The sequence below is a fragment of the Pleurodeles waltl genome, chromosome 2_2, assembly GCF_031143425.1.
Source record: "Pleurodeles waltl isolate 20211129_DDA chromosome 2_2, aPleWal1.hap1.20221129, whole genome shotgun sequence".
Classification (NCBI taxonomy): Eukaryota; Metazoa; Chordata; class Amphibia; order Caudata; family Salamandridae; genus Pleurodeles; species Pleurodeles waltl.
In genome coordinates, this window is record NC_090439.1 from 21,662,421 (window position 1) to 21,806,599 (window position 144,179).

The following is a 144,179-nucleotide window of genomic DNA, read 5'->3' on the forward strand; positions in this document are numbered from 1 at the left end:
GGTCCACGGACAATGATTAGTACACTATCCGAAACTTGTGTAGTTGGTGTGCATATTTGTATATACTGAATTTTGACTTTTGACTAATGGACTTTTAATGATTACAATTATTACAATCATTTCCTTTTGTCCTTGCGTTCTTCCAAGGGGTGGAGGGGTGTATAGGTAATGTTGCTGCATGTATTTGTGTCTATGTTGTTGTGTGTGAGGGTGGGGGTGTTGTGTGTGTGTGTCACTCTCTTTCCACCCCCCTCCCCTGTGTTGTAGGTGCAGTACTCACCGTGGTCGCCGCCGCTGCGATTCGTACACCTAGTAGAAGAGGAGGTAAACCAAGATAGATAACACATGAAGTTCGGGCTCCATGGCTTCCTGGTTCCTCGTTTGGTGTCGAGAGGTGAGTGTTTTCCCTTCTGTGTACAGTTTCCACCGTGCTTTTGATAGCGTTGGTTCCACCCCGGAAAAGGTGGCGGATAGGCCTCTTGTAATACAGTGGGCGGTACTTAGTCTCCCACCAGTCTGTTGGCGGTGTCCGCCGCGCTCTTTGTTTCTACCGCCGTAGCGGTCGGTGTGTTAAAGTGGCTGTCTATGTTGGCGGTTTCCGCCAAAGTCGTAATCCCATTTTTTTTTTTCGCCGGCCTGTTGGCGGTATTACCGCCGCTTTAACACCGACCGCCAGGGTTGTAATGAGGGCCTAAGTAATTAATTACATACATTCAAACATGGGGAGCATTAGCGAAATGGGAAGCCAGAGGGGCAAAGAAAAGCAATCAGAACAAAGCGAAGCAAAATTTGTCTCCGTGTGGAGTAAATCAGGATGAGGATCATGCAAAAATGATGCCTATAAGAGAAAAAACACAGGTGGAGGTTATGTGCATGTACCCTGGAGTAATAGTGATATACTGCTATTCACAAATGATTGCCTGAGATTGAGACAGAAGCCAGAGGTTTGGTACCAGCAGACAGAGAGATTTGTGAACCTTTCAAAATGTCTGTGGGAAGATTTGAATATGTTGTTTGACATTGTGGTTCCAGTTGACTAGTACACTGAGTGCAAAGGAAGTGTTGATTGGCATGTGTGTGAATCTTTGAGAGATCCAGTAACACGTGAGCCGTGTGAAGAGATGATGAAATGAAAACGTACTTTAAGGTAATTGAATTCCTGAAGAACAAAGTGTCCCTGAAACATACTGATTGGCAGAAAATCAACAGGACAGCTGAGGAAACCAAAGAGTCTATTCATGCATATTATGAGAGATTGCTACAAGCTTTTAAACAGCGTAGTGATTCAATAAACATTGAGTTGAAAGATATGGGTTATTTTGTTTTTAGGTTTGTGCAGGGATTGAAGCCAGACATTAGTGCAATGATTCAGGAGCATTTGATTTGTTGGCAGAACAAGCCCATTAATGAGATCCTGAAGTATTCAAGGTACTGTAGTGATGAAATTGAACTGAAGCAGAAAAAGTTGCAGGAGAAGTTGATTGTGATGCAACTGAAGACTGCAAATAGAGGAAGTCAGAGCTGATCGAGTGGAATGCAAATTGTGCAACAGCAACTTAGCAATGTTCTTCATCCTAGCCGTAGAGGACCTGTTGTCCATGTAGTGCAGAGTGGAAATTTGGTCGATGTTCAGTCATTAAAGAAAACAAGTCAATAACATGCTTGTTGAAATTTAGGTCATTGGCGGAGGGGATGTCCCAATAGTAATGTAAGTAATTTGGTACAGAATGCTGGAGTTGCTCAGACTCATGGTAAGAATCAGGTTCAAATCAGAGAGTCCAAAGACCCTGACTTCCAAATGTACAAATGTTCACAGCACAACCGATGCAGATACCACAAGCCCGGATGACACAACAGCAGGTGGTTCTTCCTCAGTAAAACATGACTCGGATGGCAAATACAAATCAGTGTTAATTGGCAAATGCAAACGTGAACCAGATAGCTTCACAGTTTCCCTTAATTGATTTGGGTGATAAGGAATTTTTAGGAGCATTTCACAGTGACAGTTCCAAAGATGAGGATTGCATGTTAGCTGCATCCATAGAAGTAGATCAATGTGGTCCTTATGTAAATGCCAATGTTATGGGAAATGATGTGTCATTCTTGGTCGACACTGGAGCAATATGTTCCACTGTTAGAATCGCAGAAGTGTCAGACTTGCCCTTATCTGTAAGAAGAATTTAGGTTATAGGAATAGCAAGTAAGCAATTGACAAATCCTGCAACAGAACATTTTCCAATAAATATAGGTTCATTTGAAGATAAACACCAATTTGTGGTGTGCGATTTAAGTCCAGTAAATCTGTTAGGGCTTGACTGTTCCATTAGCTAAACACTCAAAGGAATACAAATACAAATAAATGAGGAAGAAAATGTTCCTTGAAAAATTGTAGAACAGTACTCACTCATATCACTGTATCCAGTGATGATATGTAATGATTTGCCCAAATGATTGAGAGGAACAGTCATTCCTGAGGTTTGGTATTTTTTAGGAAATTATGTAGGTCTCATAAAAGGAGGTGAGCCAGTCAAAATCACAGTGAACCAAAGGCTGTTTATCTGAGAATACCATCATACAACATGACACCTGAGATAGTTGCAGGAATAACACCCTTGACTGAGTGTCTGATTGAGCAAGTTGTTCTGAAGGAAATTTTGGAAAGCCCTTGTAATTCCCATATTTACAAGATTGTTGTTTCATGTTGTCCTGTAGTACCAAATCCAACAGTGATTTTTTGCCAATCCCATATGAAGCAGAATAGTTCACCATCATTGATTTGTGCCAAGCGTTTTTTCCATTCCCTTGATGAGGAAAGCGAATTCATCTTTGCCTTTAGATTCAGTGGTTGTATTTTTAACATGGTGTCATTCTCCTCAGCAGTATACAGAATTGCCATCAATCTTTAATCAGATTTTGAAAAAGAACTTGGAGTCCCTAAAAATGCCCTACCATTCAGTCTAGTGCAGTATATTGACGACCTTTTGGTGGCGTCAAGTACTCGAGAAGCCTGCAGAAGGGATACCAGAGCTCTCTTGAATAATTTAGAAGAAAATGTACTTAAAGTTTCCTCAGCAAAGTTACAGTACTGTAAAAAGGAAGTCCGATACTTAGTTCACCACATAGAGAAAGGTACAAGGAAGGTGTCCTAAGAGAGAATTTCAGAAATCATGCAACTGAATCCCCCAGTTACTCAGAGGGAAGCCAGAATATTCCTGGGAATGGTGGCTCCTGCCACCAACGGATTCTGAATTTTACCCTTTTGTCAAAGCCCCTGCAGAGATTGACCCTCAAGGATGTGTCTGATATGGTACCATTTGAAGACGAATGCATAAAAGCCTTCACTGAGCTGAGAGGAAGCTTGTGCTGAGCCCCAACTCTGGGAATGCCTGAGCATAACAAATGTTTTTTGTTTTGCTGTGAGAGGGATGGATGTGCTGTCTCTGTCTTGGCACAGCTGCATTGAATTGCCAACAAGACCTTAGCATATTTTTAAGCCACACTTGATCCCGTAGCTGCTGTGTTGCCTGGCTGGTTAACAGCTTTAAGAAATGGGGGTTCGGTTGGCTAGGGTATGCACCTAAGCCAGGCAGAACCCACCCACTCTAGTCTGGGCAAGGGACTTACACATCCAAGATAATCCCTGCTCACCCCCTTGATAGCTTGACACGAGCAGTCAGGCCTAACCCGGAGGCAATGTGTAAAGTGTTTGCACAACACACACAACACACATGATGCAATATGTACACCAAAAAGTAAACACAACACTGAGCTATGTAAAAATAAATATATTGCACAAAACATAATTAGACCAAACATTAGACGTCAGTAATACCTTGCTACCTTACCAGTTGTCAGAACGTTACATGGGTTACTAATACTCAGCAATAATAAGCAGTAGTTACATAAGAGCACGTACGTACTCAGGATTCTGCAACATAAGCTGTAGTCACGAATCACAATAAAGAAATATATGTACTCATCAGGGTAATACCTTAAATGCTCATAAGAGGAACATTAGAAAGTATATGGCACATCATAAAATCCACAGGTTACATCCCGGGGCCTATAATGCCCCTAACAGGAACATTAGAAAAAGGTAGGTAGTCTTTGAATAGTACCTGTTGCAGTATGAAGGTACCTCCTGTGCATGGGGATCAAGGAGAGGGGTCCCTGGTGCTCCAGTATGCACAACGAGGGCCACAGGTTGATCCTGGGGGAAGGTGGGCAGAACGCATCCCCCTCTGATTGTGGGCGTCAGGCCTCTTTTAGGGCCCGCGCGTAAACAGCACAACATGGTCTGTGGCCCCCCATGGGTCGCGACTGATCCTTCTGGGGGGCTACTAAAAACAAATGCCCGAGGTGCCCGGGGCGTATGCGCCCCTAAGCCAATGCCCAGGGGGAAAGGAACTCCCTTTCCGCCTTGTGCCCTGCAAGGCCAAAGGCAGCTGCCCTCGTCCTTGGTGCGGCTGCCGAAAGAAAGGGGGGAGAGACCGACACCTCTCCCAACTAGCGCTGCTCCATGACAGAATGGGGCATGGGGAAGTGGGGGGAGCCTCCTTCCCACCCCTCTCGTACACAGCCGATGCGGCATGTGAGTCCTCTTTAGCCCTTTCCCGGGCCACGACGGTCCCCCTGCGGTGGAGCCTCCTTCAGCACGTTTCACCCTGTGGGGACTTAGAAAAGCCCAACAGCTCCTGATCGGCGCTCACCCGTGCCCCGGAGGCATCTGCTATAGCGCTTCTCCGACATGCTCGGCTTTTAAGCAGAAAGTGAGCATGGGTCGCAGCGATGATCCTCGGACTCAGCAAAGTGCTTTCAAGCGCGGGGGCAATTTAGAAGCACCCAGGTTGCAGCATTGATCCTTCACAGCAACGCACACCCCACAAGCGCTTTCAAGACGCCATAAGCCAATTCAGCAGAGCGCTCCTCAGGGACTATATATAGGCATATGCAAAAAGAACAAGTGATGGACCGAATGCTGAACAATGTCAAACATTCACCCCCAGTACAGAGATCTGGGCCTAAATCCCAATTTTTTTTGCTGCCCATGCCATTCCAGTTTGGACCCAGTCATATGCAAATCAGTCTTGACCCTGTTCCCCATGGGAACAGTCCAGCCCGAACTGCCAGGCCAAGTCTTCCCTGAACTGGAAACAAGCATCCTGGGACCGGTTTTGAGGTTCCTCCCCTCATCAGCCAGGCTAGCTTGAATCCAGTGGCATGGGAAGCTCGGGACCCACGTCTGGGCATACCCTTCCCACTTAGGGTGACAAATGCAAAAAGAACAAGTGATGGACAGAAGGCTGAACAATGTCAAACATTCACCCCCAGTACAGAGTTCTGGGCCTAAATCCATTGTTTTTTTTGCTGCCCATGCCATTCCAGTTTGGACCCAGCCATGTGTAAATCTGTCTAGACCTTGTTCCCCATGGGAACAGTCCAGCCAAACTGCCAGGCCAGGTCTTCCCTGGACTAGAAACAAGCATCCTGGGACCGGTTTCGGGGTTTCACCCCTCATCAGCCAGGCTAGCTTGAATCCAGTGGCATGGGAAGCACGGGACTCACGTCTGGGCATACCCTCCCAATTAGGGCGACAAATGCTAAAAGAACAATTGATGGACCGAATGCTGAACAATGTCAAACATTCACCCCCAGTACAGAGATCTGGGCCTAAATCCATCGTTTTTTTGCTGCCCATGCCATTCCAGTTTGGACCCAGCCATATGCAAATCAGTCTTGACCCTGTTCCCCATGGGAACAGTCCAGCCCAAACTGCCAGCCCAGGTCTTCCCTGGACTGGAAACAAGCATCCTGGGACCGGTTTTGGGGTTTCACCCCTCATCAGCCAGGCTAGCTTGAATCCAGTGGCATGGGAAGCACGGGACCCACATCTGAACATACCTGGCTGATGAAGGGTGAAACTCTGAAACCGGTCCCGGGATGCTTGTTTCTGGTCCAGTGAGGACTTGGCTTGGCAGTTTGGGTTGGACTGTTCCCATGAGGAACAGGGTCAAGACTGATTTGCATATGGCTGGGTCCAAACTGGGCTGCCATGGTGAGCAAAAGAATGATGTATTAAACCCAGATCTGTGACGGGGTGAGTGTTTGCATTGTTCAGCACTCCGTCCATCATCCTTCTGTGTTGCTATATATAGGCGTAGTCAAGCGTCCACCAGGTGCTATATGAGGAAAAGGAGCACTCCTCTTGCTGTTGTTAGTAACAGGGGTCAGGAGCCACAGTGCCCTGTCCCTGGAGACAGATGGGGGGGAAGCACTGGGCTAGCAGGCCCAACAACAGGCCAGCACAAGGGATGCAGATGATGGCAGTTCCTCCTAGTGACCAGGCAGGTCACAGGTCAGCACAGCAGTCGCAGTCCAAAGTAGTCCTGGTGAGTCTTATTTAGCAGCGTCCTGTGTCCATAGTCAAGTAAGTCTGTTCAGGCCTTCATGTCTCCATTGTGGGGGAAATTCCCCTGTACTTATACTCAGTTTACAGTGTGTTTTAAAAAAGAAGGGGAGATGAGGCTCCAGTAAGTTACAATTGGTCCTCGGAGGGCCCCCTCTCTCCTGCAGCAGTGTCTCTAAACATCAGTGGGGGGTAAACAACCCTATTGTGTGAGGCCAGGGCACAGCCTTTACAAATGCAGGTGTGCCCCGCCTCTCCCTTCTTTCAGCCCAGGAAGACTATTCAGTATGTAGATGCACCTCTGTGCACCTCCACCCTCCCTGTGTACAGGCTGTCTAAAAAGTATGCACAAAGCCCAACTGTCACTCTGCCCAGATGTGGATAGGAGTAAAGCTGCAAAACACCAGTCAGAAGCACAGAGAAATGCTCACTTTCTAGAAGTGGCATTTCGGTAATGATAATACAAAATGCACCTACACCAGTAAGCAGCATTTGTCACTAACATTACAACCATACCAAACATGCCTACGCTACCCCTTATTAATCAGGCAATACCCCTTACACTTAAGGTAGGTCATTTCCAAAGCAATCCTATGAGAAGGCATCACTCACAGCAGTAAGAAACCAAATAGGCTGGTTGTCTTACCAGGACAGGCCATATTACTAGGCGTAATGCGCTAGCAGGTCTGAGACAGGTTTGAAAGGCTACTTCAGTGGGTGGCTCAAGCAACGCTGCAGGTCCACCTGTACAATTTAATTTACAGGCCCTGGGTATAGGGATACCACTTTACAAGGGACTTATAGGCAAATTAAATATGCCAATTAGGTATAAGCCAATCATTCCAAGTTTACAAGGGAGAGCACATGCACTTTAGCACTGATTAGCAGTGAAAAAGTGCTCAGAATCATAATGCCAGCCCACAAAAGTTAGAAAAATAAGGAGGAAAAAGTCAAAAGGTTTGGGGAATGACCCTGTAAAGGGGCCAGGTCCAAGAACAGCCATAGCCGCATTGAGTGTCAGCAATGAGCAGTGCAAAAGCATTGTTATGGGCCACCCACTGAACGTTTTTATTCCTCATTCAGTGGAAATTTTACTCACCTGCACAAAGACCCAATACCTGACCAATGACTGTCTAACCATCTATAAGCAAATAATCCCTAGTTCTTCTAATATTAATATTAGGAGATGTAGGCCCTCATTATGACATTGGCGGTAAATCCCACTTATTGCCATTCTGACGGCCACCAACTTACTGTTGCCGTGGCTGATATCCGTTCACCATATTATGACACACACACACCAGTCCGTCAGTATTCAGCCACATACACAAATCTGCCACACCAAAGGTCAGTGATAAACTGGTGGTATCAAAACGCACACCGTTACACCAACAGAACTACGCCCACCACATTATGACCCACGAATCACTACGGCGGACATTCAATGGCGATAAACCATTGCAGGTACATACTGCCGTGCTCACAATGGACACCCACAGACAAAACAACACCACATTGTACAATTCAAACAACACACACCTGACACCCATACTCACTCCACACCCACACCACTATAAAATACACACCCACATTACCCGCAACCCTTTACGACTACAAAGCATTGCCACCAGAGAAACACCAAGACCACTGACACAACTCGAGCTACACACAATTCACATCTATACACCACTCACGCACTACACATCACACACCCTAACACATTACCCAACACACCCTCACCAACACACCTCACAGAACACCCATGGCACCACAAAGACACCCCCGTTTCACAGAGGAGGAACTAAGGGTCATGGTGGAGGAAATTGTCAGGGTAGAGCCACAGCTATTTGGAGCACAGGTACAGCAGATATCTATAGCTAGGAAGATGAAGCTATGGGAAAGAATCGTGGACAGGGTCACTGCTGTGGGACAGCACCCAAGAACTAGGGATGACATCAGGAAGAGGTGGAACGACCTACTGGGAAGGTACTTTCCATTGCAGTAAGATACCAGCTCTCGATCCAGAGGACTGGCGGTGGACCCCCACCTCCTCCCCCACAACTCACAGCATGGGAGGAGCAAGTCTTGGCAATACTCCATCCTGAGGGACTGGGCAGAGTAGGAGGACTGGACTCTGATAAGTCAACTCTCTACTAATATCACCCCCCTACCTGCATGCCATCACATACCCTCACCCTCACTCCCATCACTCCAGTACATCCCACACCCTCCACCGCCACATCTCACTAATCCCAATGTAAAGCCCTGCATGCTGTTCTAATGCATAGACACCCCTCACAGCCCTGCATGGACACTCATCACTAAAGCCTAAAGCATGCATACCATAGAGAACTAACAATCCCACAATACACTAACATACACAAGTGAAAGGTGCCAGGGCAAATCCAACCATAGCGGGGAAGCCACAGATGTACAATATGTCAGACACAGAAACCATAACACATAATTTATAACCCCACAGGTACCCCAGCCAATGTCAGCGAAGAGGAGGTGCCAGAAATATCCAGGCCCCTAACTGAAGAGGCCCACAGTGATGACAGCAACTCTGGTCTTCAGGATCTGGATGACCTACCTGGCCCATCAGGGACCACTGGACAGCTGGTTACCCAGGCCCAGTCACACACCACCACAGAGCCTCCCCCATCAGGAAACACCACCGCAGCACCCACCCAGTGTACCCATACCTCTGTCCGCAGGACACGTCAATCAGCAGTGTGTCCACTGCTACAGGGACCCCAGGACACACCTCGCCCCCAAGACAATCAGGGACCAGGGGTCAGTGGCAGTGGGCACCCGGCTCAGGGGACAGAGGCACAGGCCAACAGGGACACTGAGAGGACTGCTGTGTGACAGGGAGAGGACAGGCCCAGGGAACCGACTCTCCAGGAGGCGCTCTCTGAGATCCTGAAAGCCTACCAATATTCCCAGGACACAATGGGCAAGATTCTGGACAATGTGCAGGAGAACAGGCGGCTGCAGGAGGGACAGTACCAGGGGATTAGGGAGGGCTTGCAGGCCATTAACAACACTCTGATCTTCATTGAAGGGGTGCTGGCAGATATGGCGAACATAATGACGGAGGAAGTCTCACACCAACGGGCACCTGCCATTAGCCAGACATCTGAACAGCCTTCCACCTCCGCTACTGCTAGTGACCAGGACGCCTCGCCACAGGACTAACAGGCCACCAGCACCCTTCCCCCTCCAGAAGGTGAACCACCCCGCAAATGTTCACTGCGATCCTGACAGAAGCCAGAGACACTTGCCAAGACCCCCGCCAGGAAATAAGACCCTCCTGATTGTCACTCTTGTGTCCCATTCTGTCACCTTGTCCTCCTTGAACTGCCATTGCTCCCCTTCCTATGTCCCCATGGACAATTAACCTATGCTACAAACAGACTGGAATAATACCCTGGACTTTCCTCTATCATCACCCCATCCCATTGAACTTGCCCCTCCATATATTAGCGCTTCAATAAACACCCTTTAAAAAAAGAATTTTGGAGTATGTCATGTATATCAAATATGTATTCATTGTAAAAGGTACAAACATTGCAAATCAACTGTACAGAGAATGAGCATATATTAATGACCCGTAGCTGGCTGTAGTGATCACACCAGGAGTATATATCAGGTCACCAACATCTGCAAAATGAATTGCCAGAGGGACCGGTAAGTGGGCCTAGAAGTTGAAAATATCAGCATGCCATTGCCACACAATTTTAAACAAATGTCATTGAATTGTGAAGTAACACTGTCCTACCTGTGTGTCATTGGAAGTATTGTTGGATCACATTTGTTCTGTTGTCCTCATTCTCATCCTCTGCCTCCTCATCCTCACTGTCCACAGGGTCTACTGCTGCCACACGGGCATCTCCATCCTCCTCCTCCTGCAGGAATGGGACATGGCGTCTGAGCGCCAGGTTATGCAACATGCAGCATGCCACCACTATCTGATAGACCTTCTTTGGTGAGTAGTACAGGGATCCACCTGTTAGATGGAGGCACCAGAACCTAGCCTTCAGGAGGCCAAAGGTCCTTTTAATGATCCTTCTGGTTCGCCCATGTGCCTCATTATAACGTTCTTCTGCCCTTGTTCTGGCATTCCTCACAGGGGTCAGCAGCCATGATAGGTTTCGGTAACCAGAGTCAACTGCAAATATTGAGGAACAACATTTAGCCACACACTACCCTGTATGCCCATACCATACACCAACATCTACTGGATGGGAACCAGGGCTCACATATTAACCACACTCTGTGCCTCTGTAGTTGGCCCATCACATTTGGGATGCTGCTATTCCTCATGACAAAGGCATTGTGCAATGACCCAGGATACTTAGCATTGATGTGGGAGATATACTTGTACGCCAAACACACCATCTGAACATTCATAAAGTGGCAACTTTCTCGATTCCTGAACACCTATTCATTATGGCGGGGAGGGACAAATGCAATATGTGTTCCATCAATCGCCCCAATTATGTTGGGGATATGTCCCATTACATAAAACTCTGCCTTCACCATGGCCAAATCCTCAACCTGGGGGAAAACAATGTAGCTGCACATGTGTTTTATCAGGGCAGACAACACTCTTGTCAGCACTATTGAGAACATTGGCTGTGACATTCCTGCTGCCAATCCCACTGTCACTTGGAAAGAACCAGTTGCTAGGAAATGGAGTACAGATAGCACTTGCACAAGAGGGGGGAATCCCAGTGGGGTGACGGATATCAGATATCAGGTCAGGCTCCAATTGGGCACACAGATCTGTGATTGTGGCCCTGTCAAGTCTATAGGTGAGGATCATGTACCTGCCCTCCAATGTTGCCAAGTCCACCAGGGGTCTGTACACAGGGGTATGTCTCCATCTCCTATTCATCAACAGCAGTAGGAATCTAAGGGATACAAGAGTGAGGAGCTGGTCACAAACTGAATAATGGAACTAGAAACAGAACTTTGCATCCTGTAAACATGAAATGGTTCATTGTGATTTGTGCAGTATGTGCTAATATCGCCTGTGATGCAGCATTATTCCAGGGTCTGCCCCCCCCCACCCTGAAATGGCGTCAACCTGTCCTGTGTGGAGGGACAGGTGGAAGTGAGGTAATTCCGCTGACGTTGTGCTCCGTTGTGGGAGGCGGCCTGGAACCGCTGTGCAACTCCTCATTGGCTAACATTGGGTCCTATGGGTTACATTGGGCAATGGTGATCTACGCGGGCGGTGACGGTATGCACCGTTGTGAATGTTACTGCCATTTTCTATCATATTCCTCACTTGTTACCTGACCTTCCATAGGAGAGGACCTACAATGCAGCTGCTGCTGTGTGTGACCTGTGTCTGGAACCTACCATGGCCTGTGTGACCGGTAAAAGGACCCCAGCCTTCACTTCAGAGGAGTTGGAGAGACTGGTGGATGGGGTCCTACCCCAGTAAGGACTATTGTATGGGCCTCCAGACCAACAGGTGAGTACACTGTGAGCACGATGCATGGGGCATGAATGCATGGAGTTGTGTGTGTGAAGGCCTCATGTAAGGGTGGTGGGTGGATGTCCTCTTGGCGGTATACATGTTGTGTGCTGGTCCATGTGTGTGTAAATGGTGATGTGAAGGGGTATGGTGGGCCATATGAGTAACAGGCAGGACTTTTTGTCTAATTCTATTTTCCTGTGTGTATTGGCTCTGCAGGTCAGTGCCCATCAAAAGAAGGGTATATGGCATGCCATCACCAAGGAGGTGCAGACCCTGGGGGTCCATGGCAGGCTGAGCACCCACTGTCGCAAACAGTGGTAGGACCTGTGACGCTGGGCACGGAAGACAGGCGAGGCCCAGCTGGGATAGCCTCCCAACAAGGAAGTGTTGCCCGTCGAACCCTGACCCCCATGATGGCCAGCATACTGGCGGTGGCCTATCCAGAGCTGGATGGGTGCTTGAGGGCATCACAGCAGCCACAAGGGGGTGAGTACAGTGCCAACCATTACAACTTACGCATGGTAGGGTGATATCCGGGTGGGGGATGTGTGTCAGTGGGTGACCCTTGGCCAGGCCTGACATTGGAGCGTAGGTCCTCTGGTGGCTAGGGTTCAGAAGGGAAAGTTTTGCTGCCTAGCTCCTAGGCATCCACTACTAGTCAGGGCTGCTTGGATCCCAGGTGCGCTGCATTTGGCGATATGTGCCCCTCCCCATGCCATGGTGGCTAACTTTTTTCTAGTAGTGCAATGCATATTGCGTAGGCCTGTTCCCTGTGTGTGAGTGTGCTGTATATGCCAACGGTGGTGTTGGTGCAGCCATTCACCCAGTGTATCCTTTGTCATTTCCCCCCTTTTCTTGTTTTGTCATCCTGTCCTTATGTGCATTAGAATCATCTGGGAGAGGAGCAGAGGCACCAGCCACGGAGGAACTGCATCCCACAGGACCCAGGAGGCGGAGTTCATCAATGGTAAGGGCACCAATGGGGCGGTGGGCAAGGGGAGCACCACGGCGGAGACTGGAGGGGACAGTTCTGACACAGATACCTCCTCCAATGGAAGCTCGCTGGTGGTGGCGGACACTTCTGTGGCCACCCCAGCTACAGGTATATCCGCCCCCCGTACCAGCACCGCACTCCCAGCAGCCCCTAATCGAGTTGCCCATGCCCACTCACCCAGGAGGGTGGCATCTCCTTCGCACCAGATACCACAGGCCCTGCCCCAGTTAGCCCTGCTGCCCTGAGTGAGGAGGCTATTGACTTCCTGAGGTCCATCTCTGTAGGGCAGTCCACCATTGTGAATGCTATCCAGGGGCTGGCAGCCCAGATGCCACAATCTAATGCATTCCTGGAGAGAATTCATAGTGGATTGGCGGCCCAACAGAGATTGATTCAGGCTCTGGCTTCCTCTCTGATGGCAGCCATTGCACCTGTTTCTACTGTCCCCCCTCCAACTTCCACTGCCCAGTCCCACTCCCCTCAACCCAAACTTATCCCAAGCACACATACAGATGAGCATGCACACAAGGTAACACCCAAGAGTGTTACAGGCAAACACAAGCATCACACTTCATCCCATCGGCACTCACACAAACAACATCCAGTTGCAGACACACCAGCATCCACTACTTCCACTGTCTCCCCCCCCGCCTCCACCACCTCCCTCCAAGCCATGTCTACATTCACATCTGCATGCACTACATCATCATCCACTACCAGCATCCTCACCACACCAAGCACAACACACATCTCACTGGCAGACACATCCACAACAGCCATGCACACGTCCCATGTGTCCACTCCCACTGTGTCTGTCCCACTTCCCCTAAGGTACACAAACGCAAGCACTCAGAAACCCAACAGCCATCCACCTCACAACAGCATACAGCCCATGCACCTGCACCAAAAAGCAACAGACAGACACCTCCAACAACCATCCCTTCATCCTCCACTCCCATTCCTTCTCCCTCTTCCCGCCCCAATGTCCCTAAAAAACATTACCTCTCCACCATTGACCTCTTCCCTACCCCTTCCTCCCGGTTCTGCATGTATGGGCTAGATATCACGAACCCAGCCAAGCACCTCAGCCACACAGTCCACGGGTCCAGTCCTAACTGCACCCCCTTGTGGTGGAAAGGGATCCAGAGCACTTGTACTGAAGGGGAAGAAGCCTGCAACAGCCAGCCTAAAGGGGAGGAAAACTGCCCCAGCCGCCAAGAAGGGCAAGGAGCATGCACCTGCCACACGAAAGGCCAAGGAGTCTGCCCCTGCAGGCAGGAAGAGCAAGAAGCATGCACCAGCAGGCAGGAAGATCAAGCAGCATTCACCAGCAGGCAGGAAAATCAAGGAGTCTGCACCAGCAGGGAAGAAGATCTAGGAGCCTGCACCAGCAGGCAGTAAGAACAAGGAGCCTGCACCAGCAGGCAGGAAGGGCAAGGAGCCTGGACCAGGAACTGTGACGGAGCCCCCAACCACGGTTGTGCAGACATCCGAGGTTGCAGGGGATGGGCAGGAGCCTCCCCCCACAAGCGGCACACCCACTGTGCAGCCATCTGAGGTTGCAGGGGATGGGCAGGAGCCTCCCCCCACTAGCAGCACTACCACTGTGCATCCGTCCGAGGTTGCAGGGGCTGGGAGGAGCCTCCCCCCACCAGCGGCACCACCACTGTGCAGCCGCCTGAGGTTGCAGGGGATGGGCAGGAGCCTCCCCTCACCAGCAGCACCACCACTGTGTAGCAGTCACCGCCGGCAGACGGTATGTAATCCTGCCTCCATGGGCTGCTGTACGTCCTGTCCACTCCTGAACTACTGGGTATGACACCCAGCTGAGAAACCTGCGACCTTGCACTCCCCGGGATCAAGCACAGGGCACGTTCTCCCTCCAGAACCAGTGGGTATGACAGCCACATGAGAGTCTGGGACCTTGCACTCCCCAGGATCAAGCACAGGGCACGTTGCCCCCTCCAGAACCAGCAGTCTTGTTACATCTCCCGGCTAACGTGCCCCCCCAGTCCCCAGTCCCCCTGAGGTGCCTGCCTATTTACCAACTGATGCCCCTGCAGTGTTCTCTCCGTGTTGAAGCAGGTGAGATGTGTGGCCTTGGACTTTGGCCTGTGGCCATGTGGCCCATGAATATTAAGGACTGGGCTGTGTCCCTTTTTCTGTACATATGTATATATCTATTTTCGTGCCTAAATTATTATTTCTACTGTGTTGATCTTATTACAAACACTTTGGCGAAATCATTTTGGGGGTGATTCTAACTTCGGCGGGCGGCGGAGGCCGCCCGCCAAAGTTCCCCCACCAAAATACCGCTCCGCGGTCGAAAGACCGCTGAGGGCATTTTGGGATTTGCCCTGGGCTGGCGGGCGGCCGCCAAAAGGCCGCCCGCCAGCCCAGGGCAAATCAACCTTCCCACGAGGACGGCGGCTCAGAATTGAGCCGGCGTAGTGGGAAGGTGCGACGGGTGCAGTGGCACCCGTCGCGTATTTCAGTGTCTGCATAGCAGACACTGAAATACTTTGTGGGGCCCTCTTACGGGGGCCCCGCGGCACCCCCTACCGCCATCCTGTTCCTGGCGGGAGACCCGCCAGGAACAGGATGGCGGTAGGGGGTGTCAGAATCCCCATGGCGGCGGAGCGCGCTCCGCCGCCATGGAGGATTCTGCAGGGCAGCGGGAAACCGGCGGGAGACCGCCGGTTTCCCGCATCTGACCGCGGCCGAACCGCCGCGGTCAGAATGCCCTGCGGGGCACCGCCGGTCTGTCGGCGGTGCTCCCGCCGACCCTGGCCCCGGCGGTCTCTGACTGCCAGGGTCAGAATGACCCCCTTTGTCCTTGCAATATTCAGCCGAGTTACGCAGTCAAATTGTTTTTTAATGCATCTGGTTGTGTGTATGGTGTGTGTGTGTGGGGTGTGTTTTGTGCATGTGTGTGTCACTGTCATTTTCCTCCCTCCCTCCCTTGTGTGCTAGGTGGCTGTCCTCACCGTCGTCGTCTTTGCCAGCGTTGGTGTTCGTGGTGGAGCAGAACATAGAATACCATTGGAAAAACATGAATTTCAGGTTCCATGGTGGCATAGTTGTTCCCTGTGTCTCCAATGGTGAGTCCTTTCACTTCTGTGCTTTCCGCCAGGCTTTTGATGTCATTGGTACGCCCCGAAAAAGGTGGTGGATTGTGTTGTTGTAATATGGTGGGCAGAACATTGACTTCTGCCTGGCTGTAGGTGGCTACCTCTGTGGTGGTTGTTGTTCCCGCCATGGGGGTCGGTGTGGTACATTGACTGTCTTTCGTAGATCTTTCCACCATGGTCATAATTTGGCAGTAGTTACCACCAGCCTGTTGGCGGTATTATCACCTCTTTATCACCGACAGCCAGGGTTGTAATGAGGGTCGTAATGTTTTAAATGTGGTTACTCATTTGCCAGACCCTGTTGAAAATGCAGGTAACTGAGAATATGAGGTTGAGCATGACTGTCTTGATGTGACTGAATTGTACACCAAACCAAGACCAAATATTCATGATGTTCCCTTGGATAAAAATGATTATTTATTTTTTGTCAACAGCTCCTGTTTAAGAGATCCTGATAGTACCCTGAGAGCAGGTTATGCAGTTTACACAGTCTCAGGTGTGATAGAAATGACTGGCCTTTGAAGAGTCTTTTCTGCCCAAGTTGCTGAATTGATTGCTCTTACCAAGCTCAAAGTAACCATATACACTGATAGTCAATATAGGTTTGGCGTTTGTTGGAAATGGACTTTCTGCAGGGTCATCCCCAGAATTCTTGCAGTTTTCCTCTTTTTCTACCTCATTTTTGCTGGCTTTAGGACTCTGCACACTTTACCACTGCTAATCAGTGCTAAAGTGTAAATGTTCTCTCCTTAAAAATGGTGACATTGGCTAATACCCAATTGGACTATTTAATTTACTTATAAGTCCCTAGTAGAGTGCACTATATGTGCCCAGGGCCTGTAGATTAAAGGCTACTAGTGGACCTGCAGCACTGGTTGTGCCACCCACATAAGAAGCCCCTTAACCATGTCTCAGGCCTGCCTCTGCAGTGCCTGGGTGTGCAGTTTCACTGCCACTTAGACTTGGCATTTAGGAGTACTTGCCAAGCCTTAAACTCCCCTTTTTCTACATATACATCACCCATAAGGTAGGCCGTAGGTAGCCCATAGGGCAGGGTGCTGTGTATGCAAAAGGCAGGGCATGTACCTGTGTAGTTTACATGTCCTAGTAGTGTAAAACGCCTAAATTCATTTTTACACTGCTGTGTGGCCTGCTCCCTTCATAGGCTAACATTGGGGCTGCCCTCATACATTGTTTTAGTTGTAGCTGCTGATCTGAAAGGAGTAGGAATGTCATATTTAGTATGGCCAGAATGGTGATACAAAATCCCGCTGACTGGTGAAGTTGGATTTTATATTACTATTTTAGAAATGCTACTTTTAGAAGGTGAGCATTTCTCTACACTTAAATCCTTCTGTGCCTTCCAATTCAAATCTGGCTAGGCTTAATTGACAGCTTCCTTATGCATTCACTCAAACACATCCCAGACACAGGATACTCAGCCTCACCTGCATTCATCTGCATTTTGAATGGGTCTTCCTGGGCTGGGAGGGTGGAGGGCTTGACACATGCATGTCAAAGGACAGGGGTCTGCCCTCACACAAAGGACTGCCACGCCCCCTACTGGGGCCCTGGCAGACAGGATGGAACTGAAAGGGAACATTGTGCACTTCTGAGCCACTCTTTGAAGTCTCCCCCACTTCAAAGGCACATTTGGGTATTTAAGCAGGGTCTCTGACCCTACCAACTTAGATACTTCTTTGGGTAGACACTCTACCTCACAGACACTTCCTGGAGAAGAAAATTGTAACCAGAACCTGCATCCTGCCAAGAAGAACTGCCTGGCTGCCCAAAGGACTCATCTAACTGCTTTTTGTGAAGGACTGCTGCCTTGCTGTTGCCCTGCGGCCTTGCTGCTCTCTGGCTGTGGTGAAGAAGTGCTCTCCAAGGGCTTGGATCGAGCTTGCCTCCTGTTCCTTGAAGTCTCAGGACCAAAAAGACCGACTTCGCAATGAGAAGATTGATGCAGCTCCAGCGTAGCGACCGGAAATTTGACGCACGGCCCACTGGATTGATGCACAGCCAACCTGGAACGACGCAGCCCAACTTCCGGAGAGGAATCGACGCAGTGCCTGCTGCGCGGTAGAAAATTTGATGAAATGCCCACCGGATCATCGCAGCTCCTGTGACTTCGTCCAGCCAGTGCAGGAAATCCAAGCACCGTCCCAGGGGTGTCAAAAACTCTGCAACCCGAGGAGGCTCCACGACCGAGCACCGGAAATCAACGCACAGCCGCCCCTGAGTGAAAACTCAACAACGTATTGCTGTGTGTGGCCTGAGAAATCAACGCACACCCCCTTTGTTTCCACGCATCTCCTCCTCTGCGGTTCTTTGTGGAGATTTTTCACATGAACCAGGCACTTTGTGCTTGAAAGAGACTTTGTTTGCTTTTAAAAGACTTAAGACACTTTATATCACTTTTCAGTGATATCTCAACATATACTTATTGCATTTTAATCATTTTGACCTGGATTTATCGAGATAAATATTATATATTTTTCTAAACACTGTGTGATGTATTTCTGTGGTGCTATATTGTGTTATTCTATGACTTATTGCTCAAATACTTTACACATTGCTGTCTAAGTTAAGCCTGACTGCTCAGTGCCAAGCTATCAAAGGGTAGGCACAGGATAACTTGGATTGTGTGCGTCTTATCCTGACTAGAGTGAGGGTCCTTGCTTGGACAGGGGGTAACCTGACTGCCAAACAGACCCCATTTCTAACAATGGTGATCAGCGGTGAGGATAGGACTTGTATTTGTGCAGTGACATACAAGCCCTCATTATGAACATGGCGGTAAACACAGTCAACTGCTGTGGCGACGGTGAACAGAAGACCGCCATTGGCGTGAACAGAAACCCGTAAAAATCAGAAACCGGCAAAAATCTCCCTGCCACCAGTCACCGCCAGGACCTTGTCGGCGGAAATGCTGGACCTCCCACCCCACCGCCGCCGAGTCCAAACACCCCACCCTTCCAAATAATGAAGCACAAACCACTGCGGCGGTCAGTGGAAGCCGAACGACCATTGGCGGTACAGACCACCATGGGCGGCAAGTGGACACAACAGTAAGAAATGCACACATTGGCAAGTTTGAAACCCACATACCTGACAAACATCCATAACACTACAAAACACTCACAGACACACCCCACAATCCTTTGCAACAAAATTAGGATGACTGATACAGAGAACGCTGTAAGCAGACACCGAAAGCCACAATATACGATACATACACCCCAACCACACAACAGCACCCTCACCTAGATCCACACATGACACCATTCACAACATACACCATGGCACCCCCCCAAACACCCACGCTTCACAGAAATGGAGCTAAGGACCATGGTGGACGAGATATTGAAGGTGGAGCCACAATTATTTGGGGCACAGGTCCAGCACACACCAATCGCCAGGAAGGTGGAGCTATGGCAGACAATAGTGAACAAGGTCAATGCAGTGGGACACCATCCACACACCAGGGATGACATCCGCAAGAGATGGAATGACCTGCATGGGAAGGTCAGGTCCATGGCATCCCGGCACAACATTGCAGTCCAGAAGACTGGGGAGGACCTCCACCAACACCACCCGACTAAACTGACTGGAAGGAAAAGATACTGGCCATCCTGCACCTTGAGGGACTCACTGGACTCACTGGAGGAATTGACTCAGGTAAGTCATCTACAATTACCCCATATCCATCACACCAGTAATCCAGGACCACTACCCCACCCAGGCCACAATCACTACATCCAGTCACCCTGCATGCCCACAAACCCACTAACAGGCCCACATCCCTCCCCCTGTGCACAGCCACCTACCCCTGCAAGGAATCACAAAGGGGCTATCCCACCCACAATGCACCTCAAAATCCAAAGCAAAATGCACTGCAAACCTCACAAAGGCACCCTGCATGGGAACAAAGTGTGAAAAGCCTGCAAAAAACAGCTGAGTCCTGTGCACCCCATCCGATCATGCAATTGTAACTAACATGTCCATTCCACCGAACAGGCACCACCACCCATGCCACCCTGACGGACAGGACAAGGAGTGACAGTGCCCCACAGGAAGACAGAGACACCTCCCAGGACACTGTAGATGGAACCCTGGACATTGACGATCACCCTGGCCCCTCACACAGTCCTGGAATGTCATCATCCTGCAGCCCCATCCAGGACACCACTGACACCCCTACCACCCAGCCAACAACATCAGCCCAGGGCAACCGTCCCCACACCTGTGTATCCAGGTCACAGACTGGTGGAACACATGGACAGAGGCCACAGTCACCCCCTACCAACAGGCAGGAAGATGATGGCTCCGGTACAAGTGGTACCACCAGACCTGTGCAGGGGACACAGGCACAGGGAGCTAGGCCCAGAGGGAGGGCATCACTGGCCCAGGGGAGGAGGCTACAGGATTGATGCTGCAGCCCAGGACGTGATCTCTGAGGTCCTGGGAGCATATCACCATAAGCAGGACAGATTGGCTCAGATAGTGCCCACCCTGGAGCAGAGTCAAGGGATGCAGGTAGCGCCACAATGGCCAGCAAAGCAAGTGCACTGCTGCACCTTGTCCCAACACAGCCTGAGGCCCACGCAGACCAGGAAGCCCCTACTACAGGCCAAGATACAGACCGGACAACAACATCAGCAGCAGCAACTGGACATGTTCCACCATCTCAGGACACACAGGAGACATGCATCTCAACCGGCACAGGCCAACACCAGGCACCCCTGGTCCCTCAGGCCCAGATATGGCACAGGAACACCTGCCAAGACCAAGGCCCCCTCAAAGAAGTGACTCTGGCAAGAACTGTTGTCTAAGTGTCCCACTTAACCAACGACCAAACCTTGTAAAAACAACACCAAACACTGGAAAACATAGATGAACATACCACTACTGCCAACAAATGCTGTGACCATGTTGCCATATTGTACAACCACCAGTAGCCCACTCCCATCACTGTAAACTGCACAATGTAATCCCTGCACCAAATAAAACACCAGTTCACCAATTACAATGTCCCCTGTCATTATGTCAAAACAAATTGAAGTATGGATGCAACTGTATTATAAATCATTTATTCTTATCTGAGTAGCAGGAATTGCACCCCACGCATAACATGTTGTTGTGCCTACAGATGTGTCGAACTATTATACTATAATGTTACATGTCCTTTGCAGACCTGGTCACAGTGGCAATGACTATTGACCCAATAACCCCCTAGATGAAAAGGCACACTGACAATATGCTGCACAGACAGCAATCTCATTGATTAGTCCCACATAGTTACTGGAAGTAGAGTTTTATCAGTTGGGTCTTGGAATGTACATCTTCCCCCTCCTCATCATCACCATCACTCTCATCCTCTCTCTGAGGAAGCAGGTCTGGATATACAGCACCCTCCTCCTCTAAGAGTGGGATAGAATTCCTCACAGCCACGTTGTGCAGCATGCAGCAGGACACCACTATTCTACACACCTTTTCAGGCCCATAGGCCAGGGAACCAGCAGAGATATGTAGGCAACAAAATCTAGCCTTCAGGAGACATATAGGCCCATATTTATACTTTTTTAGCGCTGCATTTGCGCTCCTTTTTGATGCAAAAGCGGCGCAAACTTACAAAATATAATTGTATTTTGTAAGTTTGCGCCGCTTTTGCGTCAAAGAATGATGCAAATGCAGCACTAAAAAGTATAAATATGGGCCATAGTGCACTCTATCACCCTCCTAGTCCGTCCATGGGCCTCACTGTAATTCCTCTCTGCATCTGACCCAGGATTCCTCACTGGTGTCAGGAGCCAACGCATGTTGGGGTAGCCAGAATCACCTAAAAAAGGGGGCAAAACAGGACTGTCAATGACAACCTTCAGTGGCAGACAGCCCCGCTGTCTGCTTTGTGGCAATGAGTGTCTGACACACCTACCTATGATCCATCCTCTGTCCCCTTGTAGTTGTTCCATCTTGTGTGGCACACTACTGTTCCTTAGCACAAAGGAATCATGGACTGATCCAGTGAACACAGCATTCACATGTGAGATGTACTGGTCTGCAGTCCACACCTATTGAATGTTCATGGAATGAAAGTTCTTCCTGTTTCTGTACACCTGTTCACTGACTCTTGGGGGGATGATAGCTATGTGGGTGCCATCGATGGCACCTATCACATGGGGTATTTTGACATAGGCATAGAAGTCCGACTTGATGGCAGGGAGGTCTTCACTTTGGGGAAACCTCACATAGGACTGCAGGTATTGTACAAATGCTTTCAGGAATCTGGACAGTATAATGCTACAATGGCTGTGAAAAACCTGCACCCATGCCCACTGTTACTTGAAATGAGCCCGTGGCCAGGAAATGGAGTGCAGAGAGCACCTGTACTTCAGTAGGGATGGCATGCCGATTACGATTAGCCGCTCTCAGTGCTGGATCCAGTAATGCACAAAGCTCATGAATAGTAGCACGAGTGAGTCTGCAATTGATAATGGTGTGACGCTCCACCATAGTCCGCAAATTAACAAGCGGTCTGAACACCGATGGGGCCCTCCCTCGCCACAAGGGTCTGTACCTAGGAGGAGTATAGAACACATGTGAGGAACACACATACATCTGCACACAATGGTCCGTATTTATTCTTTTTTAACGCCGCATTTGCGCCGCTTTTTGATGTAAAAACGGCGCAAACTTACAAAATACAGTTGTATTTTGCACGTTTGCGTCGCTTTTGTGTCAAAAAATGATGGAAATGCAGCACTAAAAAAGTATAAATATGGCCAATGTTTCCTAATCAGCACTGCTGGCATGATTGTCGACGACACAAATGCATAGTATGTGAAACATTATAGCAACATGACCACAATGAGATATCAGGACTGTTCAGGTGAGCTAATGTATATTGTTTCATGCCTATGGGTGATTGGGGACATTAGGGCCTGCATGGTGCAGATGAGGATTTTACAACTGCGTAATTAAGGCCAAAATGTCTGCCCCATGTAATTCAGAAGTGTCGTGGTGGAAGTGACCTCATACCGCTAGCGGTTGACGTAATAGCGTAAGGCGGGGTTTACCGCCGTGCGCAAATTCATTGGTTAACATGGTTGTCAATGGGCATTCTTAGCATATCATGATCGCTGCCGGCAACGGTGAGGGTTCACACCGCCGCGGTGCGTACGCAAACTTGTCACCCCAACTTCACTTGACTCCCGGATCTCGTGCATGCAGGTACTCCACTGAGTGTACTGCTGTGTCCTTCCTCTGGTCATGGAAATGGCACGTGTGGCAGTGGAAAGGGCCCCGGCCTTCACCAGCGAGGAATTGGAGAAGCTCGTGGACGGGGTCCTGCCCCTGTATGCCAAGCTTTACGGTCGGCCAGAGGTACAGGTGAGTAGGAGCATTGGGGGCATGGATGTGTGTAATGGTGGTAGATGGCTGTATACATATGTGCACGTGTGACACTGTATAGTCCTGGGTTCCTGACATGCTGGTTTTTGCTGTTAGACTGTTTAAAATGTCCGTCCCATAGTGGACGTATAGCCAGCTGTATATAATGGCCATTGTCTGACCTCAGTGTTACTTTTTCTGTGTGTCCCTTATAGGTAAACGCCCATTAGAAGAGGGGACTTTGGCTGGCCATCGCCAGGGAGGTGCGGACCCTGGGTGTCTACAACCGGCGGAGCACCCACTGCAGGAAGCGTTGGGAGGACCTGCGGCACTGGGTGAGGAAGATCTTTGAGGCCCAGCTGGGGAAGTCCTCCCATCAAGGAAGGGGTGCCCATCGGGCACTGACCCCCCTTATGCGACACATTCTGGCAGTGGCGTACCGGGACCTGGATGAGCGCTTGAAGGCTGCACAGCAGTTTCAAGGGGGTGAGTACAAATACCATACTTTGGCACCTTGATGGATGTGTGTGTGTGTGGTGGTATGTATGCTGTCTAGTGGCAGGGACTCTGACTGATGTCCATGTACATAATGGCCCCCGTGGGGAGTAGGGTTGCAAGGGTCAAGTCTGCGGTACGTCAGGTCTTTTAGTGCTGTAGGGAATGGCTGTAGAGCAGGGTTCTGGCCACTATTCATGTGTATAGCGCTAGGTGCTGCCTGGTGGAATATTTTCAGGATGGGTGTATGAGTGAACCAGTTATACCTCCATTCAGCTATTTACAACTGTCTCTCCTGCTGGGGTTTGTCTCCCCATCCCTGTTCTCTTGTGTTGTCTGTGTGCATCAGCATCATCTGGCGAGGGAGCTGAGGCACCGGCGAGTGGGGATGCAGTGGCCCACGGTTCCACGGAGGCAGAGTCGTTCGATGCCAAGGGGACCAGTGGGTGGGAGGGTGAGGGAAGTACCACGGGGAGGCAACTACTACTGGAGGTAGTGACTCTGATACCTCCAATGATGGGAGCTCCCTGGCGGTGGCAGACCCTGGTGGGCCCACCCATTCTGTGTCATCTTCTGCCGCCCTTCATACTATCACCACCCTCCCATTTGCTCCCCACCGAGTTGCCCGTGCCCATTCACCCAGAAGGATGGGTGTCTCCTTCACCCCAGGCACCTCCTCCCCTGCCCCAGTCAGCCCTGCTATCCTCACGGAGGAGGCTATTGACCATCTCTGGAGGGCAGACAACTATCGTCAGTGCTATCCAGGGACTAGCATCAGAGGTGCAGCAGACCAATGCCTATCTGGATGGCATTCACAGTGCTGTGTCTGGCCTACAGAGATCTTTTCAGGCTCTGCCCTCCTCTTTGATGGCAGCCAGTGTCCCTGGTCTTTCCGTCCCCCCTCCAACCGCCTCTAACCCTTCCAGCACACCACTCTCTTCACCTGTCCAAAGCACACATTCTGACACGCAGGCACACACCTCAACACACAAGAAGCACCCTTCAGAACACAAGCACCAAACCTCCCACCACAGGCATACACACAGCCAACATGCACATGCACACACACCAACATCCACCTCCCCCAGTGTGTCCACCTCTTCCACCTCCCTGTCTGTCCCCTCTACATGCACACTCACAGGCATTGCACCCTCATTCAATGTTGCTGACCCTATTCTTGCAGTCACCACAATATTAAACTTCCATTCATGCACCCCAGATACCACAGCTGCACTCACCACAACGACTTTAGTTGACACATGCAGCACACTCACCAGACTTGTAGACATCAAGACAACATACATTTAAACTGGCAGCCTGTCTTGTCCCACTCTGTCCACACCCCCCTCCCAAGACACTCAAACATACCAAAACACCCTCCCATCACACTTCCATCACACCTCAGCATACTGTCCAGTCACCTGCACCCACGTCACACACACCTACACCTGTTACGTCCACTCCCTCTACCTCCACTCCCACGCCTTCCTCCAGGTCCACCCCAATTGCCCCTAAGAAACTTTTCCTATCCTGTGTAGACCTACTGGAACCCACTGGCCCACCCTGTCTCGTCCCTAAACCTGCACACCTCCCTGTCCTGTCCACTCCTCCCATGTCACAGCCCCCCCCATCCACCCTTCCCATTCCTGTGCTACCGCCTCTCTGAGAAAAAGACCCCGTGCTGGCCCTGGAACATCTGCCGCACCCCAGGCCAAGTCCGCTTCACCAGCTGCAAGCACAAAACCCAAGCTCCCTCCACCTTCCAAACGGAAATCAAAGCCCCCACCTTCACAGTCGTAAGTCCCCACCACCCCCTGCCCCTGTTCCCTGAGGTGCCTGGATGCCCCATAATTGCCCCTATGAGGTGAAGTACCTTTGCACTTGTGGGAGTCAAGTTGGGGCCAATGTGGCCCATCGGACTACGTACACTGGACTGGCCATTGGCCTTCTGTTGCACTTACATTGCTCATTGAGCTGATTAAAACTCATGTGTGGCCTGTGTTGTTTATGGCACACTCAGGATCCGTGGTTCACCGTTTCATTGGTTGGGGGTGTTGGGCACATGTGTGTACTTTGGGTAGGTTGGATTTGCCTTGTGTCGGGTAAGTACATCTTGCTGTAGGGTGTATGGCTTGTGCTGCTGTGAAGGGTTGTGGGAGCGTTGTGGGGTGGTTATGTAACTGTGCCCCTTTGAAGTAGGCGAGCAGAGCGTGGTGAGATCAAATATTTATTTATTGTAGATAACAAGAGTTAAAATGCCACGGTCTCCAATCGCAACCGGGCATGGCTGTCGGACACACAACCGTCGAAGCCCGTTTCAAACGTGCCCCGTCTGCCGCCTAGCAACAGCACGGAAGCCTGTTTGCGAGGTAGCTACGCTACTCGCGATTACCAGGTAGAACATTGTTTTTTTGGTTTTTTTTTGCTGTACCATCGCAACCCCCCCCAAAAAAAAAATATATACAAATACTAACAACCTTGTATAAAGCCTATAGATAACCATTATCGTTGACAGAGTATTCATAGTAATTACACATTGCCTTATTGACACAGTTTCCAGGGCAATTTTCGTACTCTATTACTCCTGCGCACGACCGGACCCTCACCACCACTTACATTCAAGTATGACTGTTTCACCAAACCACCCCCACTTTCGTTCGGGTCCTATTGCTTCTACAAATGATCCCTGCTCACACCCTGAGGATACCATTTCCCTTTCAGTTTGACCACCTTGGATTTGTTCCACTACTTATTGCCCTGAACCCTTACAGCATAACCGGTTCAGAAAATTTGGCATTACCTTTCTTAACAAAAGTAAGCAGTTTTACAGCTACCCAATCACCTCCTGCAATAGGCGACTCTTTAACCCCTTTCTTACTGTCAAAGTATCTCTTTTGTGTAGACTGCTTGTTTTCCACATTAGCCTTCATAAAGTCAGTACGATCTCCGACCAGCATTTGTTCGAAAAACTAGGACATCCACCGGGTTTGATTTGAGTATTAGGCTATCTCCCTTTCAAAGCTTCAAAAGGAGATACCCCGTGGTGGAAAGAGGAGTTGTTCTGTAAAACCAAAGCATTGCCTGAACCGACTCCTGCACATCACACCCACTCTTCAATGCCCACCTGATACATTCTCCCAACACACGGTTGAATCTCTCTACCAAATCATTTGCTTGGGGTTAATAAAGTGAACATCTCAAATGTTTAACTGCACCTTGCTTTAAAAATGCTTTGAACTCCTCAGACACAAATTGAACACCATTATCCGAAATGACTTCCTCCGGAAACCCCTCATTCATAAACACTTCCCTTAAGAAAGTCACAAGAGCCTTAGCATTTGGCTCCTGTACAAATTTGACATAGGGCCTCATTCCAAGTTTGGCTGGCGGCGGGCGCCGCCAGCCAAACGGGAACCGCCAAATGGCCGCTCCGCGGTCAGAAGACCGCGGATGCCATTTTGGCTTTCCCGCTGGGCCGGCGGGTGACCGCCAAAAGAGCGCCCGCCGGCCCAGCGGGAAAGGCCCTGCAACGAGGAAGCCGGCTCCGAATGGAGCCGGCGGAGTTGCAGGGGTGCGACGGGTGCAGTTGCACCCGTCGCGATTTTCACTGTCTGCTAAGCAGACAGTGAAAATCTGTATGGGGCCCTGTTAGGGGGCCCCTGCACTGCCCATGCCAGTGGCATGGGCAGTGCAGGGGCCCCCAGGGGCCCCACGACACCCGTTCCCGCCATCCTGTTTCTGGCGGTGAAAACCGCCAGAAACAGGCTGGCGGGAAGGGGGTCGGAATCCCCATGGCGGCACTGCAAGCAGCGCCGCCATGGAGGATTCCCCCAGCTGGGGGAAATCCGGCGGAAAACCGCCGGACCCGGCTGGGCGACCGCGGCTTAATACTAACTGAAGCACCGCCAGCCTGTTGGCGGTGCTTCAGCCGGCCTCCACCCTGGCGGTCATAGACCGCCAGGGTCAGAATGAGGCCTATAATGCCATTTCGAGAAATAGTCAACCACTACGTATGCATACCGTAGCTTGTAATTGAGCGAGTGAAAAGGTCCCACCATATCGACACCCAATTTGCGCCAGGGACCTCCAGGACAACCAATAGGCATAAGGGGTGGTGTCACAGGTTTCAAACTCTTGTCGGAGTTGGAACACACGGCACAATTCCTTACTAATTGTTTGATTTCACTGTCCATGCGTGGCCACCAAAAGCTGTCTCTCACTCGTCTTTTGGTCAAAGTGGCCCCCAAATGACCTTCATGCACCTTCTTCAGTAATGAACTCCTCAACACCTCAGGAGGAATGAGTTTGTCATTCCTCAAGAGAATGCCCTCCTCAATTGTTAACTCATCTGAAACTTTCCAAAATGGCTGAACCGCCATCGTCAAATCCCTCTCATAAGGCCAGCCCTCAACTATAAACCTCATTACTACGCACAGGTCATTGTCCTCAGCCAACTTCTCCTTCCACTTTGACTCAGAACACACACACACCTGATCAACCTCAACAGCTGCAATCATACAACATTCATCATCAACAATTCAATCAGACGTCGGGCTAATCTGACTGGGAAATCTCGACAGATAATCAGCTCTTACATTCCTTCTCCCGGGTATATGCATGACTTTGAAATCATATTGCATCAACCTCGCTACTAATCTAGCAATCCTGGGTGTGCCTGTTTTGTAGTTGGTCCCCTTCAAGATTGAAACTAGGTGCTTATGGTCTCTTTTCAATACAAAATGCCTCCCCCAGACGTAACTTCTAAATTTTTCAATGGCCCAAACACAGGCCAGCAGCTCTTTTTCGATGACCGAATAATGCACTTCTGGTGTTCTTAATACTCTAGATGCAAAACCAATGGTGTTTTCAACACTTTCAATCATTTGAGTCAACACCGCCCCAGTCCAACATTGCTAGCATCAACCGTAAGACAGCTTTGGAATTGTTGATCATACGGTTTCAGCACTTTGGCTTGAGTCAACTGGATTTTAATATCCTCAAACTCTTTTTCACATTCTGAACCCCACTCAAAACTCGTCTTATCTTTCAATAAATTGGACAAGACTCTCACCCGACTAGCATACTCCGGTATAAACCGAGAGTAAAACTCACACATACCTAAAAGCGCTTTCACACCAGCTTTGTCTGTGGGCGGGGGAGCTGCTTTGATAGCATCAATCAAACCGGGTTTTGGGCTAACCCCCTCCTGACTTATCACATGACCCAAGTACTCAACCAACGACTTCATGAACTGGAACTTTTCTCTCCAAAGAACAATGCCATGAGCCATGAATTTCTGCAACACTTGTCCTAGAATCATGTTAGGCACCTGCTGATCAAGTGTGTGAATTAGTACGTCATCCTGAAAGACCACCACATTGGAAATCTCCTTTAAAGGTGTACACATAATTATTTGAAACACCGAGGCTGCAGATGCCAGCGCAAACAGCATGCGGCAGAGTTGGAAAACACCAAAAGGCGACACAAATGCTGTTAAGCACCTGGACTCCGGATCAAGTTCCACCTGATGATACGTACTAGCCAAATCAAACTTCGTAAAGATCTTCGCACCTTTAATGGTAGACAACATTTCATTAATATTAGGTAGGGGATGTGAGTCCACCCATATTTCTCCATTGAGTGCTCTCAAGTCCACACAAATTCTCAATTCCCCATTCTTTTTCCTAGCTACTACTAATGGAGAAAGCCACAAAGAGGATTCAATAGGTTCTATAATCCCTTTGTTCTGTAAACTTTCCAGTTCCTTTTCCAAATCTTCTCTCACACTAAAGGGCACAGCCCTAATTTTATGTTTGACTGGGGCGGCATTCACTTTCACTTTTATTTTATGTTTAAAACCTTTCAACTTCCCCAATTCACCTAAAAAAAACTTTAGGGAATTCATTGAGAATGCCTTCAATCTCCTCTGTTTCTCTAAGCACTGCAACCTGTTCAGACGTACCTGGCTGCAACACCATTCCAAACAGGTCCTGATGGAACCAACCTAAAATGTTTAACCCTCTTGCCGCTACATAGATCTTTCCATGTATGCGCCTCCCCCAAAACTCAAGAATGTCCTAAAAAAAACCTTGAAGTTCAATCTTCCTCCTTTCATACGACACTGGAGCCCTGTCTGGTGGCTCAAGGGCACACTCTCCCCAATTCTGCTTGAACAAGTCTAGGGTAATCATGGTAATCCTAGCCCCTTAGTCTACCAGCAAATGCAATGACTTGTCTCCTACTCTTATGCACACATAGGGATCCACAAAATTATCCGGATCACCAGACTTAACCGCTCCATCATCGACAACTAAAACCATATCCTGAACCTCTCCCATGAGGTGCTGCACCGCTCCTTCATTCTCTTCCATCACCGTCATGACAGACTCTCGTTTTCCACCTTGACAGACTTTGGCAAAATGCCCAACCCTGCCACAGCTCCTGCACTGGACATTCAATGCTGGGCAACTCCTAAATCCTTTTGGATGCATCATATTACCACATCTAAAACAAACATTTCTTTGTTTGAAAAAAACATTGGACTTGGCAAGCTTATTGTTTTTCTGTCCACTTGATTTGACCACAGTCCTTTTATCATCTTTGTTGATGAAAGTGTTAACTCTGCTAGTCGTCGCCAATTCTATTTCCTTGGAGGACTTGATAAAAGATTTGATGCTCTTTGCAGTTCTTATAGTTTCCACCAACGTTGGATTGTCCAGCGATAACAACTTCTATCTCATAGAATTATCTGTCCCTTGACAAATAACTTGGTCTCTGATGAGTTGATCACCCAGCGCTCCAAACTGACATTCCGCAGCCAGAAGGCGCAACGCCGAAATATAAGTGTCTACATCTTCACTGGAGTGTTGTTCTCTTTTAAAAAACTTGTGCCTAGCCACCACCAAGCTGGGAGGTGCATCAAACCTGTTGCTCATTTTCTTCACTGCAATCTCATACTCATCCATTTCACCATCATCCAAATGTATGTCTGGTAGGTGCTTGAAAATAGCTCTCCCTTCGAAGCCAATGGAATGGAGAAGACATTTTTTCCATTCTGGCCTGTACCGTGATGCTCCAATCGCCCCTAAATACGTTTCAAAAGCATCATACCATTGCCTTCAAACTATAGGTGGTTCAACAGGGCTCTCTAGAAATGGTGGTGGGGGCAGAACCGATTGCATGATGCAACCCCACAAAAAGAAAAAAAAAGAAAAAAAAAACTTTATTGGCACACAAACGTATTTAGGATTAAAAACCCAAACATTTCTAAAACAGAAAAAAACAAATGTAGCGTTCTTTGTCTCTATAACTTTCGTTTGTTCTCCAAAAATATCTGTAGACCAATGAGTCTTAAATGCTTCCCAGCAGGTTGCACCGTTAATATGAATAGTGCCTTAAATCTGTTCCTCGTTGTCTGTCCGCATACACTGGGAAATCTAGAGGTTTGTCCATAAAGTGGTTGAAGAACTAGAGAATTGAAAACCTGCAGAGCAGTTCCATACCTCGGTTTTTGTGTAGCCTTTCGATCTCCTTTGCTTGCGTTGAGGTGATTTTTACATCCGGTGGAAGTAACACCGGAGATCAAAACCACTCCCCCAAGGTGCTGTGATAGGCTTTTCCAAATGTGACTGGAAACGCCTGTTGTGCCTTGTGCAGGACGAGGTAAACGTCGATCCTGCCTCCAACGAAGAGGATGCTGCAGGGGATGTCGTCTGCAGCCGCTCCTGGGCTGCTGCGTGGGCCCGCTGCACTTGGAGACCACGATCCTCGTCGCCAGAATGAAGTAGGCGAAGAGAGCGTGGTGAGATCAAATATTTATTTATTGTAGATAACAAGAGTTAAAATGCCACGGTCTCCAAGCGTGACCGGGCATGGCTGCCGGACACGCAACCGTCGAAGCCCGTTTCAAACGTGCCCCGTCTGCCGCCTAGCAACAGCATGGAAGCCTGGTCGCGAGGCAGCTACGCTACTCGCGAGTACCAGGTACAACACCTTTCTTCCCTTTTTTAGATATTTACAGTACTTACCGTTGTCGTCCCTGTTGGCGGTCTCGGTTGTGGAGGTATATGGCAAGGAGCACGGGTGGCATGATATGCAACTCTCTATCCATGTCTGGTTCGGTGTGTTCTGTGTGCCTACGGTGAGTGTTTTCTTTTATTTGGTTTGTTTCCACCTGGCTTTGCGTGGCGGTGGTTTCCGCCCTGGAATGGAAGGTGGTCTTGTGCTTCATTATTTGATGAGTGGGTTGGGCCTTTCCGTTGTCCTGTGGGCGGGCTCTGCTGTCGTTGTCGGTACTCCTCTGCTGGCGGTGAGTGTTTTTCAGGCTGCCTGTGTTTAAGGTGGTTCAATATTTTGTGGTTCAGACCGCACGTCTGTTGGCGGTTGTTACCGCCACCACCGGCGGTGCGGTGTTTACCGCCATGTTCATAATGAGGGCCACAGTAGCTACGTATTTCATTGCCATACCCACAGTTGAAGGTCAACTTGATTTTTATCTTTTTCTGCACTTTCGTTGTTCCTGTCAATTTTTGACTAAAATCCTCATTCAACATGTCTCCGGCTAGGTCTTAAGCAGGAGATGAAGATTTTGATTGGCTATGCTGGAGACCTTCACTGTTAACCAGCTGAGGGCGATATGCAGGAATATGGGAGTACCTACTCAGAAAGCCTCCAGAAAGGAGGAATTCCAAATGGCACTGAGGGCCTGGGCAGAAGACCAAACAGAGGAGGATGTGGAAGAAGAGGGTCCAGAGGATGGCCCCTCTGAAGATTTTTTGCCATCAGTGGATGAGATTACCGCTGCAATTGTGCCCCCTGCCAAACCAGAGGAAAGGAGAGAGGAGAGGGAATTTCAGCTACAAATAGCAAGGTTGAAAATTGAGGCTCAACGGGAGGAAAGGAGGGCAGAGAGAGAAGCAAAAGAATCTGAGAGAGCCTTGGCTGAGAAAAAACCTTTGTTGGCTCATGAACTGAGTCTCAAGGAGCTGGAGATCAAGGCGAGACAGTCTGAGTCCAGCAGTAATGGTGGCAGCATACATGCAGAGCCTGTTGGAAAAAGAAATGTTCGTATACCCTAAAAATGTTGTGCCCATTTATGTGATGGGAGATGACATTGATAAGTGGCTGACTGCGTACGAAGTTGCACTAAGGGCCAATGGGGTTCCTGTAGAGCAATGGGGGGCAGCCTTGTGGTGGTATGTACCAGCTGTGGGGAGGGACACACTTCTTACACTGGATCCTAGGGATCAAAACATATATGCACTCTTGAAGACCGCTTTACTTGCTAAGTTTGGGATGACTCCTGAGAAATACAGTCAAAGGTTCAGGGACAGCACTAAACTCTCGACACAAACTTGGGTGGACTGTTTTGATTTCTCTGGTAAGGCACTGAATGGATCGGTGCGGGGCAGCAGAGTAGATGATTACACAGGGTTATTTTATTTAATTCAGAGAGAGCATATGCTCAGTCTTTGTTCTACCTAGTTGTGCCAGCACTTGGTTGAGAGTAATCTGACTGATCCCAGGAAGCTTGCTGAGGAGGCGGACCTCTGGACTAGTTCCAAAGTGTCCAAAAAGGTATCTGGGAGTGACCCCAGGAAGGGTGGTTTTGGTTCCCCCCAAAAGAGTGAGGGGGAGGGTAGAGATGACCCAAACAAGTCCCAGAGTAAGGGGGGAGGAAAGGGTTCCCATGCCCCATCTGAGAAACAGGGTGGTGGTTCTGGTGGGCAGTGGCCTAAAGCATCCCATTTCCAACCCCGCTGCTTTGAGTGTTCCCAGCTAGGACACACGAAAGGGGACTCTTTGTGTCCAAAGAAATCACCCACTATTGGGACCTCTACAAGGGTGGCCCTTGTGGCCTTAGGGGAAAGTAGTCCCCAGGGGCAGGTCGTAGACCATGCATTAATCTCCTTTAGTTGGGAGGTAGACTCAGAGGGTAAACTGGTGATCCCTGAGGGTGGGAGTCGTCACTTTCACCAGGTGGGAGTGAATGGGGTCCCCGTCACCGCTCTGAGAGACACTGGGGCTAGTCTTACCATGGTGGTGGAGAGACTAGTGTCACCAGAGCACTACACCAGACAGGTGTGTAAAGTGACTCCAGCCATTGGGGAGGATTTCTTGCACCCCATGACCCTGGTGTCCCTAGAGTGGGGTGGGGAGGTGACCCAGAGGTGGGTAATAGTTGGTCCTCAGCTGCCCATTGACTGCATTCTGGGGAATGAGTTGCCCCTAGTGTCAGGAGAACTGAGAGGGTTGACCCCTAGGGGCGCTCTGACAGTTCAGATGTCTGGCAGTACCGCTCCCCAGAAGAGGGTATGTGAGCCCAGATGTGGATGCAAGGGGATGAAGGACTCACCCTTGTCCTCTTTTCAGCCTCAGAGTACAGACCCTGGGCTGAGTTACCAGTGTCAGGGACCCACCCCGGAACTGGCAAGAATGGAAAAGGGGTACAAGACCCCTGGGGCTTCTGTCCTCCATTCTGAGATGCTTCGGGAGCTCCTTACCAGTCTCCCAGCTGGAGGAGAAGCTGATCCAAAGGCCCCACTCAGTGTCTCCACTTAGCAGTGGATGGTCTGGGGCCTGGCTCTTGACACTGACAGCTGTCAGTGGCGTCTGTTGGATTCTTTCTTGTGGACAGAGTTTTCCCTGTGTTAGGGACAGAAGTCAGAACCAAGGAATGGAACGGGCCACATCTCTTTGTTGGCCATGGTGATACTGTCTGCATATTGGGATGCATCTGTGAGCAAATTAAAGTTAGGAGCTTCACAGAGGGGGTGAGAAGGGTTCCCCATGGGCCAGTTCAGTGGCCCCAGAAAGTATAGACAGAGGAGCCTCACTGATCAGAAAGGCTTAGAACTGGCAAGAGCCCCTGCAGGTGTGGGCCATTGTCCATGTTCTATCGCCTTAAGCAGGGATGTCCATCTGAGTGTTGATTAGCCTACCCTGTCTTTAGGCTGGAAGGGGGTTATGTTGGAAATGGCCTTTCTGCAGGGTCATCCCCAAACTTTTTGCCTTCCTCCTGCTCTTTTTCTGACCTCATTTTTGCTTGCTTTAGGACTCTGCGCACTTTACCACTGCTAATCAGTGCTAAAGTGTATATGCTCTCTCCTTAAAACATGGTGACATTGGCTCATACCCAATTGGACTATTTAATTTACCTATTAGTGCCCAGTAGAGTGCACTATATGTGCCCAGGGCCTGTAGATTAAATGCTACTAGTGGACCTGCAGCACTGGTTGTGCCACCCACATAAGTAGCCCCTTGACCATGTCTCAGGCCTGCCTCTGCAGTGCCTGTGTGCGTAGCTTCACTGCCACTTCAACCTGGCATTTAAAAGTAATTGCCAAGCCTTAAACTCCCCTTTTTCTACATATGTCACCCCTAAGGTAGGCCCTAGGTAGCCCATAGAGCAGGGTGCTGTGTAGGCAAAAGGCAGGACATGTACCTGTGTAGTTTACATGTCCTAGTAGTGTAAAACTCCTAAATTTGTTTTTACACTGTTGTGTGGCCTTCTCCCTTCATAGGCTAACATTGGGGCTGCCCTCATACATTGTTTGAGTGGTAGCTGTTGATCTGAAAGGAGTAGGAAGGTCATATTTAGTATGGCCAGAATGGTGATATAAAATCCTTTTGACTGGTGAAGTTGGATTTTATATTACTTTTTTAGAAATGCTACTTTTAGAAAGTGAGAATTTCTCTACACTTAAATCCTTCTGTGCCTTCCAATCAATGTCTGGCTAGGTTTAGTTGACAGCTGCCTTGTGCATTCCCTCAGACACACCCCAAACATAGGATACTCAGCCTCACTTGCATACATCTGCATTTTGAATGGGTCTTCCTGGGCTATGAGAATGGAGGGCTTGACACGTGCACGTCAAAGGACAGGGGCCTGCCCTCACACAAAGGACTGCAACACCCCCTATTGGGACCCTGGCAGACACGATCGAACTGAAAGGGGACCTTGTGCCCTTCTGAGCCACTATTTGAAGTCTCCCCCACTTCAAAGGCACATTTGGGTATTTAAGGAGGGTCTCTACCCCTACCAACCTAGACACTTCTTGGGGTAGACACTCTACCTCACAGACACTTCCTGGAGAAGAAAATTGTAACCAGAACCTGCATCCTGCCAAGAAGAACTGCCTGGCTGCCCAATGGGCTCACCTGACTGCTTTCTGTGAAGGTCTGCTGCCTTGCTGTTGCCCTGCTGCCTTGCTGCTCTCTGGCTGTGGTGAAGAAGTGCTCTCCAAGGGCTTGGATAGAGCTTGCCTCCTGTTCCCTGAAGTCTCAGGATCAAAAAGACTCTGGCCCTGATTACAATCCTGGCGGTAAATCCTGCTTACCGCCGTACTGAAGGTCGCCAACATACCGTGGCCGCGGCGGAAATCCGCTACAGGTATTAACACCCACATCTCGGAATCCGCCACAATACAGACACCCACACAAGTCCGCCACACCAAAGGTCAGTGATAAACTGGCGAAAACCTACACCGTCACGCCAACAAGAATACACCCACACTATCACGACACACGAATCAACGCGCCGGTCTTTCAACCGTGGTAACCCATTGGCGGTACACACCGCCGCGCTCAAAATAAACACACATTTACAAAACACAACCACATTGGACAATTTGAAATACACACACCTGATACACACACACACACCACACACTCACAACACTATAAAACACACACCCACGTTACCCACAAACCCTTACAACAACATTTTTTGGAAAAAGCTGAGAGAGAGAGAACAGCAAACACAACACCAGCATCCACAGGCACACAACACAATCACTCATACAACATTCACACACCTCAAACAACACACACCAACACAGCACATCATACAGCAAAACAAACATCACCTCACACATCTCCCACACCACATCATGGCACCTCAAAGACACCCCAGGTTTTCTGAGGAGGAGCTCAGGGCCATGGTGAAGGAAATCATCCGGGTAGAGCCACTGCTTTTCGGATCACAGGTGCAGCACACCTCCATTGCTAGGAAGATGGAGCTGTAGTGGAGAATTGTCGACAGGGTCAATGCAGTGGGACAGCATCCAAGAACACGGATGACATCAGGAAGAGTTGGAACGACCTACGGGGGAAGGTGCGTTCAGTGGTGTCCAGACACCAGATTGCTCTACAGAGGACTGGCGGTGGACCACCACCTCCTCCCCCACAACTAACAACATGGAGGAGCACGTCTTGGCAATACTGCATCCTGAGGGCCTCACAGGAGTAGCAGGAGGACTGGACTCTGGTAAATCATATCTTATTTACCATATCCCCCACCCCACCTGCATGCCATCACATACTCCCACCCTCACCCCATCACTCCAACACCTCACATATGCCCCACTATCACAACCCAGCCATCCCAATACCAAGGCCCTGCATGCAACACCTATGCATGGACCCCCATCACCAAAGCATGTCCAGTACAGATACCCCCCCAGACCTCAAAACAACAATCACACAAGGGCAAACACAATAATGCAAGCACAGAAGTAGAGGGTAACTCACCCAATGCACAAGATGGCACACACAGATACTAAAACTATACATTTACACACCAACAGGACACATACCCAACGTCACCGGAGGTGCCAGACATATCCAGTCCTCCCACAGAAGAGGCCCACAGTGATGACAGCAGCTCTGCACGCCTGGATCAAGATGACCAGCCCAGCCCATCAGGGACCTCTGGACAGTTGGTTCCCCTGCCACTGTCATAAGCCACCACAGTCCCTCCCCCCTCAGGAAACACCACCACAGCACCCACCCAGCAGGCCCATGCCACTGTCCCCAGGACACGTCAATCAGCAGTGTGTCCACCACTACAGGGACCCCAGGCAAACCCACCAACCCAAGACAATCAGGGAGCTGGGGTCAGTGGCAGCGGGCACACGGTTCAGGGGACAGAGGCACAGGACAACAGGGAAGCTGGGAGGACTGCTGTGCGACAGGGAGAGCACAGGCCCAGGGAACCCACTCTCCACGAGGCACTCTCCAACATCATGGGAGCATACCACCATTCCTAGGAGACCATGGGCACGGTACTGGCCTAGTTTCAGGAGATCCAGCGGCTGCAGGAGGAACACTACCTTGGGATCAGGGAGGACTTGAAGTCCATTAACACCACCCTGGTCACCATTGCAGGGGTGCTGGCAGACCTGGCCAACACCATGAGGGACACAGTGGGACACAAACGGGCCCCTGACACTAGCCTGGATGATGAACAGCCATCCACTTCCAACAGCGCTAGTGGACAGGAGGCACCGCAACTGGACCAACAGGCCACCAGCACCCCACCCCCTGCAGAAGGAGAACCAGTCCACAAATGGTCCCTGAGATCCAGGAACAAGACAGAGAACATTGCCAAGACCCCGCCAGGAAATAAGACCCTCCTGATTGTGACCCTTCTGTCCCACTTTGTCACCCTGTCCACCTTAAACTGTCATTGCTCCCCTTCCTCTGCCCCATGGACAATGCACCTGTTTGACCAAGAGACTGAACTCTACCATGGACATTCCTCCACCATCACCCCAGCCCATTGCACACACCCCTCCACTTATTTGCACAGAAATAAACACCCTTGAATCACGAATCAATCTGGAGTCAGTCTGTACTTTCACAAATGTATAATTGCAACCTCTCAGAAATATAGCAATGTCAATGTACATGTTCACACACCAATGTTACACAGTTGTTGGCCAGCAGTAAACATAGCAGATGGCACAAAGTGGGACCCAGATCTGTGAAATGGAAAGGCAAAGTGACATGTCAGGGTCCATACACAGAGGTAAAAAGACAGATTCATGCTAGGTCCTACAATAATATGAGATGTGGGAAGCAGTGCCATCCTCTTACCTGTGTCTCACTGGAAGTATTGGATGATGATGTTGTTACGGTTGTCTACATCTTCTTCTTCTGCCTCCTCTTCTTCACTGTCCACATGCTCCACAGCTGCCACAAGACCACCATCAGTCCCATCCTCCTGCAGAAAAGGCACCTGCCATCGCAAAGCCAGGTTGTGCAACATACAGCATGCCACGATTATCTGGCACACCTTCTTCGGTGAGTAGTATAGGGATCCACCTGTTAGATGGAGGCACCGGAATCTGGCCTTCAGGAGGCCAAAGGTGCACTCTATTATCCTCCTAGTTCGCCAATGTCCCTTATTGTAGCATTCCTCTGCCCTTGTCCTGGGATTCCTCACTGGGGTCAGTAGCCATGACAGGTTGGGGTAACCAGAGTCACCTGCAAATATCAAGAGACAACTGTTAGACATCCTCCAAACATTAGGGAATCTCCCATACCCAGACAACTATTTAAACTGTGTGGGGACCTTGGGCTCACCTATTACCCACACACGGTGCCTCTGGAGTTGCCCCATCACATAAGAGATGCTGCTATTCCTCAAAATGTAAGCATCATGCACAGAGCCAGGATACTTGGCATTCACATGGAAGATGTACTGGTCTGCCAAACACACCATCTGCACATTCATTGAATGGTAGCTTTTCCGGTTTCTGTACACCTGTTCATTCCTGCGGGGGGGGGGGACAAATGCCAGATGTGTACCATCAATAGCACCAATGATGTTGGGGATATGTCTCAGGGCATAAAAGTCACCTTTCACTGTGGGCAGATCCTCCACCTGAGGGAAAACGATGTAGCTGCGCATGTGTTTCAGCAGGGCAGATAACACTCTTGATAACATGTTAGAGAACATTGGCTGTGACATCCCTGATGCCATGGCTACTGTTGTTTGAAAAGACCCACTTGCCAGGAAATGGAGCTCTGAGAGGACCTGCACTAGAGGGGGGATTCCTGTGGGGTGGCGGATAGCTGCCATCAAGTCTGGCTCCAACTGGGCACACAGTTCCTGGATTGTTGCACAATCAAGTCTGTGTGTGATAATGATGTGTCTGTCTTCCATTGTCGACAGGTTCACCAGGGGTCTGTACACCGTAGGATGCCACCATCTCATCACCTGCCCCAGCAGACAAGCCCTGTTGAGGAGAACGGTGAGCAGAGGGTCATACACCACATAGGTTTCACAAGGCTGTTTTGCACAATCGTGAAATTATCTCTATGTGCCTTTGTCGGTATTCCTGGCCTAAATCGGTGTGGCCCCCTGAAATGGCAGCTGTCTGACCTGTAAGGAGGGACAAGGGGAAATGAGGTAACTGGGCTGGCATTGTGCAGCGTTGCAGTAGGCGGTCGAAGACCGCTGCGAAATTCAGCATTGGTTATCATTGGGCCCTATGGGTTCCAGGAGCCAATGACAATGTACGCCGGCGGTGACGGTACGCACCGCCACGAATGTGACCACCATTTTTTATCTGTTCACTCACTTGATACCTGACCCTCAACATACACTTGCTGCTGTGACCTGCGTCTGAAAGCGACAATGGCGACAGTGTCTGGGAAAAGGGCCCCTGCCTTCACTGCAGAGGAGTTGGAAAAACTGGTGGATGGGGTCCTCCCCCAGTACACGCTACTCTACGGTCCTCCAGACAAACAGGTGAGTGAACCGTGTGCATGGTGGATGGGACATGATTGTATGGAGTGTCGTGGAAGGAAGAGACAGCGGTGGGGGACAGGCCAGCATGTGAGGATGGTGAGTGTATATTTTTCTGGGATAGGGTGGGAGGTTTGTGGCCAATGTGTGAGAAGAACTGTACGGGAAAGTAGCATCCTTTTTAACTTCAGTATTCCTCTAGGTCAGTGCCCACCAGAAGAAAGGTATTTGGCGTGCCATCGCCAAGGGAGTGCGGACCCTGGGGGTCTACCATAGACGGAGCACCCACTGCCGGAAAAGCTAGGAAGACCTGGCCACTGGAGCAAGAAGACGGCGAAGGCCCAGCTGGGGATGGCCTCCCAACGTGGAAGGGGTTCCCATCGCACCATGACCCCCCTGATGTACTGGTTCCTGGCAGTGGCTTATCCGGAGTTGGATGGGCGCTTAAGGGCATCACAGCAGTCACAAGGGGGTGAGTACACTCTCATTCAGCTGACTCTGCGCGCTTGACGAGGTGTCTGGGTGGGGGAGGTGGGCTGTGGGTTCCCCTAGGCCAGGGCAGATGCGCATGGTTAAATCCATTGATTTGCAGGCTCATTCCCACTCCAACCCGAAAGGTGGTATTTGTCCTCTACACCTAATCAAGCTCCCATGGGTTACAGCTGTGCATGAAATGGGTCTAGACAGAGTCCCCCTTGGGCATGTGCTTTTCCCCTGCACTGTTAGTGCATGGCTTAGGGCATAGGCCTGCTCCCTGTGTGTTGTGTCAGCCAACGTTAGTGGTGTTGCAGGCATTGACCATGTGTCTCCTCTGTCTTTCCACCCCTTTTTGTTTTGTCATCCTGTCCTTATGTGCATTAGCATCATCTGGCGGAGGAACATTGGCACCGGAGCAGGAGGGAGCTGCAACCCACATGGCCCTAGAGGGTGAAGTATCGGAGTCAGAAGGCACCAGTGGGACGGAGGGTGAGGGGAGCTCCACGACGGGGACAGGAGCAGACACCAGCAACAGCAACTCCTCCTCTGATGGGAGCTTCCTTGCGGTGGCCGGCACCTCTGTGCCCACCGCATCAACAGGTACAGCCGCCACCCGCTTACCAGCATCATCCTCCCAGCAGCCCCTCATCGAGTTTCCTGTGCCCATTCACCCAGGAGGGTGGGCATCTCCTTCGCCCCAGGCACCTCAGGCCCTGCCCCAGTCAGCCCTGCTGCCCTCAGTGAGGAGGCTATTGACCTCCTGAGATCCCTCACTGTTGGGCAATCAACCATTTTGAAAGCCATCCAAGGTGTCAAGAGGCATTTGCAGCAAACAAATGCATACCTGGCGTGGTGGCCCAACAGAGAGCATTTCAGGCTATGGCCTCAGCACTGATGGCAGCCTTTGTCACTGTGTCCAGCCTCCCCCCTCCAACTTCCTCCACCCAGACCCAATACCCTGAACCTCAGTCTATCCCAAGCACACCATCAGACCAGCATGCACACTCATCAACACACAAGAGTGGACATGGCAAACATAAGTACCACACATCCCACAGGCACTCACACAAGCACCATGCAGACACATCAACATCCACTGCCTCCACTGTGTCCCCCTCCTCCACGTCCTCTTGCTCCCTCCCTGTCTCGTCTCCACTCACACCTGCATGCACTACATCTTCACCCACTACCTCCATCACCAGCACGCCCATCACCACACACAGCTCACGTGCAATCACCACCCCCACAACCATTCACTCATCCCCTGTGTCCTCTCCCAGTGTGTCTGTGAGCCCTCCTCCCAAACTACACAAACACAGGCACACACCCACCCAACAGCCATCCACCTCACAACAGCCTCAGGCCCATGCACCTTCACCCAAATTTAGCAGACGTACACCTCCTACGACCACTACCTCTTCCTCCACTCCCAAACCCTCTCCTTCTTCCCATCCCAGTGGGTCTAAGAAACTCTTCCTGGCTAACATTGACCTGTACCCTACGCCTCCACCCCCGTCCTTCCCCTAGGGCCAGGCTGTCCAGGTCCCAGCCCAGCACCTCAGCCACCAAATCCTCCAGCACTGTGGTCTCAGCAAGTCCGGTCACATCGTGGGTGGCACCCATCAGGGCTGCCAGTGTGCCACCTAGCAAGGCCAAGGATCAGCCCATTCTGCACCTCCCAAGGTGAAGAAGGTGCCCACATGCCGGAGGGAGAAGCCGCACCAACCACAAAGCAATGGCTCCTCCAAGCCAAAAGGGGACAGTGCCAAGGGACCAGCAGCAACATCAAAGGTGGGGAAGGGACACAAGGGGAAGGGCATGTCAGGACAGGGCACGGAGCCTCCGGCTGAGGGACCAGAGTCACCCCTTCTGTCAACCAGAACATCAACCTGTACGGCGGTGGACACCATCACCTGCACCGCCACCTGCACCGCCACCTGCACGTCTGCTGCCTCAGCAACAGTCCCCAGCATCATCCCCAGTGGGCAGCCGACGGAGACTGCAGGAGACGTCCTGCTGTGTCCCTCCACAGGTGCTGACACATGCACCACCGCCAGCATCTCCGCCAGAGACACCGCCGCAACCACCGCCACCAGCCCCGCGACGTGCTCAGACAGTGCCACCACAGCGGACATGGCTATCATCCCCAGTGGGCAGCCGTCCGAGGCTGCAGGAGACATCCTGGACCCTGCACAGCATACATGAGGCACGACACCCAGCACGGTTTGTACCTGCTGGTGGCAGGCAAAGTCGCAGCAGGGCGGAATGTGTCTCTGCCTCCATGGAATATCATGCTTCCTGTTCCCAGGCAATCTCGTGGCACACACACCCAGGTGGGGGAATGGGACCCGCCACACTGCATGTGAAGCACTCTAGGCACTACGCCCCCTCCAGAACCAGTGGAGAAAAGCATCCACTACCCCAGTCCTTGGCAGGATGAAGCACTCTGGGCACTACGCCCCCTCCAGAACCAGTTGAGAAAAGCAACCACTCCCCCAGTCCTTGGCAGGATGAAGCACTCTGGGCACAATGCTCCCTCCAGAACCAGTGGAGACTGTTATCCACTTGAGAGACTGTGGCTTTGCACTCCCCAGGATAAAGCAGTGGGCAAAACACCCACTGGAGAGACTTGAGAAATTGTGACTTTGCACTCCCCAGGATAAAGCAGTGGGCAAACCACCCACTGTTATCCACTTGAGAGACTGTGGCTTTGCACTCCCCAGGATAAAGCAGTGGGCAAACCACCCACTGTTATCCACTTGAGAGACTGTGGCTTTGCACTCCCCCGGACCAAACTTTGGGCATGGTGCCCCCTCGTGGAGCAGTGGCGTTGTCCGTTCATCCGGCTGAGGTGCCCCCCTCCATCTCCGCCTGAGGTGCCTGTTTATTTTTCATCTGATGCCCCAGCACTGTTCTCTCCGTTTCGAGTCAGGTATCTTGTGTGGGCTTCGCCCATGCATTTTGGGACCACTGGTCCACGGACAATGATTTCATTACTACCTGGACTTGTGTAGTTGGTGTACATATTTGTATATACTGATATTTTGATTTGGCCTATCTGATTTTTCAATGATTACACTTGTTAGAATCATTTCATTTTGTCCTTGAGTTCTTCCAAGGGGGTGACGGGGTGTATATGTAATGTTGCTGAATGTATTTGTGTGTATGGTGTTGTGGGTGAGGGTGGGGGTGGGGGTGTTGCATGTTGCGTGTGTGTGTCACTCTCTTTTCCCTCCTCCCCTCCCCTGTGTGCTAGGTGCAGTACTCACTGTGGTCATCGCCGGCATCTTTGCTGATTCTGATACAAGAGGAGGTAGACCAACATGGGCAGGACCTGTAACTCGGGGGAGTGGTTTCCGTTCCACAAACTATTTCGGTTGTGCTTTTGATGGCGTTGGTACCGCCCCGGAAAAGGTGGCGGATAAGCCTCTTGTAATGCAGTGGGCGGAACCTTGTCTGTGTTTGTTTCTACTGCTGTGGCGGTCAGAGTGTTAATGTGGCTATGTTGGCGGTTTCCGCCATGGTCGTGATCTCATTTTTTTTCCCGCCGGCCTGTTGGCGGTATTACTGCCGCTTTAACACCTACCACCAGGGTTGTAATAAGGGGCTTTGTGTCTTCAAGAAGGACTCCTTGTGTGGCACAATTTGATGCACAGCCTGCCAGAAACGATGCACGTCCTGCCCCACGGTGAAAATTTCACTGCACACCAAACCAGAACGATGGAACCCGACTTCGCAACAAGAAGATCAACGCAGCACCGGCGTAGCAACTAGAAATTCAGTCCACAGCCCACTGGATCAACGCACAGCCGACCCGGAACGACGCAGCCCGACTTGCAGAGAGGAATCAACGCAGCGCCTGCCGTGCTGTAGAAAATTTGACATAACGCCCACCGGATCGTTACAGCTCCTGTGACTTCATCCTGCCAGTGCAGGAAATCCACAAACTGTCCCCGGGGCGTCAAAAACCCTGCAACCCGAAGAGGATCCATGACCAAGCGCCGGGAATCAACGCACAGCCATCCCTGCGTGAAAACTAAACAAAGCCGTGTGTGGCCCGAGAAATCGACACACACCCCGTTGTTTCCAAGCATGTCCTCCTCTGCGGTTCTTTGCAGAGATTTTTCACGTGAACCAGGTACTTTGTGCTTGAAAGAGACTTTGGGGGTCATTCCGACCCCGGCGGGCGGCGGGCGCTGCCCGCCGGGCGGAAACCGCCCAAACACCGCACCGCGGTCAAATGTCCGCCGCAGTGATTCTAACTTTCCCGCTGGGCCGGCGGGCGATCTCAAGAAGATCGCCCGCTGGCCCAGCGGGAAAGCCCCTGCAAAGAGGAAGCCGGCTCCGAATGGAGCCGGCGGATTTGCAGGGGTGCGACGGGTGCAGTTGCACCCGTCGCGATTTTCAGTGTCTGCAAAGCAGACACTGAAAATCATTATGGGGCCCTGTTAGGGGGCCCCTGCACTGCCCATGCCAGTGGCATGGGCAGTGCAGGGGCCCCCAGGGGCCCCACGACACCCGTTCCCGCCAGCCTCTTACAGGAACAGGCTGGCAGGAAGCGGGTCGGAAACAGCGCCGCCATGGAGGATTCCCTGGGCCAGGGGTAAACCGGCGGGAAACCGCCGGTTGCCCTTTTCTGACCGCGGCTTTACCGCCGCGGTCAGAATTGCCCATGAAGCACCGCCAGCCTGTTGGCGGTGCTTCCGCGGCCCTCTGCCCTGGCGGTTTCAAACCGCCAGGGTCAGAATGAGGGCCTTTGTTTGCTTTTAAAAGACTTAAGACACTTTATATCACTTTTCAGTGATGTCTTAACATATACTTATTGCATTTTAATCATTTTGACCTGCATTTATCCACATAAATCTTATATATTTTTCTAAACACTGTGTGGTGTATTTTGTGGTGCTATATTGTGTTATTGTATGACTTATTGCACAAATACTTTACACATTGCCTTCTAAGTTAAGCCTGACTGCTCAGTGCCAAGCTACCAGAGGGTGGGCACAGGATAATTTTGATTGTGTGTGACTTGCCCTGACTAGAGTGAGGGTCCTTGCTTGGACAGGGGGGTAACCTGACTGCCAACCAAAAACCCCATTTCTAACATTGGTGATCAGCGGTGAGGATGGTACTTGTATTTGTGCAGTGACATACAATAGCTAAGTATTTCACTTCCTACCTGCAGTTGAAGGTCAACTTGATTTTTATCTGTTTCTGCAATTTCGTTTTTCCAGTCAATTTTTGACTAAAATCCTCATTCAACATGTCTCTGGCTGGGTCTCAAACAGGAGATGAAGATTTTGATTGGCTATGCTGGAGACCTACACTGTTAAACAGCTGAGGGCGTTCTGCAGGAATATGGGAGTACCTACCCAGGAAGCCTCCAGGAAGGAGGAATTCCAAATGGCGCTGAGGGCCTAGGTAGAAGCCCAAACAGAGGAGGATGTGGAGGAAGAAGGTCCAGAGGATGGCCCCTCAGAGGATATTTTGCTATCAGTGGATGAGATTACCACTGCAATTGTGTCCCCTGTCAAACCAGGGAGCAGTATCTCTGATCAGCGCCTGACCGCAGAGGGAAGGAGAGAGGAGACGGAAGTTCAGCTACAAATGGCAAGGTTGAAAATTGAGGCTCAAAGGAGGAAAGGTGGGCAGAGAGAGAAGCAAAAGCAGCTGAGAGAGCCTTGGCTGAGAAAAACTTTTGTTGGCTCATGAACTGAGTCTCAAGGAGCTGGATATCAAGGCGAGACAGCCTGAGTCCAGCAGTAATGGTGGCAGCATATATGCAGAGCCTGCTGGAGAAAGAAATGTTTGCATACCTAAAAATGTTGTGCCCAGTTATGTGGTGGTAGATGACATTGATAAGTGGCTGGCTGCATACGAAGTTGCACTTAGGGCTCATGGGGTTCCTGCAGAGCAATGGGGGGCAGCCTTATGGTGGTATGTACCAGCTGTGGGGAGGGACACACTTCTTACACTGGATCCTAGGGATCAAAACATATATGCACACATGAAGACCGCTTCACTTGCTAAGTTAGGGCTGACTCCTGAGAAATTCCGTGAGAGGTTCAGAGACAGCACCAAACTCTTCACACAAACTTGGGTAGACTGTTTTGATTTCTCCGGTAAGGCACTGAATGGATGGGTGTGGGGCAGCAAAGTAGATGATTACACAGGGTTATTTAATTTAATTCAGAGAGAGCATATGCTCAGTCTTTATTCTACCTAGTTGCGCCAGCACTTGGTTGAGAGTAAGCTGACTGATCCCAGGAAGCTTGCTGAGGAGGCGGACCTATGGACTAGTATCAAAGTGTCCAAAAAGGTATCTGGGAGTGACCCCAGGAAGGGAGGTTTTGGTTCCCCCCAACAGAGTGAGGGGGAGGTTAGAGATGACCCAAACAAGTCCCAGAGTAAGGGGGGAGGAAAGGGTTCCCATGCCCCATCTGAGAAACAGGGTGGAGGTTCTGGTGGGCAGTGGCCCAAAGCATCCCATTCCCAACCCCGCTGTTTTGAGTGCTCCCATGTAGGACACAGGAAAGGGGACTCTGTCTGTCCAAAGAAATCACCCACTATTGGGACCTCTGCTGGGGTAGCCCAGGTGGCCTTAGGGGAAAGTAGTCCCCAGGGGCATGTCGTAGACCATGCCTTCATCTCCTTTAGTTGGGAGGTGGACTCAGAGGGTAAACTGGTGATCCCTGAGGGTGGTAGTCGTCACTTCCACCAGGTGGGAGTGAATGGGGTCCCTGGCACTGCTCTGGGAGACACAGGGGCAGGTCTTATCATGATGGTGGAGAGACTAGTGTCACCAGAGCAGTACACCGGACAGGTGTGTAGAGTGACTCTAGGCATTGGGGAGAATTTCGTCCACCTCATGGCCCTGGTGTCCCTAGAGTGGGGTGGGGAGGTGACCCAGAGGCAGGCCATAGTTATTCCCCAGCTGCCCATTGACTGCATTCTGGGGAATGTGCTACCCCTAGTGTCAGGAGAACTGAGAGGGTTGACCCCTAGGGGCGCCCTGGAAGTTCAGATGTCTGGCAGTACCACTCCCCAGAAGAGGGTATGTGAGCCCAGATGTGGCTGCAAGGGGAGGAAGGACTCACCCTTGTCCTCTGTTCAGTAGCCTGGGGTACAGACCCTGAGCTGTGTGACCAGTTCAGGGACCAACCCCGGAAATGGTAAAAATGGAAAAGGGGTACAAGACCCCTGGGGTTACTGTCCCCCATTCTGAGAGGCTTGAGGAGCCCATTGGGAGCTCCCTACCAGCCTCCTAGCTGGAGGAGTAGCTCATCCGAAGGCCCCACTCGGAGTCTCCATTTAGGAGTGGATGGTCTGGGGCCTGGTTCTTGACACTGACATCTGTCACTGGCATCTGTTGGTTTCTGTCCTTGTGGACAGAGTTGTCCCTGGGTTGGGGACAGAAGTCAGACCCAAGGAATAGAACGGGCCATATCACTTGGTTGTCCATGGTGGTACTGTCTGCATATTGGGATGCATCTGTGAGCAAATTAAAGTTAGGAGCTTCACAGATGGGGTCCTCAGGTGATGAGAAGAGTTCCCTATGGGTCAGTTCAGTGGCCCCAGAAAGTATAGACAGAGGAGCCTCACTGAGTCAGAAAGGCGTAGAACGGGCAAGTGCTGCTGCAGTAGTGGGCCATTGTCCATGTTCTATTGCCTTAAGCAGGGAAGTCCATCAGAGTGTTGATTACCCTACCCTGACTTTAGGCTGTAAGAGGGATATGTTGGAAATGGCCTTTCTGCAGGGTCATCCCCAGACTTTTTGCCTTCCTCCTTCTCTTTCTCTGATCTCATTTTTGCTGGCTTTGGGACTCTGCGCACTTTACCACTGTTAATCAGTGCTAAAGTGTATATGCTCTCCCCTTAAAACATGGTGACATTGGCTCATATCCAATTGGCTATTTAATTTACTTATAAGTCCTCAGTAGAGCGCACTATATGTGCCCAGAGCCTGTAGATTAAATGCTACTAGTGGACCTGCAGCACTGGTTGTGCCACCCACATAAGTAGCCCCTTAACCATGTCTCAGGCCTGCCTCTGCAGTGCCTGTGTGCGCAGTTTCACTGCCACTTCGACCTGGCATTTAAAAGTACTTACCAAGCCTTAAACTCCCCTTTTTCTACACATAGGCCACCCTTAAGGTTGGCCCTAGGTAGCCCATAGGGCAGGGTGCTGTGTAGGCAAAAGGCAGGACATGCACCTGTGTAGTTTACATGTCCTAGTAGTGTAAAACTCCTAAATTCGTTTTTACACTGCTGTGTGGCCTTCTCCCTTCACAGGCTAACATTAGGGCTGCCCTCATACATTGTTTGAGTGGTAGCTGTTGATCTGAAAGGAGTAGGAAGGTCATATTTAGTACGGCCAGAATGGTGATATAAAATCCTGCTGACTGGTGAAGTTGGATTTTATATTACTATTTTACAAATGCTACTTTTAGAAAGTGAGCATTTCTCTACACTTATTACTTCTGTGCCTTCTAATCCACGTCCGGCTAGGTTTAGTTGACAGCTCCCTTGTGCATTCACTCAGACACACCCCAAACACAGGATACTCAGCCTCACTTGCGTACATCTGCATTTTGAATCGGTCTTCCTGGGCTGGGAGGGCTGAAGGCTTGACACATGCATGTCAAAGGACAGGGGCCAGCACTCACACAAAGTACTTCCACACCCCCTACTGGGACCCTTGCAGACAGGACGGAACCGAAAGTGGACCTTGTGCACTTCTGAGCCACTCTTTGGAGTCTCCCCCACTTCAAAGGCACATTTGGGTATTTAAGCAGGGTCTCTGAACCTACCAACTTAGACAATTCTTGGGGTAGACACTCTACCTCACAGACACTTCCTGGAGAAGAAACTTGTAACTAGAACCTGCATCCTGCCAAGAAGAACTGCCTGGCTGCCCAAAGGACTCACCTGATTGCTTTCTGTGAAGGACTGCTGCCTTGCTGTTGCCCTGCTGCCTTGCTGCTCTCTGGCTGTGGTGAAGAAGTGCTCTCCAAGGGCTTGGATAGAGCTTGCCTCCTGTGTCCTGAAGAATCAGGACCAAAAAGACTTCATCTTTTCAAGAAGGACTCCTTGTGTGGCAAAATTCGACGCACAGCCTGCCAGAAATGACGCACAGCCTGGCCGCTGGTGAAAATTTCACTGCACAGTGAACCGGAACGACGCAGCCGACTTTGCAACAGGAAGATCGACGCAGTGCCAACGTAGCGACTGGAAATTTGACACATGACCCACTGGATCGACGCACAGCCGACCCGGAATGACACAGCCCGACTTGCAGAGAGGAATCGGTGCAGCACCTGCTGTGCAGTAGAAAATTTGACACAAAGCACCCCGGATCACGCAACTCCGGTGACTTCATCCTGCCAGCGCAGGAACTCCACGCACTGTCCCCGGTGTGTCTGAAAACCCCGCAACCTGAAGAGGATCCACGACCGAGCGCCGGAAATCGAGACACAGCCATCCCTGCGTGAAAACTAATATACGCATTGTCGTGTGCGGCCCGAGAAATCAACACACACCCCCTTTGTTTCCACGTATCTCCTCCTCTGCGGTTCTTTGTACAGATTTTTCATGCGAACTAGGTACTTTGTGCTTGAAAGAGACTTTGTTTGCTTTTAAAAGACTTAAGACACTTTATATCACTTTTCAGTGATATCTTAACATATACTTATTGCATTTTAATAATTTTGACCTGCATTTATCCACATAAATATTATATATTTTTCTAAACACTGTGTGGTGTATTTTGTGGTGCTATATTGTGTTATTGTATGACTTATTGCACAAATACTTTACACATTGCCTTCTAAGTTATCCCCTTAAATGCAGGCGTCGGCCACTGTCCGACGCCCGCACTACCTCCCTGGTGCGGGTCACGACCCGTGGCCGACACCAGGGAGGGGGTTAATAAATCCTCGGTGCGATTTGTTTTTTGTTTTTGTTCCCTGGGAGACACGGATGCTCTTCCGTGTCTCCCCCACCCCCCACCCGCCCCTTTGTGACATCGGCGCGCTGACGTAACTATATTGATTTCCCCATCGGAGCAGGAAGCGGCCTTGTGGCCGCTTCCTGTTCCGATGGGGAAAACGGCCACAAACGGCCTTCCCCACTTTCGGGAAGGCCTCGTAAGAAAGGGGACTCCCCTTTCTTACGAGGCCTTCCCGAAAGTGTTTCCTGGCCCCCGATTGCAGCGTTTCAGGAAGGCCTCGTAAGAAAGGGGAGAGTCTCTCCTTTCTTACGAGGCCTTCTGAAAGTGTTTCCTGGCCCCCAATCGCAGCACAGCTGCGATCGGGGGCCAGGAAACACCATTAGACACCAGGGATTTCACTTGGGGGGGTCGGCCCCCTCAGAAAACGGCCGCCCCCCCCCCCCGGGGCATTTTTTTTTTTTTTAAAGGTAGGTTCCCCTGGGGGGGCGCGATTGCGCCTCCCCCCCCCCAGGGGCAACATTTTTTATTTATTTAAAAAAATAAAAAATGGACAGGGGGTCGCCCGTGGGCAGGGCGACCCCCTGTGGGGGCAATATTTTTTTTAGTTGTTGTAGGGTTTCCCTGGTGGCCATTTTGGCCCCCAAGGAAACCATACAACAACTAAAAAAAAGATAGATCTATCTATGTATATAGATCTATATATATAGATATATCTATGTAGATATATCTATCTACATGGATATATCTATAGATAGATCTATAGATATATATAGATATATGTAAATATATATATAGATCTATCTATAGATATATCTATGTAGATAGACATATATATATATATATATACATATATATATATATATATATATATATATATATATATATATATATATATATATATATATATATCACTTTTGTCAATACGTGTGTGGTTTCCCTGGGGGCTGCGATCGGCCCCCAGGAAAACCAGACCCACATATAAAAGTTATATATCTATATATATATATATATATATATATATAGATTTGCCACCAGTTGTCTTGCAGTTGCAGCTTGCGTCTTCAAAGCAATGCACATACTTCAACTGTAGCTTTTAGGCAGCAATAAAAAAGTCAAGTAAGTATTGTGATTATGTTTCTGCTACAAAAGGGTCAGACTTGTCTAGTGGCAGTTTTAGTCCCATAAAGAAGCGCAGAAGGTTTATATGCCTACTGCAAAGAGCAAATCTGTATTTTATGTAAATAGCTGATTACATTAGTAAAGTCAGCCATTACCTGTGCTATAATACAAATGAAATGTATGTGCGGGGTGGAGGGCGGCTATAGAGAGATGAAGGGCACTTTTGCTGGGTGGTAATGAGGGAATCCGAGGAGGAGGGCGTGAGAGCACCAATAATGATTGTTGGAGTGGGTGCAGGAGGTGCTAAAGACTGTGACGAATGGTATGTGACAAGGTGTTTTTTGAGTGTCTTGAAAGAAAGTGCTGATTGAGGGAAGAAGCGCAGGTAAGGTGGCCTCTACTGTTGCACGTATCTCACACACCATCGATTTTGTGACTGTCTACGTAGGCTAGTGTTTTAGAGCAACAGTTTAGCCAATAGCAGAGATGGCATCTTGATGGATGACTGCTGCCGTCACTCGGGTTATAGAGGACAGCTCTGACACAGGATCAGAGACTGAGACATCTGAGGGATAGGACAATGGCGCAGACTCTGGAAGTGATTTTTCAGTCGGAGGAGTCCCATTCGATAACTCCTCTTCCAGTAAATTATGAGGGATGTGATGAGGACAGTCCTGCTGTCCCTTCGCAAGCAGTCTGTGCAACTGGGTAATAGTGGGTTAGCCAAACCAAGAGAGCAGGTGAATGCGGCGGCAAGCAGAGAGAGAGAGTGCTCTCTTGGGAGCTCCCCAATTTAGTTCAGCCCCAAATTCCACTGCCCAAATCGTATTGTGGAGACATCAAAATTATCTATCACAAAACAAACTGGTTTTGTAAGGCAGGCACCTGTGTTTTTGGTCCTGGGTTCGGCGGCCATATAGAGAAACACACTAAACCCAAACATTTCTGGAAACTAGACATTCAGGGGAGTCCATAGAGGTGTGACGTGTGTGGATTCCCCAAAGTTTTCTTACCCAGAATACCCTGCAAAGCTGAAATGTTGAATAAAAACTCTATTTTTCTCGCATTTCTGTCACACAAACTACAGGAATATGCTGGGATCCACAAAATGCCTACCACCCAGTGATTCCTCACCTGTCCTGATAAAAACACTACCCCACTTGAGTGCCTACACCTAGTGTCTGCGTCAGGAATGGATCACCCCAGGGTCAACAGCTGCCTCATGTCAGGACCAACACTGACCGTTGTGTGATCTATTCCTGTCGCGGGCACCAGGCCTACCCACAAGTGAGGTACCATTTTTATCGGGAGACTTGGGGAAATGCAGGGTGGAAGGAAATTTGTGGCTCCTCTCAGATTCCAGAACTTTCTGTCACCGAAATGTGAGGAAAACTTGTTTTTGTAGCCACATTTTGAGGATTGAAAAGGATTCTGGGTAACAGAACCTGGTCAGAGCTCCACAAGTCACCCCATCTTGAATTCCCCTAGGTCTCTAGTTTTCAAAAATGTACAGGTTTGGTAGGTTTCCCTAGGTGCCGGCTGAGCTAGAGGCCAAAATCTACAGGTAGGCACTTTGCAAAAAACAGCTCTGTTTTCTGTCAAAATATGGGATGTGTTCACGTTGTGTTTTGGGGCATTTCCTGTCGCGGGCGCTAGGCCTACCCACACAAGTGAGGTATCATTTTTATCGGGAGACTTGGGGGAACGCTGGGTGGAAGGAAATTTGTGGCTCTTCTCAGATTCTGGAACTTTCTGTCACCGAAATGTGAGGAAAACGTGTTTTTTTAGCCATATTTTGAGATTTGCAAAGGATTCTGGGTAACAGAACCTGGTCAGAGCCCCACAAGTCACCCCATCTTGGATTCCCCTAGGTCTCTAGTTTTAAAAAATGCACAGGTTTGGTAGGTTTCCCTAGGTACCGGCTGAGCTAGAGGCCAAAATCTACAGGTAGGCACTTTGCAAAAAACAGCTCTGTTTTCTGTCAAAAAATGGGATGTGTCCACGTTGTGTTTTCAGGCATTTCCTGTCGCGGGCGCTAGGCCTACCCACACAAGTGATGTATCATTTTTATCAGGAGACTTGGGGGAACGCTGGATGGAAGGAAATTTGTGGCTCCTCTCAGATTCCAGAACTTTCTGTCACCGAAATGTGAGGAAAACGTGTTTTTTTAGCTACATTTTGAGGTTTGCAAAGGATTCTGGGTAACAGAACCTGGTCATTTTTATCGGGAGACTTGGGGAAACATAAAATAGCAAAACAAGTGTTATTGCCCCTTATCTTCTCTACATTTTTTCCTTCCAAATATAAGAGGGTGTGTAAAAAGAAGTCTATTTGAGAAATGCCCTGCAATTCACATGCTAGTATGGGCACCCCTGAATTCAGAGATGTGCAAATAACCACTGCTCCTCAAAACCTTATCTTGAGCCCATTTTGGAAATTTCTTGATACCTATTTTTTGCTCTTTATATTTCAGCAAATGAATTGCTGTATACCCAGTATAGAATGAAAACAAACTGCAGGGTGCAGCTCATTTATTGGCTCTGGGTACCTAGGGTTCTTGATGAACCTACAAGCCCTATATATCCCCGCAACCAGAAGAGTCCAGCAGACATAACAGTATATTGCTTTAAAAAATCTGACATCGCACGAAAAAGTTACAGAGTAAAACATAAAGAAAAATGGCTGTTGTTTTCAGCTCAATTTCAATATTTTTTTATTTCAGCTGTTATTTTCTGTAGGAAAACCTTATAGGATGTACACAAATGACCCCTTGCTGAATTCAGAATTTTGTCTACTTTTCAGAAATGTTTAGCTTTCCGGGATCCAGCATTGGTTTCACACCCATTCCTGTCACTAACTGGAAGGAGGCTGAAAGCACCAAAAATAGAAAAAATAGGGTATGACCCAGTAAAATGGCAAATTTGTGTTGAAAATGGGGTTTTCTGATTCAAGTCTGCCCGTTCCTAAAAGGTGAGAAGATGGTGATTTTAGCACCAGAAACCCTTTGGTGATGCTATTTTCAGGGAAAAAACCACAAGCCTTCTTCTGCAGCCCTTTTTCCCCATTTCTTTTTAAAAAAACAAAATTTTCACTGTATTTTGGCTAATTTCTTGGTCTCCTCCAGGGGAAACCACAAACTCTGGGTACCATTAGAATCCCTAGGATGTTGGAAAAGGATGCAAATTTGGCGTGGATAGCTTATGTGGACAAAGAGTTATGAAGGCCTAAGCGCGAACTACCCCAAATAGCCAAAAAAGGGCTCAGCACTGGGTGGGGGGAAACGGCCCAGCAGCTAAGAGGTTAAGCCTGACTGCTCAGTGACAAGCTACCAGAGGGTGGGCACAGGATAATTTGGATTGTGTGTAACCTACCCTGACTAGAGTGAGGGTCCTTGCTTAGACAGGGGGTAACCTGACTGCCAGCCAAAGACCCCATTTCTAACAATGTCATTCACAACTTTGGACAGTTATGGTCCCAGAGAGGCTTCACAACCTCTTCTATCTAGAACAACTATCCGAAACAGTGACAAAGTTTATCAATTGCTGAAAGCATTATAGTTATCTGTGAAAACTGCAGTTGCAAAATGTGCCGATCATCAGAAATCAAGTGATTATTACATATCCTTGGAAAATACCTATGCTGCCAGAGTTGTGAGATATTTTGCCCTGTATTGCACATACTTTAATGAGGAATTGAAGTTATGGAAATGACGATGACACAAGTTAAAATTTCCTTATGACAGCTATTGATTCTTGGGAAGAAGTCAAAAGAATGCAGGATGAGTTGACGGGAGAAGAGAGCTGGGTTGGATTAGCGCAGGATGTGTCCAGAGGATTAAGGATGATGTTTCGGTTTTGAGTCATGGTAAAGCAGTGTTGCCAAATAGCTTATTGTCTCTGATGGCAAGGTACTACCATGGACAAGCTCACATTGGTAGAGATGCAATAATTAGAACATTCAGACAAACATGGCACAACCCCAGATTTAGATTGGTTTCAGAAGCAGTGTGTAACAGATGTGTAATGTGTCAACAGATGAATGTAGGAAAATGCACAGTTGTTACACTGAGTCACATAGGCAGATCAGGGGGACCATTCAGCCAAACACAACTAGATTTCTTTGAATTGCCAGTGTATAAGGGGCTGAGGTATATTGTGGTGGTGGTAATTGTGTTCTTCCAATGGGCAGAATCTTACCCAACTCGAAGAAATGATAGCCTCAGAGTTGCAAAACTGCTATTCAGGGAGTTGATATCTCAATTTGGTTTTCAGACTTCTCTGGAATCAGACTGAGGAACTCATTTCAATAATGAGATCTTTAAATCATTTTGTGCGGCATGATAAGTTAAGCAAATATTGCATTGCAGTTACAAACCAGAAGCTTCAGGTCTGATAGACCAGTTAAACGGAACACTGAAGTCTCCACTGGTGAAAGTATGTACATCTACAACACTGAAATGGCCTGATGTTTTGCCTCTTGTCCTGATGAGTATGCAAAGCACAACCAACATAAAGACAGGCTTGTCACCACATGAGATCATCATGGGGTGAGCTATGAGATTGCCAGCAATGTCTGCAAATGCTCTTGTGAACAATAGAGATGACTTGGTTCTTGATCATCGCAAAGGACTAGCTGATGTGCTACATTCTTTGTCTCGCTATGCTGGAGAAGCCACTGTGCAACCACAACAAGAACTTTGTCAGGGCCTGACTCCTGGTACCTGGGTGATAGTAAAAAAGCATGTAAGAAGGACATGTTTGAAGCTGCATTGGAAAAACAATTATGAAGTTATTATAGTAACAACGACAGCTGTGAAGTGTGCTGGTCTTCTGAACTGGATTCATGCAAGCCACGCATGCAAAGTTCCAAGTCCTCTTAATGAAACAGCACATGTTCCCGAAGGGTCGGTTACCGTGAGAGAAAGTATCCTGGTTAGCCAATCTATGGGCACTGGACAAGTAGCTAACGCAAAGCATGCACATTCTGGTGAAAATATGAGCGCGTCAACAGCAATTGAAGGTACAGAAGGGTCAAGGCTCAGAGTCAGATGACTCCTCCTAGCTTAGATAACATTGAAACCCTAGTCCTACAAGAGAAAAGAGTTGTTACTGGAAATGAGTGGCCTGAGAAAAGCCCATAGCCAGTGGTAAAAGTGCCTCCTACTATTGCTGAAGTAACTGAAGAATCAGATCAAAGTGAAAAAAGTGACAGTGAAACTGAAGGTCATATGACAAGGAGGTCAAAGTGAAAAAGAGTGCCAAGTCACAAATACTCTGCTCGTGAATGGACTTATTTCCCTACTGATGAGTGGGAGAAGGAGTTTGTTGCCTTTTGTGTTAACAATTCAAATCAGGTTTAACATTTTGGAACTTGAAATTGCTTTGGGACTGTACTTTGAAATTGCATTGCTGCTTGATGAACAGAGACACTATTTGCTGGAAGTGCTAATTAGCAATTACCAGAAGGACTATTATTAGAGATATATGAACTTTTAGAAGGAACTTTTACAGTTTTTGTAATAAGAGAGACTTTTGAATTTTATTTTTGTTTTTGAAGAAACTGTTCTTGAATTTGCTTTGCTCAAACAAAGAAAAGACTGAAAGAGACACTGAAAATTGAAAGCCGCTTTTGCATTTTTTATTTTATTTTATTTTATTTTCAATTAGAAGTATTGTGGTCTGAATCTAGACAAGACATGAATTCGGATTGAAGTAATAAGAGTACATGTAAGTATGTGTGTGAGGGTTAGCAGAAGCTTGTGCGATTGTGATCATATTGATGATTATTGGATTGTGTTTGCCTGTTAAGGATGAGAGTGAGAAAACTTCAGTCACAAGTACCCCGAATTTAGAAGGTTCACTCACAAATCAAGGTCCCCTATGTGAGGATGAGAAACATTTACACACAGATAGATCTAAGGGAGATTTGACATCAAATGTATATTACAAATTATTGTATGAGTATATTGAAACATGGAGGTACAAAACTGCTACATTTGCATGAACATTCCTTCATCACTACAGGAAGGAATCACTTATCACAGCTTGCCACTAATATATGGAATTTCTTGTAGTTTGTCACTAACATGACTGTATGAGCAGGAGGATTACCAATACTCCTATTCAAATTATGATCTAGTCTTTTCTTTCATGCCTATCAGAAAGTACCTGAGTAGTATTGCTATAGTGAAAAACATTGATATTGTGGTGGATTATTTAATCCAGCTCCGACATTAAGAAAAGCTTATGCCCACAATAATAATTTGACCTGCATACTTACCTCAGTAGAGATTGAGTTCGTTGGACAAGTTGACGACAGAAGTAGGGCAATGAAAGCCAAAATAGAAAAGGGAGTAATTTTGCAAAATTAGGAAAAAAGATGCAACTCATTCAATGTTTGAGAGTTTAGCTTTAGATTGGCAACACATAGAGAAATTATGTGTATATAGACTGAAGTCAAAGACAGACACACATTTTGTAGGAACTAGTGAATGTAGACATGTTTTTGTTTTAAAAAGTAATATTATTAAAAGAGAGAGGGCCCCACACATGAGGGGATACAGCACCATTACGAGACAGTAGAAGCAAATTTCCCCTCAGGAAAACTATCCTATTGTCAGTACACCCCCTCAATCGATACACACACCCCTATAGTTTTACACACTTCAAACAGGCACACAACCAAATTCTCGAAACTAGCACTACAGTAGTACGGTAACCTTAAATTCTTAACAGAACATTTTAATTGTCCAGTTTTACACAAAATAAATATAAATGAAGAAAACCTCGATATCACCATAGAATACTTGTAAACATCATCACATAACGATACATTAAAATACTGCGCACACCATATTTAATTAAAACATTCCCCAGACCAAAATACCCAAAAGGGAGAGACATAAGTCCACAAACACTTGTCTATTTAGTCCGTACCACTCTGCTCAATATATTATATCCAATACATGATGTATTATCTCCTTTAACATCAATTATATGAAGAAGTTAAAGCAAATTGGTAAGTGCAGAGCATCAATTGGTTTTTGTGGGAATCCAAATTTGACCACCTTCGTCAGGACAACTAATAGTCTCTAATACACTACAACACAATTACATAAAACCCATGTATATTGTTTGAAAATCTTTCAAGGGACCAAGCATCATTCTTTGTGGTTCCCAATTTCCTTTGTCTACTTCAAAGAGTATTCAGGACCTTTCATGTAGGTTAGCCCACTAAACACTTGTCGCTCTTCAAGCTTATATTGTGGTTGCATTTCTTTTAAAAAACAAAACCTTCAGAAATTCCTCAAAGAGACTGTAGTTTTCTATCGGGGAAGAAAACTGCTGGTGAAGATTCCCTGAATGCTGTATCCCTTAGAGAGGTATCTTTCTCTCTGCCTTTTGTCAATGCCCCTTGGAATGCCCTTTTGGATGAGAAACTCCACTATACTGATGCTTATTTTCTTTTCTTTCTTTTACTTATTGCCCAACAGCCCAAGTTATTCTTTTAAAATACTTTTTGTCCTTTTTGTATTTTTGTATTTTGTCTGCATGTATTCCTCCCCACACATGTATTTTCCAAATTTGGTTAGCTGTAGGGTTGACCTGTGACCATCCAAGGATTATTGACTCTGCTAAAAATTGAATTGACATATGATTGTAAATTTTGAGCACCATTTGATTTCTATGTCACACATATTTCTATTAACTTTCTGTATCATACTTCTTGATTGCTTAGTTTCACTGATGTTAACATGCCTGAATTTATTTCATCACCTTGGACAACCCTTGGTGACTAAGTATCTCAATAACTTGATTTTGGACAGTGTCCACATGACTTTGAGCTTATTTTTATAATAAATCTTTAAACTATATTTCTGATTGGAGTTGTCCTTCTGTGGTGTCTAAATTATTGGGGTGGTGTAGAAGTAATTGTTGATGGTTCACCACACATCTTCCTGGGTCCAAAGATCTGTCAAACTCATTGCGCATGATTCCTAAGAAGGATGAAAAATGTGTCATCATAGTTTAAGGTGCATGTCAAGAGCCGTCTTCTTATTTTAGGAGGAGGTTTGAGGATAAAGGTGCTCTTGAAGCTGGTTAGTAACTATAATTGTGTTCCATGGAAAGGAAAGCAAGTGATCGGGGGATAACGGATGGATGAAGGAAGGGTTCTCTTCTGAATCACATAAATATATTGGTGGTTGTACTCATGGACTGTTTCAAGATGTAGTCGGGGAATGCATCCAGAGTAAACCCTCCAATGATGATATGAAAGAAACAAGAACTATTTCAATTCTTCAGGAGGTGAAGGTTCCATTAAAGTGTGACTATTATCATCAAGTCTCTCTGATGAATGTGAATGATAAGATAATGCAAACATGTAGGCTTTAATAATAATGTCTTTGTGTGGATACTATTGAAGAATGAAAATGCAAGGTTCATAGAAAAAAGACATGGTTCCAATATCAGTGTGCTACAAGACGTGATTTGAATTGGCAATTGACATGTTCACTCTCAGGGCTGTTAAATATTGAAAAAGGAAAAGATACTTGATGATGTGCAGTGTGATTGTCTATTTCAAGTTTTAGAGTATATTGTCTTCAATACTGAATTTTTATCAGGAATAAGAATAATATAGGATGGCACATTCAGACTACAAGGCAAAGATATCTGTACAAAAAATCAGACAAAGGGGTGTTACTATTGTGATACTAAAATTATGAACCTTTTGAAGTGCACATATGGGACATTTTATATTGGTGAAACAGAGCATAAAACCAAAACTAAGCATGATGGACACAAGGGTAATATCAGGGCTAGATGTACCAAAGCAATCCCTAAGAAATCTAAATGATCAAGTTGAAATGATTTTCCTCCTATGAACATTTATTTATCACAGTATTCACATACATTTAAAAATGTCCTTTGTCTACAACATACCTTATTGTAGATCTGTGGAATTTTATTGTCGTTCTAAGGAAAAAGTTCATTCCCACCATGTATTTAACTGCAAACTGTATGTAACAAGGTTCATTCCACCACAGATAGGGTTCATCTGTTTTTATTGGTATAGTCAATTATTTCTTCATTTGGAAGCGTCTCGCCGACCAGGGTGACTCAGGGCATGATTTAGAGTTCATCAGACAAGATTTACTCTGTGAGGATGACAGAGTAAATTACTTTGTTACCCTGAGAGAGTACCTGCCGGCTGAATTTAGAGATGTCCACCGGCCCAATGGACATCTTTTGCATTGGCAGGAACCACTGTTATTGTGGGTGGACAAATGTCAAAATCTTTGATGGCCCTTACTTCGTTGGGTCGCCGGAGGCATATGTCAGTGGCAAAGACAAAGTAGTCTCTGACGTCAACATGCTGATGGTTTGCCCAAATGGTACTCTGTTGCCTTTGAGATTAAGTGATTAAGGGGCATATTTATACTCTGTTTGCGCCGGAATTGCGTCGTTTTTTTTGACGCAATTCCGACGCAAAACTAACTCCATATTTATACTTTGGCGTTAGACACGTCTAGCGCCAAAGTCCATGGAGTTTGCATCATTTTTTAGCATGGACACCTACTTTGCGTTAATGATATGCAAGGTAGGCGTTCCCGTCTAAAAAACGGACTCCGAGGCATGTGCGCTGTATTTACACTCCCGGGCAAAATTCACGCCCGGGAGTGGGCGGGTCAAAAAAAATGACGTCCGGCCGCTTTTGCGCCGTTTTTTAGCACCTGGTCAGGGCAGGCGTTAAGGGACCTGTGGGCTCGGAAGGAGCCCAGAGGTGCCCTCCCATGCCCCCAGGGACACCCCCTGCCACCCTTGCCCACCCCAGGAGGACACCCAAGGCTGGAGGGACCCATCCCAGGGACATTAAGGTAAGTTCAGGTAAGTTTTTTTTTTTTTTTTTTTTGTGGCATAGGGGGGCCTGATTTGTGCCCCCCTACATGCCACTATGCCCAATGACCATGCCCAGGGGACATAAGTCCCCTGGGCATGGCTATTGGGCAAGGGGGCATGACTCCTGTCTTTGCTAAGACAGGAGTCATTTCAATGGGGGTTGGGAGTCGAAAAAAATGGCGCAAATCGGGTTGAGGCGAAAAATTTGCCTCAGCCTGACTTGCCCCATTTTTTGGCGCCCAAGCTCCATATCCCCCTACGCCGGCGCTGCCTGGTGTACGTCGTTTTTTTTCACGCACACCAGGCAGCGCCGGCGGCTAACGCCAGCTAACGTCATTGAATAAATACGGCGCCCGCATGGCGCTTCAGAATGGCGTTAGCCGGCGCTAATTTTTTTGACGCAAAACTGCGTTAGCGCAGTTTTGCGTCAAAAAGTATAAATATGGCCCTAAGTACCCTCTCAACCAAACTGTAAATTGAGCCCTAAGTCATTTGAAAACACTGTTATGTTCACATGAGTTCCACTTATGTGTGGTCTCACTTCCCTTTCAGGCTTAAAATGGCCGCCATATGCCATGTTCTGTGTTTTTGAAGTTGGCACATATTGAGCTGTAGAGCAGCAGCTGAGTTGTCCCTAGGATATATAAAAAAAATGTCCATGCATGATCACAGGAATTTTTTGACTCTCTTGCATATAAGATGTGAGCAACACACACTACATGTTCCTGTCATACCATTTTTTTAAAACAAAGGTTTTTAAATGGGTCATATTTCGTATATCTGTATTCACAATTCATTGGAGAAACACCCTGAGAAACCATGTTAGCTTCATAATGTTATTTGATCTTAACTTTGTTTATGTAGTCAAGTTATTTGTATTGTGGCATCGAGTAATAGCTGGATACATTGAATCAATTACTTGGAATTTAGAAGACTGTACTGTATATAAAGGTCACAACAAAATGGTCATATTGTCTTTTTAAATATAACATTGTTTAGTAATTTATTTATTACCCAATGTTAGCCATAAGTGATTGAGTATTGTTACATGGTGCATACAGCTCAACAAGCAGAGTTTAATCTCTACCAGTGATACTCAAAGTATTCCGGGTGCCGCCTGGGGCCCTACTGACCTTTACATGTGTCCTTCTTTTCATCCACAGTGCTGGGTTGCTGTTTAGTTAACTCAGCACTAATATTAAAAAGATGTTAAATAAAGGGCAAGTGTTTATTTAAAGGGTAATCAATGTTAAAGAAAGAAAGTAACTAGGGTGTCCTGCACTGCTCAACTTTAGAAAAAACATAATTTCTGAAGACAACTTGAAGCAAAAATGTAAACATCTGATGAAAATTGAAAAAGCGTTTTTCATTAACATGCAGAACTGTTTCATTTTAGTACCTAAGATTATAACTGTGTGCCTCTAGTTTTCATAGAGTAATAAGGGGGTAAGAGTGATTTAAATGCTAGTTTAATTTATGTGAACATATAATGGTATGGTTTGGGATATGATTGAATTATTGTGAATGTCAGTTCTTTGATAAACTTAAGACAGAGTTTACTTCAATATTATAGTATTGCTGTTAGGGCTGTCCCTAGCCATTTAGCACCCTAGTGAAGGGAGAACGGTGAAATTCAATGGGTCACAAATAACATTTAGAGCTTTTAACTTTTTGGTTAATGATCTCATAATGTAATAAACATCATTTTGATAAAACTTTGATAAACATGGTTCAAATAATTTTGAAAGCATTTCTACAAGAAATGATAGGCCTTAGAGCTCAAGACGTTGTGTGGGGGTGGCACGGATCCATATTTTATTGGGTATCTATTTGTATTGCATGACGAGGCCATTGCTGTTTAGAAACAACAAGGGCAAAGGATGAAGGCAAGGTAAAGATCAAAGAGGTTACAAAGCTGGTATTAGGGATTATACATGTAGCAAAATGATAGACCTTACAGCATGAAAAGTTGTATGGTGGGTGACACTGACCCATATTGTATTGGGTATCTTTTTATATTGCATGATGAAACCATTGCTGTTTTGAAACAACAGTGGCAAAGGACGAAGGCAAGATAAAGTTCAGAAAGGTATCGAAGGTGGTATTAGGCACTATACATGTAGCAAGATAATATGGAGTTTTAGATGAAAATAAATGCTTACTGCCTGGAATAAGAGAAGCATTCAAGACATGAAACCCTAAGCAGGGTGAGACAAGGTCACCCTAGGTGAAAAGTCAAGTTTGTAGATGAGCAATTCTAGCTAGGACTGTCCCATTTGGCTTCCCTGATACCATGTGCCATTTATCTTTTTTGCCCTATGCTTATGACTTCATTCTTTTGTATAACCAGCTCACTGGGTTGGTTCTGTGTGCAAAGGGCATTTGGGTTATCTGCTAGCTCTGCTAGACCCCATGGCATGAAATGGGGCAAATCACAAATTGTGTCAATTTCAGAAGGGCTGGTATTAAAGACTCAGGGCCTGATTTAAGAAAAGTGTCCTGCAAAGCCCATTGAGGCCCATCGTAAACAATGATGTGCCTCTTCTTAACGCCTGTTTTGAGCAGGCGTTATAAGTGCTGAAAACAAATGATGCAAAGAAATCTCTTAGAACAGAGCTTTGCAGGATTAGCGTAAAAGATGTTAATGCTAACCCTGCAAAAAAAAAAATTCACTTAAGTAAGGGTCAAACGTCTGGTCACAACGTAACAAACCTTTTAGAGGACTCTTTCTGCAGAACCCCTTATCTCATATGTTATGTGTACAAGATACCCAACTCACTGCAGGACAGTTCTCTTCAAATAGTGCTCCTAAGTACATATTGCTTTCTTTATGAGTGGACAAATAGCACATTTATCTTATAAAAAGAAAGAAGAGTCAAGCAGCAAATTGAGATTATCTTTTCTGATTTTGCAAGCTATCGCTTCTAATTGCACAAATCCAGAGAGGCATATTTTGTGTATATAAGTAACATTTGTTTTTTCAGTGAATATATATATATATATATATATATATATATAGATACATAGATATTTATATATACACAAACACACAAATATGTATATACACAAATATATACATACATATATATATAAATAAATGGAAAATCAACGGCAGGGAAGAATTTACTTTGCCTACTGATATCCGGCTTTCCTGTCCTACAAAAGCAGATTAACTTAGAATCTGAAACTATCCACAAGCTACACAGTAATTAGCTATTAATAGGTTTATATTTATACAGAGTCCCGCTTTATAGAACTTTGGTCCGTTACCTTTTATTCTACCTTTCCTTGCTTTCTTCGTTAAGAGTTACAAATCTGACATTTGAATAAGCTACGAGATATTGTTAAACTCTATGTGAAATGGCTGAACGGAGAAAAATGTGGGAACAAGCAGCAGCCGAGCTATTTGACAATTCGAAAACCAGCAGTGGACCCATGGGGGTTAAAATACAAACTACCTCAAATATCATACATCAACTAGAAAAAGCACGTATTTCGGAACTTAAAAAATGGTGGGAAATGACCTCATTAACTAAATACATTGAAAGTGGTAGAATTCCTAGAGGTCTACGTATTTTAATTTTACCCACCTTAGGAGACATGGACTCTGATTTACTGGAGGAATGGCGAATGCAAACAACAGATTGCTCTACCAAATTTATGGGAACTTTAATAACTCAAGCCAAGAGACGCATGGAGGAACAAATCATTAAAATTGAACAACTTACAAAAGAATTAGAAAAGATGCCTAACCAACAAGAAATTTCTAATCAACTAGCAAAAATGGAAGAACGGATTAAACACAAGGAAGATGAAATTAAATTACGTAAAGCACATAAATTCAACAGAGACAAGATAGATTACGAGCATGGAAGAATCTACACATTTGCTCGAAAATATGACACTGTAAGAACCAAAGATGTGTCCAAGATTGGGGCTGAATGCGCTGTACAACAGATATCTGCAGATGACAGTTCAGAAGTAGAGTCTTCTGCTGACGAGATACCGCGCAATAAGCTGGATTTTCAGGGGGAAATGCGCCTTATGCAAATGATCACGCCACCTCCTGGGTTAAATCGCAGACGTGGCCGAGGAAGCGGAAGACGAGGAGGGGCAAGAAGAAGAAGCAATCAACTATCAAATTAGAACCTAATCCTGGATCAGTTAATAAATTGAATGACTTGAGTACGGTGGTGAATATTTCCCACAGTACCTTGACAGACAATCAGCTTTGCATACTTGATTTAGGATTAAGCTTCTGTCCTAATACACAATGGGATTACGTTAATACCCGTATTGAACTGTACAAATTTGTTCGTAAACTACGTCTCATCAAACATTTTTCAAATAAAGATATAAATCGAATGACAGACAACGTCAACCAGAGGGTTGGACTCTCTGGATTCAACATCTCTGATAGCTCAGAATTGATAGCCATCAATGAGTTGGATCGTGACAGCGATGAAGATAGATGTTCCATACATGATGATACAAACAAGAGCACAGATATGCTTAATCAGATGGGTTTTACAACTAACCTCTATGAAAAAAGTAATCTAAAACTGTTGAGTAGATTTAATCCTCCACTACCTAGTGGCAACCTGATAGACATATTTCATGAGCTAGTAATCAACGATATTGATAAATTTCGCAATAAGAGCTCTTTAAAGACATCGAGAAAGATGAGACCTAATTTTACGCAACAAGATTGGCAGGATCTAAACACACTGAGGTCGAACTCTTCTATCATCATTAAGCCCTCAGATAAGGGTGGCAACATTGTTGTCATGGATACAACTGATTACACTAAGGAAGCATATCGGCAATTGATGAACAGAGAGCATTATGAGAAATTGAAGATCAGCCCCTTATCTCAATATCAAGGGACATATCATGATATGCTAAATGAATGGTATACAAAGCAATTGATGGATTATGATGAGTTTATGTATTTGAACATTGACCATCCTAAAATTCCTTGTATTTACTTCCTACCTAAAATTCATAAGAACAAAACCCATCCTCCAGGTAGACCAATAGTTAGTATGAATCAATCACTACTTGAGAACACCTCACGATATTTGGACCTGTTTTTATGCACCTTTGTCACAGAATTACCTTCATATTTGCGTGACACCAATGATTTTCTGGCCAAGATACACGACATCCCATGGCATAAAGACTACTTATTGGTCACCATGGATGTAGCATCATTATACACATCCATTAAACATCAATATGGATTACAGGCCTGTAGGTACTTTCTACAAACACGATCCATTGAATTTTTGGAGCATACTAATATGCTCTTATCGATGCTACAATTCTGTCTGACACATAACCTGTTCCTCTTTGATAATGAAAGTTTTTTACAAAAACAAGGGACGGCTATGGGGGCATCCTTTGCTCCCACCTATGCAAATTTATATATGGGCTGGTGGGAGAAGGAGGTGGCATGGTCAGAAAGCAATAACATCTATATGGATAAAGTGATACTGTGGGTGCGATATATCGACGATTTGTTTATTATCTGGGATGGCACAGAACAACTGCTGTTGGAATACATAAATGTATTGAATAATAATCAATTCAACATTTATCTAGATGCCATCTATAATAGAGATACCATCTCCTTTTTGGATGTCCTACTACAAGTAGAAAACAATCATTTAAAGACATCTATATATCGAAAGCCCACGGCTTGTAATTCTATATTACATGCCAATAGTGGACATCCTCATGCACTTAAATGGAGCATACCATATAGCCAGCTGCTGCGGGCCCGCAGAATATGCTCTGATGAAAACCAATATGAGTTGGAATCTAAGGCAATGGTGGACAGGTTTCTAAGCAGAGGTTATCCTCCAAAAATCTTAAATGATGCATTACACAGAGTACGGAACAAAATGTTAGGGTTTGTGCACAGCAAAGAGCATGTCCCCTCTCACTGCACTAGTGGGTTCTGTAATAGCTCCCTTTTAAACTTACTATTCAAACCCTTTCTTGTTATCTCACCTTCCCCCCCCCTTAGGCTTCTGTGTATGTTGTTTAATGTGCTGTTTTGTTTACACATTGGGCCTTGCTTTTACCAAGGCTTCTTTAAAACACTCCTCCTTAGGCCATGTGTTAATTCAACTCATTTGCATAATAACTGAAACTCTGCACACCTTTCAAGAACATGTGCAGCATGTGAGGACCACACCCAGCCCTTCAAACCACACCCAGCTCTTCGAACCACACCCAGCCCTGTCTATAAAAGGCAGCCCCCGAGCCTCACCCAGTGCTTGTGCTCGTCTACCTCCCGCTTACCTGAGAACAGATCCCTCGGCGCTGGCACTCCTGCTCTCTACAGACTTTCATTGGCTTCAATGCGCGCAGCTGCTGGCTCTTCCTTCTTCTGGTTTCCGGTTCCTCCTTGCCTCAGCCTCTCTCCTACAAACAACCTGCAAAAGAGAAAGAAGACAAGGTTAGACTGATCAGTATCTCTTGCCAGCAACAAGTAAGTGCAAAACTTTTTATTACCTGAAGGAACTTTGACAACAATTTCTGGATTCGTGTGTGGACGGTTTGAAGCAAGATACCTTCCACGAACATTGTGATTCAGGCTCTTTGTTGCAAGAATACCTTGCGGAGCTTTGTGAAACAAACATTGTTTTTTTTTTTATGGAACTTTTAAGAATCGAACAGTGGAAACCATTAACAGCAAGGCAAACAGTAAATCAAGGACTTGCACAAATTACATGCTGTATTTTGATGTAAAAGTACAGTATTTGTTTTCCAAAAGATTCTGGAGATATGGGAAAAGTGAGTCTGCTATTGGGAATTTAGGCTTTAGTTATATTAAGATGAATGTTTGATATTGGTAATTCTGATAACGGTATTTGTTTAATGTTTTAGAAGCTTTACAGTAATAGAAAGCACATCCCAGAGCAGTAACACATTCCAAACCTGGAAACTCGAGACCAGGATCCAAGAGGTACTTTTAGAAGAGAATTTCTAATAAATAAAGGGATAGTCAGGAACCCATTTAGGAATAGGTTGCACTTATCTGTTCTTTGTTTATGTTTCATTAGGCACCAGTTTCTACGGAAGTCAGAAAGGGCCGCAGATTTGTGCAGCACTTCAACAGTGGAAACGCAAGAACGGTGTTGTCTCTCTTTTTTTATTTTATCCACTTCCCCCCTACCCTTGAGCTTCTGTTCTTAGTGCACTGTGTTAAAAACTAGTGTGCTGGAACAAGCAGTTTCAGGGTGGGGTCGGATTGTCTTCAACCTCCATCAGAACTGAACAAGAACTCAGGTGAGCTGGGCTTTGACAGAAGCACAAGCCTTAAAAAAAATTCAGTTCTGGTGGACGATGAATACCGGGGAAGAAATAGAGGGCATTGACGTCACGGATATGGCGCAGGCCCTAAATGAGGACTTGGCTCATAATGAATCAGTGTCTGGCATCTTACAACATATGCAAGAGGAAATAGAGAGATTAAAGATGGAGAATACCTCTTTAAAACAGGATTTAAGCAGGTATAAATTTAGGGGATCTCAGTGGAACACAGCTTTTACGCCTTTGTTTAAAACCACCTCAGAGACAGGGGCGCCATCAAAACATACAACTTTGCCTCCCCCAGTTGAGGTTACTGTTAATGTTCCTAATGCTGTGCCCTTAGCAGCACCTGAACGTTTTCATGGAGATAGTAACAAATTCCATGTTTTTATCCATCAATGTCAATTACACTTCGTTTGTAAGCCACAACAGTTCCCTACTGATGCTACGAAAGTGGCATTCGTCTTGTCTTATTTGGGTGGCACAGCAGCCAATTGGTCAATTCCTTTCGTGGATAGAGATGATCCCATCCTCCATAATTGGAATCAATTTAAACGTACCATGACCAGCCTTTTTGCAAAACACACTTTCATGCAGGCAAGTGATAATGAGCTTTTAAATCTTAAACAAGGTAACAAGGATTTATTGACCTATCTCACTAGTTTTAATCGTTTACTCACCGAGACACAGTGGCCAGAAGGAAAGCGTGTCTCCCTTTTTTATAAAGGTTTGAGAGACGAGTTAAAAGACGCGCTGGCTCATATCGTTGATTTGCCAGAAGACTATTCGGACTTTGTAGATTTAGTTGTGAAATTAGAACATAGACTAGGAGAAAGAAAGGGAGATAAATACAAACTGGAATCACGGTTAACTTTTATTAAACACGAGAAGAAAGACACAGATAATAAACTCCCTGAACCTGAGCCTATGCAAATAGGGACACTCAGAGGTCCACTCACATCAGAGGAAAAAGAAAGAAGGAGAAAACTTCAATTATGTTTATATTGTGGCAGGGCAGGTCACTTTGCCAGAGAATGTCCAGTAAAGCCTAAAACTCCACAAAAGGGTGCTGTTTCCTCCACCTCCTCAACTGAATCGGGAAACGATTAAGCTCGACAAGGGGAGAGGTTACTTGTTCGAGAAAACATCTTAATCAAACCTCTAATGCTGCAGCCTTCATGGTACCGCACATTCCTAGACATTTCATAATTCAGGTCGTTTTAATTGTTACTACCCAAGTGAGGCATTCTCTCCCTGTCCTACTGGACTCAGGCGCGACAGGAAATTTTGTGGATAATAAGTTAGCTGAAAACTTAGGACTTCCTATGTGCCTAAAGCCTTGTCCAGAAGCAGTATGTGCAGTGGATGGGTCAGAATTGACCTCTGGATTAATCACAAAACAAACAAGTCCACTTGTTATGGTCTGTCAGAACGGGCACACAGAGGTGATTAGCTTTGATCTGATAGATACTCCTAATTTTGGTTTGATTCTCGGGGTACCCTGGTTAACAACTCATAACCCAAAAATTGACTGGGTGAATAGAACTGTTACTTTGGATTCCTCTTTCTGTAGAACCAATTGCTATCAAGAAGCAGGTACAGAACAGAGCACAGTATTACACTGTGCTAGTGTTACACAAGATGAACCAAGTCTCCCTCCTGAATATTCTGACTTTAAAGACGTCTTTGATCCAGTAAAGGCTAGTGTGCTGCCCCCACATCGGTCTTATGACTGCCGTATAGATCTTATCCCAGGGGCCCCTTTACCTAATAACAGAGTATATGCTTTGACTGACGAAGAAACCAAATACTTAAGAACCTACCTAGATGACCTACTACAGTCTGGGTTCATCCGTCATTCCACATCTCCGGTATCATCTCCACTCTTTTTTATCCCGAAGCCGGATAAATCCCTGCGCGCGTGTATCGATTATAGAGGACTAAATAAGGCTACAATAAAGAATAAATATCCTCTTCCTCTAATACCTGTGTTGTTGGATCAATTAAGACATTCTACTGTATACACTAAACTAGATCTGCGGGGAGCTTACCACCTGGTCCGAGTAAAAGAGGGGGATGAGTGGAAGACAGCTTTCAAGACAAAGTTTGGTTTATTTGAGTACACAGTAATGCCCTTTGGGTTATGTAATGCCCCTGCGGCCTTTCAGTTCTTTATAAATGAGGTCCTACACGAATTCCTGGACGTTTGTGTCATAGTATACATAGACGACATCCTCATTTACTCTAAGAACTCAGAAGAACATACCCAACATGTTCGTGCAGTATTATCAAAGTTAAAAGAAAATCATCTTTTTGCTAAGTTAGAAAAGTGTACTTTTAATGTCAGCAAGGTGGACTTTTTAGGATACTGCCTGTCACCTCAAGGAATAACTATGGATGTAAAGAAAATCAGTGCTATTGCTGATTGGCCAGAACCATCCTCTGTAAAAGATATTCAGAAATTTCTGGGTTTCGCCAATTTTTATAGGAGGTTTATTGCACATTTTGCAGACATTGCGGCCCCAATAACTACCTTGTTGCGGAAAGGGCAACGATTTCTTTGGACTGATGAGGCGGCACACGCCTTTCAACTCCTAAAACAAAAGTTCACTTCAGCCCCAATTCTGAAACATCCTGATCCTGACTTGCCCTTTTTTGTTGAAGCGGATGCTTCACAAGTAGCTTTAGGAGGAGTTCTCTCTCAACGAGATATAGTAGATGGCCAGTTACATCCTATAGCCTTCTATTCCAAAAAGTTATTACCAGCTGAACAAAATTACACTGTGGCTGAAAGGGAACTACTAGCTATCAAAGTAGCCTTTTCAGAATGGAGGCATCATTTAATGGGAGCCAAGTACCCAGTTACAATCTTTTCTGACCATAAGAACCTACAGTTTTTTGGATCACTTAAAGCACTAACACCACGTCAGATGCGCTGGTTAAATTTTTTTAGCACATTTGACTTTGTTATAACCTATAGACCAGGTGCACAACAAATTCAATCTGATGTGTTATCTAGATACGGACATACCTCAGACATGAAACAAGATAAAATAGGAGAACCCATTATTCCTCCCCAAAAGTTTTTGGCACCAGTACAACAGAAGGATTTCATCACAGATCTATATAATGCACACATGCAAATAGCACCTCAGGATTGGTTAAAGGATTCCCATAACACAATACAACGAGGTTTATTGTATCACGACAACATGCTGTTAGTGCCCACCTCTGAATTACAAACACAGGTGATAATTTGGCATCACGCCTCACCATTGGCAGGTCATCCTGGTTGGGTAAAAACCCTGGAAAATGTGCAAAAACACTTTTGGTGGGACACTATAAGAAAGGACATTAAGCAATTTGTCACTACCTGTCCAATTTGTGCAAGACATAAATCTTCTCATAAGGCCCCTGACGGCTTGTTAATACCAATGCCAACACCCAAGCAACCTTGGCACACTGTGAGCGTAGACTTTATTGTAGGCTTACCACCTGTAAAATCCTTCACAACAGTGTTGGTTATAGTGGATTTTTTATCTAAAATGGCACATTTTGTACCATTACGGAAATTACCCACGGCGGCAGAATTTGCCGATATTTTTATAAGGGAAATTGTGCGTTTACATGGTTTGCCAAGCAAAGTGGTGTCAGATCGAGGGAGCCAGTTCAACTCTAGATTTTGGAAAAAATTATGTGAAAAACTGAAAATAGATGTGGCATTATCCACTGCTTTCCACCCAGAGACAGATGGACAGACTGAACGACTGAACCAAACCTTACTTCAAACGCTACGTTGTTTATTGGCTGATTATTCTAGTGAATGGTTGGAAGCTCTCCCTGTAGCGGAGTTTGTTTATAATAATACTGAGCATTCAGCTCTACTTTGCTCACCATTCTATTTCTTGCAGGGGTATCATCCAAGAGCTATACCCATTTTGTTAGAAGAGTCCCTGTTGCCTACAGTAACGGATAGACTAACGAGGTTAGGTGACATACAAGACAAAGCCAGGAAACATTTATTAAAGTACAAGGAAAGCATGAAAAGACAAGCAGACAAACACAGATCTGAGGCCCCAATGTATAAAATTGGTGACAAGGTATGGCTCTCCACAAAGAACCTAAACATAGAGGGATCCCGAAAGCTGCAACCACGTTTCATTGGACCCTTTAGTATAACTGCCATAGTAAACCCGGTAACAGTAAAATTAGATTTACCAAAAGAATATCCAGTACATACTACATTCCATGTGTCCTTGCTTAAGCCGTACAACCCAAAAACCCGACCTGAACCACCACCTCCACCCATACCAATTAAGGGAAATCTAGAATATGAAGTGAAAAGCATAAAAGACTCAAAAAGAATTAGTGGACGTCTGTTTTATTTAGTAGAATGGAAAGGATATGATGAATCTGAGAATTCATGGGAACCAGCATCATATGTACATGCCCCACAGCTGATTAGACGGTTTTATTTAAAAAACCCAGGAAAACCCCGTCCTGTAGGAGGGCCTTTGAGGGGGGCAACTGTTAGGGTTTGTGCACAGCAAAGAGCATGTCCCCTCTCACTGCACTAGTGGGTTCTGTAATAGCTCCCTTTTAAACTTACTATTCAAACCCTTTCTTGTTATCTCACCTTCCCCCCCCCTTAGGCTTCTGTGTATGTTGTTTAATGTGCTGTTTTGTTTACACATTGGGCCTTGCTTTTACCAAGGCTTCTTTAAAACACTCCTCCTTAGGCCATGTGTTAATTCAACTCATTTGCATAATAACTGAAACTCTGCACACCTTTCAAGAACATGTGCAGCATGTGAGGACCACACCCAGCCCTTCAAACCACACCCAGCTCTTCGAACCACACCCAGCCCTGTCTATAAAAGGCAGCCCCCGAGCCTCACCCAGTGCTTGTGCTCGTCTACCTCCCGCTTACCTGAGAACAGATCCCTCGGCGCTGGCACTCCTGCTCTCTACAGACTTTCATTGGCTTCAATGCGCGCAGCTGCTGGCTCTTCCTTCTTCTGGTTTCCGGTTCCTCCTTGCCTCAGCCTCTCTCCTACAAACAACCTGCAAAAGAGAAAGAAGACAAGGTTAGACTGATCAGTATCTCTTGCCAGCAACAAGTAAGTGCAAAACTTTTTATTACCTGAAGGAACTTTGACAACAATTTCTGGATTCGTGTGTGGACGGTTTGAAGCAAGATACCTTCCACGAACATTGTGATTCAGGCTCTTTGTTGCAAGAATACCTTGCGGAGCTTTGTGAAACAAACATTGTTTTTTTTTTTATGGAACTTTTAAGAATCGAACAGTGGAAACCATTAACAGCAAGGCAAACAGTAAATCAAGGACTTGCACAAATTACATGCTGTATTTTGATGTAAAAGTACAGTATTTGTTTTCCAAAAGATTCTGGAGATATGGGAAAAGTGAGTCTGCTATTGGGAATTTAGGCTTTAGTTATATTAAGATGAATGTTTGATATTGGTAATTCTGATAACGGTATTTGTTTAATGTTTTAGAAGCTTTACAGTAATAGAAAGCACATCCCAGAGCAGTAACACATTCCAAACCTGGAAACTCGAGACCAGGATCCAAGAGGTACTTTTAGAAGAGAATTTCTAATAAATAAAGGGATAGTCAGGAACCCATTTAGGAATAGGTTGCACTTATCTGTTCTTTGTTTATGTTTCATTAGGCACCAGTTTCTACGGAAGTCAGAAAGGGCCGCAGATTTGTGCAGCACTTCAACAGTGGAAACGCAAGAACGGTGTTGTCTCTCTTTTTTTATTTTATCCACTTCCCCCCTACCCTTGAGCTTCTGTTCTTAGTGCACTGTGTTAAAAACTAGTGTGCTGGAACAAGCAGTTTCAGGGTGGGGTCGGATTGTCTTCAACCTCCATCAGAACTGAACAAGAACTCAGGTGAGCTGGGCTTTGACACAAAAGCAGAGAAGAGCTACTTTTTAATAACATAGTGACTAGCAATGATTTCCAACATTCAGCACCTAGAATATTCCTGCAGTATAATCAACAACATAAGTCACTAAGAACTATACTCCCAAAAAATTGGCATGTTTTACAGAACGATCCCATTATCAATGATCATATAGAAACCCATCCGTCTATAACATTTCGTAAAGCACGTTCTGTGGGAGACTATCTAACCAGAAGTTATTTTTCAGTAAAAACCAATACATCTTGGTTGAGCCAAAAAAGTTTGGGATTTTGGAAATGTGGCCATTGCAAGGCCTGCAAGTATGCTCAAAATACATATAAATACCAAACTTTTGATGGTCGTCAGTGCGAGATCAAAGACCGGATCACATGTGACACTGAATTTGTGATTTATGTCATCGAATGTGGATGCCAGAAAAAATATATTGGAAGTACCATTCATAAGTTAAAAGTTAGGTTCTTACAGCACTTTAGAGCCATAAAAAATCAGGATAAAACCTATCCTTTGGCCAAACATTTTTGGGAAGTACACAAAGGAGAATGTGGCACTTTAGCTTTTTATGGCATCAAACACATTAAAAACAATCCTAGAGGTGGTAATAGAACGCTCGAGCTCAGACAAATGGAATCCAAGATGATTTTATTATTGGGTTCTGAGTCCCCATTGGGGCACAATCTTGATGCTGAGCTCCATGTCCATCTTAGATGAAAATACATCATTTATTGCTTTTTAGATAGAGACTCCCTATGCCTTTTAATCTTAAAAATAGTAGTGCTAATTTAGTAGTATGTTATTTATATTCCCTTTTTGGGAAGATGGGTGAGAAGATCATAATTAACTTAGATGATCGTGCCATTATGAAATCTGTAAAATGGACATGACTGAATAACTTTCCCTAGTTTGAATTCATATTACAATCTGATGAAATCTAGATGGAGTAAGTTCGTATACAGATCTGTACTCCACCATTGATGATGACTGTTTGATTTTATTTTATTCTCCTATAACTTGGCGAATGTAGAATACTAAATATCATACATAGAGGTATATATGCACATTTAGATGATGACATGGACCAAAAGATTAATAGATCTGGTTGTTTTAATTGGAGTTTTTGTAACACTTCTATGCACTTTATATGCTCTTTTGCACTTATTATTAGTTTAGTCTTTCAGCACATTGCACTTTATGCTAAGGCCTCATTTGAATACAACATATTTATATGTGTGTCTATGGAATCACCTAATATACAGATAAGGACAGTGAGGAATTAGATCTGATTATACAGGCATCAGATATATACCATAGCACTATAACATAACTATTGTCACTGTCAAAACATGATTTTAATATAAGACATTAATTAGTTATTAATAAATATATGTATATATAACGAATGATAATTTAAATATTGAAAAATTGAAAAATACGATATTACAGTTTCTTCGTTTATATTTATATTATTATTGTTCCTGTTATTTGATTAATGTTTTTATATGATCAAACATTATGAATTATTGGAAGCTATTGTCTTGTTGCCTATTATATTTATTATTTAATATTTATTCCTTAGGACTGTCTAATCTCAACTCTGATCTTATCTGTAAATATTGGCATCAATGTAGGTTCATTCCTTTATTAATTGTTGTATTTAAATAATTATGATTATACACTTCAAAATGGCCGCCGCATTTGTAGTACATCACAGTGTTATGGAAATAAATGTAGGACTTAATAGCTATATGAAAATGATGTCGGCTGACTAGCCAAACTGTCCAGTAGAAGGCGTTTTGCCGAAACGCGTTGACAGACATCTCACTTGGGACTCTGAATTACCTATATAAGAAAAATAAATTCATGAACTAAATACGAGCGCTTTGGACTTAATTGACTTCGAGACTTGGGAGATACGTGATGGGATCGGTGCAGCCGTCAGATGGCTATCAGTCCATCTGTTGAAGAAATAATATATATATATATATATATATATATATATATATATATTCGCTGAAAAAACAAATGTTACAGGGACGTTATAGTTAGAAAAGAGAATTTAAAAAAACATAGAAATTAACTAAAAACCCAAAGGTTAGAGGGATGCTATAGTTAGGTTCAGATTTCACACAGACAAAACCTTAGAAATTCAAAAGTTATAGCTACACTTATCTCAGAACACTATGGCACAGATTTAAGAACCACTAGTGCCTCCTTTCGCCTAATTAGCATCATTTTATTATGCTAATGTGGCCCAATGAGGCCAAAATCAACTCACCAAATTTACAAAGTGGCTCAATGCATGCATTGCATCATTTTGTAAGCCTTTGTTTTGTATGCCATAATGTATGCAAAGGGGGCATTCCCCCGTTAGGGGGACCGAAAAAATGGCCCAAAGAAATCTAAGAGATTTCTTTGCGTCATTTTTTCATCACTGTTAATGGCTGCTCAGAGCATTACAATGGGCTCCAATTGGCTTTGCAGGATTAGCATCAACATTTTTTTTACGCTGATCCTGCAAAGCTCCAAACTAGTGTAAAAAATTCTGATGTTAGTTCCCTGACTACCGCCATGGTGCGCTGTATCTTAGATACGGCGTACACTTGGTGGCATTAGGGGGATGCTAAGTGGGCAGAAGAAAAGTGGCGCTGCACTGGGTGCAGCGCCACTTTTCTTAAATGTGGCCCTCTAACCCATGCTCTAAGGTAACTATAACTTGTGCCCCTGCCATGCACAGTTTTCTCATCAATAAATTTATTGTAAATGTTGCAGTGATATTATCAATGATGTCATAGAAGATGTCATTACTAATGTAAAATGTGGGGTAATTGGCACTGCTTGGTGAGGGAGCAAGTTATAGTTACCTTAGACCACAAGTTATAGTGTCTTGAGATACGTATAACTATGACGGTTACATTTCTATGGTTTGTGCGTGTAAAATCTGAATGTAACTATAAGGTCCCTCTAACCTTTGGTTGTTTAGTGAATTTCTAAGGTTTTTTATTGTTAATTAATATTAAATTACCTTATGTTAATCCAACCCTTGTCTGGCCTGTGGCCAACACCCCACATCCAACACCCGTTGGCATTCAACCTGTGCCAAACCTTTGGCCATGAACAATGAGGGGTTGGCTACAGGTGTTTTTTCAACATAGAATTCCAGAGAAAGCACCCTTGCATTGCCTTGGATAAGTTACGTAAACTTCACACTTGTATAGCGCTCTACTCACTTGTTAGGGTCTCAAGGCACTGTACGCATACCGCTGTGGAACCCCTCCTGACTTTTCCCTGTGAGGCACCCACGCCTGGGCAACCCCCAGGGTGAAGCCAGGCATCCAAGTGCTGTCAGGGATGTTGTGGAGATTCAGCAAGCTACTGCCCAGAGTTACAATGTGGGACCCATTCATTAGATTAGGCACTGAGGCGAGAATTATCTGGTCCAAGGGAATTGAGCCCAAGACCTGCCGAGGTTGGAATTGAACCCTGGCCCCGGGACAGATCTCTGCATCAGGGTCTGCCACTCTAACCATTGTGCCACACTTCTCCACTAGCGTGGCACTAGTGGGGGGTTACCCCCCAGTAATTACTGGGGGGTAATTGTCCTTTATTAAAGCGGAGCATCAACTGGGGCACCTGCTATTTTTATATTTGTAAGTACTTCCCATTGAGGTTTTGTTTTTGTGAAATGAGCAATGATGGCAGAATGGAGCCTCACCTGCTTATTTATCCAAGAAGAGTTCATAGTTTTGCGCAAAATGTCTAACCAACTAGAGTACTTCTACTGGCTAATCAGTAAGTGCTACCTCGTTGGGTAAATGTGTAGTGCACATTCTAGGCTACCGCTGCATAAAGGACCATGAGGTAATGCCTCCAGTGACCATGGCTGGTGTATTTTTGGCAATGTGGCTGATCCTGGAGGGTCTTCCTATTTTTATGTGTGCTTTTAAAGACCGCCAGGGGTGCTTTAATTCACCTGCGGTTCCATTGCTCCCACATGCAGGGAGCAGCAAGTAATGCTGTACTCTGCATGCAGGAGCAATTGTTTATCTGTTTCCTGCAGAACAGATGAAAAGTCCACTTCCAGCGGCCCTCCCCTCCCCTCCCATTTATAATTTGGCCATTCTTCAGGGAGGTGGTGGTCCCTGGGGCCAAATATGGCCTGGGAGGGGGCTGATCAACACTATTCCCCCTTTTAAAATGACACTGGCCCTGGAAAGATTGTAGTCCCTGGGGCCCAAAATGGGCAAAAGAGGGGAGGGGTCCATGGGGTACCCCTCTTGAGACCAAGCTCTGGGAAGGTGGCAGTCCCCGAGGCCCTAAAAGGCCTCTACAGGGGGAACACATGACCATCCTCCTATCACTTACATGTCAGCATGGACCTAGGGAGGTGGCAGTCCCCGGGACACATATCAGCCATGAGGAGGGGGCTGTATGCCCACCGATAATATATATATTAAAAATATACCCCAGGATCTGGCCCACCCAGGGGCTCAAGGAAAAACAAGTGCATTAAGTTTTTTCTCGGAATCCACGGATTCTCTGTGGTTTTACGGAGTCCTTTGGGGACTCCACCACCAGGCCTAGGGGTCCGGGTATTCCTATCCTGCCTTCCCTTTTTTAAGCTTTTTTTTGGGGACTCTGCTGAGTCTGAGTCCCAAAATTGCTGCCAACACTTCCTCGTTGAAGTGTTGGCAGCCAATCAAAATCTGCTTGACCTCTGTGGGATGCATCCCTATCTATATTTCTTTTTATTTCAATATCCCTTAAACTACTGAACAAATTTACACCAAATTACAAAAAGGGCTCTTTCTGGATCAAGAGCTAGCTTTCTGCCAAATTTGGTGTAATTCAGCTCAGCGGTTCAGGCTGTACTCCTGTCTAAAATCCCTTTGAAAATTTGCATGGGGAAACACATTTTTGGACCCCCTTTTTTCTCAGCCCCCGTCTGACGAATCAGCAAAAAACTGTCAAGACAGCAGCTGAAGTGAGTGACCTAATAGTTTTGGGAATTTTGTGAAGATTCATTAACTTTTTACATGTAAGACACTTTTGATTCAACTTTGTTGATCCAAAGTAATCACTGGATCATTGTGGTGTTAAATTCTTTAATTTCTTTTTTTTTTTTAAACTTTACATCAATATACGGCAATGCACTTGTATAGCCACATATATCTAACTTTGTGGAACACGTTTGGAAACACATTAATATCTTTTTAATGTTGATATTCAAAATAAAATATCAAATAGTTTCCTGGGAATTGTTTCTACTGATTGATACGCTCATTTTCATAGCTGTAAATTAGTAGATCTTTTACTAGCTGCATTTAAAAAAACACCTCTGATTAGATAAATGCTGCAAATTTAACCTTCAAAATATGCTGGAATAAAATATGCTTTAATCGGAGGTTCGACAGATCACATGGAAAACAGGTTAGTGCCTTGAGCAAAGTTTCCTAACAAATCCTGTCTTATCGGTAAAACTAAATATATATCTGCTGAAGATGTGACGAAGTGCCTAATTTAGAGTTTGGCAGATGGGTTACTTTGGCACAACATTGATGTATATCCCGTCTGCCACAATATAAATCCTATAGGATATTATGGGATTTATATTTCAGAGAATGGGATATCCATCACTGTTGTGATGGAGTAAACCCTCCGCCAAACTTTAAATCAGGACCTAAATCTCCATGATTCTTTTCATTTATAGTATTATATTTAACTGTTCAATATCAACACTTTGATTTAGAAATCACTACTTGGTTTAGTTCTGCTAACAATGTATTTTATATATTCATTTATAAGTGTGTTGCAGTTATTATATACTGAATTCTAAATACCTTAACTTGATGTATGCATTTATTCTTCCTGTATATTAGGTTTTATTTCTTCCTTACTACTTTTTAGTAACTGTGTTGCCATTGCCCTTTCCCAAGCCTTATTGAATTACTCCTTATTGCAATATATTATATTTGATGGTATATTAGCTTTAAAATGTATGTAGTTTTATTTTTTAATTTGTTCATAAAGTATAAAATGCTTTTTACAGATATTTAGTGCATTATACAATGTAATTTTGTTCGTGTTTATATAATTCTGCATAACGTTTCTATAAAGTTATTTGAAAATGAAAGAATATACTACAGTAAAATATAAAGTATTTTTCTTGAAATAACCTTGAATAAGAAAAAAGAAAGTATGCTTGTATTTCCGGTTTGAAATAACATGTACGTATTACGAAAGTCTTTACATTAATAAACCTGAATTTCATGTACATGGCTTGTTACATCTTGAGATTTTAAAGTATATGAGAAATAAACCAATGGTTGTACGTACCAACTCTGTCTGAGAACCTGTAAATTAACACATAGGTCATCATTTACCAAGATGCAGTTTGGTCTGTGGGCTGTCAGGCATCAAAGTATGCTACTACCTAAAATTGAAACACTTTTGTTGATAGACAAAATTGGGAAATTAGTTAGTGGCCCTGTGCAGTTTGCTAAGCCAGACTTTCTACCAGTGTACTCATTTAGTCAGATTTCCCATAGTCTCAAATTAGTGACCTTCCATCACCTCCCCCAGAAATGTCCCTGCCCTTGGGATTAAGATGGTGGTATGTGCCAATCTTCAGGCCTGCATGTGGCTGAGATGAGCTAAGTCTTTGGTTCTCCACAAATAATTTCTGTCCCTAATCTAACATATTTGTATGCCCAGCTTTGTGTCAATCCCAGCCATTCATGTCCCTAACAACCACCCCTGAGTTAGGTATGAGACCAGGCAAAAGCAAAACAAAATTACAGTCACACTTTACAACTAGGTTTTTCACCGGGCAATCATTTTAATGGTCTTTGTATTGGCAAATAATGTTGCTAAGGTACATTTTTGCTTGAAGTACATGTATGTCTTCTGTCACATCAAGTGTCTCCACAGAAAAAGGCTATGACATCACTTGCTGTTAAAAGAAGGAACTGATAAAAAATGAAAGAAAGAAATAAAGACAGAGCAGGCAGGAAAAACAGGGTACATGAAGGGCAATGCAAAGGATTAGAATTAGAAGTGAAAAGAAGGAGGTGGAGAGCAATGGAGGGAAGAAGAAAAGAAAGAGAAAAGAAGACAAGAAAGGGCAACAGAAACATGCAGATGAAAAATAAGAAAAAAGGGAAACCAGGGATGAGATTGCAAGATTAAGACCTATGCTGAGAAGAGAGGAGGTGAGAGAGGGGTGAATGAAAGAGAGAAATATAGCAGAGGAGAGAAGAAGAAAAGCTGATGAGTGGAAAGAATGAGGACATTAGGAAAGTGGGAATGAGATGGGAAAATAAAACAGAAGAGGTGAAATTGAGGAGAACTGAACAAAAGAGAAAAATGTGTCAATTGAGGAAGTTGAAGAGTTCAGTGGGATGCATTAAATTTGAGATGGAAAGACAAAATGCTTCTCTGAGATAGAGTATAAAGAAGAAGAAAGAGAAGAGGTTGGTGATATGGAGAAGATAGAAATGCAGAAAACAAAATGCTAAGAAAGGAGCATAAGGAGAAAGAAGAAAAAAGATGAACGGAGTGTTAGAAGGAGGTGACAAAGAGAAACAGAATAGAAGTATGAAAGTAAGAAAAGAGAAAACAAACAGGAGAAAACAAAAAGCAAGGGAGGGGCAAACAGGGAGTAAAGCAGGTAGAAAGAGAATTGAAGAAAGTGTATCCTACGGAGAACCTACTCTCCCTCAATGCCCTGCTCTCCTTTTTCATCATCCCAACATTGTCACTCTGATCATTCATCCTTACATTGGCAACATGTGACATTTCTGCCATTGTCTAATTGATCAACACCTAATTTTGTTTTGGCTATTACGACCAGAGAAAAACACAATGTGGCATCCACAGGATAAATCATACCTCCAACCTGTAGTTTTTTAAAAATCTGTGACAACTCATTCTAACACCCTGTGGTATATTGCATAGTTTGTGTTTTACAGGAGTACTGTTCTTAGTCTTGTCCTCTTTTTCGTGAAATACAAGAATGTTTTTTTCTTTTCAGCTGTAATCTGTAACTCAATTATCTAGGGAACCAGAACATTTATTCCTGGTATGATAATCACGTCAAAGTCTGCTTGATGTCACCCTTTTAACACATTTTTCTGATTTTTGCTGGGTTAGGACTCTGCACACTTTACTACTGCTGACCAGTGATAAAGTGCTGGTGCTCTCCGCCCTAAATGTGGTAACATTGGTTCCCACCCAATTGGCATATTTAATTTACCTGCAAGTCCCTATTAAAGTGCAGGGCCTGTAAATTAAATGTTACTAGTGAGCCAGCAGCACTGAATGTGCCACCCACATACGTAGCCCCTGAACCATGTCTCTGGCGTGCCATTGCAAGGCCTACATGCAGTTTCACTGTCACTTTGACTTGGCATTTATAACTACCTGACAAGCCTTAAACTCCCCTTTTTCTTCATAGAAGTCACCCCTAAGGTAAACCCTAGGTAACTCATAGGGGAGGGTGCTTTGTAAGTAGTAGGCAGGACATATACCCATGTGTTTTACATGTCCTGGTAGTGATAAAACTCACAAATTAGTTTCTCACTATTGTGAGGCCTACTCACCTCATAGGTCAGCATCAAGACTGTCTTTATATACTTTTAAGTCGTAGATTCTGATCTGAAAAGAGTAGCCCTGTCATGTTTAGTATAGCCAGAATGGTAATGGAAAATCCTACTTACTGGAGAAGTTGGATTTAACATTGCTGTTTTAGAAATGCCACATTTAGAAAGCAGGCCTTTTCCTGCATTTACTGCCTTCAGGGCCTTACAGCATGTCTCCAATCCACATCTGGGCTGTGCTGGCTGACAGCTCCCCTTGTACATTCCACCCAGACAGCCATAAACACAGGACTCTCAGTCACATCTGCATTCATCTGCATACTGAATAGGTCTCCCTGGGCAGGAAGGGTGGCGGGGCTCTCACACTTCAAAGGGCATTGGCCTGACCCCACACAAAGGACTGATAACTCCCCATAGGGATTCTGGCAGATAGGGCCGGGTTGAAAGGGGACCTTGTGCACTTTAAAACCACTCTTTGATGATTTCCCCACTTCAAAGGAATTTTGGGTATATATACTGGGTCTGTGACCCACCAAAATCAGACACTTATGGGCCTGTAACATGACCGGGTCAGAGGGGCTACCTGGCTGCCCAAAGGACTCACCTAGGCTGCTTTGCTGAGAAGGACTGCTCTCCTGCTGTTGCCCTGCCTGCCTGGAAGGACTCTGCTTTCTTTTACAAGTACTCTCAAAGGGCTTCGATTGAGCTTGCCTCCTTTTCTAAAGTCTCAGGGCCACGAAGACTTCACCTAAGACATGAAAATCCCTGTGCATCAGAAAATCAACCCAACGCTTGTAGAAATCAATGCAGCGCCTGCCTCGCAGCTGAAGAATCGCTGCTTCACTTACCAGATCGATACAGCACCCACCATTGAGTGAAGGACTTTCAATGCATCGTTGCTGGGCATCAAAATATCCCTGCATTTCAGTAAGGAACCAAGACTGCGCTCTTTGAAATTGATGCATCACCTTGCAGCATGGAAAGAAAACAAGAGTGATCTGTGCTGCAACAGAAAATTCAATGCAGCACCTTATTTTTCAACGTATTTCCTCTTTTGTGGCCCCTGTGCATCATTATTTTTTATGCATCCCAGGTATTGTATGTTAAAAGCATACAACCACTGAGTCTTAAGGATTGAGACTCATTTCAATCATTTAAAAAAAGTGATATCTTGACTTGTGCATTTAGCTACTGAAGGGTGAGCACAGCATCATTTGGATTGTGTAGTGACTTACCCTGATTAGGACTGTGGTCCCTACTTGGACAGAGTGCATACCTCTACCATCCAGAAACTCAATTTCTAATATTGGTGGCAGCGGTGGGATTGGACTTGTGTTTGTGTAGTGCCATACAATAGCTATGTGTACACTACCTACCCACATTTAAAGACTATTTAAATTTTTTCGGAAATTTTCCCTGCTTTGCATCTTTAATCCATCCTATACATCATGTCTCTGGCTAGGTCCGCAGGTGGAGTTGGGGAGTTTGACATGGCAAAGCTGAAGGAATGCACAGTTACCCAGCTGAAGGGCTCTTGCAAAGAGATGGGGGTACCTGCCTGAGGAGCTTCCATGAAGGGACAGAACCAAAAGGCGCTGAGGGCCTGGGCAGAGTCCCGCTCCCAAGAGCATGGAGAGTTGGGGGAGCATGAGAATGGCTCTTCTGAGGAGCAGTCAACAGCTGTTGAAGATAACATCCCCGGAATTGTGCCTCCTGCAAGGGCAGGAAGCAGTGTCTCAAGTCATGGCCAGACCCCAGAGGAAAAGAGAGAGAATTTCAACTGGAGTTAGCAGGTTTAAAAATAGAGGCTGACAGGGAAGCCAAGTGAGCTGAAGCTGAAAGAGCCTTAGCTGAGAAGAAACTACTTCTGGCTCATCAGCTCAGTCTAAAGGAGCTGGAACTCAAGGCCAGGCAGGCAGATTCCAGCAGTAATGGTGGCAGCATACATACAGTATCTGATGGAGACAAGAAGGTTTGTATACCCAAGGATTTAGTGCCCAGTCATGTGGTGGGAGATGACACTGATAAGTGGTTTTCTGCTTATGAAGTTGCAATGAGGGTACATGGGGTTCCTGAAGAGCACTGGGGGTGGGCCTCTGGAAACACATACCAACGCTTAGGTGGGACACACTTCTAACACTAGAGGTTGGGGACCAGACCAAGTACACTCCCATGAAAGCCATTTTGACTGCCAAATTTTGACTAACCCCTGAGAAGTATCTCCAAAGATTCAGGGAAAGTCACAAGCTCCCGAACCAATTCTGGGTAGTTTTCAGTGATTACTCCAGAAAGGCACTGGATGGATGGGTGCAGGGCAGCAAAGTCAGTTGTTGGGTTGTACAATTTAATCCTGAGAGAGCACATGCTCAGTACTTGCTTTGCAGAGTTGCGCCAGCACCTAGTTGACAATAAGCTGAATTATCCTAGGAAGCTTGCTGAGGAGGCAGACCTCTGGGCGAGCACCAGGTATCTTGAAGGGGGACTCCCACAAAGGTGGTCAGGGATCCCAACAGAAGAAAGGGGGGAAGCTTACAAATAAGGAGTTCTCTAAAGGCCCCCAAAATAATTCCCAGGGGAGTAGTGGTAACCTAAGAAGAAATGTTTTTTTTGGTCACAAAACAAGAAAGTGTCTTCCCTATTGTGCAGAGTGCTCCAAGTGTGGATACTATAAGGATGATTACAAATGTCAAAGAGGCCATAGTCCACCACTGGTGGGTAGACACCTGGATTGGCTAGTTTAGCGCTCGGGCAGGAGGTGGTCCCAGATCGTTTGGGGGAACAGACAGAGGTAACCCTAGTGTCCCTGAGGGATGCAGATATGGTACCAAAAGCCCACAAGCCTTCCAATACTTTCAACTATAGGCAGTGGCTCACCATTTATGGGTGGAGGCTCCGTGTGATAGAGGGGCTAGCATGACAATTGTGAAGTGTCGGCTAGTGTCAGCAGAGCAGGTCCTACCGAACACATTCCAGCGAGACATAATCACCGACAATCGTGAGAGCCATCTACCAGTGGCTCAGGTTCCCTTTCAGTGGGGGGGGGGTCTCAGGTACTCTGAAAGTTGCTGTGAACCCAGGCATGTAGATTGTCTGTTGGGCAATGACCTGGAGCACACTACCTGGAAGGAGGTAGAGCACAGGTCCACTTGGAGATGATAGGAATTGCCTGAGTGGGTCTGTATGACCACATGGTCCATGGCTGCCCGGGAAGTGAGTCAAGGGTGTCTGGAGCCTGGGAAAAAGGCACAGACAGCTGCCAAGGAGTGGGGCAGGGTTCGTGGGAAATCAGTCCCTGAAGTTCCTGCAGTGGAGGTTGACAGGGTCCCTGAGAAGAAGGCCCCTGAGTCAACCAGGGAGGACATTGCCTCCCTAGGTGACCTACCTGAGCTTGCTGGCTAGCAAGTTGAGATTGGGCCCACCAGGGTGGAATTCTGGCAAGCGTAGAAGGAGTGTCCCACTTTGAGGGCTTGAGGTGACAGGCCTCAGCCCATGCAGCAGGTGATGCCTCTGGGGATCACCTAATCTACTGGGACAATGATCTCCTATATAGTGAGCCTAAGGCTCCGGGTGCTGGAGCATCATGTGTGCTGGTAGTCCCCCAGTGTTACCGGGCCTTCCTACTGGGTCTGGCTCACAACAGACCCCATTGGAGGACATTTAGGGCAAGACAAGCACTTCTCCGGGCTTGCCGCCGACTTCCTTTGGCCCGAATGAAGACAGTCTCAGATACATTTGGCAGGTCCTGTCCCACCTGCCAGGCCAGTGGAAAGACAGGGAAAAAGCTGATAGCTCCTCTGATCCCTTTTCCCGTCGTTGGCACTCCCTTTAAAAGGGAGGGCATCGACAACATTGGTCCATTGGACCCCAAGCCAGCCCTAGGCAACAGCTTCATGTTGGTCTTGGTAGACCATGCCACGTGCTACCCAGAGGCATCCCTCTGAGGACAGTGACTGCACCGGTGGTAACCAGAACTCTAATGGGGATCTTTACCCATGTGGGGTTCCCCAAGGAGACAGTTTCTGACAGAGGCACTATTTTCATGTCTGCGTACATGAAGTTTATCTGGGATTCATGTGTTGTAACTTATAAGTTCACCACACCCTATCACAATCCAATTGTCTAGTAGAGAGTTTCAACAAACCTTTGAAGAGCATGATTGCAGGCCTTCTGAGCCCTGAGGTGTGAGTGGGACGTCCTCTTGGCATGCCTTCTCTTTGCCTACAGGGAGGTGCGACAGAAACGAGTAGGATTCAGCACCTTTGAACTCCTCTATGGCCACCCTGTTAGGGGACCTCTATGCATTGTCAAGGAGGGGTTGGAGGAAGGTCCCAGGAACCCCAACCAGAATGTGGTCAGCTACAAGTTCCTCCGCAACCAGATGCACCACTTCTGGAAAAAGGCCAAGAGCAACCTTGAGGCCAGCCAGGAGGTAAGGAAATGCTGGTATGACCAGCAGGCCATGCTGGTAGAATTTCAGCCTGACCAAAAAGTATGGGTCATGGAGCCAGTAGGCCCCAGAGCTCTCCAGAACCACTGGACTGGCCCATACAAAATAAAGGCATAAGGGGGAGGCCACTTACTTAGAGGACCTCCAGACCCCTAGAAACCCCCTGAGGGTGCTCCATGTGAACCGACTCAAGTCTCACTTTGAGAAGTCCAAAGGCTGCAGCAAGACAGGATTATCTGCGTAAGTGATACACAATGTCTCTAACCTTCACAGAAACACCAATTTTTTTTTTTACTTAGGGACACTTTTTCAGAACATCAGTTATTTTATTATAAAAACATTTCCCTGTCCCATGCACATGAGAGGGAGGTTCCAGCCAGACGACCATGATCGCAAGCTGTCTGAGACCACCGGTTTCCTGGCCCACATGGGGATGGTGTCTCTATAGATAAAAGACTTCTTCACTACTGTCATACTCAGGTATGGGAGAGAATTCCTTCCTGGGGGAATCCTGAAGGGCGGATTAGGGCTTATCCTGCTGTGCTCTGACATAGCTTAGGTAGAAATTGGATAGTATTGTGCATAGAGACAGTATGGTGGGACTTTTCCTGTGTTTCACTTTCCTTATCACCATTTTCCTTCTAGCATGTTTCATCATTCTCATTATTGCATTTCATGCCATTTTATCTAAGATGCAGCTGATTCAATAAATCTTATTGAACCATGTTCTGCCTCTGTTTGTTTTTGCATGTATGAGACTAAGGTAACTAAGAGAAAAGGATGAGCTCTGATCCACCACGATTTCCCTGAGAAGTCAAAATGTCATGCGCCCGGTTGCCACAAATTGTCCCTGCTCTTGGGCACAGATGAGGTGATGTTAGGTGTCTGGAAACGGATTAGGTCAACAGATGTCACATGGTGTGGGATTGGACTCAGTTCCCACAATTCAGGTGTTGCTGCCACCCAAATCTAGCAGACTCATTGGTACAATGAGAGCCAACATGACATGGCGCCGCCAACGTTTGGTCAGGCACTGTTTTTCGGATCCTCGTGAGCATTTCTGTCTCACTATGTGCTAAGGGCACCTCAATACTATACAGGGAGACCTATCCAATGCTGCAGGTTGTTTAAGCATGGAACCTTAAAAGGATCGATCCCCATTTCGTGTACTTATCTCTGAACAGATATATCTATCATGGCGAACCCACAATGGGTGGTAAATGCAGTAAATATGCGACTTCCTCTCACTGCTCATCTGCTGGCTAATGGCCTTACAGCCCGGGGGGTCCTGCAACATTTGTAGTTGAGGCTCATCCTGCCTTTAGAACAAAAACATTTTATTCCTGGGTCAATTTTCCGGCAGTGGATGGGAACACTAATACATATCATCATTATAAATCTGCTAATATACCTCCACAAAACAGAGCTTAAGGATACCTAGAGATACCTCTATCTTTTCAAGACCATAATAACTGGCTTGATGGCACCCTTCCGCACACAATACTTCATGTTAGGCTAGGTCCTCTGAACAATGATGGTCCTTTATTGGCCACATATAACCCACATCCTGATGCAGGCTCCTTGGCGGTAGCAGAGGTTCGCTACTTATACGTTGAACTTACAGTGATATATAGACTCTTAGTACAGTTTGTAATGCAAACATTAAATACTAACCTAATACGAGCTGCCCCAGTGCAATCACATGCAGTCACACCAGGCATAAACCCTGCAACTGTGCATTTGACTATGGATTGGGTACCCGCCAAATGGGAAGAAATTCTGTTTTGGTTAGCTCAAAACATAAATGCCCTGGAAGAAGTTTTTCTTTCCTCATACAAGACCTCAAGATAAACATAGAATTCTCACTATTTGCTTGCCATTAGTGATGGTTCCCACAGAAGACAAATGCAATACTTGGGGTATGGCATTTGCCATGCGCTCTACTATAGCACATGGTACACCAACACTTGCTAATCTCCCAAAGTGTTAAAACAAATTCAAGATGAATACGGGGCTGCCCTGGATTTGGGGATGCAAATAATGGGCAATTTTGCCACTTTATCTTCAATTATATTAAGCATTCCTAAAGGGGAAGCAGTAGCATTTGCAGTGCGCATGCGGCTGCGGGACATTCCTGTACAGGATTAAGAATGTGAGCTGCCAAAGATTATCACCGTGACCTCCTCTAGAATTAGTCGGGATATTCTAGGAGCCAGACCTACTAAACCACAATTACAGGGTAAATCCAATAAGGATTCTACCAAGCAAGCACCTGAGGGCTCTAATAAATGCTGAGATAAACAAAAACAAACACCTAAAAAGGAAAGGGAAGAATCGCAGCATTCTGACACCCCTCAAAACTGCTATAATCTTAGAAAGAGGATAATATAAAAACACCTGATAGATATCAATATACTGGTACACGCCTATCTCGATCCTTTAAGGACTCACCGGATAAATGCAGTGAGAGAGGTCGGCGGTCAGAACACCAAACTGAGTATGTGAAGCCAAGAAAAAGTCACAATGCTCGTCAAAAAGTTCTATTAAAAAAAAAGAGAACCTTCCCCAGCAAAAACCTCAATTCAAAAAGGAAAAAGTGGCAGCAATTTGCATATGATATGCCACTCAGGATGAGAGTGTCACTGAAGAACAGGAAGTGGGCACTGGCCCCGCCAGACAGCGTGGCAGAGGTCCTAATAGTTTGCCAAAATCTTCAAGCATATCTGGAGGTGAAAGCAACTAACAAATTTTTACAAGTTGAAACTGCAGACATGCGTGTCTCCACACCTGATAAGGTGTATAATCTAAAAATACAATTAGGAGACATTGAGCACACAATAGACGCTATCTTTTGGGATCACTTAACAATCATTTATGATATTTTGTTGGCCCAAAAAGATTAGCCACCAGAATTTGTCCGTAATCTCCCATATAGAAAAGAGGTAATTGAACCCTCTTTCTCACCACTTGTTCCAAGAGAGCCCAGGGAGGCCTGCGCTATTGATTGGGCATTGGCATAAGCACCCGCGTTATATTGCAATCATGTAGGGTGGGATAAAGACTCTCTCTACCATATAATAATACTATTGATCAGAGCACAACCACAACCTTAATCCCAATATCCAATAAAGCATAAAATAGAGCACCAATGAGGGAAATCCTCACACGTCTAGAGACCCAGGGTGAAACTGAACCCTGTGTCTCACCAATGAACAACCTATTGTTCCACATAGCTAAACCGGATCATTCATATAGAATAGTCTTAGACTACAGTCATTTAAATAGTCAAACATGCACATTTGCCATTCAAAATGCACACAGTACAGCACATATTAATAATATAGTGCGCAAAAAATATAAAACAACCTTGGATATTTCCAATGTTTTTTTCTGCCAAAATATAGCACCTGTAAGTAGGGATTTAACAAGTTTTAGTACTTTAGGCTCACAGAATTGTTTTTGCCGATTCCCACAGGGGTATAAAAACAGTCCAGATTTGTTTTGAGCTTGTGTTACTTCAATTTTACACAACATTGACCCTTATGCATTGTCCTATGTAGATGATATCTACCTTACGGAAAATGATCTTGTTCAACATATAAGACAGGTAAACAGCATTGTTGTGGGATTTGCTGAATGCCTATGAATTTAATTTAAAAACAAACACAAAAATAGCCTTCCTTTGTGTCCTATTTTTGAAATATGAATTATCAGATGAAGGCAAGAGTCTAGTGCTTCAATTCGTAGAAAGATGTGCACAATTGCAACCACCAAACACCATCAAAAAGCTCCAGTCATAGTTGGGCATTTTTTACTTTGGCAGAACTTACATTCCAGATTATACATAACACATTACAACATTATGGGGGTCATTACAACCCTAGCGGACGGTGTTAAAGCGGCGGTAAGACCGCAAACAGGCCGGCGGAAAAAATGGGAATTATGACCGTGGCGGAAACCGCCAACAAAGACAGCCACTTTAACACTCCGACCGCCACGGCAGTACAGACAAACAGCGCGGCAGTCACCGCCAACAGACAGGCGGAGGAAAATGTACCGCCCACAGTATCACAACCTACCAATCCGCCACCTTTTCCGGGGCGGATTTACCGTGGATAAAAACAGAGCGGAAACAGCCATTTCAAAGGGAAAACGCTCACCTCTACACACTCCACGAGGAAGGAGGACACCATGGAACCGGAACTCCAAATACTCCCTGCGATAGTCTTCCTGCTCCTGTACGACCATCATCAACGCCGGCGCCGAAGACAACGGTGAGTACTGCACCTACGACATAGGGGGGGGAGAGACAAAAGTCAGGGACACACACACGCAACACCCCCACCCCCACCCCGACCCTCACCCACTACAACAAACACACCAATGCATATCCAAACATTACAGTAACAACCCCCAAACCCCACGGAAGAATGCAAAGACAAAAGGAAAGGAGTGCAACCATTGTAATATATCAAAATACAGTAACCAAATATATACAGATAACTATACACATTCAACAAAATATACATCACGATTAGTAGTGCATGTAATGCACCATTCAATGTCCGTGGACCACTGGGCCCAAAATGCATGGGCGAGGCGCACATTAGATACCTGATCAAAATGGAGAGAACACTGCTGGGGCATCAGATAGAAATACAACAGGCACCTCAGGGGGAAGGTAAAGGGGGGCACCTCAGCCGGATGACTGCACCACGCCAGATCCACGAGGGGGCTCCATGCCCATTGATGTATCCTGGGGAGTGTAAAGCCACAGTCTCTCAAGTCTCTACAGTGGGTGGGTTGCCCACTGTACCATCCTGGAGAGTGCAAAGCCACAGTCTTTTAAGTCTCTACAGTGGGTGGTTTGCCCACTGTTCAATCCTGGGGAGTGCAAAGCCACAGTCTCTAAAGTCTCTACAGTGGGTGGGTTGCCCACTGGACCATCCTGGGGAGTGCAAAGCCACAGTCTCTCAAGTGGATAACAGTCTCCACTGGTTCAGGAGGGGGACTGGTGCCCAGAGTGCTTCATCCTGGTAAGGACAGACGGAGTGGATGCTGTTCTCCACTGGTTCTGGAGGGGGACTGGTGCCCAGAGTGCTTCATCCTGGTAAGGACAGACGGAGTGGATGCTGTTCTCCACTGGTTCTGGAGGGGGACTGGTGCCCAGAGAGCTTCATCCTGGTAAAGACAGACGGAGTGGATGCTGTTCTCCACTGGTTCTGGAGGGGGACTGGTGCCCAGAGTGCTTCATTCCTGTTAAGGACAGACGGAGTGGATGCTGTTCTCCACTGGTTCTGGAGGGGGACTGGTGCCCAGAGTGCATCACTCTCCCCGTGACGGTCCCAGTTCCGACACTGCCCCTGCCGCACATGGGCTAGCGGTGCTTGAGTTGGCGGTGCTTGCCCTGTTCAGCGGTGCTTGCCATGGCGGTCTGTGCCCTGTTCAGCGGTGCTTGCCATGGCGGTCTGTGCCCTGTTCAGCAGTGCTTGCCCTGTTCAGCGCTGCTTGCCATGGCGGTCTTTGCCCTGTTCAGCGGTGCTTGCCATGGCGGTCTGTGCCCTGTTCAGCGGTGCTTGCCCTGTTCAGCGGTGCTTGACATTGCAGTTTCTGACCTGTTCAGCGGTGCTTGCCATGGCGGTCTTTGCCCTGTTCAGCGGTGCTTGCCATGGCGGTCTTTGCCCTGTTCAGCGGTGCTTGACTTTGCTGTTTATGACCTGTTCAGCGGTGCTTGCCCTGTTCAGCGGTGCTTGCCATGTTCAGCGGTGCTTGCCATGGCGGTCTTTGCCCTGTTCAGCGGTGCTTGCCATGGCGGTCTTTGCCCTGTTCAGCGGTGCTTGACTTTGCTGTTTATGACCTGTTCAGCGGTGCATGCCCTGTTCAGTGGTGCTTGCCATGGCGGTCCTTCATTGCCCAGCGGGGCTGTGGCTGCCGGGGCCCTCCTGGGCACTGACTCTGGCGGTGGCCTCGTGGCCAGTGACGATGGTGCTGCCCTCCTGGGCACTGACTCTGGCGGTGGCCTCCTGGCCAGTGACGATGGGGCTGGCGGAGGCCTCCTGGGCAGCGGGGATGATGGCGGTCTTCTCCGCCGTGCTGCTCTTCCCAGACTTTGGTGATTTCATCTGCCCCTTTCCCACCTTGGGAGGAGTCACAGCTGAGTAGACACTCCCCCGGGACCCTTGTGAGCGGCTTTGCTGGCTGGAGTTTTCCCCCTCTCCCGCCGGGCACTGTCCAACTTCTGGTGCTTCACAGGGGGGGGGGACTGGCTGTGCTGTGGCTCCGTGTCACACTGGCTGCCCTGGTGCCCGGTGCACTCCACATACCTCTAACAGGCATCACTGGTACCGGTGATTTTTTGGCTGAGGTGCTAGTACGGGACCTATGAATTGGAGGGGGGGTGGTGGGAAAGAGGTCAAGCTTGCTCAGGAAAAGTTTCTTAGGAACACTGGGACGGGTAGCTGGAGGGGGTCTGGGAGTGGAGGAAGAGGAGGTGGTTGTAGGAGGTGTAACTTTTGTGGGTGCATGCGCTGGAGGCTGTCGTGAGGTGGATGGCTGTTCGGTGGGTGTGTGCCTGCGTTTGTGTACTTTGGGAGGGGGCGTCACAGACACACTGGGAGAGGACACAGGGGACGTGTAAATGGTAGTGGGGGTGGTGAGTGCACGTGAGCGGGGTGTGGTGGTGGGTGTGCTGGTGCGGGACCTAGTGGCTGTAGTGGTAGTTCATGCAGGTGGGAGTGTAGATGACACTGGGAGGGAGGAGGGAGACGACGAGGAGGGGGACACAGTGGAGGCAGTGGATGTTGCTGTGTCTGTATGTGTGTGATGCTTTTGTGAGTGCCTGTGGGATGTGTGGTGCTTATGTTTGCCTGAGCTTCCCTTGTGTGTTGACGTGTGTGCAGGCTGGTTTGATGGTGTGCTTGGGATAGGCTGGGGTACAGGGGATTGGGTCTGGGTGAAGGAAGTTGGAGGGGGGAGGCTAGAGACAGGGACAATGGCTGCCATCAGTGCTGAGGCCAGAGATTGCAGGGTTCGATGAAGGGCAGCCTGACCAGAATGAATGCCCTCCAGGAATGCATTTGTGTGTTGCAATTCCCTTTCTACACCCTGGATGGCATTCAAAATGGTAGACTGCCCAACAGTAGTGACCTGAGGAGGTCAATGGCCTCCTCACTGAGGGCAGCAGAGGTGACAGGGGCAGGGGCTGAGGTGCCTGGGGCAAAGGTAATGCCCACCCTCCTGGGTGAGCGGGCACAGGGCGAAGGCTGAGGGGCTGCTGGGAGGGCGGTGCTGGTAGGGGGGGGGTGGCGGCTGTACCTGTAGAAGTGGTGGGCACAGATTTTGCTGCCAACACAAGGGAGCTCCCATCGGAGGACAAGTCTGTGTCGCTGGTTGCTGATCCTGTGACGTCCGTGAAGCTCCCCTCGCCCTCCGTCCCACGGGTGTATTCAGAGTCTGTGGTGTGGCCCTCCATGGCCATGTGGGATGCAGCTCCCTCGTGCTCCGGTGCCACTGTACCTCCGCCTGATGATGCTGATGCACACAAGAACAGGGAGAGCACGGGAAACATCCTTTATGCCGAATTTTTTATAACGAAGTCCTGGTTAACGAAAGCGGAACAACGCTTTCTTTAACCACGACTTCGTTATTTTGTGCCTTAACCACGCATGTCCTGAACAACGAACATGCATGGTTAAGGTACAAATAAGGGAGTCGGCTGAGGAGGACGACGCAGATGACAAGGTGACGACTCAGGTAAGTGGGGGGTTTTAGGTTTTGGGGAGGGGGTGGAGGGTCAGGGGGTTTTAGGTTTTGGGGTGGGGTTGGGGGGTGGGGCGTTTTTGGTTTTGGGGAGGGGGTGGGGGGTCGGGGGTTTTAGGTTTTGGGGTGGGGTTGGGGGGTGGGGCGTTTTTGGTTTTGGGGAGGGGGTGGGGGGTCGGGGGTTTTAGGTTGAAGGGTGGGGTTGGGGGGTGGGGCGTTTTTGGTTTTGGGGAGTGGGTGGGGGGTCAGGGGGTTTTAGGTTTTAGGGTGGGGTTGGGGGGTTGGGGCGTTTTTGGTTTTGGGGAGTGGGTGGGGGGGTCAGGGGGTTTTAGGTTTTGGGGTGGGGTTGGGTGGGTGGGGCGTTTTTGGTTTTGGGGAGTGGGTGGGGAGTCAGGGGGTTTTAGGTTTTAGGGTGGGGTTGGGGGGTGGGGTGTTTTTGGTTTTGGGGAGTGGGTGGGGGGTCGGGGGATTTTAGGTTTTGGGGTGGGGTTGGGGAGGGGGGGTGAGGGATGTAGGGTAAATGGTGCCTATTGCTAATGATTTTATCAGGAATGCCTTTACAACAAAATATCGTTGTAAAGGCATTCGTGGTAAAATCATTAGTAGTAAAGACGAGGTCGGTGTTCCGACCTCGTTGTTAAGGTTAGTAGTAGTTTAAAATTCGGTGTTCCGTCATATAACCGGAGAGCACAAAAAGGGGGGGGGGAACGACAGAAGAAAGACAGGTTGAGTGCATGGCTTACCGCTACTGTTGGCGGACAATACAGACACAGCAGCCCCCTGCACTACGCCGCTCTGTTGGGCTCTACAGATGCAGTTCCTGGGATATGGCCTACATGGCTATGGTGGACATCAGCACACATAGATGACACAGGGGCATGTATACCTGTACTTGGCACTCTACAGGGTTGGGGTGGAGTGCCACATGGCCTGCATTACGGAGGAGCCTAGCCTACGGAACTTGCCCTGGCCTAGGGAAACCCACAGCCCTCCTCCCCCACCCAGACACCTTCACTGTGCGCAAAGTCCGCAGAATGATGTTGTACTCACCCCCTTGTGTCTGCTGTGATGCCGTCAAGCACCCATCCAACTCAGGGTAGGCCACCGCCAGGACCCAGAACATCAGGGGGGTCATGGTGCGACGGGCACCCCTCCCATGTTGGGAGGCCATCCTCAGCTGAGCCCCCGCTGTCTTCTTGCTCCAGCGGCGAATGTCCTCCCATCTTTTACGGCAGTGGGTGCTCTGTCTCTGGTGGACCCCCAGGGTCCGGACGTCCTTGGCGATGGCACGCCAAATGTCCTTCTTCTGGTGGGCGCTGACCTACATGACATGTACAGGGGAAGAAGAGAAGTCATTAGCAACTGCACCGTCAAAGTGAGTGGCCCACATCCCTACCCTTGCCATGTGGCACATGCATTCACAGTCCTTCATGCACGCAGAACTCTGCCCCCTTCCTTCTTACAACCAGCCCTCTCCACACAGGCATAGCCCATACATCTTGCTCCCTGTGTACTCACCTGTTGGTCTGGAGGACCGTAGAGTAGTGTGTACTGGGGGAGGACCCCGTCCACGAGCTTCTCCAACTCCTGTGCAGTGAAGGCAGGGGCCCTTTCCCCAGACGCACGAGCCATTGTCTCTTCCAGACCGAGGTCACAGCAGCAGTTGCAGTGTAGGTCCTCTCCTGTCGAAGATCAGGTATCGAGTGATTCAACAGATAGAAAATGGCAGTCACGTCCGCGGCGGTGACGTCCGCGGCGGTGCGTATCATCACCACCAGCGCACTTCGTCATTGGCTCCTGGGACCCATAGGGTCCAATGTTAACTAATGCAGCATTGCGCCGCGGTCTTCGGCTGCCTACCGCAACGGTGTTCAACGCCAGCGCAGTTACCTCACATCCCATTGTCCCAGTTTAGAGGTCAGGCAGCCGCCATTTCAGGTGCCCACATGGCTTCATTTTCAACTGAGTCACACATACATAGGCCTGGACTCAACACACATACAGACAACTTTTTGGATTATGTTTCGTGTTCTGTGTAGACTGTGGGTACATACCTCTGAGTTATTTGACTCTGTGGTCGCTGTTGTCCTTCCTAGGCACCGTCAGCTGGGACATGTGAGGAGATGGCGGAATCCTCCGGTGTACCGACCGCTGGTGGACCTGTTGACAATGGAGGAGCGACATTTAATCATCACCTACAGCTTTGACCGTGCCACAATCCAGGAACTGTGTACCCAGTTGGAGCCTGACCTGTTGTCAGCTATCCGCTATCCCACAGGGATCCCCCCTCAAGTGCAGGTGCTATCAGTGCTCCATTTCCTTGCAAGTGGGTCTTTTCAAACAACAGTGGCCATGGCATCAGGGATGTCCCAGCCTATGTTTTCCAACGTGTTGTCCAGAGTGTTGTCTGCCCTGCTGAAACACATGCGGAGCTACATCGTTTTCCCTCAGGTGGAGGATTTGGCTACAGTTAAAGGTGACTTCTATACCCTTGGACATATCCCCAACATCATAAGTGCCATTGATGGGACCCATGTAGCTCTGGTCCCCCCCCCACAGGAGTGAACAGGTGTACAGGAACCGGAAGAGTTATCATTTGATGAATGTACAGATGGTATGTTTGGCAGACCAGTACATCTCCCAGGTAAATGCTATGTTCCCTGGCTCAGTGCATGATGCTTACATCCTGCGGAATAGTAGCATCCCTTATCTGATGGGTCAACTCCAGAGGCACCGTGTGCGGCTATTAGGGGACTCTGGTTACCCCAACTTGTCATGGCTGCTGACTCCAGTGAGGAATCCCAGGACCAGGTCAGAGGAACGCTACAATGAGGCCCATGGGCGGACTAGGAGGGTGATCGAACACACCTTTGGCCTCCTGAAGGCCAGGTTCAGGTGCCTCCATATGACAGGTGGTTCACTATTCTACTTACCAAGGAAGGTGTGCCAGATCATCATCGCCTGCTGTATGCTTCACAATCTGGCTTTGCGACGCCAGGTGCCTTTTCTGCAGGAGGATGGTCCAGATGACGGTGTTCTGGCAGCTGTGGAGCCTGTGGACAGTGATGAGGAGGAAGCAGAGGAAGAAGACATTGACAACAGGGACTCAGTTATCCAGCAATATTTCCAGTGAGACACAGGTGAGAACACATTCCTGCCTACTACAAGTACCTTCACACTTCTAACTCTATCCTGTCTGTCAATTTCAACCAGTATATGGTAACTGAGTTGTACATTTCCATTACGGTTTCACAGGTGTGGTTACCAACGTGTGTCATCTGCTTACATTCCTCATGGACTTGTGATGTGTGACATAGGTATGTTAACATTACATTTGAGAACGGATTTTGTCACTGTCTTTGCTAATACACATTTTCAAAATCACAGACTGACTCCAGATTGTTTTGTACTTCAAGGGTGTTTATTGAAGTGCTAAATATTGGAGGGTGGTGGTAAAATGGTGAGGGGTGATGGTGGAGGAATGTCCATGGCAGAGTCCAGCCTATTAGTCTCACAGGTGCACTGCCCATATGGGCATAGGAAGTGGAGCTGGGTCAGTTCCAATATGGACAGGGTTACAAAGTGGGACAGTGGAATGACAATCAGGGTGTTCTCATTTTTTGGCGGGGGTCTTGCCATCGTGCTCTGTCCTGTTCCTAGATCTCAGGGACCGCTTGCGGGGTGGTTCTCCGTCTGCAGGGGCTGGGGTGCTGGTGTGGTGGTCCTGTGGCGGGCGTCCTGTCCACAAGCGCCGGCGGAGGTCGTGGGCAGTTCATCGTCCATGCTAATGTCAGGGGCCCCTTGGAGTGCCACGGTGTCCCTCCTGGTGTTCAGTATCTCCTTCCGCACCCCTACGATGGTGCCCAGGTCGGAGCTGATGGTTCTGAGTTCCTCCCTGAAACCCAATTACTGTTCCTCCTGCAGGCGCTGGGTCTCCTGAAACTTGGCCAGGACCGTAGCCATTGTCTTCTGGGAGTGGTGGTAGGCTCCCATGATGGAGGAGAGGGCCTCGTGGAGAGTGGGTTCCCTTGGCCTGTCCGCCCCTGTCGCACAGCAGCCCTCCCAGTTCCCCTGTGCTCCTGGGCCTCCGTCCCCTGGACCGTGTGCCCACTACCACTGCCCCCAGGTCCCTGTTGTTGTTCGGGTGGTAGGTTATCCTGGGTTCCCTGTAGTGGTGGACACACAGCTGATTGACGTGTCCTGGGGAAGGCGGTATGGGCCCGCTGGGTGGGTGCTGTGCTGGTGTTACCAGAGGGTGGAAGGTCTGTGGTGGGCTGTGCCTGTGCGAGGGGAACCGATTGTCCCGAGGCCCACGATGGTCCGGGCTGGTCATCTGGATCCAGTTGGCCAGAGCTGCTGTCATCACTGTGGGCCTCTTCTGTGGGTAGTGTAGAGATGTCTGGACCCTCCTGTCTGGTGACGTTGGGCAGTGATCCTGCAGGGGTATAAGAGCATGATTATTGCATGTGTGTGTGTCATGGTGTGCAATGGGTGGGTGAGCGTGTACCCCGGTGCTAGCATTCCTGTGTGGGGGCTTGTGTGATGATGGTTGGGGGTGGGTGTTATGGGTATGTGCAGTGGGCATGCTTTAGTGAGGGGTGTCCATGCTTTGTTGTGTCATGCAGGGCTTGGTGTTGGGATGGGTGGTTTGTGTTATTAGTACATTAGTGAGTAGTTGGAGAGATAGGGGAGGGGGTGAGGGTGGGGGTCTGTGATAGCATGCAGGTAGGGTGGGTGATATGATAGTTAAGATTTGACTTACCAGAGTCCATTCTTCCAGCGACTCCTCCGAGGCCCTCAGGATTCATAATGGTCAATACCTGCTCCTCCCATGTTGTTAGTTGTGGGGGAGGAGGTGGGGGTCCGCCGCCAGTCCGCTGTACCGCGATGGTGTGCCTGGAGACCACGGAACGCACCTTCCCCCGTAGGTCATTCCACCTCTTCCTGATGTCCTCCCGATTTCTTGGGTGTTGTCCCACTGCGTTCACCCTGTCGACTATTCTTCGCCATAGCACCATCTTCCTAGCTATGGAGGTGTGCTGCACCTGTGATCCAAATAGCTGTGGCTCTACCCATACGATTTCCTCCACCATGACCCTGAGCTCCTCCTCCAAGAACCTGGGGTGTCTTTGCCGTGCCATGGGGTGGTGTAGGTGATGTGTGGGGTGGTGTATGTGGTGATGAGTGTGGTGATGTGTAGTGGTGTTTTGTGCGTGGATGTTGTGTGGGTGATGGTGTTGTGTGCCTCTGTGTGGTGGGGTTGTCTATGCTGTGAAGTCTCTCTGGCCTTTGTCAAAAATTTTGGTCGTAGGGGTTTGTGGGTGATGTGGGTGTGTGTTTTATATAGTATTGATTGTGTGGGAGTGGAGTTTGTATGTGTATCAGGTATGTGTATTTCGAATTTCCAATGTGGCGGTGTTTTGGAGATGTGTGTGTATTTTGAGCGCGGCGGTGTGTACCGCCAATGGAATACCGCGGTTAAAAGACCGCCGCGTGGATTCGTGGGTTGTGATAGCATGGGCGTGTTTCTGTTGGCGTGACGGTGGAGGTTTTGTTTTCACCAGTTTATCACTGACCTTTGGTGTGGCGGACTTGTGTGGGTGTCTGAATTTTGGCGGATTCCGAGTTGTGGGTCATAATAGCTGTGGCGGATTTCCATGGCCGCGGCGGTGTATTCTGTCTTCTGCACGGCAGTAAGCGGCTTTTACCGCCAATGTTGTAATGACCCCCTATATGACTTAATACGTCCTGACTTTACAAGCAAATATTGGACAGTCAAACACACATGCATTCCTAGAGCAATGCAACAAAAGAAGCTTGTAGCTAAACATTTACCCCGAGGAGACAATAAAATGCATTTGGTCAACAGAATAATTGCTGGTGCTGTTGGTTTCACCTATGTAATGCTCAATGAGCGTGATACTGTCCCTATTGCATACAAATCACATTTGTATTCAACAGCTGAACAATGCTTTGCTCACACAGAAAAAAACTATGACTGCTGTTTAGATGGCTGTCATTAAAGAGAGATCTCTGGCCCAGGGGAAACACATTATTGTTGTATCTCTAATCCCAGCCCTCGAGGCTGTCACAAAAGCCAGCGTTCCTAATGTTAAGGCACTTCATCCACATTGGATTCATGGACAATGTCCCTGATGGCCACTGATGTTGATTATGTTTTTGACTCAAAATGACAAACTCAAGAGTTTCTCCAATATGAACTAGAATACCCAGTTCCAGCAAACACTTTGCCTATTGAACAAGATCAGACAATTGTGTACACTGATGGCTCAACCTAACCAGGAGTAGGCACCAAACATCAATACTTCGCTGCCGGTGCGGTTTTGAGTGGCTACATGAAGGATGGTGAATTCCATCCACAACACACCTACACACTGACCTTAGGGAACTGCACTGCACAACTAGTAGAGCTCAAGGCTCTGTTGGTGGCACTGGAACATACAGGTCTAGTACAGTTAACATGAATTGTCTGTGATTCATATTACTGTGTCCAGTCCTTCAATGAATACCTGCATTACTGGTGCCATAATGGGTTCAGAGATTCCAAAGGCAACTCCATTAAACCAAGACTTCAGTGGGGGTAAGTAGTGGATCTGAAATAAACGCTACCCAATGTCCGTGTATTTCATACATTGGGACAGCAACGTTTTGGAATACATGTTACCGGAAATACCTTGGCTAATGAAGTGGCCAAATTAGCAGTAGCTACGGCTTATGTTACTGCAATAACTCATTCAAGGACGAGATTGGATGATGAAGCATTGGCTGTTGGCTTCGACTGAAGGCAGGCCCAAGCCAAAGGCATATCTTGCCAAATATTTCTACCTCATATCTAGCCTCCATACTGACCTAGTAACAATACCAGGGTTGGGTGATCGTGTGATTCCCCAAAAGAGATAAAGGACATTAGTTGATTAAAGCAGCGCATGAGGGAGTTGCTTCTGCCCATGCTCATGTGGTGGCTACTATTTCACTATTACAGCACGTTTTTGGTGGGTAGGTCTATACAAACAGACCAAGCAGAATGTCCTTTGTTGTGACATCTGTCAGCAAATAAACGGTCCACTGTCAAACGCCCACCCCGACACCCCTCCTAATTTCCAACAAACTTCTACAATGTATGTTCATGGACAATTGTGGTCCCTTGACACCTGATGGTGCACACAAATGCATCCTAGTCGCTGTCGACTCATGCTTCAGATTTTTATAGGTATGGCCACAATGCTTGGCTGATACTCAAACTGTTATTAATGATTTGCAAGTCTTTAACTGCACATATGCAGTTGAGGCGTTCCACTTAGACCAGGGCACTGATTTAACCTCAGGGGCATTCAGGGAGGCCATGGCTTCTTTAGGGGTCCACCTGTATTATTTGTCCCTGTATAATCCAGAGGGAAACAGTGTTGTGAAGCAAAGAAAGCGGGACTTAAAATAATTGTAACAGCTAGAGTACTAGGCACAGGTTGTAGTTGGCTTAATCACCTTACGGAGTCCAGAGGGCACTTAATAATCTGCCTAGAAGGTCTATGGGAGGGCGTTTCCCCGTCTGAATGCCTGTTCGGAACACAAATGTATGTTCCAGATCTTGATGGTCCTGCTGCAGAGGCAGCAGATACACCTTTTGACATAAATGAACATGTCACTGTCCTGCAGGACCTACAACAGTTCTGTGAGAACAGCACATCTGCCAGTGCCGCCTCCTTGGGAATAAGGGACACACCAATAATACCAACTAGCTCGATTCCAAAAGTTGGGGATCTAGTGCGTAAAACGATTGCTGTGAAAAAGGAGTTTGGTCCTTCTTCCCGTGCACCGGTCCAAGTCCTAGGAATACACAGGACCAGAACTTGTATTCTACCACCACTGCCTTGTTCTAAAGAAAACAGCTTTGTCTCCGTTGACAATGCCAAACTACACCATATGGACGATCCTGCACAGCAGACCAAGAGGACTCCTGGGTAGCACTGGACTCTCTCACACTATAGACCAAGATGTTCCTCTACAGGTTTTGAGCTGCAACCTGATACCTCTCCAAGCTTGGGGAGGGTGGAAAATGATCTTTCATTAGTCACAATAACTTCTGCGACAAGAAATGTCAACAATATTGAGAGTTTACTCATATTCAACACAAATGGATGGAAGTCTACTATGGACCACCAAGGGAGACTTCTGCCAGTTCTCCTCTTCCAAACACGGCTCCAGTTTTTGCATGATCTGCTTCTGGATATTTTGCAGATGTCAATGACTCTTTTTCTGACTCATCTGCCTCTTCTGCAACAAGACTGTGAAGAGCACGTAATCTGATAAACTGGCTCAAAATTAACTATTTCATTCTTCTGTGGAACTATCTGTGGCTTATACTAACTTTTCTTGCCTTCCTTATTTGGATTGGGTTTGTCATTGTCTTTGTCTTAATAATACAGTACAAGGTTGTTACCATCCTGAACACACTACAGTTGAATTGGTGGATGAGTTTCTATAAGGTCCGCAGAGACTTGTCCCTAGTGAACATTTCAAATATATCAATTCCTGATTTGATTATTTGGGATAAAGTATATTTTGATATATAAGGCCCGACGGAGGTTATTCAAATTCCATACATGTTTAAACTTTCAATGAATGATGTAATGACACCTGGTATTGTTTCTGGTGATTGGGATGTAAAGACAGTTGATTCTATGTAATCTGAATTAGAATATTTTATTGTATTTGAAAGTGAAAATGTTTATCTATCAAAAGTACCCCAAATACTATTTTTTATTACACACAATGGGAACATTGTCCAACTCCACCAATGGGGAATTCGAAAATATACGCTGAAAAGTTTGCATATTTTTCTGAGCACAATGTTACAAATGCTGAGTCGCATTATTTTAAATTGCCAATAATGGAAATGCACCATATCTTATTAATTGATACAAATTTGATTATTCTGATTCCTTTGTTTCCCACTTGGCTATAGAAGGCTATGAATATTGGCTGAAGTCCATTGATTTAAAAACTGTATGGGAAACTAAAGATTGGCAAATACAGGGAAAGGAAGCTTTATTTAGAGCATGCCTGATACCTGTTCAAATGATATTTTCAAATGAAATTGAACAACAGACAAGTTGTTTAGGCTTGACAAGAATTAAGGATTTGAATGTGCCCAGTATCTCTGCCCCTGCTACATTTTATAAATGGCAAAAATGTATTAATGCGACTGAAGATCAGCTTGATGAGCGGGCCCAAAATGGAAAATTTAACACATCATTTTCACGTCCTGGTGGATGGTTATTGTGAAGAGTGGACACAAATGGTTGTCATGTGTATTGTATAAACTCGACAGAGTATTTTAGAACAAATAGACCAGATCCTCGCTATGTGTCATCGGAACATTCAGGTATAGAAACAACATACAGTGTAGGGAAATTGTACCAGCAATGGTTAAAAAGTTCCTCACTAGATGCTGTTAAAGAACACCTCAGTCTCCAGTCTAATAACACAGACTTGCACAATTCCCTGTTAAGCCCCAGACGACAACGTAAAAAGCGCTTCTTATATGCAGTTTATAATGGGATTTGTAAACTTTCTCAACAAGAAGCCGCTGCCCGCTTAAGGCAAATAGATCAGGAAAATTTACGGAATGCATTAGCCATTTTAGATAATGTGATTAACACCTTGTCCGACTGCATATACACTTTAAACGACATTGTTTCATCTGCACCAGACATATTACAAAATGACATTTTACAATATGGTCCATTATGCATCTGGATTGAACACTACAGACACTGAAATCTGGTTGCGTTCCCTAGTAACACGTCAGCGCGAGGAACCTATTTTCAGAATTTAATTTTACCTTTTCCAACATTTCACATGCTCAAGTGTGTTGACGTTTATGTATATATGTTTTAAAGCATGTATTTTAGTTGATTGTAAGTTAGGAACTAGGCTCCTTTATCACTTCTCATCCGGATTCAAGCTAGCCTGGCTGATGAAGGGTGATACCCTGAAACCGGTCCCAGGATGCTTGTTTCTGCTCCAGAAGGGCCTGGCAGTTCTGGCTGTACTGTTCCTATGGGGAACAGGGTCAAGACTGATTTGCATATGGATGGGTCCAAACTGGAATGGCATGGCACGCAAAAAAAAACTGATGGATTTAACCCAGGTCTGTGGCTGGGTGTGAATGTTTGATTTTTTCTACATTCTGTCCATCATCTGTTGTTTTTTGCATGTTATCTAAGACACAGCTGATTCAATAAATCTTATTGAACCATTTTCTACCTCTGTTTGTCTTTGCATGTGTGAGACTAAGGCAACTGAGAGACAAGGATGGGATCTGATCTACCATGATTTCCCTGAGAAGTCATAATGTCATGCGTCCGGTTCCCACAAATCGCCCCTGCCCTTGGACAGAGATGAGGTGCTACTAGCTGGCCAGAAACGGATTAGGTTGACAGTTGTCACATAGAGTGGGATTGGACTCAGTTCCCCACAATTCAGGTGATGCTGTTGGCCACATCCAGCAGCCTCATTGGTACAATGAGAGACAACCTGACATGGAGCCAAACTAGAACGTCAGTTATGTGTGGACTACAGATGCCTCACTTCCATCACCAAGACTGACTCACACCCCATCCCCAGAGCTGGTGAGCTCATTGACAGGCTAGGTGCTGCCAAGTTCTTCAGTACCTAGACCAACTAGTAGCCTTCATTAGCTGGAAGTTACTTCCACAGGAACAGAGGTGGAGAGCCATTGAAAGAGAAGCATTTGCTGTTGTGTGGGCACTGAAGAAGCTGAGACCATACCTGTTTGGGACTCACTTCTGGGTTTAGACAGACTACAGGCCCCTCAGATGGCTCTTGCATTTAAGGGGTGAAAATCCTAAACTTTTGAGGTGGTCCATCTACCTACAGGGAATGGACTTCACGGTGGAGTATCACCCGGAGACTGACCATCCCAATGCTGATGGTCTCTCCAGGTTCTTCTGCATTAGTGAACAGCGCTCCCAAGGGATCGGGTAGCTCTCCCCTGTTTCAGCTCGGGGGGACACATATTAGACCTGACAGCCTTAGGCTGGTCATCACCCAACTTTTTGCCTACCTCCTTCCATTTTTCTTATCATGTTTTTTCTGCTTTTAGGACTCTGCACACTTTACCACTGCTGACCAGTGCTAGCGTGCTGGTGTTCTCTCCCCTAAACATAGTAACATTGGCTCCTTCCCTATAGGCATATTTAATTTGTCTGAAAGTCCCTAGAAAAGTGCACTAGAGGTGCCCAGAGGTAGTAAATTAAATGCTACTTGTGGGCCTGCATCACTGATTGTGGCACCCACATAGGTAGCCCCTTTACCATGTCTCATGCATGCCATTGCAAGGCCTGTGTGCAGCTTCACTGCCACTTCGACTTGGCATTTAAAACTACTTGTCAATCCTTAAACTGCCCTTTTTCTATATATGTCACCCCTAAAGTAGGCCCTTGGTAACCCATACGGCAGGGTGCTATGTAAGTAAAAGGCAGGGCATGTACTTATGTGTTTTACATGTCCTGGCAGTGAAAAACTCACAAATTCATTTCTCACTACTGTGAGGCTTGCTCCTCTCATAGGCCACCATTAGAACTGACCTTATATACTTTTAAGTGGTAGATTCTGATCTGAAAGAAGTAGCACTGTTCAGCTTAGTATGGTTAGAATCGTAATGGAAAATCCTACTAACTGGTAAAGTTGGATTTAACATTACTATTTTAGAAATGGCACTCTTAAAAAGTGGGCATTTCGCTGCACTTACTGCCTTATATGCCTTACAGCCTGTCTCCAATCCACGTCTGGGTTGCACTGGTTGAGAGCTCCCCTTGTGCATTCCACAGACAGCCATAAGCACAGGACACTAAGGGCCTGATCACAACTTTGGCGGTGGGGGTTAATCTGTCCTAAATGTGACGGATATCCCGCCTGCCGTATTACGAGTCCATTATATCCTATGGAACTCGTAATACGGCGGGTGGGATACCCGTCATATTTGGGACGGATTAACCCCCTCCGTCAAGGTTGTAATCAGGCCCTAAGTTACATCTGTATTCATCTGCATATTGAATGGGTCTCCCTGGGAAGGAATGGTGGAGGAGCTAACATACTTTAAAGGCCAGTGGCCTGACCCTACACAAAGTTCTCGTAACCCCCCACAGGGATTCTGGCAGACAGGGTTGGGTTGAAAGGGGACCTTGTGCACTTCAAAACCACTCTTTGAAGTTTCCCCTGACTTCAAAGGCAATTTGGGGTATATAAACTGGGTCTGTGACACTCCAAAATCAGACACCTCTGGACCTGCAACTGGTTCCTGTCAGAGAGACTGCCTGGCTGCCCAAAGGACTCACCTGGACTGCTTTGCTGAGAAGGACTGCTCTCCTTTTGTTGCACGCCCTGTCTGCTGGCCCCTGACCCTGCTGGAAGGACTCTGGCTTTCTCCATAAGTGCTCTCCAAGGGCTTGGATTGAGCTTGCCTCCTGTTTCTGAAGTCTCAGGGCAACAAAGACTTCACCAAAGAGAAGAAAATTTGCATGCTTAAAAAAATTGACACAACACCTGCAGAAATCGCTGCAGCGCCTTCCTCGCTGCTGAAAAATCTCTTCATTGCCTATTGGATCAACACATCACCTGCTGCTTCTTAGCAGCGCATCAAAGATTTTCAACGCATTGTCCCTGTACATCAAAATATCCCTGCATCACAGTGCGGAAAAATGGCTGTGCTCCTGCAATCAACGCATCACCTTGCAGCGTGGAAAGAAACAACGCTTTGCCTGTACCATGCTGGAAAATCCAATGCAGTGCCTTCTTTTACAATGCATTTCCTCCTTTGCGGCCCCCAAGCGTTGTTTCTTTTTTTACCCATCCCAGGTACCGTGTGTTTAAAGGATACAACCTCTGATTCTTAAGGATTGAGAATCATTTAAATCTTTAAAAAATTATATATTGACTTGTGCATATGGGATTTGTGTCATTTCTGTCTTATTTTATTCAGACAAATATTATCTATTTTCCTAAGCAGGCGTGGAGAACTTTTTGTGGTGTTTTTCACTGTGTTAATCTATGAGTTATTGCACAAATACTTTACACATTGCCTTCTATGTTAAGCCTACCTTCTCTGTGCCAAGTTACCGGAGGGTGAGCACACAATATTTTGGATTATGCTGTGACTTACCAAAAATAGGATGGTGGTCCCTACTTGGACAGGTGCATACCTCTTCCAACTAGAGACCCAATTTCTAACATGGCTTATGTAAACTTTTTCATATTTGTTTTGCTTTCAAATCCAGTTACTAACAAAACAGATCAAACTAGATCAATTCTGCTAACTTCACATGAAGTGGTGTTAAGATCTAAAGATAACATACACTTTTCAAATCAAATTTTGTATACTTCTCAAATTATATGATTGTGATCTTTGCTTCGGAACCTAGAAGTAAGAGACTGTGAATACCATGAATGTGTATTCATACACGAGGTTCACTGTAAGATTTCTCGTTTTGTACACTTCCTATTTCTACTTTCTCAACTAATAGTACTAGCTCATCCATTTTACTACCAATGTCATCCATGTTTCTGTTAACCCAGAGTCAAAGCCTCTCAGAGTAAGCAGCTGACCAGATTAGAGCTTCTGTGAATTGACTGGGCCATCTGAAGTGGATAGAGGGACATCTAATACCCCCTTCTGAATGGGGTTGTTTCTCATTCATGAGACTGCTTACCTCAAATTAGGGGTTGTGTTCAGCAGGAGGTGCTTCCTTTCCATGTCATTCATCCTATAGGACAGGGAAAATGGATCTGACAACTCTGTGTTGCATTTGTCATTTATGGGGCAAAGTGACCAGTAGCAGCAGCCGGCAGGGCTAATCACAAAGTAAGTATAGCACCTGTGTGTCAAATGTATTTCATGTGCTCTTGCCACTCAGGCAAAGGAACATGAGTCCTGCGATTTCTCTGTTAAAAACAGAGGCACTCAACCAGAAAATTAAAAATGCCTCAAGTTGTTTGAGGCAAGGGTAAGCATTACTCTTTTGTGTGTTGGAATAGAACGAGGTGCGTAGCCCACAAGTACATCCTGACCTGTAGGTGGAATATCACAGGAACAAATTTTACAAAATTCTCCTGTCACACAGATAGGTTTGTTAAGTCTTATTTATGGCCAGGCTATCCCCTCTTGATACAATTAGTAACCGAAAAGAGATATGAATATTCTAATTTTAAAACTGGCAATTAACAAGATGATAACATCACCACAAATGACAGAACATAGCTTTACACCTTAAAATGACATCAGCGGAAATCACATCAAGTGATGTAAGGCTTAGACGAGGGGGAACAACTTGAGCATTAGAAACAGATGGATGATGTTATGAGAAGTATAAGATGACTTAACTGACTCATTTTGAGCACTGTTGGCAGCCTTAATCCCACTAACACACATATATATATATATATATATATATATATATATATATATATATATATATATATAACACATACAGTAAGGAAAGAAAAGACATAGAACAAATATTTAGGAAATATTGGAAAATATTAAGAAATGATCAAGATATTGTACACAAGATAGGCCCTAGACCATCAGTAACCTTTAGAAGGTCATGACCATTGAGGGATATGTTAGTGAACAGCCATTATGTAGCACCAAGAGTGAAAAATTGGCTGATAAGTGAAACTATGGGTTTTTATAAATGCAACAAGTGTGTCAAATTGTGAGAAATACAAAAACATTTACAGATTATAAAGTAAAGGAGACACACATCTCCCAAAGGATCATGTGTAATAGCCATTTTGTAATATACATGCTTGAATGTGAATGGGGCCTAAGGCATATAGGTAGTACAATTTGTCCATTGAAGAAAAGGATTCTTGAACACATTAGAGCCATAACGAATCAGGATCTGAGCTATGCTGTGGCAAAACACTTTTTCAAACGACAAACAAAGGACTGGAGAGGAATGCAATTCTTTGGCATAGCACAAATCAACAAAAATGATCTAGGAGGTGATAGGACCCTAAAACTTCATCGATTAGAAAGCTGATATATCATTCAGCTTCATACTAAAATACCATATGGATTAAATATGGACGAAGAATGATATGTTCATTTATGAGTTATAGTTGTTAAAGAAAGTCTTGAGGGTATATTATATTAGATGTATACGGAAAAAAAATGATTTCACTACAATATGGGTAGATATTGTGGCACTTAGCCTATACTAAGACAACTGTATGTATTCTGGCTTGAAAATGGTAGTGATAAAACAATATTTGATGTAACAGTGCATTACTTAATGTTATAGTATTAAGCTCAGGAAACTATTATGGTTTGGTGAAAAATCAATTAATAGTGATCAGGTTTCAGATAATATTTAACAATAAGCCCCATAGTACAATGTTGTGCCCTCGTGTGATGATAAAAATGTCTATGTGGTTAAATAATGCCCTTAATCAAAAACAAACTTAATATATTTAACAAACTTAAAATATTTATGGAACATAATGATTGATATAAATATTTTGTTGGATTGGTAGTGAGGGGTTAAAAAGTATCGGCAGAAAGAGACAAAAAGAAATTAAGTATATTTTGTTTATTGAAAGGTAATACTTGAAGATTTTAATAGAAATGTTATAGTTTTTTTTTGTTTTTTAGATTTGTTTACGTACAATATCCAGAATGCATCAGAAAGGTTGGGATGGATATTGGTTATAAAAGGAGAAAGAGAGAAAGGACTCACCGTGAACAAGACTCCCTGAGAGTCGAAACGCGTTGGTAGTTGTTGCTTTGCAATAAATACACGTTAATTCTGGAGTTCATGGAGTGCTGTGAATTCTTTGACTTACAATATTTACGAGATTGGTCTCCTCCGTCACCTGGCACCAGCAGTGGAGTGCGCCGCCCTTAAACCTTTTGACCACTTTGTTTATATATATATATAAATGTATATATATATTTTTATAAATGTTAGTGATACATATATATATATATATGTATATATATAGCCTAGTGGTAGTCACCAGTAAGTCGTTACAGTTAGGGCCTAGTTTCTATAGAAAAGGTGTTTTTTGACATGCCTATATCTTTGGCACGCTTGACGAATCTTCACAAAATGTTCCCAAAACATTTGACATTCACATCAGGTGCTGTCTGGACAGTGTTAGGGTTATCCATCAAATGGCAGCCAAGAAAAAGAGGGGGTCAAAAGTGGTGCATTTCCTATTTTAATTCCCACAGAATTACATCAAATTTGGCAGAAAGGTAGCTCTTGGTCCAGTAAGTGCCCTTTCTGTGATTTTGTGTGAATCCATTCAGTAGTTTTTTAGTAATTAACGGAAAAATTAATTTGTATATATTGTAATTGTATTTATATAGCACTTACTACCCTTGATGAGGCGTCGAACCGCTTTACGGCGAGTAGCATGCTACTCCGGAACCCAAAAGGATTAGTATAGGGAAATATGAGTACCTTATTAGTATTGGTATGAGTTGATTTGAGCAGAAGGATATGTGAGTTTGCCAGTAGGTTTGAGTAGAATAATGGAGGGATAGAGAAAGGAAGAAACTAGAAGTGTAAATTATGAGTTTATAGTAATAGGATGAGACTTGGGATGAGTAAAGGAGAGATGGAGGAGGGAAGAGGCTGTCGAAAGGGGTTAGGGAGATCATAGTAGTAGAAGGGGGTTTGGATGAGTCAAAGGTGAGCTAAGTGAGGCAGAATATAGTAGGTGTGTTTGGGAGATCATAGCAGTAAACTGCGACTCGGGGTGAGCCAGGAGCGGTAGAGGAGGGAAGAGTTTAAGCAGGGTTATTTTGGAGAGCATTGTATTAGAATGAGTTTGGGATTACTCAGAGAGTGGGGATGGAGGACAGATTGAAAGAGGTAAAGGGAGATGAGGAGACAGAGTAAAGCTTACAAAAGATTTTTTTTTTAATATATATTTTTTCTTTTTTCATCCTGTACAGTAGGACTAAAGTAATACATATATAGATGTGTAAATACATTGTAAGAGGATATATGTTTAAGGAATATAATAATGTATATAATATTTAGAGGTTTAAAGTTCTGTTGTATAAACTCAGAGTTTCAAGATTAGCAATATTTGAGGTTAATTTATTTGTGTACTTTTCTAGCCTTATGCTATCTTTCCTCAATTTTCGATAGCAAAGTGCATGCTGATAAATAGTTAGGATAACATTTGCTCATTGTGATAGAAAATGAAAATGAAATGAGAATGAAAATAAGGATTCGTAAGTATCTTATCTTACAACTTATCTAGGAACTATGCATTGACCTATGAACATGTTAAGCACAGAATAATATACACATATATATGTATTCACTGACATATACAAATGCATTGTATACTTACTTATATGTACATATATACACCCATATATATATATACACACACACACACACATACACACACATACACACACACACACACACACATATATAAATAGGTATGTGAAGGCTTCGCAAACCCTCCTGATCTTGTGTGGAAATCTGATTGACTGCCAAAACTTTAACAAGGAAGTTTTGGCAGCCATGTTGGGACTCTGTTTCAGCTGAGTGCCAGAAAATAGGATAAAAAAAAGGAAAAGGGGCCATGGTAGGTACACCCTGACCCCTTAGCTCTGTGCTGAGGTCCTAGAGGGACCCCCAATCCAGAGCAAAAAAGCATTTTAAAACATTTTCACTAAGAGTCACAGCGGATCCGGGATTCTTAAAAAACCCCAAAACAAGCACCCAAATCAATTGTTCAAATGGAGCCCTCTGGTGGACCAGGTCCTGGGGGCATTGGAATTTTGAATGTGAGGGAGCTGCCCACCCACCCCCCTGAACCCAGGGGACCTTCACCTCCCTGGGGAAGAATGTGTTGAAAGGAATGTGGGGGCCACCCACACCCCCCCGCAGCCCTGTGGACCACCACCTCCCCAGGGTAGATTGTGGAAAGGAATGTGGGGGCCACCTGGCCCGCCCTAGCAGCCCTGGAGACCACCACCTCCCCAGGGCTTTAATAAAATGCAATGCAGTAGGCTCTGTGGCACCCCAGTAGCCACGGGGACTGCAACCTTCCCGGAAGCTGATGTTTGAAAGTCAATTTGTGGGGGCTACACAGCCACCCGCAGCTACAGGTACCAGCACTTCTCTGGTGCACATATGTAAAATCAATGTGGATGGCCGCCCATCCCCCCTAACCGCAGGCACCACCAACTCCCCAGGGCTAATTTTAAAAAAGATAGGGATCGGTTGCAGACCCCCCTGCGCCAGGGACCACCACCTCCCCAGGGCTATTACATTGGAGGGGCACCATGCAGCCCCCCCTCAAAAAGCCATTAATGGCCCTGGGGTCGGCCACAGCCAAGGGTCGGCTCCTGCTATGTCCCGGGGTGCCCACCAATGGGACACTGCTGTTTGCTGTGACTTGGCAGGAACTGACAGTTCCCACCAAGTCACAGCAAATACTCCGCTCGGATGAAATGAGATCTGTGAAAAAGCTCTCACTTCATGCGAATGGAGTTTTCCAATGTTTTCTTGCCCACAGAGATGCAACAGCGAAATATAGGAAATATTGCTCTCACAGAGAGGGAGCTGTTTTAGCAGGTCCCTCTCTGTGACAGCAATTCCGGCTCCCACAGGAGGTGTGGAGCCAGCTGGGACTGCAGGGGCCTTCAGGCTCCTCCTTCAGTCCCCAAAATTGTCATTGGGTGTCCCGGTGTGGCACCCAGTTGACATGACCGGGGGATGGAGTCCACAAGGCTGAGGTTGGCCCTGGGGAGGGCGGCCACACTGCTCCTCCCAAAACAAATTAAGTAATTAGGCCGGGTCCTGGTGGATGAGGTCCCCGGGACTGAGACAGGCCGGGGAGAGGGACTGCGCGGCCTCCCTCCCCCCAAAAAAATATATATTTAGGCTGTGTCTTGGGGGATAGAGTCCTGGGACCAAGATCGGTCTAGAGAAAGGGGCTATGTGCCTCCCCTTCCTAAAAAACAAAATTCAATATTTAGCCTGGACCCTGGGCAATAGATTCCCCGGGCCGAGATCAGCCTGGGGATGGGGGCTGCACTCCTGCCAATCAGGCCCTGCACACAACCGCAGGCCAGGCACAGCGTGTGGTGGATTGTTATAGGGGTTGGCTACACTGCCTGGCTACAGGCCAAAGGCTGTGCACGGCAGTTGTTGGATTAACATATGGTCATGAAAATGACTTTACATTTTTTAAAAACATAGAAATTCACTGACACAAATAAAGTGTACAGGGATGTTTTAGTAAGGAAATAGAATTTAAAAAAACAGAAATTAAATGAAAATTACTTTACGTTAAAACAATGAGAGCCAACCTGGCGCCAAACCAGAAAGTCAGTTCTGTGTGGACTATAGATGCCTCACTCGCATCACCAAGGCTGACTCACACCCCATCCCCAGAGCTGGTGAGCTCATTGACAGGCTAGGCGCTGCCAAGTTCCTCAGTACTTAGACCAACTAGTAGCCTTCATTAGCAGGAGGTTACTTCCACAGGAACAGAGGTGGAGAGCCATTGAAAGAGAAGCATTTGCTGTCATATGGGTGCTGAAGAATCTGAGACCATACCTGTTTGGGACTTACTTCTGGGTTCAGACAGACCACAGGCCCCTCAGATGGCTCTTGCAGATAAGGGGTGAAAATCCTAAATTTTTGAGGTGGTCCATCTCCCTACAGGGCAATGCACTTTTAATACTGCAGATAGGATATTCATCATGTTGTGATGCGTAACACGTCCTCAAACTCTAAATCAGATTATTAGTCATTTTGCACATTTTGTGGCAGCATGTCTTATACTTTGTGTAATACAATTTTAGAATAATGATTTGCATGGTGATTGTGCTTTCAGTCTCAGACTGGAACCTTGTAACACTAAAAATACACATCACTAAAACACTATTAACCACTCCACCGAACAGGGTTCAGTGCTGTGACTCTGCGGTTACACAGACAGATATCTGCAATGATCACATTAATCAAATGTGTTTTTATGACATAAAAATGCATTTCCTATCTATTACTTTTAAGTTTCATGTATTTTCTATTTAAGATGTGTGTGTTATATTTTGTTCCTTTAAGTCAAGTGTATGGCCCCGCCCATTCACACACTGACCCCAGCATTATTGCCCTCAGTATCACAGTTTCCATACTTTTATTATGCACTTCAGTCACTGCCTCACTTCTATATGAATAGAGTTGGCGAGTATGCACCATTTTTAAATCAACCTCACCACTTTTGTTATACCATTTCCAACACTATTTTTAGCTTAATCTCATTTAGGCTAATATTCCAATAAGAAAAAATATCATGGCCAATAATGTAAAATATATTAAAAGTAGGAAGCAACTGAAAGGTAAGAAGTTTATATATTTATGTGTAGATTTTAGGTCTATATTCTATGTATTTTTAAGTCTAGCTTTAATCACGGCCTTTCAAATGTACTAAAATGATATGTATGATATACTTATTTTGGGGGCTGTCAGCCAGCCCTCTTCATCTATTGGTCTGTTATTGTTCATTCACATTTTTCTTCTGTTCACTGCAGCATGGGGCAATGGGTCCTTTCACAAGGAACACATTCACACACACAGTAGTTCCATTCAGGGCCAGACACTATTATGGCAATGTGTTTTTGAGACAAATTTTTTTTTGGGGTTTTTAGTGATTTTTGGGAAGATTGAGGTTGGCCCAGCAGGTTCTACAACAACAAAAATATAAAAACATGATGACACTAAACAAGCACAGACAAAGCCAATCATCTGTGTGCCAACTCCAGACCTTGTGGCTCAGCCAACGCTAGTTGTTTGTGTGAAGTGAAAGCCTGTTTCCATTGCTGCCATTTTCTCTGGATAGCCTGAATTGTGACGGCTTGACATGTGCAACTTAAACTTTGCAAGCGTGCTAGTTATTTTCTGCACAAACCTGTTTGTTTCACTGAGCCATGCACATGCACAAACAGGTATAAAGCTACATGCACACAAATTCTATGAAATTGCCTGAAGTAAGTTTTTCACTTTTTAATTTTCTAGAATTAAACCCCACATATATGCAGTCTCTAAGCCTCAAGTTCAGTAAAAAAAAAAATGCTATTTGAAATATGTCAACGTAAAATGTAGCACACATTTCTTCTATGAATTGCACATTTATTGATACACTCACCTGTCACAGATTAGCAAAAATGATAATTCTCAGGTATTGTTAGTACGTTAGTTTATTTAACTTTATGCAGACTTTTAAACAGGAAGATCAAAAGGACAGTGTTTTACTTAGTGTGAGGTCATAAAGGCCTTGGTAAAAAGAGAAATGCAAGGCAAGAGTCAAGAAAGGATATATTTTTTACAAACAGTCAAAAAGAAAATACAAGCATTACTAAAGGCAATACCTCAGGCTGGCTGTTCAGTGCTTCCTAAAACATTAACGCCTGCTGCAGTAAAAACAAGTCAAAAAATTAATGCTTTCTTTATGTAATGCATTTGTGAAATAAAAAATATAGGGCTTCATACTAAAAATGCATTTGGTAAAAGTGGTTGGATATGCGCACCAACTTTTACCGAATACATTTGTATTTTACAAACCCACCTATGTACGAATAGGTTGGTTCACAAAATACAGAATCTGAGTTGGTCACATTTCGACCTACCTCCTTAACATTAATAAGGTAGGTCGCCAATTGTGACCCACTAAAATTGGGTACAATCACAGAGACAGTGACCTGCTAGGGTCAGCAGATCAACCATTTTAAATAAAACACTCTTTTTTATTGAATTGCAGCCCATTTAGGAAAATGGGTGTGTTTAAAACAATGAAAATGTTAACAAACTTTTTAGGAGTAGGCAGTGGTCCATGGGACCATGTTCCAAAAAATATTTTTTGTTAACGTTCACAAAGGACAGGGAGCCCCTTATGGGGCCCTTCCCGTTTGCGAATGGTTCACCACCTCCTTTGAGGTGGTGGTAAAATATTAAAGTTTTGGGACTGAATTTCGGTTGTAAATCACACTATTTGTGACCTCCAAATCCATTTTTCTAATATAATAACCTTAGTATTTTGGAAAATATGGTTACTGACCCATACTGAATTGCAAATTAGAAAAAGAAACACCTTAATGATTTGAGGGGCCCTGGGTCAAGTGTATTTTGGGGCCCATACTCGGAACAGCTATGAATTTATGATCCAATTTCAGCTTTTTCATGCTCTCTTTGGCCAGGTCACTGACAGTGCACAGACATACTTGTCCAAATTTTAAATGTGTTTGTTTACATCATTCAGGGATACTGACGTGTATTTTCAATATTTTAACAGCACCATCTCACTGATATTACTGCAAATAATCTCTGTGACACCCTCCCATTGCTCGTATGAGGGGTCCTGTTTTGATCGGAAAAAAAACTTTTTTATATGTTCCAAAAAATACAAGCACAAAATTTCTCTGGAAATATCTGTAGCAGCCTCTCACACAAACCCCATTAAAACTATCTGCTGAAGAATTATTCAAGGTCATCAGGGCAGGACCCTGCAGAACAAAGCTGGCTCTATCGTGGCTCCCCCTAAAAGGCTGGGACTTGGGCCAGGGCCTACTTTGCCTTAAAACGTCTCTAATTTGAATGGACGTGTAAGGGGTGTCCCTTCCAAACTGTGAGTTGTTATGTTTTCTATAAATGATTATAAAATGTTGTCTATTTTTAAATGCAGACACGGGGATAGGGCTCGGGTTGCTCCCTGGAGCCCTCCATCTCTGTGATTGAAGCCATTGCTGAGGGTGACAAATTGCAACATGCCTTAAAGATGTGCAATTTGCAACATATTTTTGCATCCAGAAGGTTAGTACATCTGTCCATAAGTGTTTAAAAATGACAAACATGAAATACATTAATTTTGGTCTGTGTTTTGTGTGACACAATTTTGGACAAAAATTACACTGCTTGTGGGCATGCAAGTCGGTTGGGTTCCTGGGAAATGAGAAAAAATATAATTTACTTATGAATTACAAGAATCCATTATTAGTAACAGGCCAACACTACCCCTTTTGGTATTTAACAGAATGCTCTCGCTTGCATACCAATACATCAGAATATAAGCTTCACGGGAAAATGAAAATTAGTAGCTGTTACATAAACCTGGCGGTGATTATTTCTTAACTGCATTTGTAAATGTAGAGGGTGTATTAGAGAAGAAAATGACTTAAATCCAAAACTAGCACTCATGTTTGTTAAAGCCTCGCACACAAAGGTTCGTTTTTTTCCCTACATTTCAGTGTTGGAGACTTTGAGATATTTTTGAAGCAGGAAGTGATTTTGAAATCTCTCATTGCATTTCCAAGAGTCGAAGGCGTGAATAAAAAAGATCGAAACAAAAGAAGACCTAGAATAAAGTCCCTCAGATAATAATAATCTTTTTGGGTGATAAAAAAACAATGCATTTCATAAATAAATGCAAGGCAAATGCTTCCTTTTACATTTTTAATTGTGTAAAGAACAAGGACAGCTGTGATGCCATGGCAAACGGGGGGAGAGGAGAATTCTATTGAGGTGAAAAGGTCGGCAAAGGGGACTTCTAAACAGTTAGCAATGGTTGCAAGAGCAACTTCATAAAAAGGATTAATAAAACAAACGAGGATATGTTAAAACCTCGGACCTCCAAATGCCCTCCACGTGCCACCGAAATCGACAATATGGTTTTCGATATTGTGGTTTAGACAGAACTATTACACAATACAGTTAGATGTTAGACCAAATAATATAATTTCGGTGCAATGCCCCCCCTCCTTCGTGCTTCAGTTCTAATTCATCATGGGCAGACTCAGAGATGACGATTCTGAAACACCCGCCAACCTTGAGACACCTCAGCGACCCATCAGCTTTCCCAAGAAGTGCTGGTGATATCAGATAAACAAACACATTCCGCGCGCTCGTTCTTTTTCGTCGTTCCAGTTTGCCTAACGGCTAACACCTCTGGCAAGAAACCTTGTGATTTCCGCTTTTTTTCAGGTCGAGAGTGAGAGTCACACTGGACGGTGGCAGTAGAACACCACCGCCCACAGATCACACACACACAAAGCAGACGTTGTCGAGAAAAGAAAGCATTATTTTTTAAACAGTTTTTCTCACTTCATCGTTGCCTTTGTAATTTAAATATCCTGTTGTTCAAGGGTAAATGCAGGAAGCGCGTTACACAAACCCTTACAACAACAGTGTAAGGTTACAGATAAGCAGATGTTCTCTTTTGTCTCCGAAGGCTATGGAAGTTTTGCAACTGCGAGAATGGATTATGTTTTCTTGCTTGGGAGACATTTTTTCACATTTTCATCTTTCAGAGGTAGCATAAATGCTCAGATGGCATCTAGACAATACTGAAACGACGCGAGTCTTCCTATTTTAAGGGCCGAGTGGGCTGTGTGGTTTAGCCATTTATTATTTGTAATCTTTTCATTAAATGTGAAGCCTATTTGAATGCACCGAGCTGTGGGCTGGACTACTCGTGTGCTCGTGCATTGTTTCCATTACAAGCCAGAGCTGTTTTTATGCAAATAAAGTGCCTTTTAGCATAGGCATTCGTCAAGAGACAGGCGTGCGTGGCGCCCAAATCACAACTCATTCTCTGACTGAACAGCAGCTGGCAGTATCACTTCCTTCACTGGGCCGAGAGTTACGCTTTGGAGAAGTGGCCCATTTATCACACCCTTGCCTCGACTCACACCTTTCCGCAACTGCTTTTGCCATTGTTGTGATTGTAAAGCAACCGCCATTTTAACGTTTCGACTCAATGTGTTTTTGTTCCTAAAGAAATCGGGCCCTGTTTGTACTTCATTCGTCAGTCATTTGTCTAGTTTATGATCAGCTTGCTCTATTTGCAAAACATGCAGTCAAAAATCAATCGGCCTCTTTGTAAACATAGCGATGAAAAAACACACAACGAAAGCTGTTGCGTGGGGAATTTTAAACAACATAGTAATCTTATAAGGGTCTCGTTCATTCAGCCGCACAACTTAATTGCAGACGCGAAGGATGGGATGTATTCATCTTTGGTAATGTGTAAATGAAAGCGAGGGATGAGCAGTGCTTTTAGTGCGATGGAAAAGTGTGGTGTTCTCCAGAAGGGGCTTGGAGAAAGAAGTATAACTAGGAATCCTTGGCAAAAGGCATAACATGTGTAAGGATGTGGTTTAAGACACGCGAACTAGAATATTGCGCCTCACACAGGTGCCACCTGACCAGAATTTCAGTGCCTTTTCATGAGTTTCACGTTATTGCATCCAGACATAAGACAAAACAACGAACATCCCCCTAAAACAAGCCAGCCCCATTGGTTTTTGCCAATGTTTGTTATGTGTATCAGATAAACAAATAACATTAATGATTAACAACTAGAATGCTTCAGTTTTGAAAATATGAGACACAAAGTTCAACCTCACTTGAACCACCTGCTTTTGTGAGTGTGCAATGTAGCTTAACTTATTTTTCATTTCGAACGAGTCGTCTGCTAGCTAGAACTTCCAAAATTAAATTCCCTAGTTCCTGATCTATATTTTTGACCATGGTGGGTATGGGTATCCTGCACCCAAGATGACACACTGTCATTCCTCTTACTGGTTTATGCTAGAACGAATGTTTAATTAACTAAGGTCAGACCCGACAGAACCTTTTGTATGGGCCTAGTAACACATGTTATTCATGAAAATAGAACAAGTGCTCCTAGTTTTTTTATACAGCATCCGCAGGCATCTAGTGCAATTTCTTTGTCAGTTTCCTCATCATTACTACACTTTTTGATGTGGCTAAGGGTTTTCTATACCTTTAGGGGACCTGGTTAGTTGGTTCTGCTTTTTAGTATGACTTTGAAAGGCTACTTTATAGTATGCTGTAAACAACATTCAGATACATGGTGACTGTGTGCCTTGATTTAAGAAGGTGGGGCCCCTCTAGACCTTCATTCTCTTCACCACCCTTTCATTGTACTTTTGTCATTTCTCTGCAGAGCCCCATGTGGATCATTAAACATAGTTTTTTTCACCAATTTGTTACAGCCTTCAGATAAACCAATCCCCCAGCATCCAACACTGTCCTGCTCAAAGGCAATGATTTATATTCATTGAACAAGCCATATCTGGCAATGGGTTAAGAAAGACTCACTAATGGCCTCATGTACAAAGTCCTTTTACAAAGGTAGACCCTGCAATTTTCAAAATCACAGAGTTTGTGGCTGCAAAAGTGCTTTTATATATGAACACAGCTCTTTCCAATTCAGAAAAATACTTTTGCGATCCTTTACAAATCGCAAATAGGAGTGGGCATGAAGTGGGTGTCACTCTCCTATTACTGAATCAGAAAGGAACGGTTTACAAATTCAATTACACTTGCAAACCATTGATGATTTACCGACCCCCGAGTTGTGTAGTACACAAATTGACCTGACTGCCACTCCCAGGAGGCCGTGTTTTTCTAATTCCAAACACTAGCACAGTCTTCACTTGTCCAAATACCCTGTTTGTCAAATCCTAAAGGCAGTATACCCACTTGCTAGATTATGCACATATCAGAGATGTGTCTGTCGACATAGCTCCATCTGGACTTGCTAACCCAAGATGCAAATATTGAGGATAGGAATGATAAATAATCCAGTGTGCACTACAAGTATTTCTAAGGACTCAAGTTGCATCACCAGATTGGTATTGGCAGCAGACACATTGGCATAGCACTGTGCACATAATGACTCCAGTCCCATCTACAACAAAATCCTAGATCTGCCTTCATCACAACCAACTAGGCCCCCAAAAGGTAAATTTGATATCTTTCACTGCCACTGTTGTGGCTGCACTGTTTGCAAGATATCAATTTCAGGCCATCCTCCCAAGTGCAATTTATCTGCACATCGCATGAGCTGCTTCAGTCAAATTGGACTGGCATGCTTCACACGTCATGTCAAGTCACCAAATACCATGGTTACTTGGCACAATTGGATTAACAAGAACATAACTTTGTACAGGTCTCTGCTTACTATAACTCTAACCCATTGGAGGAAAATGTCACAATACAACCAGTAACTATGTACATTTTACATCAACAGGTCGAGCTGCTGCTGATCACACAGAGGCCATGCAATAGACTGCCACCACCACCCTGGATGAAGCCCTCAGTGAAGATGACACTCATGGACTTGTGGACCTATAGGACGGTTCTGTCCCATCTGGGCAACCTGGTCAGACAGCAGCAGTGAATCTCACTGTGCCCACATCACATCCCAGCAGTTGCGTCAGCATCACAGGCAACCATTCACCCCCAACTTGTGTCCCAAGCACAGTGTCTACCATCTTGTGCCCTCCGGTCCTGCATCATGAGTTGCAGTGCTACACTTCGGACAGTGAGGGTCCAGGAACAAGTTGGAGAGGGCACCCTGTGGCAAGGTCACAGGCCTGTGGGGGTAGGGTGCTTGGGAGTTATGCAGTAGGCCAGTAAGGTGAGGCAACTGGGGCTGGTTTTGGCCAGGACACCATCACCCACATCGTGTGGGGTCTATCAGGAGTCCCAAGGCGTTATAGGCCAGGTGTTGACCAAACTTCAGGAAATTAAGCAACTACAGAGGGACATGCATAGGAACATGTGGGAACAGATGGAGGCCCACAATACCAACATGGCCTCCCTAACAGGGGTGCTGAGGGACTTACACATGACCATGAGCAGGAATTTTCAACAACAGTCTACCCCATCCTTTGGCTCATCAACAGAAGGCCCATCAACATTAGTGCCAGCCACTAGGAGGGAGGCACTACCAGAGAGACAACAAGCCAGAGACACCCCTGCCTCTGCATCAGCAGATACTCTCCCCCATGCAAGTGGGAATGCCCACAAACGAATCCATGAGGTGTGAATGGCAAGACATCCATCACTGCCAATAATAAGCCTCTTCCTTAAGGACCTCCTTTGTGTGTTACACATTCACTCTGGACTGATCCTGAACCACCTACAATTTCCAATGGGAGGAGTACTCTGGACTTTGGACTCCCAGTGGTGTGGCATCTAATCCACTGATTTCATTCACCATGACTGACCCCTTCACATTTGAAGTTTTTTTGATTTATGTCATGTATATTTTATTTTAGGTCATAGCTGCACAATAAAATCCCCCTTCACTGACTCATTTTCTGCTGATTTTGATTTCATATTCAGCCATGTAGATATGTCAGACCATGTGAAGCATACAATGATGATCCAGGCTTCTAGTTCGAGATGGAATATGTTGCATTAGCACAAAGGCTACCAATGTGACTGATCTATTTGATATCAAGAATGATTGACTCATATTGAGTAAATAAACACATTGACAGGTACATGCACCAAGACCAGGGAAGGAAGGGATTTGTCAGACACTGTCCCGTAAAATAGGCAAACATTGAAGTGGGTGATATCAGTAGCTTGAGCTGTTGAATCCAAGATACAGACAGATGTCAGTACAACAGTCCCTGATCACTGGGATATCATAATCCAGTGCTCATGCATCTGGTGGTATAACACAAACATTTGTTAGTGATGTGGCACATGCACTGTAGCCTACAATGATGAAACGTGTCTACAGCTACCTACAGGACATACAACAAGTGTTTAGCCAACATGAAGGAAAAATGACTTGGTTGTAATCTAGGACTACATATGTGATGTCCACATGACAACATACATGATGCATCATACCCACCACAGGACACAAAACAAGTGCAATGGGCACTTCAGAACCTCCACCCAAACACTGTGCAAACTGTCTTGGTACAGGTCTCATACACCCAAACTCTGTGACCCACAGAATAGTGTAACCTACCTGCCAATGTCACAACTCTGAAATGCCCTGATGAAAATGTGATGGTGAAGATACCTGTACAAAGTACAAAACAAGGAGTATAGGCTTGAAACCATACATATGACACAAGTCACATACAAGCATCTGAAAAACAAGTTACATTGCATGGAAACTAACAAAAACAAATTAACGTCATCAAGGTGGGGATGTGTCAAAAGCTATCTTATCAAGCAGTCTTTGGCTGAATATTGCAGAGTATCAGCTCTCTAGCTGTTTTCAAAGCACTCAACTCCACACAAACCCCTGTCCCTGACTTACAGACATCTGGACAGTCTGGTCTTTTCAGGAGCCTGAGTGTTCAAGAATCTCAGCTGTTCCTGGTTAGGCAATGGGAACAAGCTTTAAAAGTCTACTGCCAGTTCCTGCCTTCACTCCAGCAAGGGCAGAGGACAGGGTAGATCACTGGCAAGACGCTCTATGGGACTCAAGTGAGTATCTCCCCTTGTGGGACAGGCTGTGAGAATGACTGCCTTTTTAGATTCTCTAAACCTTGGGCATAGTTTACTTTGTTTCACTCTCATTACCTTCCCTTTCAAACTTTTTAGGGGAGATGCACAAGGGGTGTCCCCTCTGCCACTCAATTGAACTTTTTAAGCAATCAAGTTGGAAAGACAGATTTAGCCTTGTCAATAAACATTCTGCTGTTGTTTTCATGACTGCACTGCATAAGGATTTTTGTGTTGTATGTCACTACTGTGTTTTTGTGATTTCTACGAGAAAATGTCCTCATTTGTCTGTACCTGTGCTTCTTTGCAGGTCAGCTATTTACAGAACAGGTAGACACTACACACTTATTTTTCAAGGGGTGGATTGCATAGGGATATTTATTGACCACCCCACCAAAAGTAGGTTAGGTTTCTGGTGCTAAAGTCTTGCCATGATCCATGTGGGACATTAAATAGGCAAGAAACATGTTGACCTTATTCCATTCATATACCTGAGTCCGAAGAATCATTGCATCCATTACTGACTTGCTCTGTTGCTTTTAATCATTATAGGGGCCCCTACATAAGAAACAGATTTTAGATCTCCCCTAGTCATTTTTAATTTACCTTTCCTGAACCAATCTACTTACTCTCATAACACCACACCTCTACTGCACTTCAACATTCACACCAGCAACCAAAAAAGATATCTGGCAAAGAGCCCCCCAGTGGGGCCCGTTGGGCATTGCAGTGCCGGCCCAATGTGGAGCTGCCCGATGATGAAGCATGACACCCCTTGTGGTGTGTGATGGCTCTTGCTCCTAAAAGGGACTACCCTGGTGTGGGATTCTGATCTGCATGGAGTACTTTTGGTTTTTGGAGGAACTGCATACTTCCCTTTACTTATAGTTAGGTGGGGGCATGCATGCTGGAACTTTAACGGTTCTCAGTCCCTTTCTGTTGTGAAGAAACACAGTTTACATAGCCATATTCAGTATTTTCACACATCAAAATGGCAGATGCCTGACCTACTCCACTCGACATTAGGTAGTCACCGCACAGTAGGCGGTCCTAACCATGGCATACACAGCCATAGACTAACGTTTTTGCCTGTGGCAGTCGTGGTCCAATGGCTGTATCCATCAGCGGTGATGACCGCCTACGTGGAGGACGTGACCGCCATATTGTACACATTCACTCACATGACTCCTGACACTGCTGCCAGCAACACCTCAACTACTTGAGTTGCTGTGTTCTGCCTCTGGAAGCAATCATGCCACACCCTGCTTGTGATAGGACCTCTGCCTTCTCTCCAGAGAAGCTGGAGAGGCTTGTAAAGGAGGTCCTTCCCCTGTATAGACAGCTCTATGGCTCACCAAAGGAGCAGGTCAGTACCTCATGTGCACAATTGACTCTGTTTAACACAGTCGGTTCCCTCCTCACAGACTAGAATGGGACCCTGTGCATCAGCTGGACTTCTTTGCAGGTTGGTGTTGCAGTCTGTGTGGCACCAACGGAATGTACATGGTGCAGGTATTGGTGACCAGTAGGATATGTCGTGTTCTTTAACATTGTGTTGTGTGATGTGTTTTTGGGGTTCTAGATCCTCCTAGTGTTGGATGCACATTATTAGGCAAGGATACTTTACTGCCTTCCACTGACATTTCTATGGTTATGATGGTTGTAAACGTTAGATAACATGTATGTGCATGACAGCTTGAGCTGTGTAGTCATCCTGTCTGAGTCAATTGAGGATCTTCTAGGTAATGTAGATAGTGTCACAGAACTTTCAACCCACATCTGGCCTTGCAATACTGTTGCCTGGAAGGCATATCATGACTCAATGTGCCCTTTAGGTTGCCACACAAAGCACAAGCCACATTGATGATGGGCACATGCTGTACTGTCATGTGTGGAAGTGATGGAAATGTGAGTGTCATCTAGGTTCTGTATGTTCAGCCTGCACAGACCAGGTCCTGCCAAATGTATCTCCTAGTATGAGACATAGTCCAGCCATGCTGTGGGACAGTCATTATGACTATGCAACTGTGGCACTGTGCCCACTCCCTTTACACCACCAGATCCTGTCATGTGGCCAATATGATTCTCTATTGGCAAAATGTGCTCTGAATGCGTCAGTCCATTGACCAGATTAGGAATGTTTACAGAGGTACATCCATGGAGTAGTCCATTTGTGCATTTTCCATCATTGTCAATTTGTACCTTTGACTCATGACAGGTCCCCTAATCCCACAACTCTATTGTCACATTCACCTAAGTCAAAATTGTTCTGTACAGCTGTATTGCACAAATGACAGAACTGCAGTGCAGACAGTGTATAGATTCCTGGGAGGCCATGCCATGTGACTCAGTAACTTGCTCACATAGCAGAAGTTGTATAATCCATATCTTTGTATGTTGTATGCCATAGCTGTATTTTTGACACAGATGTCCAAAGGAGTGTTCTATGGTAAAGGTACCTACCACATAACACCCCTGAAGCGGCATGAGTCTGCATTTGGTAGGCCACATGTTCACACATGCACAGGGAAGGCACTCTCTGTATCCACCATGCCAGCTCCTTCATTGTCACTTAAGTGTAAGGATGAAGTCTGTGCTATGGAAGTGCCTGTAGGGACTGTATGCAGTGAGTCAGTCTCGCAGACTGTGAATGTTTTGGCCCAGCCAGGTCTAAGGAGTTTACCTGTCAGAAGCCACATATGTGTGTAGTGTTTCATTGTGGCACACATCACAGTGCATGTTGCTGGAGCATGGGCTATCTGATGTCAGTAGGCGTGCATAGTCGTTGAAGGCCATGAGCAGGTTAGTGGGTTAGTCTGCAAATGGACACTCACATGTGTAGTTAGGTCCCTGAAATTATTGGCAAGTGTGTTTTACACTTGTGGTCTGTTGACAAATTGAAATTTTTTTGCTTGGTGTTTCTGACATGTGTGACAAAATCATTTTTGCAAAAACTCGTGTTTGTGATAACTAGATTTGTCTCTTGCATCCATACAGGAAATCATAAGAAGAAGATATGGAGAGCCATCGACCAGAAGAAGCTGGCCTTTGGGGTCCACAGCCAGCGGACTACCCACTGTCTTAAGAGGTGGGAGGACCTGAGACGTGGGCCTGGAAGATCTCGGAGGTCTAGCTCGGGCTGTCCTCCCAAGGTGGGCAGGGTGCACGTAGGACCATGACCCCCCAATGGCCCACATTCTGGCAGTGGCATTCCCAGACGTAGATGGGCATTTGACAGGAACACAGCAGCCACAAGGGGGTGAGTACAGGGAATATTCCTGCTTGTCAAATAGACAAGTTAATGTGTTAGGTTCTGACATCTCACCCTAACAATTAGGGATAAGTCATGCCATACACCAACATCTACTGGATGGGAACCAGGGCTCACATATTAACCACACTCTGTGCCTCTGTAGTTGGCCCATCACATTTGGGATGCTGCTATTCCTCATGACAAAGGCATTGTGCAATGACCCAGGATACTTAGCATTGATGTGGGAGATATACTTGTACGCCAAACACACCATCTGAACATTCATAAAGTGGCAACTTTCTCGATTCCTGAACACCTATTCATTATGGCGGGGAGGGACAAATGCAATATGTGTTCCATCAATCGCCCCAATTATGTTGGGGATATGTCCCATTACATAAAACTCTGCCTTCACCATGGCCAAATCCTCAACCTGGGGGAAAACAATGTAGCTGCACATGTGTTTTATCAGGGCAGACAACACTCTTGTCAGCACTATTGAGAACATTGGCTGTGACATTCCTGCTGCCAATCCCACTGTCACTTGGAAAGAACCAGTTGCTAGGAAATGGAGTACAGATAGCACTTGCACAAGAGGGGGGAATCCCAGTGGGGTGACGGATATCAGATATCAGGTCAGGCTCCAATTGGGCACACAGATCTGTGATTGTGGCCCTGTCAAGTCTATAGGTGAGGATCATGTACCTGCCCTCCAATGTTGCCAAGTCCACCAGGGGTCTGTACACAGGGGTATGTCTCCATCTCCTATTCATCAACAGCAGTAGGAATCTAAGGGATACAAGAGTGAGGAGCTGGTCACAAACTGAATAATGGAACTAGAAACAGAACTTTGCATCCTGTAAACATGAAATGGTTCATTGTGATTTGTGCAGTATGTGCTAATATCGCCTGTGATGCAGCATTATTCCAGGGTCTGCCCCCCCCCACCCTGAAATGGCGTCAACCTGTCCTGTGTGGAGGGACAGGTGGAAGTGAGGTAATTCCGCTGACGTTGTGCTCCGTTGTGGGAGGCGGCCTGGAACCGCTGTGCAACTCCTCATTGGCTAACATTGGGTCCTATGGGTTACATTGGGCAATGGTGATCTACGCGGGCGGTGACGGTATGCACCGTTGTGAATGTTACTGCCATTTTCTATCATATTCCTCACTTGTTACCTGACCTTCCATAGGAGAGGACCTACAATGCAGCTGCTGCTGTGTGTGACCTGTGTCTGGAACCTACCATGGCCTGTGTGACCGGTAAAAGGACCCCAGCCTTCACTTCAGAGGAGTTGGAGAGACTGGTGGATGGGGTCCTACCCCAGTAAGGACTATTGTATGGGCCTCCAGACCAACAGGTGAGTACACTGTGAGCACGATGCATGGGGCATGAATGCATGGAGTTGTGTGTGTGAAGGCCTCATGTAAGGGTGGTGGGTGGATGTCCTCTTGGCGGTATACATGTTGTGTGCTGGTCCATGTGTGTGTAAATGGTGATGTGAAGGGGTATGGTGGGCCATATGAGTAACAGGCAGGACTTTTTGTCTAATTCTATTTTCCTGTGTGTATTGGCTCTGCAGGTCAGTGCCCATCAAAAGAAGGGTATATGGCATGCCATCACCAAGGAGGTGCAGACCCTGGGGGTCCATGGCAGGCTGAGCACCCACTGTCGCAAACAGTGGTAGGACCTGTGACGCTGGGCACGGAAGACAGGCGAGGCCCAGCTGGGATAGCCTCCCAACAAGGAAGTGTTGCCCGTCGAACCCTGACCCCCATGATGGCCAGCATACTGGCGGTGGCCTATCCAGAGCTGGATGGGTGCTTGAGGGCATCACAGCAGCCACAAGGGGGTGAGTACAGTGCCAACCATTACAACTTACGCATGGTAGGGTGATATCCGGGTGGGGGATGTGTGTCAGTGGGTGACCCTTGGCCAGGCCTGACATTGGAGCGTAGGTCCTCTGGTGGCTAGGGTTCAGAAGGGAAAGTTTTGCTGCCTAGCTCCTAGGCATCCACTACTAGTCAGGGCTGCTTGGATCCCAGGTGCGCTGCATTTGGCGATATGTGCCCCTCCCCATGCCATGGTGGCTAACTTTTTTCTAGTAGTGCAATGCATATTGCGTAGGCCTGTTCCCTGTGTGTGAGTGTGCTGTATATGCCAACGGTGGTGTTGGTGCAGCCATTCACCCAGTGTATCCTTTGTCATTTCCCCCCTTTTCTTGTTTTGTCATCCTGTCCTTATGTGCATTAGAATCATCTGGGAGAGGAGCAGAGGCACCAGCCACGGAGGAACTGCATCCCACAGGACCCAGGAGGCGGAGTTCATCAATGGTAAGGGCACCAATGGGGCGGTGGGCAAGGGGAGCACCACGGCGGAGACTGGAGGGGACAGTTCTGACACAGATACCTCCTCCAATGGAAGCTCGCTGGTGGTGGCGGACACTTCTGTGGCCACCCCAGCTACAGGTATATCCGCCCCCCGTACCAGCACCGCACTCCCAGCAGCCCCTAATCGAGTTGCCCATGCCCACTCACCCAGGAGGGTGGCATCTCCTTCGCACCAGATACCACAGGCCCTGCCCCAGTTAGCCCTGCTGCCCTGAGTGAGGAGGCTATTGACTTCCTGAGGTCCATCTCTGTAGGGCAGTCCACCATTGTGAATGCTATCCAGGGGCTGGCAGCCCAGATGCCACAATCTAATGCATTCCTGGAGAGAATTCATAGTGGATTGGCGGCCCAACAGAGATTGATTCAGGCTCTGGCTTCCTCTCTGATGGCAGCCATTGCACCTGTTTCTACTGTCCCCCCTCCAACTTCCACTGCCCAGTCCCACTCCCCTCAACCCAAACTTATCCCAAGCACACATACAGATGAGCATGCACACAAGGTAACACCCAAGAGTGTTACAGGCAAACACAAGCATCACACTTCATCCCATCGGCACTCACACAAACAACATCCAGTTGCAGACACACCAGCATCCACTACTTCCACTGTCTCCCCCCCCGCCTCCACCACCTCCCTCCAAGCCATGTCTACATTCACATCTGCATGCACTACATCATCATCCACTACCAGCATCCTCACCACACCAAGCACAACACACATCTCACTGGCAGACACATCCACAACAGCCATGCACACGTCCCATGTGTCCACTCCCACTGTGTCTGTCCCACTTCCCCTAAGGTACACAAACGCAAGCACTCAGAAACCCAACAGCCATCCACCTCACAACAGCATACAGCCCATGCACCTGCACCAAAAAGCAACAGACAGACACCTCCAACAACCATCCCTTCATCCTCCACTCCCATTCCTTCTCCCTCTTCCCGCCCCAATGTCCCTAAAAAACATTACCTCTCCACCATTGACCTCTTCCCTACCCCTTCCTCCCGGTTCTGCATGTATGGGCTAGATATCACGAACCCAGCCAAGCACCTCAGCCACACAGTCCACGGGTCCAGTCCTAACTGCACCCCCTTGTGGTGGAAAGGGATCCAGAGCACTTGTACTGAAGGGGAAGAAGCCTGCAACAGCCAGCCTAAAGGGGAGGAAAACTGCCCCAGCCGCCAAGAAGGGCAAGGAGCATGCACCTGCCACACGAAAGGCCAAGGAGTCTGCCCCTGCAGGCAGGAAGAGCAAGAAGCATGCACCAGCAGGCAGGAAGATCAAGCAGCATTCACCAGCAGGCAGGAAAATCAAGGAGTCTGCACCAGCAGGGAAGAAGATCTAGGAGCCTGCACCAGCAGGCAGTAAGAACAAGGAGCCTGCACCAGCAGGCAGGAAGGGCAAGGAGCCTGGACCAGGAACTGTGACGGAGCCCCCAACCACGGTTGTGCAGACATCCGAGGTTGCAGGGGATGGGCAGGAGCCTCCCCCCACAAGCGGCACACCCACTGTGCAGCCATCTGAGGTTGCAGGGGATGGGCAGGAGCCTCCCCCCACTAGCAGCACTACCACTGTGCATCCGTCCGAGGTTGCAGGGGCTGGGAGGAGCCTCCCCCCACCAGCGGCACCACCACTGTGCAGCCGCCTGAGGTTGCAGGGGATGGGCAGGAGCCTCCCCTCACCAGCAGCACCACCACTGTGTAGCAGTCACCGCCGGCAGACGGTATGTAATCCTGCCTCCATGGGCTGCTGTACGTCCTGTCCACTCCTGAACTACTGGGTATGACACCCAGCTGAGAAACCTGCGACCTTGCACTCCCCGGGATCAAGCACAGGGCACGTTCTCCCTCCAGAACCAGTGGGTATGACAGCCACATGAGAGTCTGGGACCTTGCACTCCCCAGGATCAAGCACAGGGCACGTTGCCCCCTCCAGAACCAGCAGTCTTGTTACATCTCCCGGCTAACGTGCCCCCCCAGTCCCCAGTCCCCCTGAGGTGCCTGCCTATTTACCAACTGATGCCCCTGCAGTGTTCTCTCCGTGTTGAAGCAGGTGAGATGTGTGGCCTTGGACTTTGGCCTGTGGCCATGTGGCCCATGAATATTAAGGACTGGGCTGTGTCCCTTTTTCTGTACATATGTATATATCTATTTTCGTGCCTAAATTATTATTTCTACTGTGTTGATCTTATTACAAACACTTTGGCGAAATCATTTTGGGGGTGATTCTAACTTCGGCGGGCGGCGGAGGCCGCCCGCCAAAGTTCCCCCACCAAAATACCGCTCCGCGGTCGAAAGACCGCTGAGGGCATTTTGGGATTTGCCCTGGGCTGGCGGGCGGCCGCCAAAAGGCCGCCCGCCAGCCCAGGGCAAATCAACCTTCCCACGAGGACGGCGGCTCAGAATTGAGCCGGCGTAGTGGGAAGGTGCGACGGGTGCAGTGGCACCCGTCGCGTATTTCAGTGTCTGCATAGCAGACACTGAAATACTTTGTGGGGCCCTCTTACGGGGGCCCCGCGGCACCCCCTACCGCCATCCTGTTCCTGGCGGGAGACCCGCCAGGAACAGGATGGCGGTAGGGGGTGTCAGAATCCCCATGGCGGCGGAGCGCGCTCCGCCGCCATGGAGGATTCTGCAGGGCAGCGGGAAACCGGCGGGAGACCGCCGGTTTCCCGCATCTGACCGCGGCCGAACCGCCGCGGTCAGAATGCCCTGCGGGGCACCGCCGGTCTGTCGGCGGTGCTCCCGCCGACCCTGGCCCCGGCGGTCTCTGACCGCCAGGGTCAGAATGACCCCCTTTGTCCTTGCAATATTCAGCCGAGTTACGCAGTCAAATTGTTTTTTAATGCATCTGGTTGTGTGTATGGTGTGTGTGTGTGGGGTGTGTTTTGTGCATGTGTGTGTCACTGTCATTTTCCTCCCTCCCTCCCTTGTGTGCTAGGTGGCTGTCCTCACCGTCGTCGTCTTTGCCAGCGTTGGTGTTCGTGGTGGAGCAGAACATAGAATACCATTGGAAAAACATGAATTTCAGGTTCCATGGTGGCATAGTTGTTCCCTGTGTCTCCAATGGTGAGTCCTTTCACTTCTGTGCTTTCCGCCAGGCTTTTGATGTCATTGGTACGCCCCGAAAAAGGTGGTGGATTGTGTTGTTGTAATATGGTGGGCAGAACATTGACTTCTGCCTGGCTGTAGGTGGCTACCTCTGTGGTGGTTGTTGTTCCCGCCATGGGGGTCGGTGTGGTACATTGACTGTCTTTCGTAGATCTTTCCACCATGGTCATAATTTGGCAGTAGTTACCACCAGCCTGTTGGCGGTATTATCACCTCTTTATCACCGACAGCCAGGGTTGTAATGAGGGTCGTAATGTTTTAAATGTGGTTACTCATTTGCCAGACCCTGTTGAAAATGCAGGTAACTGAGAATATGAGGTTGAGCATGACTGTCTTGATGTGACTGAATTGTACACCAAACCAAGACCAAATATTCATGATGTTCCCTTGGATAAAAATGATTATTTATTTTTTGTCAACAGCTCCTGTTTAAGAGATCCTGATAGTACCCTGAGAGCAGGTTATGCAGTTTACACAGTCTCAGGTGTGATAGAAATGACTGGCCTTTGAAGAGTCTTTTCTGCCCAAGTTGCTGAATTGATTGCTCTTACCAAGCTCAAAGTAACCATATACACTGATAGTCAATATAGGTTTGGCGTTTGTTGGAAATGGACTTTCTGCAGGGTCATCCCCAGAATTCTTGCAGTTTTCCTCTTTTTCTACCTCATTTTTGCTGGCTTTAGGACTCTGCACACTTTACCACTGCTAATCAGTGCTAAAGTGTAAATGTTCTCTCCTTAAAAATGGTGACATTGGCTAATACCCAATTGGACTATTTAATTTACTTATAAGTCCCTAGTAGAGTGCACTATATGTGCCCAGGGCCTGTAGATTAAAGGCTACTAGTGGACCTGCAGCACTGGTTGTGCCACCCACATAAGAAGCCCCTTAACCATGTCTCAGGCCTGCCTCTGCAGTGCCTGGGTGTGCAGTTTCACTGCCACTTAGACTTGGCATTTAGGAGTACTTGCCAAGCCTTAAACTCCCCTTTTTCTACATATACATCACCCATAAGGTAGGCCGTAGGTAGCCCATAGGGCAGGGTGCTGTGTATGCAAAAGGCAGGGCATGTACCTGTGTAGTTTACATGTCCTAGTAGTGTAAAACGCCTAAATTCATTTTTACACTGCTGTGTGGCCTGCTCCCTTCATAGGCTAACATTGGGGCTGCCCTCATACATTGTTTTAGTTGTAGCTGCTGATCTGAAAGGAGTAGGAATGTCATATTTAGTATGGCCAGAATGGTGATACAAAATCCCGCTGACTGGTGAAGTTGGATTTTATATTACTATTTTAGAAATGCTACTTTTAGAAGGTGAGCATTTCTCTACACTTAAATCCTTCTGTGCCTTCCAATTCAAATCTGGCTAGGCTTAATTGACAGCTTCCTTATGCATTCACTCAAACACATCCCAGACACAGGATACTCAGCCTCACCTGCATTCATCTGCATTTTGAATGGGTCTTCCTGGGCTGGGAGGGTGGAGGGCTTGACACATGCATGTCAAAGGACAGGGGTCTGCCCTCACACAAAGGACTGCCACGCCCCCTACTGGGGCCCTGGCAGACAGGATGGAACTGAAAGGGAACATTGTGCACTTCTGAGCCACTCTTTGAAGTCTCCCCCACTTCAAAGGCACATTTGGGTATTTAAGCAGGGTCTCTGACCCTACCAACTTAGATACTTCTTGGGGTAGACACTCTACCTCACAGACACTTCCTGGAGAAGAAAATTGTAACCAGAACCTGCATCCTGCCAAGAAGAACTGCCTGGCTGCCCAAAGGACTCATCTAACTGCTTTTTGTGAAGGACTGCTGCCTTGCTGTTGCCCTGCGGCCTTGCTGCTCTCTGGCTGTGGTGAAGAAGTGCTCTCCAAGGGCTTGGATCGAGCTTGCCTCCTGTTCCTTGAAGTCTCAGGACCAAAAAGACCGACTTCGCAATGAGAAGATTGATGCAGCTCCAGCGTAGCGACCGGAAATTTGACGCACGGCCCACTGGATTGATGCACAGCCAACCTGGAACGACGCAGCCCAACTTCCGGAGAGGAATCGACGCAGTGCCTGCTGCGCGGTAGAAAATTTGATGAAATGCCCACCGGATCATCGCAGCTCCTGTGACTTCGTCCAGCCAGTGCAGGAAATCCAAGCACCGTCCCAGGGGTGTCAAAAACTCTGCAACCCGAGGAGGCTCCACGACCGAGCACCGGAAATCAACGCACAGCCGCCCCTGAGTGAAAACTCAACAACGTATTGCTGTGTGTGGCCTGAGAAATCAACGCACACCCCCTTTGTTTCCACGCATCTCCTCCTCTGCGGTTCTTTGTGGAGATTTTTCACATGAACCAGGCACTTTGTGCTTGAAAGAGACTTTGTTTGCTTTTAAAAGACTTAAGACACTTTATATCACTTTTCAGTGATATCTCAACATATACTTATTGCATTTTAATCATTTTGACCTGGATTTATCGAGATAAATATTATATATTTTTCTAAACACTGTGTGATGTATTTCTGTGGTGCTATATTGTGTTATTCTATGACTTATTGCTCAAATACTTTACACATTGCTGTCTAAGTTAAGCCTGACTGCTCAGTGCCAAGCTATCAAAGGGTAGGCACAGGATAACTTGGATTGTGTGCGTCTTATCCTGACTAGAGTGAGGGTCCTTGCTTGGACAGGGGGTAACCTGACTGCCAAACAGACCCCATTTCTAACAATGGTGATCAGCGGTGAGGATAGGACTTGTATTTGTGCAGTGACATACAAGCCCTCATTATGAACATGGCGGTAAACACAGTCAACTGCTGTGGCGACGGTGAACAGAAGACCGCCATTGGCGTGAACAGAAACCCGTAAAAATCAGAAACCGGCAAAAATCTCCCTGCCACCAGTCACCGCCAGGACCTTGTCGGCGGAAATGCTGGACCTCCCACCCCACCGCCGCCGAGTCCAAACACCCCACCCTTCCAAATAATGAAGCACAAACCACTGCGGCGGTCAGTGGAAGCCGAACGACCATTGGCGGTACAGACCACCATGGGCGGCAAGTGGACACAACAGTAAGAAATGCACACATTGGCAAGTTTGAAACCCACATACCTGACAAACATCCATAACACTACAAAACACTCACAGACACACCCCACAATCCTTTGCAACAAAATTAGGATGACTGATACAGAGAACGCTGTAAGCAGACACCGAAAGCCACAATATACGATACATACACCCCAACCACACAACAGCACCCTCACCTAGATCCACACATGACACCATTCACAACATACACCATGGCACCCCCCCAAACACCCACGCTTCACAGAAATGGAGCTAAGGACCATGGTGGACGAGATATTGAAGGTGGAGCCACAATTATTTGGGGCACAGGTCCAGCACACACCAATCGCCAGGAAGGTGGAGCTATGGCAGACAATAGTGAACAAGGTCAATGCAGTGGGACACCATCCACACACCAGGGATGACATCCGCAAGAGATGGAATGACCTGCATGGGAAGGTCAGGTCCATGGCATCCCGGCACAACATTGCAGTCCAGAAGACTGGGGAGGACCTCCACCAACACCACCCGACTAAACTGACTGGAAGGAAAAGATACTGGCCATCCTGCACCTTGAGGGACTCACTGGACTCACTGGAGGAATTGACTCAGGTAAGTCATCTACAATTACCCCATATCCATCACACCAGTAATCCAGGACCACTACCCCACCCAGGCCACAATCACTACATCCAGTCACCCTGCATGCCCACAAACCCACTAACAGGCCCACATCCCTCCCCCTGTGCACAGCCACCTACCCCTGCAAGGAATCACAAAGGGGCTATCCCACCCACAATGCACCTCAAAATCCAAAGCAAAATGCACTGCAAACCTCACAAAGGCACCCTGCATGGGAACAAAGTGTGAAAAGCCTGCAAAAAACAGCTGAGTCCTGTGCACCCCATCCGATCATGCAATTGTAACTAACATGTCCATTCCACCGAACAGGCACCACCACCCATGCCACCCTGACGGACAGGACAAGGAGTGACAGTGCCCCACAGGAAGACAGAGACACCTCCCAGGACACTGTAGATGGAACCCTGGACATTGACGATCACCCTGGCCCCTCACACAGTCCTGGAATGTCATCATCCTGCAGCCCCATCCAGGACACCACTGACACCCCTACCACCCAGCCAACAACATCAGCCCAGGGCAACCGTCCCCACACCTGTGTATCCAGGTCACAGACTGGTGGAACACATGGACAGAGGCCACAGTCACCCCCTACCAACAGGCAGGAAGATGATGGCTCCGGTACAAGTGGTACCACCAGACCTGTGCAGGGGACACAGGCACAGGGAGCTAGGCCCAGAGGGAGGGCATCACTGGCCCAGGGGAGGAGGCTACAGGATTGATGCTGCAGCCCAGGACGTGATCTCTGAGGTCCTGGGAGCATATCACCATAAGCAGGACAGATTGGCTCAGATAGTGCCCACCCTGGAGCAGAGTCAAGGGATGCAGGTAGCGCCACAATGGCCAGCAAAGCAAGTGCACTGCTGCACCTTGTCCCAACACAGCCTGAGGCCCACGCAGACCAGGAAGCCCCTACTACAGGCCAAGATACAGACCGGACAACAACATCAGCAGCAGCAACTGGACATGTTCCACCATCTCAGGACACACAGGAGACATGCATCTCAACCGGCACAGGCCAACACCAGGCACCCCTGGTCCCTCAGGCCCAGATATGGCACAGGAACACCTGCCAAGACCAAGGCCCCCTCAAAGAAGTGACTCTGGCAAGAACTGTTGTCTAAGTGTCCCACTTAACCAACGACCAAACCTTGTAAAAACAACACCAAACACTGGAAAACATAGATGAACATACCACTACTGCCAACAAATGCTGTGACCATGTTGCCATATTGTACAACCACCAGTAGCCCACTCCCATCACTGTAAACTGCACAATGTAATCCCTGCACCAAATAAAACACCAGTTCACCAATTACAATGTCCCCTGTCATTATGTCAAAACAAATTGAAGTATGGATGCAACTGTATTATAAATCATTTATTCTTATCTGAGTAGCAGGAATTGCACCCCACGCATAACATGTTGTTGTGCCTACAGATGTGTCGAACTATTATACTATAATGTTACATGTCCTTTGCAGACCTGGTCACAGTGGCAATGACTATTGACCCAATAACCCCCTAGATGAAAAGGCACACTGACAATATGCTGCACAGACAGCAATCTCATTGATTAGTCCCACATAGTTACTGGAAGTAGAGTTTTATCAGTTGGGTCTTGGAATGTACATCTTCCCCCTCCTCATCATCACCATCACTCTCATCCTCTCTCTGAGGAAGCAGGTCTGGATATACAGCACCCTCCTCCTCTAAGAGTGGGATAGAATTCCTCACAGCCACGTTGTGCAGCATGCAGCAGGACACCACTATTCTACACACCTTTTCAGGCCCATAGGCCAGGGAACCAGCAGAGATATGTAGGCAACAAAATCTAGCCTTCAGGAGACATATAGGCCCATATTTATACTTTTTTAGCGCTGCATTTGCGCTCCTTTTTGATGCAAAAGCGGCGCAAACTTACAAAATATAATTGTATTTTGTAAGTTTGCGCCGCTTTTGCGTCAAAGAATGATGCAAATGCAGCACTAAAAAGTATAAATATGGGCCATAGTGCACTCTATCACCCTCCTAGTCCGTCCATGGGCCTCACTGTAATTCCTCTCTGCATCTGACCCAGGATTCCTCACTGGTGTCAGGAGCCAACGCATGTTGGGGTAGCCAGAATCACCTAAAAAAGGGGGCAAAACAGGACTGTCAATGACAACCTTCAGTGGCAGACAGCCCCGCTGTCTGCTTTGTGGCAATGAGTGTCTGACACACCTACCTATGATCCATCCTCTGTCCCCTTGTAGTTGTTCCATCTTGTGTGGCACACTACTGTTCCTTAGCACAAAGGAATCATGGACTGATCCAGTGAACACAGCATTCACATGTGAGATGTACTGGTCTGCAGTCCACACCTATTGAATGTTCATGGAATGAAAGTTCTTCCTGTTTCTGTACACCTGTTCACTGACTCTTGGGGGGATGATAGCTATGTGGGTGCCATCGATGGCACCTATCACATGGGGTATTTTGACATAGGCATAGAAGTCCGACTTGATGGCAGGGAGGTCTTCACTTTGGGGAAACCTCACATAGGACTGCAGGTATTGTACAAATGCTTTCAGGAATCTGGACAGTATAATGCTACAATGGCTGTGAAAAACCTGCACCCATGCCCACTGTTACTTGAAATGAGCCCGTGGCCAGGAAATGGAGTGCAGAGAGCACCTGTACTTCAGTAGGGATGGCATGCCGATTACGATTAGCCGCTCTCAGTGCTGGATCCAGTAATGCACAAAGCTCATGAATAGTAGCACGAGTGAGTCTGCAATTGATAATGGTGTGACGCTCCACCATAGTCCGCAAATTAACAAGCGGTCTGAACACCGATGGGGCCCTCCCTCGCCACAAGGGTCTGTACCTAGGAGGAGTATAGAACACATGTGAGGAACACACATACATCTGCACACAATGGTCCGTATTTATTCTTTTTTAACGCCGCATTTGCGCCGCTTTTTGATGTAAAAACGGCGCAAACTTACAAAATACAGTTGTATTTTGCACGTTTGCGTCGCTTTTGTGTCAAAAAATGATGGAAATGCAGCACTAAAAAAGTATAAATATGGCCAATGTTTCCTAATCAGCACTGCTGGCATGATTGTCGACGACACAAATGCATAGTATGTGAAACATTATAGCAACATGACCACAATGAGATATCAGGACTGTTCAGGTGAGCTAATGTATATTGTTTCATGCCTATGGGTGATTGGGGACATTAGGGCCTGCATGGTGCAGATGAGGATTTTACAACTGCGTAATTAAGGCCAAAATGTCTGCCCCATGTAATTCAGAAGTGTCGTGGTGGAAGTGACCTCATACCGCTAGCGGTTGACGTAATAGCGTAAGGCGGGGTTTACCGCCGTGCGCAAATTCATTGGTTAACATGGTTGTCAATGGGCATTCTTAGCATATCATGATCGCTGCCGGCAACGGTGAGGGTTCACACCGCCGCGGTGCGTACGCAAACTTGTCACCCCAACTTCACTTGACTCCCGGATCTCGTGCATGCAGGTACTCCACTGAGTGTACTGCTGTGTCCTTCCTCTGGTCATGGAAATGGCACGTGTGGCAGTGGAAAGGGCCCCGGCCTTCACCAGCGAGGAATTGGAGAAGCTCGTGGACGGGGTCCTGCCCCTGTATGCCAAGCTTTACGGTCGGCCAGAGGTACAGGTGAGTAGGAGCATTGGGGGCATGGATGTGTGTAATGGTGGTAGATGGCTGTATACATATGTGCACGTGTGACACTGTATAGTCCTGGGTTCCTGACATGCTGGTTTTTGCTGTTAGACTGTTTAAAATGTCCGTCCCATAGTGGACGTATAGCCAGCTGTATATAATGGCCATTGTCTGACCTCAGTGTTACTTTTTCTGTGTGTCCCTTATAGGTAAACGCCCATTAGAAGAGGGGACTTTGGCTGGCCATCGCCAGGGAGGTGCGGACCCTGGGTGTCTACAACCGGCGGAGCACCCACTGCAGGAAGCGTTGGGAGGACCTGCGGCACTGGGTGAGGAAGATCTTTGAGGCCCAGCTGGGGAAGTCCTCCCATCAAGGAAGGGGTGCCCATCGGGCACTGACCCCCCTTATGCGACACATTCTGGCAGTGGCGTACCGGGACCTGGATGAGCGCTTGAAGGCTGCACAGCAGTTTCAAGGGGGTGAGTACAAATACCATACTTTGGCACCTTGATGGATGTGTGTGTGTGTGGTGGTATGTATGCTGTCTAGTGGCAGGGACTCTGACTGATGTCCATGTACATAATGGCCCCCGTGGGGAGTAGGGTTGCAAGGGTCAAGTCTGCGGTACGTCAGGTCTTTTAGTGCTGTAGGGAATGGCTGTAGAGCAGGGTTCTGGCCACTATTCATGTGTATAGCGCTAGGTGCTGCCTGGTGGAATATTTTCAGGATGGGTGTATGAGTGAACCAGTTATACCTCCATTCAGCTATTTACAACTGTCTCTCCTGCTGGGGTTTGTCTCCCCATCCCTGTTCTCTTGTGTTGTCTGTGTGCATCAGCATCATCTGGCGAGGGAGCTGAGGCACCGGCGAGTGGGGATGCAGTGGCCCACGGTTCCACGGAGGCAGAGTCGTTCGATGCCAAGGGGACCAGTGGGTGGGAGGGTGAGGGAAGTACCACGGGGAGGCAACTACTACTGGAGGTAGTGACTCTGATACCTCCAATGATGGGAGCTCCCTGGCGGTGGCAGACCCTGGTGGGCCCACCCATTCTGTGTCATCTTCTGCCGCCCTTCATACTATCACCACCCTCCCATTTGCTCCCCACCGAGTTGCCCGTGCCCATTCACCCAGAAGGATGGGTGTCTCCTTCACCCCAGGCACCTCCTCCCCTGCCCCAGTCAGCCCTGCTATCCTCACGGAGGAGGCTATTGACCATCTCTGGAGGGCAGACAACTATCGTCAGTGCTATCCAGGGACTAGCATCAGAGGTGCAGCAGACCAATGCCTATCTGGATGGCATTCACAGTGCTGTGTCTGGCCTACAGAGATCTTTTCAGGCTCTGCCCTCCTCTTTGATGGCAGCCAGTGTCCCTGGTCTTTCCGTCCCCCCTCCAACCGCCTCTAACCCTTCCAGCACACCACTCTCTTCACCTGTCCAAAGCACACATTCTGACACGCAGGCACACACCTCAACACACAAGAAGCACCCTTCAGAACACAAGCACCAAACCTCCCACCACAGGCATACACACAGCCAACATGCACATGCACACACACCAACATCCACCTCCCCCAGTGTGTCCACCTCTTCCACCTCCCTGTCTGTCCCCTCTACATGCACACTCACAGGCATTGCACCCTCATTCAATGTTGCTGACCCTATTCTTGCAGTCACCACAATATTAAACTTCCATTCATGCACCCCAGATACCACAGCTGCACTCACCACAACGACTTTAGTTGACACATGCAGCACACTCACCAGACTTGTAGACATCAAGACAACATACATTTAAACTGGCAGCCTGTCTTGTCCCACTCTGTCCACACCCCCCTCCCAAGACACTCAAACATACCAAAACACCCTCCCATCACACTTCCATCACACCTCAGCATACTGTCCAGTCACCTGCACCCACGTCACACACACCTACACCTGTTACGTCCACTCCCTCTACCTCCACTCCCACGCCTTCCTCCAGGTCCACCCCAATTGCCCCTAAGAAACTTTTCCTATCCTGTGTAGACCTACTGGAACCCACTGGCCCACCCTGTCTCGTCCCTAAACCTGCACACCTCCCTGTCCTGTCCACTCCTCCCATGTCACAGCCCCCCCCATCCACCCTTCCCATTCCTGTGCTACCGCCTCTCTGAGAAAAAGACCCCGTGCTGGCCCTGGAACATCTGCCGCACCCCAGGCCAAGTCCGCTTCACCAGCTGCAAGCACAAAACCCAAGCTCCCTCCACCTTCCAAACGGAAATCAAAGCCCCCACCTTCACAGTCGTAAGTCCCCACCACCCCCTGCCCCTGTTCCCTGAGGTGCCTGGATGCCCCATAATTGCCCCTATGAGGTGAAGTACCTTTGCACTTGTGGGAGTCAAGTTGGGGCCAATGTGGCCCATCGGACTACGTACACTGGACTGGCCATTGGCCTTCTGTTGCACTTACATTGCTCATTGAGCTGATTAAAACTCATGTGTGGCCTGTGTTGTTTATGGCACACTCAGGATCCGTGGTTCACCGTTTCATTGGTTGGGGGTGTTGGGCACATGTGTGTACTTTGGGTAGGTTGGATTTGCCTTGTGTCGGGTAAGTACATCTTGCTGTAGGGTGTATGGCTTGTGCTGCTGTGAAGGGTTGTGGGAGCGTTGTGGGGTGGTTATGTAACTGTGCCCCTTTGAAGTAGGCGAGCAGAGCGTGGTGAGATCAAAT